The sequence below is a fragment of the Simochromis diagramma genome, unplaced genomic scaffold (genome assembly GCF_900408965.1).
Source record: "Simochromis diagramma unplaced genomic scaffold, fSimDia1.1 OVJJ01000618.1, whole genome shotgun sequence".
NCBI lineage: Eukaryota > Metazoa > Chordata > Actinopteri > Cichliformes > Cichlidae > Simochromis > Simochromis diagramma.
In genome coordinates, this window is record NW_024387423.1 from 3170673 (window position 1) to 3294949 (window position 124277).

The window sequence follows — 124277 nt, forward strand, 5'->3', positions numbered from 1 at the left end:
ACAGAAAGAGGTACAGAGTGAGAAACTTCCTGCGGATAATGGGTTAGTGGGACTTCATAATCGCTCCCTTGGGCGAATAAACCCTTTCTTGGGCGAGATAATAGCACACATACCAGGACAGGGTGAGTTTGATTTGTGTTGTGGCAAGAAATTTGCGAAATCTCTGTCATTACTGCGTCTCTGTCCTGTCCTCACCCTGGTTTCGCACAGGCGTGTGCAGAACCTCAGCCCGCACACAAACTCCTAATTAAAGCCTGAATTAAATCTCTCACAGAAATTGCTTTGTTATCTCTATGATAAAATGTTTCATTTCAACCACTGCCACTATTATTCTAAATCTATCAGCAACATAGCTCACTTTTCCTTTCTTTCATATAATCTAATGTTTCATATGATAATACCATAACAGGTCAGAATTTTAGCTAGAAGCCATTGACAATATCTTCACACAAGGATTAATGTTGACCTTAGAACCACTGAAACCATTGTGTTGCCGCTTGACTAGTGTGCAAACATTATAGGAATGGGAAATGAACGCACACTTTGGGACGTGTGGTGAATCACTCGTGGGTAAAAAAAAAAAAGAAAAAAAAAAGAAAAGAGAGCACACAGTGTTCTAGAGCAAGCAGGGCCAGTGATCATGACAGATTAATGGGGATTGTCATTGGAGAGGAGTTCAAACCAGCAAGAAATCATTTCCAGTCAGCTTGTTGCTATTTACACCAAATGTAACTCCGTGGCTCTTAAATTTCAATGTTCCTGAAGCTCTCATTTTATAGAGCGTAAGAAAAGATGATCATGTTCACGGTTGAATGCAGAAAAGACAATGAATGAAGAGTGTAGGTTTTTAAAAACACTTTATTTATGTGCACCTTTAAGAGGACGCAACCCTCTCGCAACCTGCGATAGTAAACACTTATTCTATTCAGGGTGGCGGCTGCACTGGAGTCAGTCTGTTGCAGGGCTAACAAGGACCACAAGCAACCTGACATGCATGTCTTCAGAGTGTGGGATGAAGCTGGAGTACCTATATGCAAATTCCACACACAAAGCTTTCAGCAGACTGGTGCATTCAAACCCAGGGTCTTTTTGCATTGAGGCATAGTGCGAACCATAACATCATGTTTCCCCTGTAACCTTCATCTCTTACTCAACTCTTAAATGCTTCGTCTACCAATGAAAATCAAGGAAACATGACTGCATTACCCCTGCCCTTATTGTAAAATGACTGAATTCAATTAAATTCCATTTTATTTATATAGTCACAACAACAGTCAAGGTGTGTGACATTGTAAGGTAAAGACCCTACAATAATAGAGAGAAACCCCAACAATCAGACGACCACCTCTGAGCGAGCACTTGTCAACAGTGAGAAGGAAAAACTCCCGTTTAACAGGAAGAAATCTGGTTGGCGGTGTTTAACTATAAACAGATCAGATCTGTGAGAACCTTTAATGTTATATTTTGTCCTTTAAGTAGCATCATAATTTTAAATAAGGAGACTTTTTTAACCCCTAAATGTCAAACTTTATTACACCAGGAAACATTTTGTAAGTGATTTTACGCTCAAGTCACTCAGAGCTAAAAATAAATAAATAAATAAATGAATAAATCTTGTGGAAAATAATATTTTAGAGTCAAATGTACCATTAAACAGATTTTTCTGCATTGTGACCGAAAGTCGGTTTCTAACTTCTCATTTGTCATTTCTTGCTTTCAAGAAAGGGAGATGGGTATGGTGGCCCTGAGAGCTCAAAACAAAACAAAACGAAACAAAAGTAGACCAAAAAAAAAAGGATGTTGGAGGTGGAAGAGTTAACAGTAAGTGGCTAAAAGCAAAGATGTATGTAGATGATTAAATGAATCATGTGATTAAAACGCACACTACCTGTGTCTTTTTCTCGGTTACAACAGCGATGAATCTTACACTTCTTTTTCAGTGTTATCTTTTGCATGTTTTGGTTTCTACCTCTGCAGCTGCTCCATCACCTTATTGTGCCCCCAGAAACACTTCTGTTCCATTTTTCTATTGGTCAGTTTTTTATTAAGATGGAGTGTTTGACCTCTCAGGACCACCATAGTTGCGAGACCACAAACCAGTGTGTGATGATGACCTCTACCGCAACCAGTTTGGGATGATGGAAGGAAGACTGTACCAAAAAAAAAAAAAAAAAAAAGATTTAGAGATAAATAACTAATGATTAAATGCAGAGTGGAACAGAACGTCAAGACTTTCTAAGGATTTGAAGGCACTGGGAGTCCACAGTCTCTAAACAGGCTATTCTGGCCATGTGTGAAAGAATAAGACAAGTAAAATAATTTCATATTGCAAAAATGATCAGGCTAACTGTACTTTATCTTGGCTCCAGCACTGTTACTCCACAGCGACCTGACTCTGTGACCAAGACCAATACCCTGCATTTAACAGATTTATGCAAAGACAGGGCTGTGCATCGCTTTAATAATACCACATGTCTAATTCTGCCTTTCAGCATCAGCGTGAGTAGCTCTGTTTAAAAAACAAGAACACATGTGTGAGAGTCACATACCCGGTATGGCAAAAATGATGTTGTTCTCAGTTTTCTGAGTAGATGTAATTATTGGCCCAAATAAGAAGATCTGTGGTCTGCTATGAATCCATACGGGCTCAGTCACTCAGTGTTTAAAAAGAGAAAGACCTATGTGTTTAAGGATTTTTGATTTTGACTCAGACAAAATGACATGGATATAGTATCAGTCAAGCAAACTGGGCTGCGTTTCCAGTAGTAACATGGGTTGGGAGAACAAGCCAGCCTTTGTTATAAAGCTTTAGTATCACAGAGAGCAGCCATTGTGCTTTAGAAAAGCCTCCTTATGGTTCATGTCCTCAGATTGTAATGGATCCTCAGCCCCAGTTTAACACATGCAAGTGACTCCAGCCAACAGTGTATGCATTTCAATGGTCCTGGTTACTGCAAACGAACCAACTCATCAGTTTATTAAGCGTGGGACCAAACACCGAGAGGAAAAGAGGACAGACTTTTGAGTCACTGTGTGTCACGTCTTGGCCAAAGCACATTGTTTATTGTGGACACGTAACAATATAAAAACTCAACTGTGTGAATTTTGAAGCAGCTCAGACAATGACCAGTCCTAAAAACCAAAGATTAAAATATCAACAATCATTACAGACCAGCAGAAAATAACCACAATACCAAAGGAGGGGGGGGAGAGAAAAAAAAAAAAAAAAAAAAAAAAAAACCCACACCCTCAAAAATGAATGCAGAGAAACCGAGTAATCTAGAAAACACTGGATGCACAATTCTCACTTTACAGATGTTTTCAGAACATTGTGGGATTTTTGTTTGTTTTTTTTTAAGGCACTTGGGAGTGTGATTACATTCCCCTTCAGAACAAAGAACAAAAAAGAAAAACCACATATCTTTGGTCCGTATGCAATTTAAAAAAATAAAACAAAATAAAAGCCAGGGTTTGAAAACGCCACCAGCTTCATTGTCTGCTTCCTCAAAAATGCACACCTGACAAAGTTGTTTTTTTTTAATACTTAAAGATATTATCGCTACATCTCAGAAATGACCAGCAATCTTACAGACTCTTCTCTTGCAAGAGAAAACAAGTGGAAAAAAAAAATGAAGGAAAAAAAAAAAAAAAAAAAAAAAACACTTGTTGGCTCAATCAGATGTACAGCAGTACAGGATTGTTTTTATAAAGTCACATTTGGCAAATGGGTTTCTTTATTGTTTGTTTTCAGTCCACATCCTGGACAGAGCGATGCAGTGGAGACACAGTGACCTCCGCGCCCTGACACCAGCTCAACTGCAGGGCAGCCATGTCTGATATGAAGCACTGCACGCAGCGACCTGTGGCGGCTGCACGTGTGCAATATAATAGTTGCTGAAGTTTATGTCCTGCACGTACGGCGCTGGCTGGTAGTAACAGGTCACATTGGTTACCGTGGGGATAGCATTCTGCTCAGCCAGCACCTTCAGCGCCAGCATGGAGATGAGGCTGAGCGTCTGGCGCCGCTCGTGGCCCATCAGACACACTGTGCTCTCGTTCACTACTTGGTGCAGAGTCGTGAGGCACTCGTACCGCTTGTGCTCCATCCCGGCGAAGTGGTTCTGCAGGTAAGCCTCGAGCTTTCTCTGCTGCTCACCTATGTCGGGGAAGTCAATGAAGAAGCGCGAGCACATGTAGCGCTGCATCTGTTTCATGTCCGCCTCTGACGAGGGTCTGAAGCCTCGCACGAGCAAGTGGCAGTACTTCAACAAGCCACCCCCTCTGATTTCTTCAGGGGTGCGAGTAGCTATGGTCCTCTGACACAGATGTTCCATAGCTTCTTTGAAGTCCCCGTACACGCTTTCACCAATTACGGTGGGGTGAAAGCTCTCAGACATGGGCGTCTCAGAGCAGCGGTCAAACAAGAGCAGAGAATCAAGGCAAATCTGGAAGGAGTCTACACTGAATTCAAACTGCCGCCGTAAAGAGTCCACAAACTTAAGCTCCACGTTCTTGCCTGTGTTGTTGGACAGCGAGATGAGGCTCCAACGGTCCGTGTCATTGCAGACTTTCACAAGTTTCTGCACATAGGCCTCTTTAAGGGTCAGTGCTGTGATGCGCTCCTTAGAGACCCCGGCTGGCAAGAAGTCCAACAGGCAGTCCAGCACGACGTCTTTCACCAGACGGAAGGCCTGGTCATCTTTCAGCGACACGCCAAAGATCAGGTCGAGGTCCTTGTAGCCCAGTCCTGTGTCCTGATGGAGCACGTGGCTGGCAGCCGAGCCGTTCAACCTCACATCCTTAACATGCACACCTCTTTCCTCCAGCCTCGCTCGCACAACCTGGACAGGGACGAGACAAATACAATCTTATTAATAACATACAGGTTCCTTGAACAGGAGGCGAAGGTAATTGCTTCATAGGCTCAAAAAAAAAAAAAAAAAAAAAAAAAAAAAAAAGGCATTTAAAAAGACTCAAGTCAAATCAATAGCTGGCATTAAGGGTCAATAGCCTTTCCTTTGCTCCAGTGATCAGCACGATATTTAAACACAGGAGTCTTCTCTTTGTGTAGCCTGAAAAGGATCATCTACATCATCGCTATTAGGTGCGAAGGGAAGGGTCGGAGTCCTCAAATAAGTCATCAAAGATTGATTGCGCTTACATGCCCAAAGGGAAATGATACCCCACATGTGCCATAAAACATTCTGTTCTCAAACATTTGGAAATATTTAAAGAGTCGAGTGGTAAGAGCTGCAGCTTCCTTGTTCTATCCGTCAGTCTATTTGGGAAGTTTGTCACTTTAATTAGGCATATGCACAGCAGACGCTAGAGATGATTAGGATAAGAGTGTAAATATGCGCCTAGCTGACTAAATGTGTTAGCTGCACTTTGACGTCACAGCATTTTGGGAACTAAAACAGTCAAACCTGCTACACAAATTAGTTGTTACGCCTCGCATGCAATCCTAAATCTTCCTACCGGCACTAACCTGTCAGATTAGTGTCTGTTGACAATCCCTCCCATGGTGATCAGATAACATGACAGTGCTATTTATACATACTGGGTCAGGCTACAGACTGACAAACACTTGAAGACAAGTCATCCCATCACACGGCGGAGGAACAAAATTATAACTGAAACCTAGAAGCGTTGCAGTTGTTTGGCCATAAAGAAGCTCCAATTGGGTTCAAATTCCATTTAGAAGAAACTAGAAACATTATCATTGCTTCTAGTTTCTTCTGTGACCAACCTGATCTGCCAATCACACAGTAAAATTCACTCAGCCCCACACTGAACTCCTTCCTTTGCTCCTACATGCTTTGATGCAGGTGAGTAGTTAAGATCCCCTCGCTTCCCCTGGAAGCCCAGGTATTATTCTGCTGGCTTAGGATCAAATCCTTCCAGAAAGAAGACTCCAGCTCCATCTGAACTAGTCTGTCTCTCTTCTTAAAATAATAATGAAGAAAGGGCATGTGAAAATGTGTGTTGTTCATTCATAAACCCTGAGCAGAGCATATGTTGTTATCCTAATTGATGCGGGACTCTTACTCCTGCAGGGCTTCATGATGCTGTATCGGACACAGCATGTTTATACCTCCAACCCCGCAGCTAGACAAAGCCCCACACTCACTCATGCCTTGTGTGATGCATAGCATAAAAGGTACTCACCTAGATCAATTCAAAAGACAAGGATAAATAGCCTTACTTCATACATCTTGCCAGGAGGTTCATTAGCTTTCCCTACATGAATCATAGATGCATTCTACGGGGTTTCCATGAGTCCAGAGCAAGCCTGAGAGTCCCCTCATCTGGGTCTCAAACCTGCATTTAGGCCTTTCTGCATGTTAAATGGAGCATTCATCTTTTCCACAACCACAAGCATCAAGCTCCTGGGCTCGCATGTTTGCTGAGCTCATCTTGAATATGTCAGTGAGTAAATTACAGAAGGGGGGGGATTCTTTAACAGCTGTATGCACATTTTGAAACTCTAGCATGGGATTTTCTCAGCACTTTAATGCATTGCCAACAAACTCAGATACACCACAGGGGAAGTGAAACGTGATCCAGCCACAATGCATTAGAGGCTGGAAATGTGGAAGCCGTTCAGGGCCACGCTAAAGCCAGCATATAACAGGTTTCCCTCTGTCTGCTGTTTGAATATGACGGAAACCAACGCTGCATTTTGACTTTTTATGTGACAGTAAATCAACATTAAATGCTACAAAGCAAAAGGATGAAGTAAGCAGACATGCAGGAAACTTTTAGAACGTTTGACACAGTAATCTGCTAAGGAATAAACAGCACTGCTCCAAATGGCAACGCAAAGTTAGCCCCAGAATGAGGAAACAAAGCAAACAAAATTATGTTATGGAAATGCAATCAAGCAAGGAGGGAGCCAAGGAACCGAGAGGGTTACATCCTGAATGGATCAGTAGGCCACCAGAGGACGGTGAGGGGTTTCCAGTGTTCAACAGAGTACAGCACTGTTTGTTTTGTGGTAGTTTATTGTGCCATTAGTATTTCACATGAAACTAGAAAGTAGAAAATACGATTTTTTAATTTAAAAAAAAAAAAAAGACGTTGCTTGACTGAGAGGTCCTGATTGATATTAATAATTTAAATATCATGAATTTGGCTCAAATTGAGCTGTCAATATAAAAGTGAAACATTTTATCATTTTATTTTTTCTTAATTCTCTCTTGGTACCTGGACAATCTGGCGGGGCTGTACGGAGAGCGTGGGGAAGTTTCCTCGGCCGTGGATGGGGATAGCCTCGCCCAGGATCGAGTCCAAGCGCTGCACCTGATCCCAAGACAGCACGCAGAACCGCCGACTGTGATCCGACTCACCAGACATGGCGTTGTGAACTTTTAAGTCCCCCCCACCCCGAGAAAGAAATCAGCAGAGTGTGAATCAGCGCTTCCTCCCAGCTCAACTCGGTGTCTTCAAAGTGCGATAATTCCTGTGTGAGCAGATCCGGATATTATTACTGGAGGCAAAAGACCGGAGAGGAAGAAAGAAGGGGGAAAAAAGTTTCTTCTCAGATGTGGATGTTTCAGTGGGAGCCGCAGTTTCCTCCTTTCTCTGTGCGTGCTGCTGAAATCCGGTCAGTCTGCGAAGGTCCAGAGGGTTTAAAGGCTCCTCATTAGCATGAGCCCTGTGATTGGCTGCTGTGTTTGGTCATTGATTATGGATGCCCTGCCCTGCCCGCAGGGAACACCCTTCATGTGACGTACTTGACAGCTCGGTGAGTTCTGCTCCATCTGCGGTGCAACCCCGCATACCATCAGGGTTTTCCTTCAAACCAACATTCCTGGGATCTGCATCGCTTCAGCTCCGGTGCTGCTAGAAATATTAGCTATTAGTGATATGTCATAGATTAGATTACAGTTGTGCAAACACGGCACACGCATTTCACCTTGCAACCTTTTCAAATTTCTTCATGGGGAAATATTTGCAAAGCATACAGGATGTTTTTGCTGTATGCTTGCGTCTATATTGTCCAATTAATCATGCAATTAATGATCATGCAAGCCTTAAGAGCAATCATAAAAAAAAGCAGAACGAAGTCTGAGATTTTCCTGGAAGCTCTGCGGACTCAGCTTTGTATCTTTGCAGTGATAAAAGCCCTCTCATACTCATTCCTTCTTGGCTTGTGGCTCTTTAAAACAACCTCGAGTCTAGCTGTCAGCAGTTGTATATCTTCTAGTAGCTCTTACTCGAGCTCTGTTTTTGTGCTTTGTCTAAACAAAAAAAGTAGTAATTTACAAACAATAGAAGGAGCGCAAAATTATTTTTTTATGTTGCAAATTCTTACTTTCAGTTCCCAATTTGGGAAATACGTGACAAACTACATCCATTATTCAGCAGCTTGTAGAGGCGCATTTATCAGCAACAACTTAAAAATAGTCATTTCCTGTGTGACTTTATCAGTTTCTTGCATCATCTTTGCAAACTGTTCTTCACAACATTGCTTCAGTTCATTGAGGTTAGCAGACATTTGCTTTCTCTTAAGGTCTGCCACATCATTTCATTCAGGTTAAGATCTGAAATCTGAACGGGTCATAATGCTGTGGTTAAGCTCATTGTCAGATCATTGTCATGCTGTGTGACACAGCATCAGCCTCACATTTGACTCCAGAGTACTTTGGTTTATAGAGGAGCTGGTCAACTTAGTGACTGCAAGGTGCCCAGATCCTGTGGACACAAAACAAGCCCAAATTATCGCCCCTCCACCACCCCTGCCAACACCCTAGCAACCCTTCCAAACAACCATAATTTTTTTAGTTTTTTTGTCATTGTGCTGTCATGAACGTTGACATTTAACTTGCTAGCTGAGGCCCGTAGAGTCTGAGATGAGCTTATGGATTTTTTGAGGTTTCTCTGACCTATTCTGAGTCGTCCACAACTGGGAAGACTGTGTTAATGCAAACATGAATGTTCCAGACCAGAAAACTGTGAACACGTCTGCGTTTATAGAGGTGCTCACACTTGCTGATGATCCGTTAACAGAGTTCATTTAATCTGCACCACCTGGTTGCTGCTTACCCTCCTAATTCCTAAGAGTTCAATTCAGTTCAATTCAATTCAAGTTTATTTATATAGGGTCAAATCCTAACAACTCCAGGCATTATACTATAAGGTCGAGGCCCTACAGTAATACAGAGAAAACCCCACCAATCAGCCAACCCCCATATGAGCACGCACTTGGTGACAGTGGCAAGGAAAAACTCCCTTTTAAAAGGAAGGAACCTCCAGCAGAGCCAGGCTCAGGGAAGGCCAGCTATGTGTGCAACCGGCTTGTTATTGAGGCGAGGAAGACAAGGCAAAAGACTGTAACCCATTTTATAGATTTTGTTTCTGACATATTACAGTCTTCTCAAATAGTTGTGAGTCTTCCTCACCCAGGCCTCTGTTATAGCCAACAAAAATACTTTTTTCCATCCAAGAATTTGTTGATAAAACATGTCAATCTATTTTTTTTGTTTAAATCCAGAGGCTGCTTGTTAGTATTTGAACTCTAATAGCAGGCTGTGAACACTCAAAGTTCTTGCTTGCTCGGCACTCATTTATTTATTGCTGTTATCGCTGTTAGAGAAAGTTTAAAGTGGAAACTTGATATGAGAGTCATTTATTCATTCACCGATTTAATTTGCTCATGGCTTTGCTGGTGTTTATGAAAAGACTCAGATAATGATCTTTTTAGATTAGACTTTTCAGTTCCATTGCTTTCTACTATAGTCTCCTTCCATGCTGAGCTGATTGGGGTTTTGTGTGATTTGGTGCAGATACAGAGTCATTCCACTGATCTCAGCAGAACATTTGCAGTCTTTCATGCCTAATACTCTCTGCGCTAGTCAAGACCATCCACAAACTCTTCCGCTTTTTACTGGTGTGGACAACTGCCACATTATTGTTGCCTTTAACTGTATATCCTGTTTTGCATGCAGCCTATTATGTGTTTAAATGCACTAAATAACCCTTAATGAGAGTCCTCACGCAAATGTAGACATTACGCACAATAGCAGACGTTACTCTCTCAGTGAAGGCCCTCAGATTTTCTGGGTATATAATTTGTCAGTGAACAATACAGGCAATAAGTTTTGCAATTTCCTCTTTTTAAGATATATCATCATTTATAAAATCCCACACGTCACATTGTCTGTCAACTCGGGTTGTTTGTGCACCTGTAAAATGTTTACAAGAGAGTAAAGTTCATTTCAGGATCGACCTGAATGTGTTTTTAGTGATGAAGCAGTAAAAACAGGATGGCTGGGAACACGCGCAGGCAGGCACGCACATTAAAACGTCTTCCCAAGACGTATGTGTACCTGTGTTTGGGTTCGACCACTACTCGGGTGTTGCCAGCAGATGCACAGCTGGAAGTAGATGCATAACCCTGCCTCACAAAAGCTCCCAGAGGTCAAAGCGGGAGTCGGGCTCATTCATTTAAGACATCGTGATGTCGACATCTGGGCAGAAGCGTCCCCAGCTGAGGGTGTTTGCCGGGTACTGAGGTGAGAAAACTGCGTCATGCGTCTATAAATAGCCCACCGTGTGGCAGCTGTGCATCCTGGGAGCGGAGCCAGCATCCCCCCTGAATGTGAAACACTTGGCGACGAGTGAACAATGAAGGCAGATAAATGTCAGTTCACCTGACATTCTCAGGTTCCCTCACAGCCCTGTGTCAGCGGGGGGAGCCTTTTCTGGATGAGAAGAAAAGACTTTAATGCAGTGGAACAAAAGGACATCTTACACAAACCGCCTGTATCTGTACAGCAGCTTTTATTTCCTACCTCACCTTTTGTTAATTCATGTCTTTGTTATTGTAGCCTCCATTTACACACAAGTTTGACATCCTGGTGGAACTACGGCAACTGAGACTGTGAGTCTTGTAGGCGTGGTGAGATAGCCTGTATTTAAACACACCTTAAACAAATGACACATAAGACAGCTGTATTTCCCACTTTAAACCACAATCAAACATTACTAGGAAATCTGGCAGCCATGAGTGCACATTATTAGAATTTAAATGAAACTCTATTCAAGATATTTGTGATTTTTTTATCCTTAATTACTTCCATCCTAAGAGGCATCAGATAGCGGCCGCTGTTGTTGTCAGACGCCTCAGCGAGTAGAAGATGAACAGTGCAGCGGAGTGAGCTCGTCTCAAGTGAATGGGACACGTTTGGACGTCACAGTATGTCGTAAGAAGCGGCTGGAAACTGATGTTGCCACAGTGATCAGTTGTGTGTGAGCACAGATAACAGCGTGCCTGTCACAGTGGATGAATTGTGTCTGTCAGGGCCCCCAAAGTCCAAGTGAATTATTTCCCCCATAGGAGATTTCTTTTTCTCATTTAACACTGAGCACATTCAGACGTGTTATACAAGATCACCAAGTGTCTGCTATTATTAGAGAGGGCGTCACATGTAACTTCGGACAGTGTGGCTAAAAACAGCGATGCAGCTGTTGCGTGTGTGACATGACACTGCAAGTGTGATTTTGAATCAAAATCTGCTTGGATTGTTGCAAATGAATTCACCCAGTTTCCGTTTAGGTTTTCCTCTAAGATCAACCTGCCACAGTGGCAGATAACCTGCCTATACAACCTGGTTGAGCTGACCAGTCAAGCCGGACACCGGGACCTACCTGAGATAGAGGGAATGTGTGATAAGAGCAAGTTTACTTTTCCAGATTGCTCCATATGAAAAAATCTATGGCACTGCGGAGCGAGGTTACGCAAGCGGCCGTGCGGCTGACGTCAGGCTCCCTCTGTTGCCTGCTTGATTGATTACAGTAGTACTAAAGTGAACTCTAGTGCACCTGGAAAAATAAAGACACGCCAAAACACATTCAAGGAGCTTTGTGCCGCACATGCACTCTCTGCTCTGTGCACACACGCACCTGTCAGATAGGGAAAAAGCGAAACTTTGAAAAAGTAAACACATCCTTTTACTCTACACCTTCTGTTGTGGCAGACCTACACTGCCTCGTTGTAACCAGGCTTGTCTTCCCACTGGTGTACTTAATAAGTCAGGACTACAAACACTGTACGGTGAACAACACACCGATCCTGTGAGATCAACACAGGAGTGAAACCAGTTCTCAGACGTAAATTTTATAGGCCATCGAGCAGCAAGGCTCCACCAGCGTGTCTTGAGGACTACCTGCTGCCATGGCACCCTGGTTAGCTGGTATCTCTACTCCATCATCAGGTTCTTCCTCTTGACTCTGCTTCTTTCACCATCTCGTCATCATATTCTTTCTCTGCTGCGTGGATCCCACTCCTAACACTACTTGTGACGAATGACCATGGAGTAGCAGGGCTCCAATCATTGCAGGGAGAGTACAGTCCAATTTTTGTTACTTTTACTTATCAAGCTTCAGTTTACAAGCTTAACGTGGCAGCTCTGTGGAGCACTCATGGCCTCTACCAGCAGTAATGCTAACAAAAAGCCACACTTTTCTCAACCATGTGATAATCAGTTATTTTTGTGGCTAATGTTGTCTCCTTATCTGAAAGTCTTTATCCACCATACACCGAATAGCTGCTCGATAAGTAATCAATAAATATTTTAGATTTTTCATGTGTCAGAATGTGCGAATGTTTTCCTATAGTGCAAAGTGACCAGAGAAACTTCCACTATTTGCTAAAACAAAAATGCAAATTACTCTAAACAAGTAATGAAACACCTTTGTTGCACACGCTACTTAAACCCTCAAAGTATTTCACTTGTGAATGATAATTACAGCAGGAAATGTTCAAATGAAGCAAAGATCAGGCTGTTTTTTTCCTTTTTGGAGATAAGATTTACATTTGGGCTCCGTCTGTGTTTACAGTGAGGACTCGTGAATTAGGGTAAATATTTTGGCATGAAACCTAAAAAAAAACCAATATTTAATTCCCTATAAAAGACAGAAAACATATAAAAAGTTTAAACTAAGTAATTTTACTATTTCAGGAAAAATATTATCTCATTTTAAATTTGATGAAAAGGTGTTACCGGGGTTAAAAAAGCAAGTGGTTCTAAAAAGAAACAGCTGGAGGAATATTTTTCAACTAATTAGGTTCATTGAGTTATGATTTACTATTTTTTTAAGAAGAGCATCTTTGAAAGGTGGATTCACCAATCTGCAAAAAAACTGTGTCTGCAAATTGTGGAACAGTTTTGGAATAATATTCCTCAATGTAAAAATTGTGAAAACACTGAGTATCTCAGCATCTCCAGTATATAATATCTCTGTACGTGAGGGACAAGCTTTAAATCAATACTGAATGCCCTTGATCGTTGGGTCTTCAGGCAGTACTGCACTGAAAACAGGAACACTTGCAGAAATTGCTGTCTTTGAACACAGTTCGCTGTGTCATCCACAAACGCAGGTTAAAACTCTACCAAGCAAATGAGGACAAAACATGTGAACATGATCCAGAAAGTCTGCTGTTTTCTCAGAGTTGAAACTCATCGAAAATGGGCTGGAAGTAGAAAAACTGTTCTGTGGTCGGGACCAATCAGGATTTAGATCGACATATGCTTCGATCCAGATGACATCTTTCTTAGTGAAGGCCTTTTATATTTCAGAAAAACAATGCTAAGCTGCATACTGTACCTGTTACAACAGCATGGCTTCATGGTAAAAGAGTCCTGGTGCTGAATTGACCTGCCTGGAGTCCAGACCTTTGACCAAGCAAAAACATTTGGAGTGAAATGAAGCAGACCCAGGACTGTTGAGCAGCTAAAATCACATAACAGACAAGGATGGGACAACATTCCTCAGTTTCCAGATGTTTACAGGATGCTACGCAGTAGCAAACATGGCCCTATACCAACTTTTCTGAGACACATTGTTGCCATCAATCAAAATGTCATTTTTTTTCTTGAAATTGTACATTTTTTTGATATGTTTTCTTTTTCTATTGTGAATAAATATTTGGGTTTGTGAGTTTTAAAAATCTTTGCTTTCAAGTTTATTTACATTTTTACAGCATTTTAACTATTTAAAGACATTCTGACTGTATTTTACACATGTTGATAAAGTAAATAAAAACCTTCTTTTTAAAAACAAGAGGGCTCCCAATGATTCACAATCATCTACAATCACATTTGCCAAGAATATGTCTTGCTTTTGAAGTTGCAAAGGGCACAACCCTCTTAAGCCAGCTTTGACACATGGGTCCTGTCTGGTCACAGTCCAGGATGTAACTTGGTGGAGCGGTTATTGCATAGTTTAAGTGCTCTGAAGATCAGAGGTCAGAAATATTCTTGGACTATGTGTTATGTAAGCCTTGTCTCATGTTACTCTCTGATAAAGCGAGGTAAGCCTGATAAAGTGGTTGGAAGGTTCAGGCGCTTATATAAAAGGAAAAAAAAGGGAAATCTAAATCAAACAGCATCCAATGTTTGGAAACATTAGGTGCATGGAGGCTAGCAACAGAGCCGGACAGGAAACTCCTTTAACTTGAAATATTTCCAGGAAATCAACTTCCTTCTTTACGTGATGTAATAAAGTCTGAGAAAAGCATATGGATGGCTTTGTATGGATTCCTAGTTAACTGTAGGAACGGGCAGGAGCCCACGTGGAAATGCAGGAATGTACGAGTGTCTTGGACGTGCAAATAGCTTCACTGAAACTTAAATCGCCGTGACCCTGCCCCAACCTCAGCACACAGACTGGGTCCCGAAATGTTACAAATGTCCTCATCACATGCAGCTTTCCTTACAAAAGAAAAGAAAAAGAAAAAAAAAACATTGCTTAACTTCACTTTCCAGTTTCTCTGATGGTGAATGGCTGGTATCATTCTCCACTGATCAAACACAAGCAACTATACTGGAAGGACGTAGAAGCAACTCGACAGCTGCCAAGAATGCACATCCACTGCTGAGTCAACAAATCCCAAACCATAAAAGCATATAAAATAAACATGTTCTGTTATTTTCTCAGCACATGTGCCTGGCTTTATATTAAAAGCCACCAGGGGAAAAGAGCTGGCTGCCTACGCTCCCGGTTGCATTTACCAGAAGGAAGAGGGAACCCCTATTTAGCAGCAAGCTCTGATTTCATTCCCAGAAATCCTGCTCCTCGTGTCCCTATGCAGTAGCTGACAGACTCAAACTCTGGTTGAGGGGAGACTTTTTTTAATTGTTTTTTTAAAAACAGCGCGCCAGAGACAAATTGTGTCAGCATACTGTTCATCTGTGGGGTTAAGCAAAGCGGAGATACAGTATATGGATACAGCAGCGCAGCTTTACCCAAACGGTCGATATAGTTACCCAAAGGAATAAAAAATGATGTCGGCAGCAGTTTCTTAGATCGTCAGGCTAGATCTGACTTAGTGAAGCTTTTGAAGGAGTTGCTCTTCGGGTCAGAGAGGGCCAAGCTGGATGTTTCGAGAACGTTTATGACCAAAAGGCCAAAGTACACTTGGTAGATTATGAAGTGTTTATGGATATCGAGAAAAAAATAAGCGTCTGAATGAAAACAAACCTGGCTTGTTCGTTTGTTGGTTTTAAAGCTCCGCGTGAGGTTTTCTGGGCGATTTATATATATATATATATATAAATATATATATAGAGAGAGAGAGAGAGAGAGAGAGAGAGAGAACATTTCTCTGTGTCTCTTCATCCTTTTGTAATCTTTCCTTTGTTACATAACTTTCAAAGTTACACCGGCAAACATGATAAGGAACATGGAGCATGGAAGGTGTTCCTAAGCTGTGCTGGACTACATCGGGACATGTTGTCTGAGTGACTATCTATCCATCTGTCACCTTGACCCACCTTTTCTACAGTGTCACTTTATTGTCACTGCTCCACAAACCTGGGCCATGAACAAGAGCTCCCCTTTACCAGTTGTTGTTGTTGTTGTGCAACCCGCATCTCTACGTGACCCCAGTGCATTTCTACAGCATGGCAGCTCTTTTACTATGTGATACAATAACAAATCCTGCACTGAGAATTTGACTTCAACCGGGAAAATGTTCTCAGTGTTAAACTGTGAAAGGCAACGCACGGTTACATGTTATATTACACACAAGAAGTATCTCATGGAAATTACAGTAGTTGAGGAAAAGTACTCAAGTTTAAGTAAATATTGTAATTATCTTCAGGTAGCAGGTAACTCCAAACAATAAAGGCATGCAAAAACTGCAATATGTAACAATCAATATTCTCTTTACATATTGATTCCATTTTTTTCATGTGGTTTTCAAATAAACTTTTTAAAATTGTCTGGCTTCTTTAGAACTAACACAGAGCTTCAACAGTAAAACAACAGCAGCAATCATCATCATCATCCAATATGAAGGGCACTGTACCCTGACAGCTGATATACTCAGTCTTTGTTCATTCCTCCTATAGTTCAACATCACTACAAATATTCTTAGTTCTAGCGCTAACATTGTGTTTGATGGACAAATGGGTAGTGAGGAATGTGAACATAGACACATTTCTGTCTGTTGCATAAAAGCAAAGGGTTTTTTTTCTCTTTTCTTTCTGTGTTATTGACGTGTGGACATGAAGTGAGATCATCCAAACATTATCTACAGAAACAGTTTGGCCTCCAGTTTAACTGCTTGGTGAGCCTTAATGTTGTGTGAAGAAAAAAGAAAAAGACTAAGCAACCGAAGCGTTTCTCAACAATGATTGAGGCCATATCAAACAGTCCTTATGATAAGAGCTGCTGTGATAAGGTCTGACCCTATGGTACCCTGGTACACTAATCCACCTCCATGGCACATATTCAGGTTTCCATGCCGAAGCTTTTTCCACTTCACAACACAGAGCTGATGTTTTTCCTCTGCAGTGATGTCTCCTGTGTTTTTACTTATTCACTTCTTCAATCTGTACACAGAATAAAATATCAGATGTTAAGATTGAAAAGACCTGGTAGAAAAAGATGAGGGGTTTTTGTGAGATATGATAACAGAAGCATTTAACCTCCGAGGACCTGGCGTCCACATATGTGGACATCACATTTTGGGTTATTTAGACCAAAATACTCAATTTTGCTCTACAAGGGCCTGATATCCACTTACGAGGACATCATACTGCTACTGTTCTATCTAAATTTTAAACAAATATCCTCATATGTGGCTCTTATTTTTCTTAGAAACAAAGATTAGGTTTAAAAAAATCTATTAATTCTTTGTTTTTACATTAATCAGCTCCCAATCAGCCCAAATATCAAAGAGAAATTAAAAATGCATGTCGTGGAAGAGTTCGGGTCTTAGGAGGTTAATCAAGAGCTACAGTCCGATAGTTTTGGGGTGTTTTTATGTAATTTGGCTTCTGTACATCATCACAGTGAATTTTAAATCAAACAATCAAGATGTGACTGTAGTGCTGACTTTCTGGTTTAATTCAAAGGGTTTTTTTGGACATTTATATACACAGTCCCCCTACTCTCAGAGGCTCAGTCCATTGACTGCCAAAGAGAATCATTGGTCAGGTGAGGTCTGTATCCTGGTTATTCAATGGCAAATTCAGATAACATAAAACACAACTAAAGTGCACAATGACAGGATTATTTTCCATAGTTACGAGAAACAACCTCACAATATATAACCAATTTAAGAACATTCTCAGGGAGGTAAATATAAATGGTAAATGTCAAGGTCGATCGAGAGACACCCTCCTGAATGGAAATACAGAGGCTTTACAACCAAGTGCAAACCTCTGTTTACGCACAAGAACAAGAAGTGCAGATTAGACTTTGCCAGAAAATATCTCAGACAGCCTGCACAACTCTGAAAAAAAAACCCAAAGAACAAAGAAACACAAGGTCAAGTTTTTACAGATGAATGCAAGATTAATTTTTATCAGAATGTTGAAAAGAGGAAAGTTTGGGGACGGAGAGAAACAACTCATGATCCGATGCATATCACATCTGTCAAACATGGTGGAGGCGGTGTTATGTCATGAGCTGCCTGTGTTTATTGATGATTTAACTGCTGTTAGAAGAAGCAGGGTGAATTTTTAAGCATGCGGAGCTATGCACTCTGCTCAGGTTCATCCAAATGCTGCAAAACTGATCAGACTTCAAAGTTTCTCGAGGCAAAGAAGTGTTATATTCTTCAGTTACATGCCTGATCTCGAGCCGGCAGAGCAGGTTTCCAATTATTGAGGTCAAAGTTGAAGGCAGAGAGACCCACAAACAAGCACTATCTGTGAGCGGTGGAAGAAAAGGCCTGGCAGAGCAACTTAAGGGAGAAAACACAGCGTTTGGCGATGTGCATGAGGTCTGTCCAAGTCTGCACTAAAATCACGTCCCAATCATTTCATTTGAGAAAAATTAACATTGGTTTTGGGACAATGACACTTTGTTTTTTGTATACGTGGCCCAGTCTATAACAAGCATTGGTCAGCGTGAAGTGGACATAAAGGCATCCTCCTAACTGTACATTCATACCTGTAGCCCTGTACTGACCATTTGACCCATCTCCACTCTGTGAGCATAGCTTCTAAGTGAAGCAGACTAAAGCTTCAGATTATCAAACACACCACTGTTACACCCAAAGGAAGTCCCAGTAAACAAATAAGTACTGAACAAACTCCTCATGTAAGGTATGTGAGAAGCACTTAGTGTCAGCCAGGACACATGAGTTGGAAAATCTTCACATGGTTGGAACATGTGTTAGGACGTAGTTCAGCTCCTAGTTTTCTTGAGACATTTTCGCAGCATACATCCAGCATTCAGAAATGTTAGCCACCGTGTGCCTGTTACTCTCTGGATACGGTTGTTTCATGTTTCACTTGCAGTGGCAACAAACTATTCTCGCTGGCAGCTGCACGTTCCTGGTTTATTCTGCTCAGCGCAGGGTTAATTATATCCAGCTTCACTGCCCAGCGCGGAGATGCACTTTTAGCTCAGCGGTGATGCTGACAGCAGTCCTGACTGTGAATCACCTGTTGTGTTCACAGAGGTACTTCACTTCTGCTTCGGTCAGGTCGGTGAGCGATGAGAAAAAGGCTTGTGAGAGGGTGACACACAGCTGTGCACATGACAACAGGACCAAAGTTGGCTCAGGGAAGAGGAACAAGGCACAGTGAATCATGTAGTGGAGGACATCCAGAGATAAATCATGGTGGACAAATTCTTTTAAAAAAAACCTGGAATTTATTAGTTTTAAGTGAAGGAGCGAACTTTCCCTGGTGTTGCTCATGGAAACTAAGAAAAAGTCGAGCCTTCAGATCTCAGCTCACTGTTGTAAAAGGACAAGTTTAATATCTCTATAAAGTAAAACAAAAAGCACAATTTTAAAAAACAAAACAATAAAACACATGCTCTTATTCTGAAAATCGGGAATTCACCCCTGCTAACTGGGTGGCCTGCCTCTGTGCCAGCTGGGGTTAAAGAGCGTGATAAACCCCAGCAAGCGAATAATCACCTGCAGCCAGCAAGGACTCACATAAACCAGCTACACTTTGATGACCTGGTACCCTCATTAGATTTGTTAAACATTATTTCCAAATGCTGATTTAATTTTTTCATCTTCTGCAAACAATTTTCAGTCCTCTACGCCACGAGGTCTGTGGTCAAAATGCAACCCAGCTGCTGAGGCTGTGATTCTTTAACTTTCTCCATCCGCATGACACTGAGCCACAAGTCTGACCATCTGCTTTAAGTCCACTTAAGATACAGGTTGTTGTACTGCCATGCCAAATTCCCTTCAAGTCAAATGAGGTAATATTTCAACTGTATATAAACAACCCAAGAAATCCATTTAAACTATCATATTTCACCCCAAATATGTTGTTCAGTTTTGGAACAGTCTGTAATTTGTATAAAATCCTTTATCTCGATCCAGCAAGTGCTTTAGCATGATTTTATGCATTGAGTCTGTTATTTCTCCCCATTATTTCATGCTTTTCTCTTTGTTAAACACTGAAATTTTACCCAAACCTAAATAAAATTACTTTTTTTAAACTCGTCACTTCTACTTCACCCCAAAGTCTTTGCAGGGCGATCGCTGATTGGAAATTCAAATTTTCTGCCTGAGGATGTTACCAGCAAATATTACAAGCTTTTGTTTTTTACTTTGTGACAAAAAGTCTCATTAGTCTCTAAGTCAACTTATCGCGTGCAGTTCCTTGCTACATAAAGGGTTAAACAGGAAAGCACTAATTGTCACACACACTGTATATACATATATTTATACACACACATACGTATGTATATAAATATATGTGCATGTGTATACAGAGCAACATTTGCACTCATCTGCACAGCAGTGGCAGCTGAGTGCTGTCAGTCTCTGGCCTCGGCTGTCACTGTCAATCCATTGTGAATACATTTATAGCCATCAAGAAATTTTTCTTAACTTTTATATTTCGGTTTTAATAATTGCAGACAAAATAGTTTCTTTAAATGCATGAAAAACTGAAACAAACACTTTCTTCTTAGCACTTGGGGGATTTTATGACAGTCCACTTCGTGGCTGCAGTTTAAATATTTGATATAGATTTGGTGGGAGTGAGTTTTAGCTCAGACTGAGTACAGACATGTTTGTTTCCCCAGACAGTGTAGTATGTTATCCATGTCTGATTTTTTTCCTCATTTAACCAGTACATTCACCTCTGTGTTATCACATCTCTATAACTCTGTTATCATATGAGCAATAAAAAAATAAACCAACGCAAAAAAAACCCAATCCGTCTTTCACTGCAGAACTGTGTCAGCTGTTGTACATGCTGTGTTTCTGATAAACACACCTCACACATGCTTTTTATTACTGCATATCTGGCTGTCTGATCACACTAACCGAGTGAATGAAAGAATGAACCTGCTGTTAGATTAGATTTTGACATTAGCTTGTTTAAAGCTATTGTAATGTCATTGTGTAGAAGGTTTTCTTTTTAACTGAAGACGGGAAAAAGAAAAAAAGAAGAAGAAAGAAAAGAGTCCCAATCACTAAGTCTGATGATATTTATTGATCAAATGTTACAGTTTCACTGCTACACCATACAAAATACAAACGTTTGTTCATACAAGCGCTGCTTGTAGTCGTCTACTCTACCTATGAGTCTTGATACTGATATTTGATAAATGAATGACCCACTATGGCGATGTAGTTCTTCACAAACTCACAACCTACTCAGTTACAAAATGATTAAATAACACACAGAAAAGCCTTTTCCCCTCCCTAACCGTTTCACTCAAACTGTTGTACTCATGTGGTGCCCTCTAGTGGCACAAAGCTCCTGCCGCCTTCTTTTAAATAAATTGTTCTCCACCATCACAGAAAGGGGAGCAGGTTTCATGCTGTCAATGTGGACGAAGGTCACAGACACGAAAGAGGTCTCATCCACCCATACATCGTTCTGCTAAAATAGTGCCTGCAGTAATACACAGTCTTCCTGCCCTTAGGCAAAGACTGAACAGATGCTCACCCGTCCCTAAAGCAGCCCAGCAGATCACAGTAACACTAAAAAGAGTGATAAATAGCACTACCCATATCCTGGTAGGAAGCAGCAAATTTGATTTAAATACTTTGATGTCTAAAGTATGAGTAACAGACTGAAGAATAAAAAAATAATATGTGGAAGCTATTTCCTGGTAAAACCCAAACAAACCTACCCCACCTTGCCCAGGTTGAATTTAGCTGTCCATATAAACATGACAAACCTCCAGAAAAGTGTCATTTCTGATATGCAAGACATGCAGAAGTAAATAATAAATACAACAAAACCCCTGAAATAAAGACATTAAAAAAAACAAAACTAAATTGTACCTTGCCCATCCTTCACGCTCGGATTATTAATGTATCTCCAAACTGCTAAACCGCCTGATTACACTGCGATCATGTACATCTAAACAGGAAATGACAGGACATAACCGAATCAGACATAAGGCCAACTCTTGAGTTGATAATCCTGATATAGTTAATAAATAATCCTGAAATGGCTCGCTATCCAGAGCATACCAGGTCGGCAAGTCCAAACTTCTTGCATCCACAGTTGAAATGTACGTAAACCCAGATTTTCATACCCGTTTGCATAAGATAATAGCAGGAACTTAAACACTGAGGTTCTGCTGAGGTTGTGGAGGCATGTTCTGGGCGTCTTAAAAAAAGGTGTTTAAAAAAATATCTCTATATTGTGCTTCCAAGTGTTACTAAGAATTACTTAAATTCTGAAGGACACATACAGTGTGACACTGGTGGTGCAACTTAATCCACAACTCCTCACAATGACGTCTTGACGAAACAAATCGCAACATGCATCATGACCACCACAACAAAAGAGGTTATAGCCAGACCAGCGATGAGCAGCGCAGCCGGACAAGTCCGCTCAGTGCAGTGGATTAAAGCCAGTGTCAGGTGCATCCCCTAATATCAGTGTGGTGTGGCTAAGCGTGGGTGAAGGAGAAGCCAGACGGAAGGCTGGATTGATCGAGTGCAGTGAGTCCCTCTTGTTGCTTCGGCTGAACGGGGGGCATGCAGTGGCCGCTGGCTGGCGAGCTTGCTGCTGTGTGCAGCCAACAGACGGCGAAGGCTCTGAGGTTGGGGCTGCGCGGCTAGAAACATTCAGGACCTGAGGGGTAGTCTTTGGGGTCCCGGGGGAGCAAAGGACAGGAAAGTCTGAGGAGTGGACCACCCTCTCCAGCACATCCTTTGTGCTCTGAGTGCACTGCGTGAAGAAGAAGAAGAAAAAAAGAGCAAAATCAGGAAAGGCAGGAGCAAAATGTGTTAAAAAAGAAGCCAAGCTGCGAATGGCATGAGAGTAAAAACAGGACAGGGGTGTACACAAAATTCTGCAATCTGATTTAAGGAATTAGTTTGGAAGTCATAAGAAAAGTGAAAGCAATGGGAGCTCTGATGGCAGCGCTGTGATAAGATGGAGAAGCTTGGAGGACGTGAGTTCGATGCAGAAAATGCAATTAGAAGGCAGCCAAATATGGCAAAAGGTTTACAGATGTGCACGGAGAAGCTGCTTCCTGTCTTTTCTTCTGGCTTGAATTGGGAGCAAAGAGGAGGGTAAAGATTATGCAGACTTGTATTCGACTGCGTCTCCGTGCATCTCATGGCAAAGAGGAAAGAAAATCAACTGTTAAGAGGTGGGTGAGTCAAGCAAATGTTAATGAATGGTAGTGAAGCATGCATATTCACAAATATTATTCACACCATCACCACAAACCAGTAACAATATCTGCTCCTGTTTAGCTTTATATTCAAAACCACAGAGATGGCAGCTACAGCAAACAGAACTGCAACTGTAATGTGAAGGACGGAGGCACACAGCGGAGGCAAGTGAAGAGATGATGGGAGTGGTTTAAGGTTCAACCCTAGTCTTACCATTGACCATCTATATGCAGCAGTGACCTTCAGGCTGTGCAGGACAAAGAAAAGTCCTGACAGTTCTCCTCCTGGCAGGGTGGATACAGTACAACACTGAGTGTTAACGCTTTTATATAGACAGTAAAGTTACAGGCGTATATACACATGTGTTCATTCAGAAGGACAACACAACCCCCTCATTCCCAAAGAAAAAAACTCAGACAGGCACAAAATAAAAAGTAAACAAATCTCAAAATACAAAAATACTGTTTATTTAAATACACAAAAAACAAAACTGTTATTGTATGAGTGCAAAAAATAGAAATTCTTTTAAGATTATGGCTAATAACCTGCATTTGATAAGATAATACACAAATATATTCAAGGCACGATTTACCCAACACACTAAAAGAAAGCAGCAATTCTGTCCATCAACTGTCATTACAGCATAAAACCAGACTGGCAGCAGACAAAACAACATGTTGAATTCTCTGGCAAAAATAACCACATATTAAGGTGTTTAGTGTAAACAGCACAAATTAACCGTTATGTACATCTGCAGGACTCAGTGGTGATTTTAACGCATAGTTAACTGGTCATGATGCCAAACAGTTAAAAGAAACTTCACTGGTGAGTTTTCGATTTAGTTTCTTCTTAGTTTCCTTAATCAGTTCTGCAGTGACTGTCTGGCTCTGTGTTGTGGGTCAGTTCTGAACCATTAAAACTGAGCTCTAGTGAAGCTGCCGTTAAAAGCCCGTAACGGTTCAAATAAAAAATAAAAAAAACTAAATAGATACAGCTTCTCTCTGGCAACAATAAAAAGCTCAGCTCTGGCCATTTTGCATTTGAGGAACCATAGCTGGAAGTTTAAAGGATGGAGGAGCAACACATTGGGAACTATGGGACAGTCAGTATTTGGGAGGGATCACAAGGTTTTTAATCCCTACCATGTTTGCATCATTCTTGGCCCTGAAGGGGGGCAGCTCTATATCTGAGGCAGACGCAGCAGGGATCGGCTCATCCGGAGGAAGGAAACCTCTTCTGTCGATCAGACTGGAAACCAGAACACAAGATTGTTATGATCCACCAGGGTGTAAACTGCATGTGTACTTTAACACCGTTCAAGTCTCTGCAATGATACAGCTGCAACAATGCACAACTACAAGACACCATGCTGCCACTGTATTCAAAGCAAGATATACAAAAATGGCCTGAACTAATACAATGACTTATGGTCAGAACCTAAGAGTGAATCCCAATATTTACAGTGACTTGGAACACTCCGAGTCACTGCTGAATCTGCTTTAAACCATTACACCATTGGCAGGATGAAGCCTCGATGCCACTGGTGTAATGGTTGGCAGGATGGATCCATGCATTCGTGCTGTTTACACCAAATTCTGACCCTACCATCTAAATGTTGCAACAGAATTCAAGACTCATCGGAGCAGATTATATTTTTCCAGTCTTTTATTGTTCAATATTGAACTTCTGTGAACTTCAGCTTCCTGTTTTTAGCTGACAGAAGCAGCAACCCGTGTGGTTTTTTGCTGCTGTGTCAGGTTCAACGTTTTATGTGCTCAGAGGCGCCCTTCTGCTTAAACTCCGTGACTATTTGAGTTACTATTGCTTTCCTAGCTTTAAGCAGTCTGGCTATTCTCCGCTAGCATCACCAAGGCATTTTCACCCACAGGACTGCCGCTCACTGTATATTTTCTCTTTTTTGCGACCATTCTCTGTAAACCATACAGACTGTTAGACATTTGCATCAACAGGCTAAACAAACAGTGTGTCCGGTGAACTCTCCATCTACCAAAACACAGCAAGAGGTAGTCATGTCAAGATGAAAACACATTTTATAGTAGCAGAAGCTGCTCTAAATCAGCACATACAGATATTAAACGAGATGTGAATGAACATGTTCCCTGGAATACAACAAGACATCTGCTAATCAGAGGGCAAGTTTGGAGGGTTATCCATGCAGCCAACGGCGGGGTACCAAATCTTAATATGACCTAAAGCATCAAAAAGCTCAGAGGCCGCTTTGTGTTTCTAGACTGCGAGTTGTTAAGGTGATTAGTGAGACACAAGGGTGAACTTGATGAAAATGTGTTAAGTGATGAGGAGGACGTCTTTACTCACCTCGGAGGCATGGGGCCGCATAACGTTACGCAGCAGTTAGTTATAATGCTGTTATAAGTGTATGGGTTTTCAGACTCCTCTGCACCCCTTTTACTTGACCAGGATCCCTTTATCTGCATGACAAGTAAGCTGTGAGCTCCACCGTTTTCAGCATTTTATGTGTATTTTAACAAAAATCAAACAATCGTGAATTCAGCTTTGCCACGTCAGAATAGCACTACTCACATCTTCATTTGTGGTGAGATTAGAAGCTACTAAGTAGGTGTGAAAGCCTGAGAGGCCCAAAATAGACCAGATGGAGAAGAAACAAATCACCAACTCCACCACAGTGCACAAAGAAAGTCAAGGTATAATATCAGTTGTTGAAATGGTAACCAAAGATCCATGATGTTTAACGATAAACAACTGTCATTCATGCATGTCTGTAAATTGAAAATATCTCCCCACTGCTACATTCAAATCTGTGTTGAGCATTTTTCCCTTCAAAATAATCTAAATATCCCAAATACCTTAGCTACTATAAGTATATAAGTCAGTCTTTACAGAAAAAAACAAAAAAAAACATGCTAGGTATGTCTCTTATTTAGACACAGAAATGTTTCGGGCAATAACATAATGTCTTATATGTAATACACAGCATGTGGAAATTAATCCACAGTCATCTGTGACTGTGACTAATGGTTACGTCTATAATTGTCTCACGAGACATGAGGCAGCAAACTTACTAATAGACAGCAATCACACTAAAAGCACCTCTAACACTCTTATCCTATTAAGGGTGGGCATAAGCTGAGGAGCAGCGGGAAGTGCTTCGACTGTCTAACACAGCAGAGTCACAGACAAAGGATATCTTGCAGGGCTCTCTTCAATGGCTTGAACGAAGCTTTTACCTTCTTGAGAAACTGGAGAGAAACATCAACATCAGAGACAGAGGAATGTTAAAGTCTTTGCTGGTAACGTGACAGATACTAAATGTGTTTAAGTACTTACGCAGGGTGATGTGTGTGATGACACAGCCAAATATAAAAGACGTGAGAAAAGACAGGGAGATGATGAAGCTGTAGAAAAAGCGGTAATTGCGTTTTCCCACACAGTTTCCCACCCATGGACAGTGGTGATCAAATCGTTCTGGAGGGGAAAAGAAAGCAAAGAAGGCATAAAGTTACAGTCATTAATTTCAGTGACAAACTACAAATCTCTGTGGACCAATCTAGTGGATCTTTTACAGGATTTCTATCTGCATTGACACATCACACGCCCATTCATGTAAAGTGGAAGCAGAGAGCGAGAGGGCTGGTTAAAAAAAACAAAAAAGAAAAAAAAAAACTACAAAATGATCAACACAGTGGCAAAAAGTAACACCAGAGGTTTCTTAGCTGGGACAGACAAAAAGGTGGACTTGTTACTCAAGGTAAAACGTCACCACAAAGCATTCACAGCAGCAGAAAACACAAACCTGGACTCATCTCAGAGCAAATACAGCAACATAAGAGCAAACCAGGAGCATTATGGAAAAGAACAGTAAAGTGATAAAAGCTGTATGAGCCTAAGTGTTACATTTACCCTAATTTAATGAATGATAAGACTTAATCAGGCAGCAATCTTGGCTGTCTGAGCTTTATCATTTTCAAACTAAAAGAAAAAAAAAGAAGAAAAAAAAAAAGAAAAAAAAAAGGGTTTTCCAAGAAAAGTGGTGTCAGCAGTGTTTCCCAGCAGGTCTGTACGGAAACATAGAAGGCATAAGACACAGAAAAAGTCACGCATTTAGGTTGTATCCTAAGAAATGAGGAACAAAACTCCCAACTTCCTCAATGTGTGTATAAGTGATTTCAAAAGTTTAAGTAAAATCGTAGAAAACCCAATCAAACTAATAATCTTTCCAACCTTTCACAATAAAGCGCCATCGTAGTGGTACAATCCCTTCACAGGGAGCAAAGTAAACAATGTGAGGGGAAGCGTAGTGAAATTTAGGACTGAAAATACAGTAACCTTTGAAGAAACAAAAATTATTATTTAATTATGTACTCCCTGAGAGTTTGTTAGGAATAAATTCCGATTTAAAACCACTGCCTGGCAAAAACCTACAGCTCATGAGGCAGATTTATGAGCTTTTCTTTATGGCATACATGGAGAAGTAACAGTTGTTACTATCAAACTCTTTATTTTACTAAAATAATGACCAAATGCTAACCACCCACTTTCAACTACATAGATCCTGCATATATGGCTAAACTGATTTGGTTACTTTAAAAAACAAATGTCAGGTCATGTGTTTATGGGTTTCACTTCTTTTTTTTGTAGGCTCTTGGTAAATTTGAGGTTTCAGGCTATTGTAAGTATAATGTTGGAACACGCTCAAGGAAATGTATTATCATTCTGATATTTAAACATTAGTGTTCCCCACTAAGATAAGCTTCATTATCATTGTAAGCACAAGCATAGAGGCAAACATAAACAGTCATACTATTAGAATGAAACAGTCATAAAAAAAAAAAAATGTTCTATTCAATCATAAATAAATGAGTAATAATCCTAATAAAAGCAGCTTTAAGAATGGCATAGGTAGGCACTGGATATAATAGCAATATTGCACTTTGCACTTAAGGTAGATGGATTTGGGATTCCATGTGTAAGTTTATTCTCACCTACACAGTTGTCGCACAGGCTGCAGTGGGAGGTGCGAGGAGGGCGGAACATCTTACAGGTGAAGCAGTATTTGAGCTTTACCACCTGCTGGTTGATGAGGATCTCCTTTGTCCGCGGAGGAGGGCGGTATGTAGAGGATCCTGAGGTATCTTAAAATAGACATGTACAAGGGGGAGACACTTCTTTAAGGTGTTTGCATTTCAGCAAAACAGCTCAACCAAGTAACTTCATAAAAATGGGGAAGTCAGTAGAAATCAGACTATACCAGGCCTTTGTGCTCTTCAACCATGACCCAGAGTAATCAGCTTAGGTTTGCAGCTCAGCAACAAACATGTCCCTCAGACACCCCACCCCACACACACACACACACAGATGGAAAAGCTCTTTCATTCCATCTGTCCCACAGTGAGTAAGCTGGAACTACATATGCCTCACCTATCTGCCGCTCTATGTCTGCAGCTTCATCTGGAGTGGCTCTGGGTAAAATGCCTGGATCGGTAAAGCTGGTTCTCAGCAGGGAGATGGCCACAAACACAAAAAGCACCCCGCCGATCACAGGTATGAAGATGGTCAGGTGCTTCACCAGGAACGGGCAACTATAAATGTATATTCACATAAAAAAGGGGGGTATAAACTCAGACGTCACAAGACACCCTCGAAAATAAACACGTACATTTCGACTCACTCAAATGCAAAGAAAAGGCCACAGGTGACAACAATAAGGCCCATTGTCAGAGGAAGGACACCGCTCTGTCGGGAAAGAATGAGTCGCCCGTCGCAGAAAAACCTGTTCTTCCCGGGGAACACTTCCCATTTCCTCCGGGGCGACTGTGCCTTCTTCTCCCCGAGATTCTGCGCCGACAGCGGGGTCACCGACAGTGCCCGTGGATCTATCTGCTGGTACTCGCAGTTCTTCATCGTGTAAGCGGTTCGGAGGTAGCTAAAGGCACACACAGATAGACCTCTCTTTTCTCGTCGTGTTTCTTCTTTTAAAAAACGACAGTCCTCTCAAGGGTCAGTCAGTGTAACTTTATATTTTGCTTCTTACTTTCCCATCATGAAAGCTAACACTAGCTAGCGTACCAACAAAGGCATTCTTCTCCGTAGTTCACAGTCTGAATCAACCCCCAGGTTGGCGCGGGGTTAACTACCATGTTTGGTAGTTAAATTAAAGCCAAACAGAAATATGACTGCCCATGCTGTCAAATTAACTAGCCTCAATTAAAAATTCAACCCTCACAGAGGAGCTTCCACTCCGTCTTCACGGGAGTTCCTTTTTCTTTCACAGTCAGCTACCGTACGTCATGGCGTCATCGTAACGTCATCACGTACGTCCTGATGATCATCCATAATGGGGAAAACGCGTCTACCCTGCACGGAGATGACAGGAAGATCAGTGGCAGGCGCGATGATAATCTGTTTTTATTGACACAGGCTGTGTTTTCTCTATACTAATTTATACCCGTGCCGAAAATAACATTAAAAAAATGTTGCATAATTTGTTTAAACAAACATTTGTTTAAAATATGACATTTTTGTTTTAGTGTGTTTGTGATTGGGTTAATGAAAGAAAAATTGTATTTAACAAAAAAAAAGCAAATCATCTTCCTTTAGTGCCTCCATTTCACCCTGTCTTATCCTTAACACCCTCTAATCACCTCATTATGCCCTTCTAGATCCACAAATCTTCTCTGTGGTCTTCCTCATGCCCTTCTGCCTAGCAGCTCCATCTTCAACATCCTTTGTCCAGTATATCCACCACCCCTACTATCCTTTCTCTGCCCTGCCTCTCTAACTTTGTCTAACTGCTTTCGTTATCTCTACTCTTTATATGTTTTCCTTCCTACTTGTCTCCTTCTCATTCACACACACATATTCTGTCTTGCTTCTACTGACTTTAATTTCTCCCCTCTCCAGAGCATACCTCCACCTCTCCAGGCTCTCCTCCACTTGCTCCCTACTCTCACTACAGGTCACAATGTCATCTGTGATCATAGTCCATGAACACTTCTGCCTGACCTCATATTTTCTGGAGAAAATAGGTTATAGCCTATTTTAGTATCTCACCCGATTGCAGTTGTCAACAGGATGTTGTGATAGTTGACAGATTAAAAAACATATTGCTTCAAATAGTTGTACACCTGCTCTGTCATTTCAGCTGTGATGTCATTCAGAGTGTTTCCATTTTTTTCATCTTCTTTTAGCTCTCATGTCATATTCTGTCATCTTTCCTCAGAAAGAGGTCAGCATGATCAGTCACATTTATAGCTCGTATTCAATTCTGTTTAAACAACAAGAAATCGTAGCTCCACTCGCTACAGCTCTACAGCATTACATGAAAACTGATGTTCCTCATCCACGTCCTTTAGCTTTACTACAGTAGTGGGGTAATGTAATCTGGCAAGACTCTCACCTGTGCACTTATATTTCCTTTACTTTTGAATTAGTCTCTTTACACCACAGCTAGACAGTGATTCTAGGTGTGTATCACAGTATCAGTGGCCTAAAATAACAGAAATCCATTGTTCACTTGTGGCATATGCTGAATAATAGCTGTCAGGCTGCACTGAATGGACACTAGTTTGGAAACTATATAAAGATAACTGTCAGGGTTCAGTTGAGTTGGTGGTGTTAGTAAAGATTTTTCCATAAAAATAAGTGTAGCAGTTCTGCACCAAGTTGTTTCATGAGTTTACTTTGCACGACAGTAAAGAATTTAAAACTTTTACATGAAAGAAAAGGTCTTCAGCACAAATGTCATCTTTCTTTAGATTTATCGCGTGTTATCTGACATGTTAACACAACTTTGGCAACAATGTTCTTTAAAATAAAATTGCACATTATGGACATTTTACATCAATGCCTCGTGAAAGAACAATTACCATTAACACAATAAATAAATAAATAGAAGATGAAGAAAAAAAATTAAGGTTCCTGTTTTGTTTTTTTTATTCTCACTCAAGTCCCGAGACACAAACGGGAGGATTCAAAGAGCAGTGACTTCAGGAAGAACTGGACATGAAATAAAAAGTGTTCCCCTCCCACGTACAACCGTAGTCTCCCAATATTTACACCCAACTAGAGTCCATTAAGATTTCAGTTATTTTCTACATTTGTTCTCAAAGAACACAAAAACACATTTGACTAAAATGTGCAAATGAAACCTGGCAACTGTATCATGATCAAGAACTGGCATTAAAAATGTAATGTTGTCACAGAAAGCTCTGTGCAGGACCGGGCAAGGTCACTCCAGTAAGACACAACTTTCTGGACTTTGTGCTGGCTTTGTGTTTTTTGTCAAGTGTGAGTTTAATTATCTAAAATGTAGCATTATATGTACAATTATCTCTTTGACAAAATCACTGTCCTTTTATTGCAATTAATGGTTATTATTGAAATACCAAAGGATCCCTGCTGAAACACTGACTTTACAGCCTAGTCCTGCACAGAACTTTAGCATTAAGAGCTTGAAACAATGTCTTAAGTCAAGTCCACGGCAAGAAATTGCAATGCAGTGCAAGGCCCAGTAGCCAGTAAGAGAGGAAGTATCCCAGGATGCTCTGTGTGGTAGAAGAACAGGCTTTTAAGTGTGGCAGGAGCGCAACAATAGGATTCTGAGGTGTGTGCTTGCAGCTATTTCTAGAATGCAGCTGCACGTTGGGGTTTGATGTTTTCCTTCGATGAAGGAGTGGCTCATTGAGGAGGAGCAGGTGAGCACTTATCCAGAATGGTACAGGAGACGAGGAGGCCATGAATCGGGTTAGTACCTACAAAGGCAGATTAAGAGAGGAGGGGTGAAGCTTTGAATAGCTTCAAACAAGACATTTTGCAAGACACTCATTATACAACTTCCTTACCTGCACATGCATGCACAATGTCCCGAAAACCAGCAGCACTGCTGAATGCACCACATACACGAACACTCGAGGGTTGAAGAATCCAGGCGTGGGTTTGTCAAGCCCTTTGTTTGCACTTGTGTCCCAAAGGCCGAGTCTCACACACAGCTCTGGATTAGCTTGAAAGTATGCATAACAGGCAATTATTCCAAGGGTGGCCATAGGAAGAGCCAGAAGAAAGTTGGGTATCTGCTTCAGCTCAAAATAACGGAGGAAGCCCACATCCCAATATACATCCTGGATGTGAGAATAAAGCAGGGGCAGGGGTCTCATACACCAGAGGGGTGGTGGACCGTTTTCATCCGGAACCCGGTAGCCCTTCCGTTCAGCTATTGACAGGAGAGCAGGAGGAATGCTCTCCAAGGAGGTGGATGGTGTGCAAAACGTCCTATAACCATAGTATTGGAAAGCACAGAAGGGTAGGGCAATAATTGCAGTTCCCAAGACAGAGGTCAGCAGCAGACAGATGATGACCCAGATGTAGTGGAAGACTTTACTGTGGCCTTTTGTTGTGGCGCGATACAAACGAATCTGGGAGATGGCATGCAGTGATGGAAGATACAGCAGAAACCCTATGTTGACAAGGCCATTCGATCGTGCTGCGGTAGCTATGCTGAGGGCAAGGCAGGCTCGGAAGATGAATCCTTTCTCCAAGAGATAAAGACCACCGAAAGTGAGAGCAGCAAACAGGCTCTCCGAGTACCCAGCAGTCATGAAAACATTGGCGGGTGTGATGCAGTAGAGCAGGCTGGAGAGCAGAGCAAGACGCCTGTCCTGGAGAACTATTCTACTGAGGGCATGCAAGGCGACGGCGCTCAACAGGAAGAGGGCGCTGTTTCCCAGGGCCACAGCAATCAGCAGCCGCCCCCGCACACTCAGCCAGCTGCTCAGGGGCCACAGCAGCGTCTCTGCCAGGCCCCGGAGGATGACGGGGAAGAGGGGGAAAAACGCAAAGTTGTGCTCGTAAAGATATCCTCTCTCGGCAATGAAGAGGAAGTGCTCAGCATCCCAGTGAGAGAGGCCGCCAAACAACCACTCCACCATCGAGTCCAAGTACAGGGAGTCCTCTGTCCGAGGGGGCCTGAACGCATCGGCGTCATGGTCAGGGATAGCAGCGTTCAAGACAGCCTGAAAAGAAACATTTATCATTATTAAAATACACATGCGTGATAAATACACATGTCAGCTGTATGCTTTTAAAGTATACAGTGACTTTCACTACAGCCTGTAGGTAGAAACGTCCTGTTGTCAAATATGACTCGTTCATTCGAGACTTTTAAGGATGCCAAACTTACCTGCAGAACCAGAGAGAGGCCCCTGGTTACTGTGGCAAACTCCAAAACTGCTCTCACATCCATAGTCACTGATGCGACACACGAAAGCCGGTTACGACAGGCATCAGCTCTGCCGCCAATACGACACTCTCACTGCTGGAGTCGGCATATTTTCTATAAAACATAGCTACAACGGAAAAATAAGTAGTCGGTGAATTAGTTTTTAGAAGTTTGGCGTTGAAGTTAGGAAACGAAAAGAGTAAACACAAATGATATTTTATGGTCTTCGAGCAGCGTTTGTTTGTCGCTCGGCTGAACTCTTTGTCCTCATATCCTCATCCTGCAGCTTCTTTTCGAATGGCACTTTTCTCTTCCGGCGTAAGGGAAAACGTTATTTCAAAATAAAAGTTCGCATCGTTGCGGTAATATCGCTAACACGCCATACATGTCCGCTCCAGCAGGCGGCGCTCGATACTGCCCCATGGACTGGTTTATGCCCACAAACGCAGTTTTTTCCCCTTTCATTTCATTTCATAAATAGAATTATAAGGATTTAGAAGTTTTTTATTGATATACACATTTCTGAATATTTTGTTTTACTGCACTGATATTTGGGTTTGATGGCCTGAAACTATTTTGATTAAGTTCATGTAAAAGAAAGCCCATAACTTTGTGTTTTGCAGCCTCATAAAGTACAATGAGACAATCTAGTAACACAGGGGTGTCAAATAGAAGGCCTGGGAGCCAAAGGTGGCCTGCAAAGAATCTAATCCGGCCCACCAAAAGACTATAGAATAAAAAAAATATAAAGGAATGCATCTTGTGACCTTCAGCTGTATTTTCATGTTTTACAGCTTTTCCTGCTGATAAAGACCTCCCTCACAGCCATTTGTATTATACGAAAATAGTTACTAGATAACAAAAAGTTCTTGTTTTTCACTCTCTACTATAGAAATTTCAGTTTAGAAACAAAAAAAGTTTTCTGTGATTAAACAAAAACTGAATACAGGACAGTCTGGACAGTGAGCTACCAGAACTTTTTGTAATTGTATAAATTCATCATGTAGAAAAACAGATGTGCTGAGATGTGACGTCTTAATCTCATATTAAGATATCCCAGAGACTAAATGTTTAGTAAAACTCTATCTGACAACATGTTTAACTCATCTTCCCCACTTCAGATAAAAGTGAGCTGTGTGTATGTAAAGTGAGTTTGACATTCATGTTGTAACACCTTTTTAAGGAGTTTTAGGAGTCTTTAAATATAAGTGAAGCATTTATTGAGCAGGTAATCTTGAACATGTGGTTTAAAGAGCATCTCTAAACAGTGCTGTGTGAATTCATTCATTCCCCCCCCAAAAGAAGGTCATTACTGCAAAAGAACAAAACCATCAAACAGCTTACGAAGATTTAATGTACATTTATTCTTACCACGTGGAACATATAGTATAAAGATTTCATACTGAATAAATGATATTCATTGAGCCAAAAAAGGGAAAGGGAGGAATTTACACGATGTCTTAGCTACATAGTCTGAAATACAAATATGCAGAATCCATGACTGGAGAAAATTCAAACGTGTTCTTCATCTAGTTTATTTTCATTGTACCAGGAGATAACAGGTCTGAGCCATGTCTGCCATACTACGGAGCTGTGGAGAGACCAGAGATGTGGGTCTTATCGGAGAGGACCGAAGGTCACGGACCAAACTCACGTCAGCCTCCGTCCCGCGCCAATAAACAAGTGTGAGAATAGTGACACAGAGAGAGAGCGAGAGAGACAGACACAGAAAGGAAGTATAATGTACAACATTATATATACACCACAGCAAAGCTGTATCTGAAGTTGAAAACCAGTCCTAAGAGGTGATTTCTTTTCATAAGGGTATTCATACAATCAAGGGATAAGAGGAGGTAAGGGTGTTGTAGGTTCTTGATACTTTGGGGAAGAAAGCCATTTTCTGTTTTAACACCAAACTAAATTGACCTCGAAACTCTTGAGGAGCTGCATCGCCAGCTTCTGTGTGGAAACGTGTGTTACAGAATGCTTACACTCAAGAGCAGTACGGTACAGAAAATGTCCTACAATCTACTGCACACTGCACAGGCCTCCCCGGTGAAGGTGTCTATTGACAGCACTTTGTCTACTGTCGGGCTGACTGGTGAGAATCCAACTACAGCAACTATAACCAGTAGGCCACTTAATCAGTCTGCTTCACCTCTGAACATCAACCAGTCACAGACTCATTGTGCCCTCGAGGGGAGAGCTAGGGCACACTGTGTCTCCCAAACTCACTGTAAACGAGACAGCAACTTTGGTTACAGTTTTTGTTTTTTCAGCTATTTATTATTTATTAAAAAGTACTTTCCCCCCCTGCCCGCCCCACCCGGGTGCAGCACAGTCTCCCAACCGTGGTGCTTTGCTCTGTGTCATCCAGTGGGCATTTGCTTTGCAAGTAGTGTCACTTTGTCGGCATCTCTCCGATTTGTAGATCCACCACCGCTCCGTGATTAACCCCCGCCCTGCCCCTCCGTCTCCTCGAGTGAGGCTGGCCCAGGATGGGGAGGCACGGAAAATGGAATCTGAAGGATTTTCATAAATTAAAATACAGACAGTCACTTGAACTTTCTTTGCCCTGTTACACACACATAAGCCAAGGTTACCAGGAAGGAGGGGGACTGGGGACAAAAACCCCAAGAAGTGGAGCCACGGCTCCCTCCAGCTGTCATGACTGGCCGATCAGAAAGAGTACATCACAGATAACATGAGAAACCAGCGAGTTCATGAGGGGAGACACTGAAAGGTCGAGGAGTCGGGACTCGTGTAGTGTGAACTCTGAGTGGTTCTCCTCCACCTTAGCTAAGGCGTGCAGGGCCCGGGCTGCTCGCCGCATCATGTCCGGGCTCGTGGGTTCAAAGGGCATCCCTTGTAGGTGTAGCAGAGAGCTCTGGCTCTGTTGCAGCTGTGTGGCAGCCAGACTGTCCTCCAGAAAGCCCAGCAGGTTGCCCACGCTGCCCTTCTGAACAGCGATTGCTCGGGCTGCCAGAGTGTCACCCTGGGCCAGGTTGGCTAGTAGAACTACGGCCATCTCCCTACAGACCGCAACCTTCCTGTCTCCAATTAGCCGCACCAGGTTCCCGTAAAGCTTCTCCAACCGACTGAATGGTGGAGTGGCCAAGATGAGGTCCACATTGTTGTCTTGGATGCTTAGTTTACTGAGCGTTTCCAGGACAAGTCTCTGAGGTGACAAAGAACCGTGGGGTCCCAGAGTGGGGAAAGGGTCCTGGGCTTCTGCTGAGGGGCACACAGCCCAGTGAAGGAGGCCGTCCAACAGAGGCAAGCAGATGCTTTCGGAGTAGATGGAGAGGTCCAGCTGGCCTGAAATATTTGCCAAAGTGACCAGTGTGTTCTCCCTCAGCAGCTCCAAGCAGTCCCACCACCATTCGTCCCTTTGGCCCACGCCCTCATCCGAATCCTCGTCCTTTTCGTAGGTGAGCGGGGCCTGTTTGCGCTCCGGGTGCCGGTGGTGGAGCAGGATTAGTCGGCCCAGTATAAGCAGCAGTCCCGAATGCTTGGACATCTCGTGGTCATTGCCTGGAACGAAGGAGAGGCTGCGGACAATATTTGAGACGCAAATGCAGCGCCGGGCTAAAGAATCCTGCCAGTTAGTCAGTGCAACGAGCGGCCCCTCATCCTTACTGTGAGGCTCGTCCTCCAGGATGGTGCCGTTCTGCTGTGCCTGCTGGGTAAAGAAACTGCCAGAGGAGGGAATGGGTCTATTATTCTCTAGGTGACTTTTCGAGCCTTTCTCAACAGTCTTGGAGTCACAATCTGTCTTCCTCTCCTCCTCGCTGCCAAGCAAGGAGCTGGACTTCTCTGAGACTGCAGATCTTTCTGAAGAGGAGGTCTCTTTTGGCATTTCTTCTTCGTCTTGAGGCTTCCTTCTCTCCTCCTCGGCAGGCAAACCATTTTCCCGTATCTCTTCTTCTAGGACTCTCCGCCTTAGTAAAACCGGTGGCACAGGTATTCGTTCGCGTGGTTCCAAGAAGTCCTTTCGTGGCTCAAAGTGGGTCTGGATGTGTTCTGTTGAGTCTCCCCCTCCTGCGCTCCAGTGAAGTAAGCCACTGTCAAACTCTTGAATTTTGCCATGATTATTTGCCTGGGCTGCGGCAAATGGGTCTTTCTTTCGTACCAACTTCAGGGGAAACTTGTCAAACTTGCTCGCCTGCTTGGGTCTCTCGTGGGCAGTTGGGGTGTGCAACGAGCCCGTCTGCTCAGATGATGAACCCTTGCTCTTCTCGTCCTGACCTTGAGAGCACTGCTTTTGATCTTCCTCCTCTTTGACATGAGATGACCCCTCCGTTTCTCGTTCTTCCTCTTCATCGTCATCTTCATCCTCTTGTTCCATATCATCCACCCGTGGTTCCTCTTCCTCTGTGCCATTCCAGTCTCGTTTCAAGGTCTCAGGATCAAGTAGTGTTCTCTGGCCAGGGTCGCCGACCTCATACTCCCGCAGGATGCCAAAGATTTCAATGAGGCAGCGTCGGAAATACTCAACCACCAACTCTAATAGACCAGGCAACTGAAGAAACAATATAAAGAAAAATATTAGAAATGATCACCATGCAAACTGCTACAAACATTATTAGGGCTCAATACTGAATCTCACCGTGTTGAGATCGAAGGTGGAAATACTATTGTCGTCATAGAGAAGTATATTGATAGTATCTAAGGCCCACGTGCTTTCAGCCAATAAACCGGACTTTAATGACATCATAACTCTCCAGGCCTCTGGGGTTCCTAAAAGAGAAAAATCAAGAAGAAGAAAAAAATAAAGAAATTAATGAATACCACTACTCTCTGATCAATAACTTACAACTGAGGACAGCTGCAGTATTAAACACTACTGTGAACAACAAAGGGTAATAAGCTGCTTTTAAGTTCTAGAATTTCTTTTCATACCAATATCTTTCATGGTGAGTCTTCGACGTGGCTTCAGGACAGGAAGGGTAGCTTCTACAGAGCCTGGCGGAAAAGGCATGTCTCGCCTTATTAGAGGTGACTGCACTGGAGGGGGCACTATGTGGGATGCAGGCACTGGGGGACCAGCCTTCTGCATCTTCATTCCATGCATAAAGGGAGACTTGCTAGGCGATGTCCTGCTCTCTATGGGGCGGGGCATGGATGCTGGGCTCGGCACCTGTGGAATGTGGTTCTGCACCCCCTGAGGGGGCTGGTAGTTGGACTGTACCGAGCGAGGCATAGGTGTGCCAGGCCCGGCTGGACCGTAAGGAGGCTGCCGAGGGCCCATCTGACCCCCCCACTGGCCATCGTGATTCATGCGCTGTTCTGACGGCATCATCTCCTCTGCCCGGTTCATGCCGGGGTAACCAGGTCCCTGGGGAGGACCCCCAGGGCCACCCTGTCGGCTGGGGTAGTTCTGATAGTTCATATCTCGAGGTCCCTGCCACATGCCTCCCTGAGGACCCTCAGGAGGGCCTGACTGCATCATCTGAGGGGGCATGTTAGGTTGCGAATTGGGCCCAGTTGTCCCCTGCATCCGTTCACGACCAAAGGGAAACGGGAACTGACTGCTGGGGCCGGGTGGACGGCGATCGGCGCCAGGGTAGGGCCCGCTGCTGCTGTACTGATTGTATGGCTCCTGCTGTCCTGAAGAGGGTGCAGAGGCGCCTCCTTGCTGTTGCGGTTGCTGCGGTGGCTGCTGTCCGCCAGGGAAGGGTCCACTGTAGTCAGTCTCGTGACGTTTTGATGGTGGGTAACCGCCTTCCCCTGGACGCTTGTAACTCTACAGAAAATACAAAAGTGCAGACAGACACATTTATCATTTACCATTTAAAGCAAACTGCAAAAAGAATAAAGTCATTCACAAAAATGTAAAAAAATGACAGGAGCGCCATCAAGGACAAAAAAAAAAAAAATACACAAGTAAAAGTTATAACCTTCACATTGTTTGACCTATACACACTAAGAACACTGGGAGTTGGTGTAGTGCAGATGGATCATTTACCGGTTGCTGTGTGTACATTCCAGGCTGCTGATTTGGGTAAGAGCCAGTAGGGGGCGTTCCCTGCCCAGGATACTGATTACCATAGGAATCATGCCTGCAAAAATAAAAATAAAAAAAACAAGTGCCTGTTCAGTTTGACCATGAAAATCTTATGCATCTCTCACCAAGTTACAACAAGCCCCACTGATATGTGTCAGCATACGTCGATGAATGCACACCCAAAGGGCATTTAGCTGTAGATTCCTCTAATCGTGTCACAGTGAATTACATTATACTTAATATCCTTTATACTCCTCTTTGGTGCTTCAACATGATCCATTTTTCTATAAAACATTTACTGTATTATTATGTCAAGCATGTGTTTGTTAACTGCATGGCTCACTACTTGGTGAAAAATACCAGCCAGCAGAGAATTTGTGTTGGATTAAGACAAAATACATTTAAATCAATGCAACTGTATAACATTGATATTCACACAAGATAAAGCTTAAACTAAAGAGCAGTAAATGCCAAGTGAATATTTACTCAAAGATGAAAAAAAAAAAAAAAATTACATTAATGAAGCAATACCGCTGTCAAAATGACAAATATAGAAGTTACATCAAAATACAGTGTCTCATGACACTGTGGACTGGCTTTGTAACGAGACTGAAGAGTTGAAGGTTATTCAAGTTTTACTAAAACAGTAGATTTGTTATATATGAAGAATGACTTCCAATTGACAGTAGTTTGAAAATCTAAAAGGCTGCCAGCCACGAAGTGCTTTGTGAACTGACCGTGGCTGCTGTGGTGGGAAGCGATTTGGCGAATACATCCCCGTGTCGGCGTTGGCAGGCATCATCGGGTTTGGCTGAGGAACACCAGATCCCATGTTGCCTTCTGGGCCCATTCCTTGCTCCGACCTGGGAAAAGTGGAACAATACACGTAGAGATTATGCTAGATCATCCAAAAAAGAAAAGAAAAAACTCATAGGAAATGTTACAAAGCACAAGGTCAAGACATTTTATAAGTGGCTCTCAGTGTATGACTGCTAACAGTGAGGAAGTATATCTTGAATAGCCTACTTTAAACATCCAGTTTGATAGGAAAATGGTAACAAAAGTGACAACAGCAACTAAAAAAGGCTCAGACGGAACACTGTAATCCAAAAATGCCAGTACTCCACATACAAGAACTAACAAACCAGGAAAATTCCCAGGGAAGGAAAGTGAGACACTGCTGGTGGAAAGTGTTTTGCTGTTACTACAATAGGTTATGACACCTGTATACCCACATTAGCGCTAAAATGTTTCTCCAGGCAGAAGATGAACTACTACCGTCACTGTCAAAGTAGCTACTGCATAAATAAAAAATATTGGTCCCACCATGCAAGTGTGCAGTATCACTAATTTAAAATAAAAAATTCAAAAAAATCTAATACAATCGTGGGGGAAAAAGGATTGCCCGTGGAGACTGTACAACGTCTCGTGTTTACTCGTATTACACTTGTTTTAGGGATACATTTCATTCTTGTCGCCATATGAACATGTGAATCAACGGCAGCATTAAAATAACCTAAGAGCTTAATTAAGTGTGTAAGAAGCTAGCCAGTTTCTTAAATATCAAATGTATTCGACTCAGTCGTTAGACAATTTCTTTGAGGTGAATGGGGACATTTGTGGTTTGATTAATCATGAAAGTACTTGTTTTTACCAGCTGTGTTGAAGGACCATTAAAATTCTGCCTTACCTCCTGTCGTAGCCTGGTCCATAAGGATACTGCTGTCTGGGCCCCATTGGCATTGTGCCCATGGCCCCAGGCGGTCCCCTGTTGAATGGAGGTTGCTGCTGCTGCTGTTGCGGTTGTTGTGGTGGTGGTTGTTGTTGTTGTGGCGGCTGCTGTGATTGATCACCCATCCCGCTGTTGGGACCCTGGTTAGCAGGTAGAAACTGCTCCCCAACTGGAAATATATTTAGAGTTACAAAGCATTTAGAAATGTGTAACTGGTTAATTAGCTGAGACTAACAACACTATTCAGTGTGCCCACCTTTTCGCATGTTACTAAAGGGGTCTTTGTTTGGTTCGTACGGGCCCATTCGACCTTGCATGTCAGGCGTGTTCATGCCAGACTGATAGTTGGAGTTGGGCGTCATGTTCTTCCGGGGAAATGCAGGATCGCTTCCGTCAGAGAAGGGGTCCTGCAGGTTAACGCTGCTCCTAGGAAAGAGGCAAAAGGAAGAAGGATTAGTATAACTAATGTTAATGACTCTTGAAAGCAAAGATTCTTCAGTTAAAATCTTAAACGAGAGTCACCTGGACCCGGGCGGCATGGGGGGCATTTGGGCATGAGGAGTCGAGGCCGGAGTAGGGGGTTTTAAGTCTCCCCCCTCAGCCATGGAGCTGCTGGTAGACTGAGGAGTCTGAGGACCCTGCAGAGAGCCTGACCCAGCTGTGGAGCAGAGGGACGCTTCAGTTTGAAATAAGAGAGGAACAGATAGATATGGTACATGGCTTTAATAACACTGCAAAAGAGCAAGTCGGGCATTTTTGTCAGTTTTAAAGTTCAAAGGGGTTGATTATTGAAAAGGTACGCTCATCAGAAAAGATTACATGAGCACAGCTCTCACCTGGAGAGGGGGGCTGGACCTTAGCAGCTTGGTTCTTTTTGTTGTCTGTAAAGATCTCAGGTGGGGGGTCTTCACCACGCTCAATTTTGCACTCAAAGGCATACAGACACTGGATGTACTGTTTCTTTAAAGAACTAGCAGCACTGCTGGATGTACCCACATTCAAGGAAGTGGCCAGATCACGCCATTTCTTATTCTTATTCACCTGAGATACACACACATACACAAAATACAGGAATATTAGGAAAGGATTCAACAAAGACAAAGAAAAACATTTACTCTGGGATTCATGTTGTTTAAAACTTCCATATTAACCTGCATCATGCCTCCGATCTCTTTAACAGACATGTACAGCCGAAAGAGGTCGAGAGGTTTGCGTCCTACAGCAGGCAGGTTGGTCATGCCCATAGCCTTCTCTTCAATAAAGGCCAAATAACGGTCCACCCACATCTTCCTCTCTGGCTCTGGTCCTAAGTCGTACAGATGTGTTATCTTTTCACTGGTTGTGGTGGAAGAGTTGGACTTCTGTTTAGTGTGAGAGGAGGAAGAAACCAATTTTCAAAATGACAAAGGACATGAGGTGAGGTGCACAGATTTTAAAAGACTTGTAAAAATAGTAATTATATTTAATAGAGGGGTTACCTTTGATTTGGATTCTGGCTTGGGCGTCACACTCCCATCTACCTTGTTATTCATCTTATTGTTCATTTCTGGACTAGAGGCCATGCCTAGAAACAATGGTGGGGAATGAATTAGCTATGAAGCATCCACGTAAGAGAAAACAAACAGAAAAAAAAGAACAACATTAAGTTATGAGGTTATGCCAGTACAACTTACCACTTGTGTTATTGGCCATGTTTGGCCCCATAGGGTAGGGTGATCCACCTGGAGTGTTCATCATTCCAGGCATACTGTTCATTGGAGGGCCGTAAGGCGGGCCAGAGCCCATCATGCCTGGAGACATGTTGGGGTACCCAGACATCCTGGAGAGAGAGAAATATGTCATCTTATGTGCAAGTGGGATGAGGCACTGTGCAGCTACTTCATATTTAGACATGAGTGATAACCAGCAGACTTGTGCCTGGTGAATAAATGCAGGTAGTTGAGGATCCACTGGTAACCAACCTGTTGTGCATGGAGTTTGTGGCAGGGTGTTGCATGGCTGAGGGATCCGGGGGCTTTCTGTTCATTCCTGGTGGAGGACACATTCCTGAGCTCACCTGGGGCGGCATATTGCCCATGTTGGGAGGCATGTTTGGACCCATGCTAGGCCCCATATTGGGACCCATGTTGGGGCCATAGGGCCGTGCCCCCATTTGATTAGGAGGCATCCTTCCTGGAGGCATGCCAGCATATGGAGGACCTCCACCCTGGCTTGCCATGGGATTTATTGAGCCCATGCCAGTCCCAGGGTAGCTGGCATTAGGCATGTTGCCATAGCTAGGTTGCCGAGGATAACCTAAGATGGGAATGATAAGATGAAAAAAAAAAAAGGCTCAAGTAAATCACATGGTTGCAACTGAACAGAACTCTGAAAAAACAAAAATCTCACTGCAGCACCCAGAAGTTTCTTGGTTTTTATAATTCAAAGTAGTCTTTTGTTAAAGAGTGCGTGAGGCAGACTTTTCCTTACAGACTGCTAGTACAGAGAGAGAGAGTGCACTATGCAGCCTGAGCAACAAGCCTTTGTCACAGTTTCAGCTCTACTGACAGGAGGCTCTGCTACGTCAGCTGACTCTCTGCTTCACAGCTATAAATAGCTGCAACACAGTCAGAGGGAGGGACCAGCGATAGCATGGTATTCATGAGGCAGGGAGATATATTCCTAAGGATTTTCTGATACATTGTAAACAGCAAACTTTTTAGACAGGTTGTAAATGGAGTGGAAAGCCTTTATTAAGCAATATTTAGGCTTAATATAATCAATTTTTAGAAGACAGTTGTCTTAGCAGTATTTCAAAGAATAAAAAAAAAAAAAAAAAAAAAAAAAAAAGCCTCTCTTAAAGATAACCCAATCCAAAAGTTTAAACCTTGAGGGCCATATTGTCCTCCCTGCTGCCCGTAGCCTCCCATAGAGTTGTTCTGCTGATATGGGCCCATCCCAGGGTGCATCTGTCCCCCAGAGGACTGGCGTGGTGACAGTGCAGAGGCTGACTGGGGGGAGCCATAAGGGGGCATCTGAGGGTTTCTCTGCATAAACCCTAAAAGAGACAAAGACAAAGGCTCAGATGCCACGGCAAACACTCAACATGTTAATCTCAAAGCAGACTTCAGATGGCAACATACCTCTGTCCTGGGCCATAGGAGACTGGCTCATTGTAGGGTGTAGGCTCCCATCTGACTGCACACTTGACGGTCTGGGAGGCATTTGGGTCCCTAAACAGTAATAATTAAGTTAAATTGGTGAGAGCTCAGGGAAGGAGCAACGAGTAGTTGCTAAGTTTATTCCAATTTGAGGACAAAGGGTGATTTCCATTCTTAAAGATGCATAAAACTATAAAACTCTTTTGCACTACTAGACATTCTTAAAAATGGCATTAACACCTCTTCCACCACAGAGATTCAGAACTGGATCGTAAGAGAAAATAACACTGATGTATTTGGGTCGAACCACAGAATACAAAAATGTCTCCCACTGCTTCAAGATTCTACACTGCTTGTTGCCCATTATGGGCCCAGAAAAGCCTTCTGATCTAGTTCTGAGGTTATAAATCCATTCAGACTCTTAACGGGGGGGGTGAGAAAAACTTTACACTTTCAGCAAAAAATTTGTCAAACTGAGACAAAAATCAGCCCTCACAGAACAGCAGGGAGCATATTTACAGGCTAAACTTTAGAAGGTGCACAATTCTAAATATGCAGACCATGCCAAACACACACACACACACATTTATGCTTTGTGAACAACCAAACAAAAATAATATTTTAGTGTGCAGCAAAGATCCTGAGGTGCCCGAGGAAACTAAACACAGCAGGCTGAGTTTTGAGGAAATGTGCAATTGCAGGCCATCGATAATGTTTCCATTTACTGTCGGGTCCAAATATAGGACATATAGCTTCAGCGAGGCTTGGGAAACATTTCCAAAAATGGCAAAGAGGGTTTCAAACAAAATTCACCAAGAAGGTAAATGTAATCTCCCAAAAATATGCAAAAACCAACAGCTTCTCTAATAATTTAAGCAGCACTGGTCAGTAATCTGGCATCGCTGTCACGATCAGACATGTAAGAAGCCCGCTAATAATCATATGCCCAATTTCACTGTGAAGGCCCACCTGGCATGTTGGCAGGTGACAGCGGTCCTGTGCGGGACGTGCTGGCGCTGGCAGGGGAACCGGCCGGGGAAGGTGAAGGCCCTCGGATGCCTGGCAGGTGTGGAGATGTGTGAGGAGAGAAGGGCGACTGAGCAGGGTTGCTCTGCTCGCCCTGGCTGCTCGACACCCCTGACGTGCTCACGCCGGGACTCAGGGCGCCCTCTGTACCGGTAGGCAGGTCATCGATGGACCCCGACAGGTCCTGAGAACACATACAGGGAGAAAAGAAAGAACAAGGAGTAAAAGAACTGCACTGCAGAGAGACAGGAAAATTTAGCAGGGCAAAAAAAAAGAAATAAAAAATATGACAGTTTGTGCATTTTGACACAGATGCTCCTTTCTCTTGATTCCTCTCAACTTTTGGGCAAAATACCGCCACATCCGGCCTACAGCGTCCTAAAAAGAATCAAAACAACCCACAAAAATTTAATAAGAGCACTAAGGAATCTAGAGGCGAATGACTGCAATGGGTCTGTGCTGCTATTTAAATCGATTCCAGCGCAATGTGTTTTCAGTCAGTGACGTATGTGGCGGCACATATCAGACACTCTGCAAGCTTAGACTAGATTAAATGCTGATAAAGAACTGAAGTGATTTCTCTTTACGCTAATATTTTCATTGCGTCCTGCAAGCATGTTTAATTGTTATCCAATGTGTGTCCCTATGCTTATTTAAGCCAAGTCAACGGAGCCTCTGGTTTACAGTATTGTAATGTTTACTTCGTACATTAGCTGTAGTATCAGTACGCTGCAATTTCATCCTTCTGCTGTTAAGACATGAGTGGCAGAGATACAAATACACACACACACACACACACACACACACACACACCCGGAGGCCTTTGTCCTTATTTATCTTTTTCAAAGAAAAAGTGAGTGCGCATTAGTGCCGGGGGTTGTCATGGTTACCAAGGTTTGTAGGATGCAAGCCGAGTCAGCGTGCAGCGCCAGCTCTGCCATGTGATTTCAATACACAAACAAACAGCCAAGATTCAGTTCAGATGAAGGGCATTTACAAACCTGGAAGTTTGATCCGGACGGATGACGGGAGAGCTGCATTTTAGTTACAGTCAGGTTCGTATTCACAGTTTTTTTGTTTTTGTTTTTTAACACAGGACAAGTCTGCATAACATCAAGTCTTTCAGACTGGTAACTCACTCACTGCATCGTTTAGGTGACGTCATCCTGCATCATCAGGGCTCGCAAAGGTAAATCAAATTCTGCTGAATGGCAGCAGGTCAGTGTGCACTTTAATGCTCTCTGGTTGCACAAAAGAGCTCAAAAGAAATAACGGGAATACCATCCAGAGGTTGTTACTATAGGCTGGAAATCGATCGTGTGCAAAGAAGAGGACTGCACGCAAAAAAAGGTCCAGTACTGAAATGTTTTCAGTTTTAGATGGAAATGCATCGATTAGAAAGCGGTCTTAACAGTTCAAAAACCATCACAGGTGGGGGTTTTTTTCATAACTTTTGAATTCGCACTAAAAAAAAACAAAAAAAACAAAAAAAACAGTGGGTTTGGTCCATTTGCCTTCACAGCCCAAACAAAAACAGAATACGCATGGAAGCAGACTAAAAACATGTTTTCGAATTGTCTCGGTTCAGCCATTTCATCTGTGCAAGTGCTCGATTGTCAGATTTCTCGTCTCATTTGCACAGCACCCTTTTCCAAAAAGCATCAGCCATGGAGCTGTGTCTCAACAACTGAAGAACAGCAGCACGCGCAGCAGCCAGAGCAAAGAAATTTTTTACATTATCATCAATAATACGAAATGAATTTTAAATGCAATGTGCCATAAACTGCCGTGTTTTTGAAAACTAGCATGATAAATATAATAAAGCGGCAAGGAAAAAATATCTGATGGAAAACTGTGAAAAAGCAATGCCCCGGCGGTGTTATAAGAAGCATAACTGACCGGAAGGCTGGAGGGGCGGCCTTGACCGTCCTCTGGACCAGATTTAGGCTGAGTGGATGGAGGCGCATTGGACTGAAATGAGTCCTGGGATACCTCCTGATAAACAAAAGAACGTGCGCTTAAGTATACTGCCAGAGATACAGAACCACATAGAGAAAACTCATTAACCAAGATGAATATGAGCCAAGACTGAGATTGGTACCTGCGGAGGAGGAGGAGGAAAGCGCTGATAAGGTGACTGTTGTGCTTGCTGCTGTTGAGGGTTCTGGGGGTAACCTGCAGACTGCCCTTGTGGGTGCTGGCTGTGTCCTGGTGGCTGCTGTGGATGAGACTGTGATTGCTGTTGCTGTGAGGGTGGCTGCTGGGGCCCCTGTATTGATCCTGGGTAGCTGGACTGGCCTTGCGATCCAGGGTTAGACTGGGAGTTGGGCTGCTGCTGGGCCTGACTGGGAGGACCCTGCTGCTGGGCGTAGGGAGACTGGCCAGACTGTGGGGCTGAAGCTTGAGAATAAGGGGGCTGTGACTGTGGGGGCCCTTGGGATGGGCCTGGCAGTGGCCCCTGGGACTGTGGGGGCATGTGGGGCTGCTGATAAGGTGGCCCTCCCTGGGTGTGTGGAGTAGAAGTCTGAGGAGGATGGGGTTGACCTGGGTATGGTGACTGGCCGCCGGGTTGTCCAGGTGGAGGCTGTGAATATGGGGTTTGTTGCTGACTTGGGTGAGGAGCCTGGCTTGGTTGGCCATAATAGGGTGCCTGGCCCTGAGAGCCATAGCCTCCTGCTCCCTGCTGGCCATAAGATCCCATCTAAACAGAATATACAAACACACTAAGGCCTCAAACACACCAACAGTAATGAGAGATCTGAACTGAAGATCCAGAATGAAAGATAATACCTGTGGAGCATACGGCATGGCCCCCATGCCTCCAGAGGTCCGGCCTTGCATTCCCACTGGATATCTCTGGGGACCTGGTGGGGCATAACCCTGTCCAGGGTAACCAGGCCCTGGTTGTGGACCAGCTGAAGGCCCTTGCTGTGACTGCTGACTGTATGGGCCGCTTGTTCCATATGGCTGACCCCTCATTTTTCCCATCGGGTCCATGGAACCAGGAGGCTGGACATGGCAAGAACAGAGAGCAAAATAAAAAATAAAATCAGATGATAACAGCACAACACAGGAAATCAAGTCATCAAATCCTACAAGTTTCAAGCAAGTGTCCTCACACAGATAATTGTACTATTACAGCTGTAAAATACTTGACTGCAGAGTCTTACATTTCCATACCTGAAAAGAAAAAAAAAAGAAAAGAAAAAGAAACTCCAGCAAACAGGCAAGCTGTGTTTTTCCCCCCCACCTTATTTCCCACGGTCATTACCCTGATTTTTTTTCACCTCGCTTTGCCATAGTTTCGGAAGTCAACAGAATATATATACTTTCGAATGGAGGGCAGTCTGCCCAATCTTAAACATATCCCAGCTGTGCTCCTGTTTTGAGTCTGTTCCAAGTAGCCCCCCCTTCCACCCTTCATTGAAGGCAGTTTGGCTCTGGATGAATGACACAAGAAATGAAGGAAGTAACTTCACAACAGCTGTGGAGAGTAAAAACTGTGTATAGCTGTACATAGTCTATAACCTGGCACATTCAGTTTTTTTTAAAAAAAGCTGGAAATAAAGGTCACATTCTGGATCTTTACTCACACTCCATCAAAACTGTGTCACATGATAAAAATTAGGCACCCCAAGATGATCGGCTTAAACAAATACATGTAGACCCATGAGCTACTTTGGGTGAATCCCCACAAGCGCACCTTGCCGACAAGAGCATCCTCAACTCAATGGTAACTCCTCTGTCCAAATAATAAACAAAAATAAAAAGCGTGACCCTTTGCACATCTAAGATAATCAAGTGAATAAGAGTAGCACATGGCTAATCTGCATAAGACAGAGAGGAAACTCCCTTGGCGGGTGAGAGATGCTGGACTGCCTTCTGATTGGTTTCGGGGGAGGATTGGGGGGAAATTTTCTGCAGTTAAACTTGTGTGGCACGCCAGACACAGCAGCAAAGAGCGCATACACACATGCGCACACACACACCCTCGTGGGGAAAGCTCAAATTTGTCTTTTATTCTAGTGTGTGTGTATTAAAAAAAACAACCAAAAAACAGCCATGTGTTTATTGCATTAGCTCGAGAATTTTTAAAAAATATGGTATATCAGTAAATAAGAGCCCATTTACCCATGATGTGAACTTTACTGTGTTACTAGTGTCTGATGTATATTCAAACACTAAAACAAACTACTTACACCCATTTTTGGTGTAACAAGCTGCACCCAGAGCCCACAGCAACACATTTCGCATTTTTGGTCAATATTAGCAAATGATGGGAGCAAAACTACAAATCCACACATCATTCAGGTGCGAGCTGCTCCAACTGTGGATTTATTTTGCAAGTAAGAAGTGGAGCTTAGAGGAGGAGAGAAGCAGCAAAAAAATAAAATCTCTGGTGACCCTGTGATGAGTTAATGCTATGTGCTCTTATCAGCAACTGTTGCCTTGCATCACATGTAATTATAAATGGCCATGAGCAGCGGATGAGGAGCCAATCAGATTTCAGCTAGCATGTCAACCCAAGACCAACTATCTCCTGGCTTTGACAGTAGGATTTTACCTCCACAATTCAAATCCCAGTGCAAACTGCAATCTGCTGACTGCATTCAAGTCACTCATAAAAAGCAGGGATGATTGTTTACAGGCGGCGTGCATGCGGGGAAGCCGAGCGGCTTTTCAGCACGGGGAAATTCTTTTTTTAATCAATATATGACCCAAACTAACAGTTTAACCTTTCCCCAGCGAGCAAACTGTGATATTTACGCAATTTAAACAAGACCAACATGAGCCATTTTAACCAACTGTGCGAGACTCGCTCGACACGAAACGCATTCCTTCCGTCATGGCCACCGAAATACAGTTTATCGCACAAGAAAACAACACAAACACGAAGGTATGAGCAACCGCCACAAACTCACACGTATAAGAACACGTTACTGTAGCTGTGCACCATCACACGGATGTGTTCGCAGCAAAAATTCATTGTAAATTCAGCACGTAAAAGGAGAAGCAAAGCTATGAGAGAAAAAACGAACCGTTGCTCTTCAGCGACTATTTTCGCCCCCTTTTCAAAGTCGGGCCTTCTTGGCTTCCCCTGAACCGTCCTTTACATCGTTTCAACAACTTATATCCGCCTCGAGCGACGCTTCTTTGTTGCTAGCCAGCTTTATAAATACGTTAAAACAACTCTTATTTAATGGTGTGGTGAAAAGAAAAAAATTACACACAAGAGGCAGCCATTTTAGAGTCTTTGCGAACTAGTATCAGACAATGGCTGGCCTGCTACGTTGTGAACTAGCTAGGAGAAGGGAAGGAGACGTGCTAAAGCTCGTGCCTTGTTCCTGTTAAAATGGCTTTTACCTGGGTTCTTGCTAACGGCTGCCCAGCACTTCCAGGGCTCATAGGCGATGGGTGATGGCTCCTTTGTTGCCAAGCCGGATTGCTCCCTCCATACTGACCGCTACTGCCCATGTCTGCTGGTCCCTTGCTAGCTCCTTCTTGGCTACTATAGTCGCTAGACGGATAGTTTGGATATCCCCGCGTTGAGCTGGGGGAGGTTAGGAGCTTGTTGAGTGTCGGTGTGGATGTAGGTTGAGGGTTTCCAATGTTATATCTCTGATTACTGTAAGATCCAGCCATTGCCGTGGGTCCTCCCGCTGGTGGCTGCTGCTTAGCTGGTTGCCCCCCAGCTGTCGGCGCCTGGGCGCTGCGAGGGGAGTTCATGGCGTACGCTTGGCTGGGATACGGAGTCCTGTTCGGGAATGGGTTATAATTGTTGAACTGGTGGTTTGAAAAGCCATGGTCGTGTGAATTATGTTGATAAGGGTCCATCATGTTGCTCGACTGCACGACCGGACCCGCAGCAGCTGCCATGCCAGGGCTTTGTTGTCCGCCATGTTGATGAAAAGGGGCCCGACCGTAGTGCTGACTGTATCCGTACGAAGGTGGAGGAAAAGCCGCGCCGTGGTGATGCACCAAACCGGGGTGGTTATTTCCCTCCGGTCCGACAGAGTCATTCTGGGTATTATTGTTAGCCCTGGGCGGGTTCCCATTCCCGTTCTTCATCTCAGGTTCTCCTCCTCCCCCTACATTTCCACCGTCGGCCCCGTCCTGCAGATCCCCCCTTCCCGGCGATCCGCCGTCCAAGCCCGGTTGCTTTTTGTCTGGCTGCTTCTCTCCCGGACCCGACTCGTCCTTGGCGTCTCGATCCGGCTTTTTGAGTTCGGACGGCGGACTAGTGTTAAGAGTGGCGGCGCTGGCGACCTGAGCGGCCATGATATACCCCCCACCTCTCTCTCCCTCTCTCGGCGAGTCAGTCACAATCAAAAGCTAGCATTGAATATAAATAATTGTTTAGAACCATTTATCCTTTTGCCGATGCATTCCCGCCCCTCATACCGGACCGAATCCGGCCTCCATCCTCCCGGTTCCGGTTCCGTAAATGGGTTAGAGAAATGATGGAGGCTCCATACAATGCGTAAAAAAAGCGACAGAAATTGTTGTGGGAGTTGTGTTACTGAGCCCGGGTAGAGGCAGGGAGCGAACCCAACCAACACGAGGCTCCGCTAGATACAGCCATTTTACTGAGCCGCACAGATGGCCGCAAAACGCGGAGTGGAGCTGTCACAGCGCGGACTGGATTTTTTTGTCTTCAGAAAACCTCACGTTGTCTCTCTATCTTTTTTCCCTTCTCCCCACCATAGGTGGAATATTTTCTGCACACGACGAGAGTCGCCCAAACTCATAAACAATGCACTTTAAACCAGCCGCCAATCAAGAGGCTGTATATAGATCACGGGCTGTAGGCTTGGTGAATACGTTTGAGGGTTTCGTGGACTCATCAGTACCCGGGAAAACTAATTAATGCGTAAAAAAATATATAATTTTTCCAAGTATTTGCATATATGTGGGTGCCACAGCTGCGCGCGTAAAGGGCGTTATTACGCACAGCAGGATACATAAATGCTGCAAACTTTGCACTGCATTCATTTAGCCTGCCTTCCACACACCCAGTTATATTTTTAGACTTTAAAAGCAAAAAGCTGTAACATTCAGCTCGTTTAAATGCGCCTTTGTGCTCTTGGCGTTATTGTGTTCCCCCCGAACAGTGTTTCTGAGTGGTATTTAGGCGAGAAAGGCAGCGCACGCACAGGTTTTTCCACAGCAGAAGGAGGAAGCCTTGCAGCAAACGAGACTACCAATGCACATTCCCTTATTCCCTCCCCTGCCTGCTTTGCTCTGCTCTGCTCTCTTCTACCACCCCCTCTCTCCTCTCTGTCTGTCTCTCACTCCAGCAGAAACACTCTCTGCCGAGTGTGGGGGGATGGGCGCGCAGGCTCCAGCTTCCCTCTCTCACCCCACTAACATTGAACTACACCGTTCAGAGGAGGGAGGAAGGGGGAAAAAATCAGGCAGACCTTATCTATCAGAAAGAGGATGCATGGACAGTTTCAAAGTCTCCCAAACAGTTAGAAAAACGAGCGTTAGAAAAACGTTCGTCCTCTGCTCAGTCAAATGAAGCAGACATGTTTTTTTTGGCACACACAGGGTGTTTGCGCACAGTGTTGAGCAGGGGTAGGATGGTAATGAAAAGAGTGTGTGCGAGGCTGAGGGAGTTTTTGTGGGGTTTTTTTTTTTTTTTTTGGTAGTAATAATTAAATGCGAATTTATTAGACGGTTTACGAGGCATTTAATAGTTCGGACTGTGTATTGATTACAGTTCAAAATCGGGCTGTAAATGGGATGACATTGCCTTTCGGTTTCTGTTCTCACTCTCGACACACACGCAAACTGTCTCTTGCTCTCTCTCTCTCTTTCACACAAACACACACGCATCTACCTCTAGGGGGCTTAGAGAGAGGGGGGGGGGGGGCACAGGAAGTACCACTGAGACGGCATACTTGATCACATGTACAAACATCGAAACACAATTTAACATTCTGCCTGACACACCCCCTAATGCACACACACACACACACACACACACACACACACACACACACACACGTACACTTAGATACTGAGCTTTGCAAGGAAGGACTGTACACATATAATTTCATAGCCACGTCACACCACACAGGGTTAATGCGATTTCCCACACCAGCGCGAGCTCTCAAAGTGGATCACGCTTTATTTCAGTCTGACTTCCAACTTTGCACGAAAGCGCTGGCACACCGAGGCCCCCCGTGTTAAAACCAGCGTCTATGGGCTCCTTTTTAAGTTGGCAGGGTTACGATTTTTTTTTTAAATGCGGGATGTTGAGCTGGGGAGAGTGAACTGGGAGTAGGACAGCAAAGTCAGGGGCAGTCAATAGGGAGAAGTTTTAGTTGTATTTCGAAAGACAAGAGGATCTTCCATCCCAGAGACCAGACACAGGGCCAGTTGTGCAGAAACACAGATTTAATGTGGCTTCCTCTCCCCGCCTGACTTAATTTTTTCGGCTCTGGCTGGTTGAAAGACTTGGAGCAGACTTTTGTGGATCAGGGAGAAGCATTTGCGAGCACATGTGCCATCTGCTGGTGAAACAGCAGATCCATATATACAAGGACTCAACTACTTATGATGCTTACTTAAGGGCTTTATTGAACCATTTCAGTCTTTGTCATAAAAGAATCATCTCTGGATAATATGCAGTTGTCTTATAAATGTTTATAGGATTATCCACCTTTTCCTTTATCCTAAAACACTGCTCAAAACTTCCCTTTTCACCAGAAAATCGTGCAACTGTTAGGAGGCAGCTGAGGCTCTGGAGATTATATTCCACTGCGTGTCATGTTTTTATGCATGCAGGCTTTATCAGACATCTTCCTCGTCATTCCAGTTTGTGTGTATCTGCCATTATTCACGCAAAACATTTTATTTTTGCACCCATAATAAGAATAAATGGCCATATTCATTACAGTCACGTTGTTGTTTCAGCTCGACGATCATATCAGGGCTACAAGGCAAAACATGGGCTCCCAAGCATGTATCAAACTCAAACAAAAATGAAACTGAATGACTTTATTTTTTATCCATTTGTAAAGAAGACATTTCTTTTTTGCCTACAAAACATTACAAAAAAAAAAAAAAAGATTACTCAGCCCACACATTTGCTCCCTTTAGTCTTCGTCACTGTGATTCTTTCATGAGGTGTGGTGCGACCGTGAAGCATCTACAGCACCCACATTTAGTTCCCATGTCTCCACTGCTTCTGCAGAGAGGCTGAGAAGAATTCAGGCCAAGTGAGATGGATGTTCCCAGGACCCCCTTCGTATACTGCTGCTGAAGGGGTGACCGCTTTCGTCCTGTTATTTGAGCTTTTCCATTTACAGCTCCATCATTTCCTCTTCCACAGTCTTTCCACTGGTTTCAACATACCTCTCTTGCACCCCGAGAGTACTGGTTGGTTAAATGTTAAGGAAAACCTGACAAACTACACATAAATTGGCTGTTATTTCTTGGCGTAAGAAATCCTCTCAATAAAACTGTAAACACTTATGCTTTTCAGACACCTCCTGTAAATCTTTATATTTGGCATCAAACCAGATGAGTCACTGTGAGTCACCACGACGATCAGGAAAGGATACGAGTTGAACTGGAAGTCTGCCCCCACAGCAGCTGACATCATGGCCTGCAGATTCCTCTCCTCCAGGTCTCCAAAGCAGTAGCCATTGGCCTTGTCCACTGCTCGTAAGACCTGAATCATGCTCTCTTTGTCCTGGAAACCGAAAAGAGAAGTGCTTGATCCGGGGCTTTCCCACAAAGAGAAACTACCCACTGATCCCCACAAGTGAGATTCACTTTAGAAAGAGGATGACAAAGCCTTTTTGAAAATGTGTGAGCACAGATTTTTCAGGTTCTTCTTTGTGTGTTATAAGGTGTTGTCATAATGACATAAGCAGCACGCACATGCAAAGCAATAAATCCTCAAACTTCACTGACCTCAAACACTTTGCAGCTCTTTCTCAAAGTCGAAAGCTCTTTTATTTTTGGCTGCTTTAGGCACCATAAGTGGGTAACCAAGGTAACTAATGGCTGCTTAAACTAAGAACATGTACAAAGCATGTGTGCCAACCTGCCTCACGCATAACTTGCTGGTGCCACATGCAGTGATGGCACAAGGTCTAGACTCCTGTCTCTGTGCACACACAGGATCAAATCACTCTTTATAAAGAAGCGATGTCAGGGAACGAGTGCAGAGTGCAGACAGCCCTCTCCCCCAATCCATCTGCACAAAATTGATCCAACCTTCAATTTGAAACGCTAAAAGCGATTTATGATTTAACGGTTCAAATACTGAAATATGAGGCATGTGACTTTTTAAGGGAAACGAACCGTGACGTCTGGTCAGTATGGATGCTTTATGACTACTTCAGAAGAAAGTAAAGAACTCTTGTTTTGCACTCAACATCTCACAGAAGCATGATGCAGATACATTAATTAAGTAATAACAATGAAAATTTGTCGAGTTCACTGGCAAGACATGGCATTTGTTTTTATGTGTACTCTCTAGACCTGTTAGTGGTCCACACAAACTGAACCCATCCATCCATCCACACACTCTCTTAACCACTAATCCAATTCAGGGTTGTGTCAGGGCTGGCACGTATCCCAGCTATCACTGGATGGGGTACATCCCGGACAGGTCCTTAGTCCCTGACACAGAGACAGACAATCACTCACACTATATAGCCAGTTTAACCTAACGTGTAGATCTTTGGACTGTGGGAGGAAGCTGGAGTACCCAGAGAGAGCCCACGTGAGCACAAAGAGAACATGCAAACTGCACACTGAAAGGCTCCAGCTGGCCGTCAGGTTGGAACCAGGAGCCTTTTTGCTGTGAGGCGACAGTGCCACCTCCCTGTTAGTCACTCAACATTAGAGCAATGTATTATACATTCCACTGGTCTTTAACCAACAAACTCCCCAGTGCAAAGCCCGTGTGATGTTGGCATGTGTGAATAAAGCAGGCAAGCACATCTGAGCAGACTGAGACTCTGAGAAAGGACACCTGTGGAAATTATCACTACTAGATTCTCCCCAAACTGCCAGAACTTCATGTGTGAAAGCAGCTTATTTTATTTATTTAATTCACCAAAGCATATTCTAATTTACTGGGAGTTAAACAGACATTACTGGCTCTTCTTTTGCAGTTAATACCAAAAAGCAGCGCTGGTACCTGTACATTGAGAGGGACAAAGGACACAAGGCTGTAATCTTGTACGACCTCTGCCAACTTTTCATTTAGGTGGCGGAATTTTTTAAAGAAGGGGTCTGCAGCCAAGTGATCGAGAAGATAGGTCAGGTCCATGACCTCTGTGTAGAAGTCAAGGTTGAAGGCTGGAAAAGAATACAAGACAAATGTTACCAAGGATGATGATGAAAAGCAACCAGTTGTGAAATTCAACAACTCAGCTGGCAATCAATGCCGGTATAGTTTTTTTTCTTTCATCCTACTTTCTTAGAAGGGAAACAAAGAAATATGATTTCTAAAAAGACCTTTAATGTCTTAATCTCACTGTCTTAGAACATTTATCCAGCACAAATCAATGCGATTCATCAGATAATCTCTGACTACAGCCTGTAAAATCTGTTTAAAGCAAACCCTTATTAACTCACCCAGCTTGCCATACTGCTCCATCAAGTCCATCTTGGAGAGAACGTTGACATGGGGAAGCTCGACATGCAGCATCGTAGACAGCGAGGTGCACAGCACTGAAATGAACTTGGCTGGATCAGCACAGTAATGCGAGTCCACGAGGTGCACCGCTGTGAGCTAAAAGAGAGGACATCAGCCCTAAAATTCATCTTGTGATGTTAATATAAATTCACCTTTTTGTGTTAAAGCTGTGTCTACATGATGGTTGTGTGGGTAAGGTAGGAGCTGTGAAGGCTCAGCAGACATACAATAATTATCTAATGATGAAGCTCACCCTGAAATTCCACTTGGCCAGCTGTGAGAAGATATTCTTCACTGAGTTCTGGTGGGTGTAGAGCTCCACCTGTCCAGGACAGTCAAACAAGAAGTAGCAGTCACTGTACTGTTTCAGCTTCTCCTCCAACCAGTCCAGATTTGCTTCGACGTATTCCATGCAGTAGAGAAGTCCACCATTGGGCCCCAGCTTTAAACCTTCCATGACATCGTCCAAAGTCACCAGCTCTGAGATATCTACCGCACAGGAATAAGGTATCCCTTCATTGGCTGGATCCATGTTCACAACCACCACCTTGCGTCCCAGGTGAGTCAGAAACTCTTGCATCCCTTGGCAGTAGGTGGTTTTCCCCGAACCCGGGGGCCCAATAACCACCTGGCCGAAACGCAGGGAGGGCTTCGCTTGTGTCTGCTTGGACATGGCTTCAGACTCGCATTAGATGGTGCTAGGATGTCCTGTGCAGGGTACCAACTGGGGTGTTGGCTGGCAGGGTCACCGGATTTGGTATCAAGAGTTCAGTTTTTCTTCCACCAACTACATTAAAAACTCATTAAACACTAAATAAACCTGCACCTGCCATCCACTCCGGTCAGACAAGACTTGTACAAAGTAGCTATTTAAATGTTTATGTACGATAAATCGTAAGTCTACTCAAGACATATGTGCAGGTCCTTAATATAATGTGGACTTTTACTGTAAATTGCAGCAATACTGACTGATATTTACCGTTTGCTGATGCTATATTTACATGCGTATGGAAGTCGCTAACACATGCTAACGCTACTCGGAAGTATATCCAAGTTACGTAACTGGCGTGTCAAAATAAAAGCCGGTTGTTAACATGGCGCAACGTGCAGGACTAATTTCAGACTACATTTTTTTCTAAATCATCTCATCCTTGCTCAAACACCACATTATTCCGTCATTAATAGCTTGGTACAATTCATACACATGTGTATAGTTAATATAGGAAAACTAGATTTTGTGTGAGATTAAAAATTAGAGACACTAATCACATGAAAAAAGGATTTCAACGTGTATATATATATATATATATATATATATATATATATATATATATATAGATTAGAGAGAGAGAGAGAGAGAGAGAGAGAGAGAGAGAGAGAGAGAGATAAGTATGTGTGTGTTTAAAAAAAAAAAAGAGTTCCATGATGTTAAAATGGTTTTAATTAAATTTTATTAAAGTCATCTTTGTGATCTTTGTGGGCCAATGCTGCCACCTGGTTGCCACCCTCTGTACTTCATACTTGTGTTCGGCTGCCGTCTCAGCAAGGTATCGCCTCTGTCTATGTCTTTGGGTTTATCATACACTGTAGTTATATGATAATCTGTTCTGGCCTTTTTTATAGGATGTAAGACCAATTTCTCTCCATGATACCTGCAAAAAAGAAAAGGAAAAAAACAACACAGCATCAGCATCACCTACCTCACATACCAAAGCTTAAAATTATATTAGCTGTTAAACTGCGTCCACACTGGAAGCAAAGTGAGTGACATCCTGCAATTTCAAGTGACTAAGGGCGGAATAACTGCTGGTGTTGGGAAGTGGGTTGGATGTAAAATTAACTTCTTTTAACTTCCTCCATAGGATCGAAACAACTACCAATGAGAGTGAAGAATAGCAGTATTGATTGACACCTGAGCCTGGAACAAGCGACCTGCCGTCAGCTGGAGAGCAAAGTCGATCAAAATCTTCCGTTGATTGTGCTCATGCTCACCCAAAGCCTCTTTTACAGTTGGGATGTTGCCCCTCATTTTCAAGCGCTTCAGAAATTCCAATCTGGCTGTTTCCTAGGCCTTCACCTTCCCTCCAGCCGTGTTTCTCCATCACACGACGCCCAAAGCCCTAATCAGAGAAAAAATATATGTGCAGTTATCTGATGTGTAACAAGAGGAAAGATTAGATTAAGTTATATGTGATGGCAACCTCCTCACCTTAGTGAACCTCTCAAAGCGGCCAATAGACTGATTGTGCCCCGATCCATCTTCATGACCCTCCCTCAGCCTCTTTTCATACCGCATTGTGACGTAATCTCGAGCATCCATGTCACCTCCATCTGTAAAAGGACTTGGTTATAGGAAATCTGACTCTGCATTAATAGAGCACAGTTTAGTTAATTAGGGTAAAAATTTTTTACCTTTATCATAGTAAACACTCATGTCAACATCCCAGTCATCGGCTGTTTCTTCATCAAAGTCTGAAAAACGAGAGAAACACGCATGAATGTAATCACACAGTCGCTGTTGTTTTGTTAGCTATTTGTTCATGATGTAAATCTCTGGTTACACCACATCCCTCTATTGAAATGAGATCTGGTGACTGTGCCATTTGAGAACAGTGAACTCATTGTCATGTTCAAGAAACCAGTTTATGATGATCTCAGTGTTTTCACGTGCCTTGTTATCCTGTTGGAAATGGGTACACTGTTGTCATAAAGATGGATGTTCATGGCGAGTAGCAACACAAAAGTAGATTGTGACATTTAAATGATGGTTAGTTGGTACTAAGAACCCCAAAGTGTGCTAAGAAAATATTCCACACCCCAGCAGTTGACACAAGGCAGGATGAATCCATGCTTCCATGTTGGTTACTCCTAATTCTGATGTTCCGATGTTTCCAACGTTCTTTTCCAGTCTTCTTTTGTCCGGAGTTGTTGAACTTTTGTGAACATCAGTTTCCTGTTCTTAGCAGACATCTGCTGCTGTAGCCCATGTGCTTCAAGGTTTAACATATTCAGATATGCTGTTCTGCCCCCCCCCCCTTTTTTTTAACGAGTGATTATTTGAGCTACTGTTGCTTTCACTCATAAAGAAGTCTGGCTGTTCTCCTCTGACACCAAACGAGGCATTTTCACCCACAATTTGCTGCTCACTTTATATTTGCTTGTTTTTGGACCGTTTTCTGTAAACCCGACAGATGGTTGTGTGCGAAAAACGCCGGAAGATCAGCAGTTTCTGAAATACTCAGACCAAACTGTCTGACAGCAACAACTATGTTTCAAGTTATTTAAACCAGCTTTCTTCCCTATTCTGATGCTTGGTTTAAGCTTCAGCAGGTCGTCCTCACCACGTTCGCATGCCTAAACTCATTCAGTTGCTGGCATGTGATTGGCTGATCGAATTTTTGAATTAGCAAGCTACTGAAGAGGTGTATCTAACAAAGCGGCCAGTGTGAGTATATTTGCAATTATCTTTTAATGTATGTTATTGTAGAGCGGAATTTGTTTGTCAGCATCTCCACTGAATTGATTTCTTATACTAATTAACACATACAGACACTTTCAGTTTGCCTTTCCACACCTATTTACCTAAAGTTTGCTTAATAACCTGCACACCCCCATTGCTCGTTTATTAACACAGTATAGTATGCGAGCCTTTTTCTTCAAAGTGCATTAGTGTTTTTGGTGCCTACCTCCTTCTTCCTCTTGCCAGTACTGAGCATCAGTGTAGAACACCAGACCTGAGCCTCCTTTTTCCCACTTCAGCTCAATCTCTTCTTCAAACAGTCTCTCTTTGGTTCGCTCCTGGCTTGTTACATCGTCATGCAAAGCCTCGTGGCGTTCCCACTCCTCACAGCAGTCATCATCCTACAATCAATCACATGAAGAAATTAGCAAACTACAATAAAGGGATGATGATGATTTTAGTTAGGCTGCACCTAGACAGCTGACAGACAGCTGGTTGATAGGACTGAACTGAACCTACATCATCAGCATTCGACTCCGCATCCTCTTCCTCTGCGTCTTCCTTCTGTGCTTCATCAGCCTCAGTGGTTTCTGTGTTATCACCCAGCTGCCTCGATCCTAAGGATGAACCAGGCAAAGTACCTGGTCCTGATATTTCATGTCCAGCAGCTGTTAATACAGTCTCTTCTGTGGCTGGAAGTGTGCAAGTGTCATGGTACTGGAAGGGCACGTTCCCATAGCGACGGTTGGAACTGGTCTTGGGGAAAGTGAGCCCCAGTTTCCGAATGAGGCGTGGAGGCAGGCGACAGGCTTGGATGAGCTGGAGAAACACTTTTACGGATGTGCCCACATTCCCGTTCTGCATCAGAGCAGGTGGATTCAGTTCGGAGAGGCTTCTGAGGTCGGCCTCTGTGAATCGCTCTGTTAAGGAAACACGGTGCCGCTGCTCATACTTTGTTTTATAGGGGAAAGATCCGTCATCTGAAAGAAAGAAAAAATAATAATACATGTACAAAGAGTGACAAAAACCACACGATGTGAAAGGTTCGTGCACCTCTTACTTCTAGGCTGGGTCATTGTAATTCCTTACTGTCAGGTTCTCCTAAAAACTTCCCATAAAGCCTTCAGTGAAAAACAAAACAAAACAAAATGCCGCAACGAGAGTGCAGACAGGCACTAGAAAGAGAGATCATATTTTTCCCCATACTGGCTTCTTGTTAAAACCAGAACTGAATTTTAAATCCTTTTCCTCACATACAAAGCCTCCATCTTATCTTAAAGACCTTACAGTTTAATATCATCCCGGTAGCACTCTCAGCAGGCTTATGATTTATGGAGTTTCCAAAAGTAGAATGGGAGTCAGAGCCTTTAGCTGTCAGGTCCTCCCCAGTGGATCCAGCTCCCAGTTTGGATTCAGGAGACAAACACCTCTTCTACGTTGAAGGTTAGGATTTAAACTTTCCTTATTGATAAAGCTTATAGTTAACATCATAGTCATAATTTTTTTTGCTACAGGCTCAAGGTGCTGGGCTGAGGCTTCCCATGATGCACTGAGCATATAGTCTCCATTCCCATCTTTTCACCCCCCATATGTTTAATATGCCACTACCGCATGATCTTAACTTTTCTTTTAGTCCTGCTTGTTGTCTATATGCTCCAGCCTGAGCCTGGTTCAGCTGGAGGTCTCTTCCAAATAAAATCAAGTTCTTTCAGACACCAGTATAGGAGACCCGTGTGCCGTAACGCTATTGCCTAAGAGAGGCCTAAATTCAAATCTGCCCTACGGCCATTTACTGTGTGTCTTGCCCATGCTCTTTGTCCCAGCTTTCCTGTCTTCTCTCCAATAAATGCTGCCCACGGCGGATCTTTTGGAATCTCTCTCCAACACTGTGGGGCGACTGTAACTCGAGAGGTAGAGCAGGTCATCTACAAATCAGAAGCTTGGAGGTTTGATCCCTGGCATACAGACTGGAGAAGTGTTACAATATTGAGTTGTATTTTGAGCAGCTTCAGCAACTAACCAAGTTTCTCTCATCCATCAGAGTGTCAGTGTTAGACAGAAAGCAATTTAAAAAGTGCTTCTATGAATTGGTGAAGGAGACAAGCTGTAGGAAGCACAGCAAGTGTTCAGGTAGAAGAAAAATGTTAAAGTATATAAGACCCAGCCAATTGTAATGTCTGTCTTCTTCTTTCAGCTGCTCTCCTTAGGGGGTCACCACAGCTCATCTCCCTCCATCTCAATCCTTTGCATCTTCTTCAAGGGATAGGAGATGGAGGCAGATGCTACCTTACAGTTAACAGCAAAATATACCTTCACCCATGTCAGCTTCACTGCCACAAGGACAGATCAGGAAATCACCCTGGACGTAATACGTTTTAATAATCCTCCACATCTTTTAAAATTCAGTTTTGCTTTGTTGATTTAAAAGCATTTCCCCAAATATAAGATAAATAAATAATTTCTTATTTTTATAATTCTGGCTGTGATTTTCTTCTAAGGCTCACAACAGAGGCACAGGAACTACAGCTTTTATCACTGGATGATAACTAATACTCCTCACCTTGACCTGTCAATGACTAATGTGTCATGTGCCACATTAATACGTCGCATATGACATAATTCACCTTTGTCATAGGAAACTTTGACTCTCTTGATAACACATCGTCTTGCCAGCCAGTTTCCCTTCGCGTCGATCCAGTGGTTCCCCGCATACATCCTCACGAACCTCTCAGCGTCCTTAGCGCGAACTGAGACGATGCAGCAGCACGACCTCACCGCCGGCTTTGACTCGGCTGGGATCTTTGTTAGCTCAGCGGACTCCGAAGATGAGGAACGGGGCTCCGAGTCATCTCCAGACACCGAGCTCTCAGGCGCCCCGGACTCCCTGAGAACCTCCGGCCTGTGTCGGTAGTGAAAACAATGAAAACCTCCGCTTTCTATGAACTGACTGAAATAATTCCTCAGGTCCGATGAGCGAAACGCGACAGGAATGTTGGTTATTGCAAAATACACCGGAGGGTCAGCTTTAGCGTCCGCCATGATTGTTTATCTTCAGGAACGTTCGTAAATGACGTCATATCCGCTTCCGCAGACGTTACAGAAATAAAGCTCATCAATTCATAAACGTTCATAACAATTATTAACCATGTCAAAAAAAAAAATCATTAAGTATTAAACTTAAACGCAAGAAGACATCTTGGCAAAACCTGCAGAAACTTTTTCAGGGAGTTATTTGAAAGAATTATCTGAAAATAATATTTCGACCTTTTTTCTAAAAGTCGGAATATATTCTAATTTAATTCGATTTTAATCTCAAAGTGAGCACTAATATTTTTTCCTGCGCAATTTTTATGTGTTATGAACAAAACATTTTAATTAATCAAATCTGATTAAATAAAAACAGCCCGGGAAATCCCTCCTTTTTATTCCCTTTTGCTGAATTCTGCATCATAATTAAATCTAGGATATCTGGAGAGCATATCTCTCGTCCTAACGTCTTTTCTGAAAGTACTTTTTCTCTTTCTACTATTGCATATGCTGTTTTTGGTTTTATGAGACTGCTGCATTATATTGTTTATGCATGTTTTACGGATGTAAATGTTTAATGTTGAGCTCATTTAAGCTTGCTTTTTTATAATGTGCGTACAGTTTAATATACATCAACACATCATAATATATATGAGTGTTGCGTTTATAGCGTCCCTGACCTGTCAAAGCCTGTCAAAGACTGACTTTTAAGGTAGCTCTTAAAAGTCAGCCTTTTTTATGGACTCAGAAAACAGCCCTGTTTACCTTTGAACATAGCTTGTTACAGCCAAGACCGTTTTTAACACTTTATATATCAGAAGGAGAAGGCTCCCAACCCATAAAGGAACACGTCCTCATTCAGTTTAGCAGAAAATATCAAATTAAAAATCACAGAATCCAGAGATCCACAGTTTTTCACTGTAATCTCAAAATTTAATAAGTGGCTGTCAGACAAATGCAGTGGAGTAAAGGAAGGAGTACAGAAACGGTTAGCTCAACTTTGAATGTTAGTATTTAAACATTTATTTATTTAGTGTACAATGTAGATACAGTGGACATTCACATGTACCAGCGTGTGCGTGTGTCTGTCAGTCACAGTTTTCAGGACCCCAACACCTGACTACAGACAGAAAGAAAAAGATAAAAAGCATTTTTCATAATCAGCTTGAATTCAAAGTCCAAAACAGGAACTAACAGAAATACAAATAAACCTTAAAGAAAGAAAAGCAGCAATATAATAATAAAACTAATGCAGTGACCCAAAATACAATCATCACAAAAATCCAGACCATATCCAAACAATCACCAGTCTTGATCCTTTTTATATTTTCACTGTGAAATCCCCCCTGACATCCACACAACCAGTAACCAGTGCTGCTCAAAATATATAATCAGATTGCTTAAAATCACGTATTGGGTCTTAATGGTTGGATTTTTGGTGTTTAAAGTCTGTATATAAATGTGCTGTGTAATTTGTGGAAAACAAAGTGATGTAAGATTGGTCAGGAAAATCCAGAATCATAAACATCAAGTTAAAAAATTAGAGCCCAACCCATACTGATACTGACATTTGACATAAGGACAAAGTTCATTTGTCTTTATTGTTTTTTAAAAGTCTGACATTCCAAACTTGTTATATGATATTTTATATTAAGTTGTTTACCGTCCACTCGATTCTACACAGGTCAGCTGGTTGCTGTGTTTGTGGCATCCCAAACAGGTAAGTTATGAACACAGAAGTTGCATTCAGATTCCTTCCAATGCTGCTAAAATTAACACTCTTTAGTTGATCGGTCTTTCTCCAATTTTTCCTTTAGTTTTAAAATGTTCTTTTATCTGCCATTATACATGCCAATACCGATAGCTCAGTAAATAGACCATTGGATTAATAGAACTGCTTAAGCACTGTCTTAATGTTTTCATACAGTATATATTATAAGAGGTCACATCAAAGTGGCATCGATGTGCTTTGATAGACAACAGGTTTAATCATGTCTCACTTGGTTGCACAGGTATATTTCTTTTCACACTGACTATAAGTTGCCAATTCCGCCTCTTTAATAATGGTCACAGTAAAACCTTCTTCATTTCATTAGAAATACACCAAGAGTTGTTCAAAACTGTTTAAGTTAGCATGACTAGTAAAAGGATAAAAGAAAAAGAGGCAGCTGAGAAATATATCAAGTCAGAGTTCATTAACCCAAAGTTAACCCTTGCTTTGTCCTTCACCTCAGCTTTTATTGTTGTATTTTTATAGTAATGGGCAGTAAAACTAGACTTGGGTGTCTGGACTCTGACATTATGTCACACATCATATTTACACACACACACCGTGCATTAGTCATCACCCTCCTGATTAGTGGAAGTTCAAACAAATTCTTGAGAATGTGCATGTGTGAACGTGTGTGATGTAAAAATAAAATTAAAATTAAACAACAGTAGATGTGGTTAATATGTGATTAGATCATAAAACAGCCACCTAACTCAAGAGATGAACCTGTGTTGTGTGTACACATAGCAGACAGCTAAGCAAAGAACCAATTTTAAGTGGCAAAGAAAACATGATTAGTTCCCACTTGTTTAGTCAAACTTGTGCAAAATGCCAAAGATAACACAATTTGAAATACATAAAATAGTATTTGCACACCAACAAGGTCATTCAAAACTTGGCATATCTCAGCATGGTGTGCAGTGTGTCCTTAAAATTTCAGTGGTGTTGGGGATCTTTTCACAATTGGTGAAATTATGAACATGTATAGTCAGATTTTGAACGACCATTCAATAACACGTGAAAAGCATCTGATTGGCAGTAGCTTCATTTTTCAGCGTGACAATGATCCCAAACACACTGCCAATGCAATAAAAGCTTTGGCACATACAGTGGCTTGCAAAAGTATTCGGCCCCCTTGCACTTTTCCACATTTTGTCACATTACAGCCACAAACATGAATCAATTTTATTGGAATTTCACGTGAAAGACCAACACAAAGTGGTGTACACGTGAGAAGTGGAACGACAATCATACATGACTCCAAACATTTTATACAAATAAATAACTGCAAAGTGGGGTGTGTGTAATTATTCAGCCCCCTGAGTCTTTGTAGAACCACCTTTTGCTGCAATTACAGCTGCCAGTCTTTTAGGGTGTGTCTCTACCAGCTTTGCACATCTACAGACTGAAATCTTTGCCCATTCTTCTTTGCAAAACAGCTCCAGCTCAGTCAGATTAGATGGACAGCGTCTGTGAACAGCAGTTTTCAGATCTTGCCACAGATTCTCGATTGGATTTAGATCTGGACTTTGACTGGGCCAGTCTAACACATGGATATGTTTTGTTTTAAACCGTTCCATTGTTGCCCTGGCTTTATGTTTAGGGTCGTTGTCCTGCTGGAAGGTGACCCTCTGCCCCAGTCTCAAGTCTTTTGCAGACTCCAAGAGGTTTTCTTCCAAGACTACCCTGTATTTGGCTCCATCCATCTTCCCATCAACTCTGACCAGCTTCCCTGTCCCTGCTGAAGAGAAGCACCCCCAGAGCATGATGCTGCCACCACCATATCTGACAGTGGGGATGGTGTGTTCAGAGTGATGTGCAGTGTTAGTTTTCCACCACACATAGCGTTTTACATTTTGGCCAAAAAGTTCCATTTTGGTCTCATCTGACCAGAGCACCTTCTTCCACATGTTTGCTGTGTCCCCCACATGGCTTGTGGCAAACTGCAAACGGGACTTCTTATGGTTTTCTGTTAACAATGGCTTTCTTCTTGCCACTCTTCCATAAAGGCCAACTTTGTGCAGTGCACAACTAATAGTCGTCCTATGGACAGATTCCCCCACCTGAGCTGTAGATCTCTGCAGCTCGTCCAGAGTCACCATGGGCCTCTTGGCTGCATTTCTGATCAGCGCTCTCCTTGTTCGGCCTGTGAGTTTAGGTGGACGGCCTTGTCTTGGTAGGTTTACAGTTGTGCCGTACTCCTTCCATTTCTGAATGATCGCTTGAACAGTGCTCCGTGGGATGTTCAAGGCTTGGGAAATGTTTTTGTAGCCTTAGCCTGCTTTAAGTTTCTCAATAACTTTATCCCTGACCTGTCTGCTGTGTTCTTTGGACTTGTTGTTGCCAATATTCTCTTAGACAACCCCTGATGCCGTCACAGAGCAGCTGTATTTGTACTGACATTAGATTACACACAGGTGCTCTCTATTTAGTCATTAGCACTCATCAGGCAATGTCTAGGGGCAGCTGACTGCACTCAGACCAAAGGGGGCTGAATAATTACGCACACCCCACTTTTCAGTTAATTATTTGTAAAAAATGTTTGGGATCATGTATGATTTTCATTCCACTTCTCACGTGTGCACCACTTTGTTGGTCTTTCTTCATGCAACAAGAAGAAATGGGAGTGAGACAAAACATGTTTATTGAAAACACTTAAACTGAAACAAGCTGTTTTACAGCTGATGAAAGTTTAGGACCACGTGCCTTTAAAAGGCCAAATCTGTGCAGAAATGTGGATTCATTGACATTTTCTGTCAGGTAGTCACACTGTCATAACGTTATGGACCAAAAACGTCAAGTGGAAGACCCAAAAAAATTTCACAAGCACTCAGCCAGAGGATCCAGTTGACTGTCCATCAAGATGCTGGATGATCCTCGACCCAAATTAAGGCCGTTACTGGTGCCATCTGCAGACCCATAAACATCAGATGGCATCTGAGACTGAAGGGCTTCAAAAACAAAAAACATCAAAAACATCTTTAAAATTTTTTATTTCACTGCAATTTAAAGTTCAGTGTGTATATGTGATGGATGCATGCAACCACACAACTGAGCTACTTAGGTAATATTCATTTGGTCTTTTGTCTTATGTTTACGTTATGCTCTAAAGCTTCTGTGATCATAAGTTAACTAATTTGATATTTTGAGTTTACCTGTAATGCATGACAGCACTAAGCTATAGCCCAAATGGTGGCATAGACTTTACTTTGCATTGTTTGTTATTTTATATAGGTATGTTATATTGATTATATTTCTGCTCTTTCTGAGTTACCTGACCTCCGCTCCAGTCCTTCCTGGTTTGGCTGAAAGAGGAGGCTGAGGGTGGAGCTGGTTTAAATGCAGAAGCCAATAAAGTGGACTGGACCATCTATTGTGATCATGCAGGGGGAATGGGGTTCTTCTTGAATGATGGTTAGCTGTTATCTCTTTAGTTTTCACCTTTGGTGTATATACTGGTTTATTCATTTGCTATATAACTGGAGCTGTTTCTCATTTGGGCAGGTCAGGTTGTTGAGGTATGTTTTTGTTAAGGGACTTTTGAGTAGTGTTAAGTTAACGGCTTTTATGGGCCCACTTGGTTCTTAAAAACTTTATTTTTGTTATTTAGAATTTTTGTAATCATCTTGTCCTTTTTGGGGGTATAATAAAACCCTTTTCTTTTTTTTTTTTAAGATTACATTTGTGCCTGTGTGTTCCTGGCTGCTTGATTCATGACAGTATATAAATGCAATTTCAATCTGAATTTTAATTGAGTGATTCTGGGTTTTTTTTTCGTCTCCTGAGTACGTGTTCCCATGAGGCCACCCTGTGTGAATCATCTTTGGGTTGATGACCTTATTAAAATGGAACCAGGCAAATGAACCTCTGTATTAGCAGTAGGTCAAGGCCAAAAGTCATGTTCAACACATGACGTCCATCATGCACCCACGTGGTAGCACGGAACGTTCAGTGGCCTGAAAAAACTGGAAGCAGTGGAAGTTCAGTCAGTCAGTGTTTTGGGAAAACTGTGAAGATGAGTCTGAGCAACTCATATTCCCACAAATCCAGTAATGCAATTACAGTAAAGTGTCCTAATAAATTCTTTTAAGGTGCATGAATATTGAAGATATTAGGAAAACAGTCTTCAGCTCCTGTCTATGACATCATCACCATCTTGCTTCCCTTTACTCCGAACACAGTGGTTGTTCTACTTATAGTATGAAGGACGTTTCGTTTTACTGTCCTGGCAGAGATAAACGTCTGTCCTCCGTGCCCGTCTGTGCCTGCTCCAAACCTCTATAAACACGGGCCTTATCAAAACCATTTACAACTGTCAGCATGCTTGATGAAGCCTGAGGGCTGCTGAGTGCATTATAGGTCACTTCCCTGAAGGGAGCGCGCTCTTGAAGATAACCCCGTGCATCTTATCGTGTTTTGAAGCTGTGGTCAATTTCAGTTAGGCTTCTGTGAGTATGGACATCGAGTCCCATATGATTGATATGATACTGTCCATCATAATGAGATCACCCTGGGAAAAAAAACAGGGCTGTTAAACATTTTTCATGTATTCTTTCAAGGAATGAGTAAAGGCATTGATAACATAAAACAAGTATTCGGTGACTGGCGCTGCCAGTTGTGTCTGGTGTGTAATCTCTTTATTGCGGTCATTCACTTTATGGACTGACCTTGACACAGGTACCCTGCAGTTCAGATCCTCCTCTTAAACTTCCAGTTTCAAGCTTCTGGGTTTGTCAGGCTTTTTGGCAAATGTGTCACTAAATAACAATAAATAACGAGGATGGTACATCATATATGGTGGCACCCGGGATCACTGACTATCATAAATGTTTTACTGTCTATAGTTCATGGCACTGGATGTTCAAACCAGAGGTCTTCCACATTGGGTTGTTTGTTTATTTCTTACGATAATAAAATCATTTTCTTATCGGCCCCAAAGCTCGGTGCCAGGTACGGGGTAGATAACAAAATAGGATAAATGCATTTAAATGACAAGTGGAAAAGTGTACAACATGTTACGGACACCATGAACTCCACGTACAGGAGTTTGTTGTGCTCATTTCAAGTTTCAGAAACTTGAAAAGAAAATTCATAAAAGTTAGTTTGATATATGAAGAGATATACGAATGTCACAGACTGAAGTAAGATCAACCTCATGGGGACAATAATTTGCCATGGCCAGTACAAATGTTTACTAGATATTTTTTTGCAGTACAGTAGTACAGCACGTATCAGGGCAATCAGCGTAAAGTCTGCACACCACAGCCAGGGCTGGAAATTCCCTTCACAGTACACAGGAGACTGATCTGGATTTCTTTTATATTGACTTGAGAATATTTTTTAAATAGTTGTGTGTGTGTATTTGTGAAGATATAAGACACACAATTTCCAATTTTATCTCAACACACAATGATAAAGAACACTTGAAATGAAATGAATAACTTCCAAGGTCAATTTTAAGTAAATCCCTACAAACATCTGGAAAAAAACAAAACACTTAAGCCTCAAATTATAAACCAAATCCCCCAAAAATAAAACTCACAAAGGTAAAACCAATAACAAACAATAAATAACAGTTTTATGCAGGTGGTTTTGTGTTTAATTGTGAAAAATAATTGTTTTGGGGGTGGTGGGAGAAAAAAAACGTGTGTAGCAGTTGTGTCAGTAGAGCGGTTTCTCACACATTCGTTTCTTGTTTTTTTATTGAGTGGATGGGGCAGAGCTGGAGGGCTGCAGGTACGGTGCAGTCTACTTCTTGGGTGCAGGCTGAAATATCTCAGCGGTCATTTTGCACAGATGCTGTGGATTCTCCAGCTAATAGATAAACGGCTACGCACCCACTCCAGTCGCCTCAGAATCATCATAATCACCTGACCCTGCTTTAATAGTAAGTCCCCGTGTTTCACAAAGCTTGACCTGTGATCCACTAACCAGTTATCTCTGCCTGTTCCCAAACTACAGATTAATCTTTACAGGAGGGAGGGATTCTCGAGACTGCCAGAGATCTGGACTTTTAGTGGCGTCGGTCTTTTCATTGGAACATCCGTTACAAATACAAAACATGAAATACAATAAATACCACTGGGCAGCTGCAGATCCACCAGTCTGGGTGTCAAAGTACTCCTGGGTGATATACTGAATCCTGAGTCCCCCCTGATGTATCCATTAGAGTGTGAGCGGGTGTTTTAGGCACAGATAATAGTGCTGTGTGGATGTGTGAGACTGTAGAAAGCAGTTTGAATTTGATTTCAACTGATCTATGCGAGTAAAAGTCCATTTACCAGTGTGTGATAGTGCTGAAAAGCTATTTCTGTACCATGAATAGAACCATATTCAAGGTTGTCCTGTGGCACACAAGAAGGTTTTCTAGCTCTTCTTCACAGGTTTGTGCAGAATTTGCGTTTTCACTGGATGCTTGTAGTCTTTACATTGCAATGTGGCAGTGAAAATAAATGTCTGCTCTATCAAATACATGTCCAACCTTTCAACCCTTGTGAGCTGGAGGAGGCTGAATTACACTTCTCTTATATAAAGCTTCCTCTGGTTAAAATCACAATATAAATAGTAATAACTCAGCTTGTTTAAAAGTCGAGATTCCTTGCCAAATAATTCGGTTTTATTTATATAGTGCCAGATCGCAGCAACAGTCGCCTCAGGGTGTTTTACATTGTCAGGTAAAGACAATAACACCAAGGTGGCTGTTTACAACCAGTTTCCACTAAATTAGAGTATTAAAATAAAATTGTCTTCTGGGATTTTACTCTTTTATTTGGGAAAAAAAATTTGAAACACTTTATTTGAAGTTATCTCGCAGGTCAGTGACCCAAGTCTACTTTGGCCTGTTTCCAGTATTACAGGTGTGAGCTAGCAGCAAGCAGGGGCTCACTGTGGGGCTGATTACTTTTGCAGTCCTTGGTAGCTTGGTACTGCCTGGGTTAATGACACCGGTTACAAGATAAGACCCAGCCCTCTTGATAGCCAGACTTTACTTCAGCAGCTCCTTTTCATTGAGAAAAGCTTATCAGTTTCCCAGGGTTGTTCCAGTCACCTGGCAGAGCACACAGTTGTTTTTCATATGGAACATATTGACAAGTCAAAGTCCACTAAAACAGGTTGGGCTGGCCTTATAAATAGAGGGAGACTCCAAGCAGCAGCAGCAGCTGTGCTCACAAGCGCGTGAAGAGCCCATCCTGCGAGAGGATTCATTTAACTGCCCACACAATCTGTGACTCGGTTAAAATGGACAGCGCGTGTTGTTGTTCAACCAGCAGTGATAGGACTTCAAATCCTATCCTGTACAACATCCTGAGCCAAATGGATGGCAGCAGACCAAGCCAAGGCAACTTCAGCTACAATTCAGTGCGTCACAGATGCAAATGTGAGGCGCGACGGACAGTGTGCTTGAAAAGGCCGTCGGAGATTTGCAAAGAAGCTTCGGCGGTTCTGGTAAAAACCCTAAATTTCATGAAAAACGTGCCCGCCTTTAACCAGCTGCCTCCAAACGACCAGTTCGCCCTTCTGAAAAGCTGCTGGGCGCCACTCTTCATTCTGGGTCTGGCCCAAGAGCACGTGGACTTTGAGGTGATGGACATCCCCACTGACAGCATGCTGAAAAAGATCCTCCTGAACAGACCTGAGAACCCTGAGGTGGAAAGGGAGCAGCCCACTATGGCCGGTGTCAGCAAACTCGTGTCTTGCCTCAAAAAGTTTTGGAGTTTGGATTTGAGCCCCAAGGAGTACGCATACCTCAAAGGGACCACGATATTTAATCCAGGTATGTATTCGAAGTGTTCAGCTTCAGCTTTCTCTGGTCAGTTTTCAGTGGTTTAATAATGGTGTGCAATATTAAGCATTCATGTAACTTTACAGTTTTGTTTTTCCACCAACAGACATACCAGATTTGAAGGCAGCCCTGTTTGTGGAAGGCTTGCAACAGGAAGCTCAGCAGGCCTTAAGCAAGGTGGTTCAGCTCCTCCACCCAGGGGACGGGGACCGCTTTGCTCGAATCCTCCTCACAGCCTCCATGCTGCAGAGCATCACCCCCAGCCTCATCACTGAACTCTTCTTCCGGCCTGTGATAGGACAGGCGAACCTGCTGGAGCTGCTGGTCGACATGCTCTTCTGCAGATAGGAGCAGTGGATTTTAGAGCTTTTCCGTCTTTGTGAAATGAAGGATTGCCTGATGGTGGGCTGCTCTAAAACACATTTACTATTAAACAAAACTCAAAGAAAACAAAAACTGTGAATTGTTGAAGATGGGGTTATGAACTGCTTACACTGAAAATGATGCCGAGGTCACTGAAGCCCAGTCTGACAAGATTTCGTCCAACTGAACTGGATTTGACTTTCTACATTAGGACAGAGTACCTACTGTCCATATATTTGCGTGATCTCATGACGGGAGCTCTCTGTTGTAAATAATTATTGTTTGCATTTACAAAACTTTTCAAATAAATCTATTTTTTTTACACAAATGAAGAGTGAAATTGTGTGTCGGTCACCTGAAAAGGGAAGTTTGTAATATATGTACCAGCTGGAACATCTGATACTAACAGTCTGGTTTGAACATTTGACCCCTGCACTCCATTGGCAGGCCCATCAGTGATATGTGCAGGACAACATGACACATTAAATTCTTGTTGTTGCCAGAGCTCTTAAAAAGCAAATACCTTGAAATGGGAGTAAAAGGATGATTTTGGGGTGATGGGGTGGCTGTAGCTCAGGTGGCAGAGCAGGTCAGCCACTAATCAGAAGGTCAGTGGTTCGATCCCAGGCTGCCTCCTGGCTGCATGCCAAATATCCTTGGGCAAGATACTAACCCCGTGTTTGCCTGGTGGTCAGAGGGGCAGCCTCGCCTCTGTCAGTGCGCCCCAGGGCGGCTACAATGTAGCTTGCCATTGCCAGTGTGTGAATGAATGGGTGAATGACTGAATGTAGTGTAAAGCGCTTTGGGGTCCTTAGGGACTGAGTAAAGCGCTATATAAATGCAGGCCATGCCATTTTGGTCGTCTTTAAACAACCGTTGGAATGAAGTAGAAAACTGTTTTCTTTTATGGTAGTATTTCTTCTTTAATCCAGGAAGTAGTGAGCCTAGCATTTCAACCAGATGCCTCCTTAAGAAAAATGCTTGTCACGTCATTTTTACCTAAATAACCTCTGCATTAAAATGTCAGGAAATGTTTTACATGTTACATTTAACATGAGTGCTTATTGATTTTAAATAAATTAACAGCTAGAAGACTTTCTTGAAAATAGGTTTAGATAACTGTATTACAGAAAAACAAATAGTATCTGAACATATTAAAATAATAGGAATAAAGAATTTTACACTGCTTTAACAAATTAAGATCTTAATGAAGCCAAAAAATAGAAGAAAAAAAGCATTTACAAGGAATATCTCAGTTCTCTGTGTGAAAATGTCCCGTTGATAACAAAGGTCAGAGGAGAATGACCAGACTGCTTCGATCTGACAGGAAGGCAACAGCAAGTCAAATAATCAGTTATTACAGCCAAGCTGTGCAGAAGAGCTTTTCTGACAGCACTAAAAGCAGCAGAAGAAGAAGATGCAGAAAGACCACACTGAGTGCCACTTCTGTCTGCTAAGAACAGGAAAATAAAGCTACACCAAAGCTGGACAATAGAAAACTAGAAAATGTTGTCTGGTCTGATGGGTTTTAATTTTTGCTCCAATAATCAGGTGGTAATGTCAGAAACGACATTCAGCTTTGAGCTGAGGCTGCTGGTGGTGATGTGATGGTCTGGAGAATACTCTCTTGGCACACTTTGGACCCATACCAGTGAGCATCGTTTAAAAAACCACAGCTTACCCGTTGTTGCTGAGCGCATCCATCCCTTTTTGACCACAGTGTGCCCGTCTTCTGTCGGCTGCTTCCAGCAGGTTAACACACCATGTGACAAAGCTCACATCATTTCAAACGGCTTTCTTTAACATGAAAATGAGTTCACCGCAGTCAAATCCCCTCCATAGTCACCAGATCTCAATCATATTGAGCATCTTTGAGATGTGGTGGAATGGGAGATTTCCATCGTGAATGTGCAGCTGACAAATGTGCAGCAACTATGTGATCTTATTATGTCAGTGTGGACCAAAATCACTGAGTTTAGATTGCTGCATGAATCTCTGGAGAGCATGAAAATGAGTCTATTGGTGGGAGGAAATCAAAAAAGAGCTTTTAGGGGATATAACACAGTTATTTATTTATTCATTATAGAATAGGTGGGGGAATGACAGCTTAGAAAAACACGTTCTTTTTAATCAGTCGTTAGGATTTATCAGGGGTCATAAATATATCCATGTTATTATTAGTTATGTATCTTGACCTGAGGACGGAGACACTATGTTTAAATGTGGCAGCACAGTTTTATACGCAGTCTACGTAATGCTTTCTTTTTTCTCTAATGGTTCTCTGTCCCCCTCTCATGGAAAACTGTGGAAGTCACACATTTTCCCAACAGAGAGAATCATAAAAATTGAGCCTGAACTTTATAGGGTTTGCAAACCCTTATGAGTGCAAAAGCCTCACTCGGAGTGATTTTAAATGTTCAGCACCTGAAAGCAGCCGAGGAAAAACTTAAAAGGCTAAATCAGCTGCGACGGGAAACTCTTGACTGGTTCTTGGAAATCTGCAGGCTGCATCACTTATGGAGCAAGCTCACGATTGGTCTTGTCCTGTGGTATGTTAGTTGTGAAACTGTGAGCCTTTACATGACACCTACATACAGGTAAAACAGGAATGTGCTGGTGGGGGAGTGAGCCAGAGGAAATGGGGTTACACAGGCCAAATGCAACACACACAGAAACAACTTGCCTAAAACAAAAAAGCTGTGCGTGTGGCGCTGAAGAACAGATAGTTAAGAAGTGTAATTGTCTTCATGCAAGATTTTACTGGGTTTTGAATAAAAACAAAATTGTTTCAGTAACTTTGTTTGTGCGTTTTCTCGGTGCAATTTTGGCTACCGGTTTAACCCCCCGCCCCTCGTTTTAAAGTAGTAAGTCACAGCTGGAAACAACTGTACAGGCTCCTAAAATAAACAAAAGATAATGATTATTGACAGATGCAGCTTCATCTGTTTAACCCAAATTTGAACCGCTTCAAGAAAATTAGGCTGACTTTCTGCACTGTTCCTTCGCCTTTGCCATAAATGACAAAGACAAAGCCGTGGATTTTATTTCCTTTCTGTAAGAACCAGCCAAACGAGTTCCTTCTTTTGCTGAGGGCGGAAAAAGCCTGCCTGCTGTAACACAGTGACCTCGGGGAGATGAGCCTGACAACAATAATCCCAGAGATAAAGAGGAAAAAAATAGGCTGAAGAGAGAGTGCCAGAGAAGCTCGTGATGGTAAAGACTTGTTGATATACATGAGCAAAATCATTTGCTGCCAAACAAATGGAGCTGCTTTATATACAGAGAGAGAAAGACTTCCAGATTTAGACTTTTGAATAAACACAAGCATAAAGAGGAATGGAAGTTGTTGTTTTTTTTATTATTTTGTTAAAAATATGACTTAGTAGCTAACAATATAAAAAAAAAATGTGGACAAACACCACATATGGTTTTAAAAAAACCACAAAGTAACATCGACAGAAGGGTATTTACAAAATATGGCTAATACAAATTTCAGGTAAAAAACTCACGTCTTAGGGTTGTGGGGAAATGGCAGGAGGTCGACAAGCTCATACACACATACGGCACATGCACAACAGCTAGCAAAAAAAATGAAGATAAAAACAAGAACGAGGACGGCTCTGTTCAAACGTCTGCCTCTTTCCTATGGCATCCTGTTGAGTGGAGTCACTTTTTTCATCTTTAAACACTGCACAGAAAAAATACATAAAAACCTACATCTCCTAACGTGCGTGTGTGTGTGTGTGTGTGTGTGTGTGTGTGTGTGTGTGGAGGGGAAATAGGGGGGGAGAGTCTCCTCAGTGGGCCTTTTGCTTGAAACATAAAGATGCTTGAAAACAGCAGGTAGTAGCTGGACCACTTAAAGGCAGAAGTACCCGGGGTAAAAGGTGCTCAACTTGGTAACAGCAGGAGGATGAAATAGCCCATGTAACTGGCTACATCTCATTGTTTTTGTTTGACTTTTAGAGAATCAGAGGAGCGCCTGAGGAGTAGGTTTCAGCGTCGTGGTGGTACGCCGAGTAGGCCGTAGTAGTGCTGGAGGAATATGCTGCAAAAAGACAAAAAGGGAAAAAAGGAAGGATTGTTTAATGCAGTGAGGTTAAAAAGCATAGCTCTAATTTCATTTATCCTTAAGCGAAAAAACCTGGACAAACCCAGGACCCGGACACGTTCCCCAAACACCGAGTTAAAGTTGTGAAAACACGGTGTGGCGTACCCTCATTCACAGACATGTAACAGGACACCCGTGCTTTTACCAACCTCTTCACCGAACAACAAGAGAGAGAGAGAGAAAAGAGGAGCCTAGTTTACGTAATCCATCTGTAACCCAAGTTGGTGAAATTACTTAGCAGATCTGGGAACATTATGTGACATATATTTAATGTGACTTGATCTGCTCATCTAGCGGGTGGTGTAGCATTACCATGGAGCTGGAGGGCAGGCAGATAGGTAGGTGTTAGGTGAAAGAATATGCAGGGAATGGAAAAAGGGCAGGAATGCGGTGCTTTCACTCCTAGGAGAGTGGGATGTGACTGAAAGGTGGAGGAGGAGGAGGTGAGAAAACGCCTACAGCTGCAGCAGGCACAATGGGTCACAAACACACACACACACCAGGCTGGTTATTACACCCAAATGCCCAGGATGGACTGCCAAAGTCAAGCAGAATTACTTTATTTACTCCCGAGTATCTTAATTCCACACGAAACCAAAAGAAGACAGACTCATGGGAAATCCCCACACACACCACCCCCGCGCATGCACTCACTTCGCCCGCTGTAATTTCTCATCTTTCTCGCCAGCTCGTCTGATGGCGTCTGCTCCGACACTTTCACCTCTGGAACTGTAGCGAAAGGCAAAAAAACAAAGCAAAAACAAAGACAAGACAAAATGAACGCAGGCAAGAGAAAACAAACAGAGATCCAGCAAACGTTATAATTCATCCGGTCATCTCTGTTATCGTGCTTGAGTTTAGCAGACGCCGCACCTGCATCGACTTGCCTCAGATTAAGCGATTGTTATGAGGCTACTGCACGTAAAATACCTGGAGTTTTAGAGCTCGCAGCTACGAGGCAAACAAAAGAGCTTCAGCCGGTGTTCCAACAGACTCTATGAGTCATTAAGAAAAGATGGGTCAGATGATTGGTATATCTGGTATGTTGCTGCAAGGTGCTGGTGAGCAAGGTTGTCTTGTGCATTATAAATATTTACACAGCTCTAGCAAGAAAAAAGAAAAGAAAAGATTCTTACAATCACTGCTCATGAAGGTGTTTGTCATGGTCTCGTTGCCACTGTCGGGGAGGGTCCCGTCCCTCCTGCTGTTATGATGCTGCCCGGTCGACAGGTAGCCCTTGTTCCTTTTGCCCTTCCGCGTGCTGATGCGGATGACCCCGTGCACCAGCTTGCACTCGGCCTCTTGCTCCTCCAGGTTGTAGTCCTGAGCGATGCTGTAGATGAGCTCGCTGATCTCGTTGGTCTTGCGGGAGAAGGAGGAATCAGAGGTGCACTTGGCCAGCTGGTCAATCTGATGCAGGGCGTAAAGCTCCAGCAGCTTCTTGGTGATCAGAGAGTCAATGTCTTTGTCGCTCTGCTCATCCAAGTCGTAGTCCTCGTAGGATATAAGGCTGGTGTTGCTGACCGGCCGCTGGTTATCCCCTTTACCTGATGCGCGACCCCGTTTGGGGTCAGCAACTGGGTACTTTACCTTCTGACCTGCTATGTGCACATCTGGGTAACGGAAACTGTCATTCAGGGGCAACCTGGGGGTCTTGGGCTGCTTATTATTGGGCTCCAAAGACATGCCAGGGGTTTTCACAGCTATGCCGTTAGGAGGTCGAGGGTCACCGACCGTTTTGGGGGTATGGTCTGTGGAGCTCTCGTTAACGGGGAGGCAGGGCTCCCGGGTGCCATAAAATCCACAGGTGAGAACACAACAGATAAGAGCCTTACAGCTACTCCAGCCCATGGAGGCACAGGAGCCACAGGACTGCCTGCTGCTCGGCATGCTGTCTGCCGACCCCGGAATAAATCCTATTGTCTCTGAACCCCTTCCTGTGCCGTTTCGAGGGTGGCTTCTTCCTCGACCATACCTGCCCTCTGAATAGCGGGAGTGGTCACGTAGTTGCTCCCCATGAGGATCCTTGTAGGAGTCTTGGCTGGTCGTGCTGTCCCTGGATATAGTCCGGTTGGGTCGATGGTTGTCCGCCCTAGAGCAAGAGTTGGGGTACTTGTGGCGTGGAGCCCCTGTGCTGTGGCCAGGCATGGCTCAAAAAGCCTGGGACCTGGAGGAGTAGGAGAGGACAGATTAGTACAACCTCCATAAAACCCCCAAAACACATTGAACTAAGCTGCATTTAAAGCTGAAGCAGGAAAAACATAGCTTTCAGTAAAGTAACCTAACATGAAGCTCGGAGAGTGTAAATAAAGCTGAGTGCTCTGATTTCTATCTTAACAATAACTTTCGTCGCACCCTTGATTTTTTTTTTCTTGCCTAATAGTGCGCGCGGAGGAGAAAAGGTGAGACCAAACCTCATTCAACATCCAACTGTTTTTCCATTTTACTTGCAAATCGTCCACTTACCGCATAAGAGGAAACACTTTTATCCCAGACAACTTGTTCAACGAGCAAAGTGCGGAAGTCTTAGAGAGAAAGAGAGAGAGAAAAAAAAAACTACGCTAACGCTCCAAACGGAGAAAACAAAACCGCCTACAGATTTTTAGGTTTGTGTACTTCAGCAAAGTTTGCAAACCCAAAACAGAGTCCGGCAGTCCGAGGGGAAAAACACAGCTCAGCTCATCGGCGTCGTTTGTCTTTCAGTGAAAAGAAGTTTACAGTCTTGCGTTGCCGAGAATCTCCCAATGTTTGGCTATTACCTGCGGCTACAGCTAATCCCAGATCCTACACCCACCCACAGGTGAGTCGTGACGTCACACGAGGCGGATTTGAACGTGCAGGGGACGGAACGAGAGATGTGGGGAGGAAAGAGGGGGCGGGGGGGTGATACGAGGGGAAACTATTGCATAATAACGTGTATGTTTGGGGTTTTTTTTTAAAAATTCCATAAAAATGTATCGGATTTCTTTCAGTTTAAAAATGTTTAAATACGCATTTCGTGAATTATTAAAGAGTTCTTAAAGAACAGGAATTTAATGAGACACAAAATGCCCTGTTCTGGATTTTCCTTCTTTATTCTTTGTTTTATTTATTATTCATTTTTTTAAAAACTGCGGACCCACTATGAAAAAGAAATTGATATTCTTAAAGTTACATTTTATTTAAGCTTGAACATTACACATGTAGCTCAGTTTAAAGTTCATTCATTACAACAAGAAATCATTATTCAGTAAAATTTTATAACGTGCGTTATACTCTAAAGTAAATACCCTAGAATAATAGACAGAAAACTCCCGTATGAGGAAGCACTTGGTGAAAGTGGAAAGGAAAAACTCCCTTTTAACAGGAAGAAACGTCTGGCAGAATGAGGCTCAGGGAGGGTGGCCAGTTGGGGATGAGGGAAGGAAGACAGGATAACAGACACACTGTGGAGGAGAGCCAAAGATTCATAATAACTAATGATTAAATGCAGAGTGGTGTATAAACACATAGTGAGCAGAAAAAGCGAGTGAAGCTTGATGAAGAATATTTCATTAGCCTCCATAAAAAGTATAATGGAGAAAGGACTATGGGAACAAAATTAAAACAATAAAAATAAAAGGCAAGTTTATTTATTTAATATATGCTGCTTTACTCAAACTGAATGTGCTTAAGACTAAACATAAAAGCATAAACGCCGGTGTAGGTTTACAATGCCTTAAGGCAGAGATTCAGGGGGAATTTTGCAGAAATAAATAAAAGAAAGTCCCAGCAAAACTTCACGTGAGTGGTTTCTACAATGAAAACAGATACCTGTCTGATATTTAATGAAGTAGAAATGTTATGGGGGGGGGGAAATCATTTTCTATCTTTTGACGGTGTTTCTATCACTTTCTTTATTTGGTGTTGTAGGGCAGATTGTAGGCAACGTGTTTGTTGGCTAGAAGGCCGTAAAAGTGCAGATGATTCAGACCATTCTTAAGGATAAATCAAATGAGAGCGTCTTTGCAGCTTTCACATTTTCCAAAGCTGTCCGGTGGACCCTTGGTGGCCAGTTCTGCCCTTTAGGCTGCGTGCTTGACACCCCTGATAAACAGCTATGTGATGCAGGATAGCAGAGAATTTTTGTGTTTTAAATTGCAGCAGTGCACTTTTCTAATTTCTCTATATAAATCCTCTTTAACGTGCACATACAATGGGTAGAGAGCTCTGGCAGGGACACAGAGGTGCACAGCTGCAGAGCCAGCAGGTGTGTTTCCCGGTGATATCATTCATTCTGCCCTACTTTTTCCTTGTATAGAAACACTTAATCACCCACTCTTTGAATTGAAATAGTATGGCAATCTCACGTGGAGATATACATGAGCCTGTGTAGCAGTGCCTTCCTCACTACACTTACAATAAAACAGCACAAGAAATTAATTACATCATTTCTTTTTATTTCTAATTAATGTAAACACAGGTTTTTATATCATACCAAGACATATTCATTCAAATAATACAAATCGCATTATTACCGCTCCTATACAGATATAGGGCTGAGTAAATTTAAAGGTTTTGCTTTTTTTACTGAAGAACACAGTAGAATAGACCTACCCTACCATTCACTGGTCATCTATAATTTATGTTATTTATGTTTTTATCTTCTGCTTACTGAAAAGATATTTCACCTAATATAAAAGTAAAGAAAGCACACTGAAAAAGCTAACATCCATTTCCAAAGTAGCCTATGTGTAAGGTCCTTATAAAAATCTAGAAGAAAAACACACACTTACTAACTTACAAATAGAAGAATCTAGAGTATCTACAACACAAAGGCACTTTATTTTTTTAGGTTTCTAGGTTATAACTCTGATATGTACAGAATGCTCGAGACAAAATTGCAAATTTCCTCCTAAAACTATTTACAGCTACACCATAATATGTCAAATCATCAGTTAGTTTATCATAAGTTTAGAGGTGGGGAGGTTGTCAGCTGTTTGACTTGTGTTTTTGTGGGGGCAACAGAGGTGTCACTGGGCAGCTGCTGGGGCAGAGATATTCCTAACTGCCTTTGTGCCCTTCTGCTGTCTGCAGAAATGTGCCCCAGCCGAGGGTCCGAGTCAATCTCGTACCGGTAGTGATAGCCCTCCAGGACATCCCGACAAGCGTCTCTCATTTCATTGATCCACTTCTTCATACCTTTGCGATTCAGGTAGAGCACAAAGAGAAAAACCATGCCAACAAGCCCCAGAACCAGTCCCAGGAAGACATAAGAGGTCTGCAGGGTGAGATCAGCGACCTCTGCCAGGACTGGAACAACACACCCGATATCCTGGATGCTGAGCCCTCTTAGGCGGGTGTCAGTTAATGCGCCAGGTGAGGCACATCTCACAGCATCCACATCAACCTTAGCTCTCGATTTATTCAGCCACGCGACAAACTCATTGATCTCGCAGGAGCAGGTGTAGGGGTTGTTACCGAGCAGGATTCTGATGTCCCCGAGCTTGTCCAACTCCACCAGAGCATCGGTTCCGAATGTGCTGAAGGTGTTGTGCGTCAGGTCAAGCATCTCCAGGTAATTCATGCCAGAGAAGGTCCCACTGTAGACTGCCACCAAAGAGTTGTTGGTGAGGAAAAGCTGCTGCAGATTGGGAAGGTGAGAGAACATGCCCGGGGGAAGCAGCGCAAGCTTGTTCCCCGAGAGGTCGAGGCGGAGGAGCCCCGCGAGGCCCCCCCAGCGCAGAGCTGTGGTCAGGTCTGTAAGGGCAGTAAAGTTGTAGAGTGACTGGCTCAGGTTGAGCTCCTGAAGGGGACTACCAGGTATGCTGAGAGCCTCTGGATGGATGAGTGCCAGCTGGTTTCCACTGAGGTCCAGGAAGCGCAGGTTGACCAGGGAGGAGAAGGTGTGGGACGCCATCTCTGTTAACCTGAGGAGACGACTAACACTTTAACATCAGGTTTTAGACATCTGATTATATCCTCCTGCTTGGAAACAAGAAACCCTGGAAACCTCACTGTACTATCAAGGTTAAAAAAAAGAAAAACTCACAGAAACAGATCTTTATTTATTTATTTATTGTGTAAACATAAAGAAATAAACTATTCAAATACGGCTTAATACATACATGGTTGAAACTGAAAAAGAAACAAATAAAAAACACTGACATTCTCACCTGTTATTGGTTAAAATGATGTTAGTGACGTTCTCCAGCTCCGTAAACGAACTGGGTCCAATTTGGTGTATATTATTCCCTGTGATAATGACGGTCCTGGCATATCCTGGAATATTTTCTGGTGCTGTGAGCAGATCTTTAGAAACACATTTTACCGTGCGGATCACAGCGAAACACTCACAGCCAAAAGGACACTCCAAGCAGCGGCACAGAGCGCAGAAAAGAATCCCCAAAAACACAAAAACAGCAGAAAAACACATCTCTAAATAACAGCTGAAAAAGTTTAAACTACAGACGTGTATTCATAAATCAAACTTTAGCTGTTATCCTTTGTTCTCTAAAAGTGATCGGACACTGCAGAGGTGGCAAAGACTGCTCGCTCAGTCGTCGTCTGCTGCACTGTGGGAATAAAGGTTCCCGTAAAGTGATGGTAGTTCATATCACACAGAGTCTGCTGGATGAAAACGCAGTCCCCTTAAAGGTACAGAGGACGACCCACAGCCGGTCACCTTTATCCCAGTCTGCCAGGGGAGACAACAAAAGAGCTCTGCACACAGCAAATCCAAAATGCAGGTACAAAAATGGAAATATTAAACGGTTACAGACATACAATAATAAATAATACTTATTCAAGTACCAAAAACATCCAATAAAATAACATAATGCATAAACAAGTGATCAAATATTGCTCATATAACTTGGCAGGATCAAGTGTGAAGATGCACAAAAGGAAATCATACAAATCTTACTGCAAAAAAGCCAAAACAAACAAAAAAGAAGTCACTTAACACAGAAGCGTCTTATGAAGGAGGAAAATGTATCTGAGGGAGCGCAATACCCTAATTATTAACATGCAGGTTTCCATCATTCTATCTTTGGTCTAGCTGCTCATATTTCTAAGACAAATAATTGATGAATACTTCCAGCTTGAAGATTTTGCAATCCGTTTTCTATGGATTCGTCACTGAAATATATATTAGCCCGCCTGGATACACATTCATCACTGCCGTTCATCAAAAATACATCTCTGCAACTGAAATGCATTACTCTACTGGGGTCTAATCTGGACATCGTCTCCTTCATGATAATATTAACAAGGGGAAATAAAGCAAAAACACAAATGCAGACACTGTAGCTTGCCTTGCTAGCATAATAACCAATGAGAAATAATCAAAATATCAATAACTGAAGGACAAATTGTTCATTTCAACTGCCCCCCCCCCCAAAAACAAAACATTTAGTTTTGCCCTTTAATACTCTTAGAAAATGCATCACAACAGATGAAGAGGCAGTCACTCAGTTTGTGCACAAACAAATGTTCCATCAGAACGCACCACTCACATCAATGACTGTGTATAAAGTATAACCAAAAAGCCTGAGGCAGCTCGTTCTACTGCTCGCCGCACTACTGTAGGTTAAACGTGAGGATGAAGGTGGCGAGGACTCCGCTGAGCATGACGAAGGGCAGCCAGGTCTTGAGGAAAGCAGCCCAGCTGGAGGATGGAAAAACACAGTAATTAGAGTACTTCTCAACACCTGGATGTGACAAGGACGTGAGGTGTGCCGAAGTGTCACATGGTGCAATCTAACATAGTGTCTACAGCCCCAGCTTGTGTCCTACTGTCCCCGTCCACCCAGCCGGTGTGCGGGGAGCCCCAGCGGAGGACTGACCTCCAGTTGTTACACAGAGGGGAAGCGCTGCCGTCTGTGATTAATTGCGCGACTCCCCTTTCTGTTTAAAAGACTCCTGTGCCACAGGATCGTACGAGCAGAGGCAGCACAAGCTGTGACGCCAGCAATCTCTATGTGGGTCAGCAGAGAATAATGAGGGAGGATCTCTGAGCCATATGTCTCTTGATGCTTTCCAGCATCGAGCAGCGGAGCTTTTTAACAGACTGTTCAGACTGTGGTGATGAAGATGCTTCAGGTGTGCTGCACAGTAATGTTCTCCTTCAGTTAAACTGTAATCCTAGCACAGCTACTCGTATCACCCTTTGTAGCACCTATGTCTGAAAGAGTGAAACCTGCCATGATAGAGGGTTTAGTACACTCACAGGACACTTTATTAGGCACACCTTGGTAGTATTGGGTTGAAACCCCTTTTGCCTTCAGAGCCGCCTTAATTCGTCACAGCAAAGATTCAACAAGGTGCTGGAAACATTCCTCAGATATTTTGGTCCATGTTGATGTGACTGCACAGCTGCTGCAGATCTGTAAGCTGCACACCCGTGGTGTGACACTCCAGTTCCGCCACATCCCAAAGGTGCTCTACTGGATTAAGATCTGGTGATTGTGGAGGTCTTTTGAGCACAGTGGACTCATTGTCATGCTTAAGAAACTGGTTTGACGTGATTCTAGCTTTTAGACATGGCATGTTACCCTGCTAGTAGCAGAGGGGCATACTGTGGTCCTAATAGGAGCAACAATATTCAGGTAGGCTGTGGTGTAGAAATGATGCTCAGCTGGTACTAAGAGGCAGCAGCCTGAACACTGATACCAGGCACGCTTTCATGTTGTTTACCCCAAATTCTGACCTTACTATCCAATCTCACAGTAGAAATTGAGACTCATCAGACCAGGCAACATTTTTCCAATCTTCCATTGTCCAAATTTGGTGAGCTCGTGTGAATTGGAGCATCTGTTTCCTGTTTTTAGCTGGTAGGAGTGGGACACAGTGTGATCTTCTGCTTCTTGTAGCCCATCTGCTTCATGATTTGTCATGTTGTGCATTCAGAGATGCTCTTTTGCAGACCTAGGCTGTCATGAGTTACAACGAAGGTATTTTGCCTTTATATAAACTCAAAGCAGTCCAGCCATTGTCCTCTGACCTCTGGCTTCAAAGAACATGCCTCTTACTGGGTAGTTTCTCTTTGTTTGATTATTCTCTGTAAACGCTGTAAAGAGATGACTGTGTAGATCAGCAGTTTCTGAAATACTTAGAAGCAGCCTGTCCAGCACTAAGAACTGCACCACATTCACTTAAGTCACCTGTTTTTCCTGTCCTGAAGTATTTTTTGAACTTCAGCAGCTTGTTTTGAACAGGTGTACCTACCAAAGTAGTTGGTGAATGCATTCTACACAGTCGTAACTGACTAAATAAACTTCACAACCTAAACCAATTGGCTCAAACAAAACCAGTATGACTTGAACTTAAATTTTCCTGTTTACAATAGAAGATTTATTGCAGATAAACACCGGTGGGGCTACTACATGTCAAGTGGTAGAGTGGGTAGGCAAAGAGCTTGTGTTAAAAGGTTTAAGTGCCCTTGACTCACACATTTGAAAGCCAGAATTGCTCCTGATGTACAAAACCAGGGAGAAAAACCAAACTGAAAGATTTGCCCAGTGAATGTGAAGCATAGCTCGAGATATAAACACTAGCAAATTAATCATTAATTTTATACAACCTGTTTCCAGAAAAGATGAGACATTGTGTAAAATATAAATAAAACTTACAATATAAATCAATCAATTTGATTCTAACTAGATGTTTCAAAAGAGGTGGGATAGGGGTATGATTCCCTCCGTGTTGCCTCATTTCTTCTTTTAGCAACACTGTGTAAGGGTTTGGGAGCTGAGGAGATCAGCTGATAACTTTTGAAAGTTTTATAGAGGATTTCACCTGTGCAACAGTTAAGGACCCTAAAAATACACTAAATATTGTCCGCAGGGTGGCATGTTTGGACTGCAGGCAGACGAGTTTCGCAGCTGGGTTCTTTCACTGCGATGCTGTTGCAGCATGTGCAGAGTGTCTTCTGTATTGCACAATGTTACTAAAAAACATAACCTGTATAAATCTTTCAGCATTAATAATAGCTTGACAAATGTGAAAGTTAACCAAGCCAAAAGATCACGCCCGTTCGTTTTTGGTTTCCTTGGATGACTCTAAATGGTAGCATGTAGTATGAGTGGCGGGAGGGCGGGGCAGTGTTTAGCACTGTTGCTCCACCCACCAACAGGGGCCTTTCTTTGTAGAGTACATATGTTCTCTCTGGGTACTCAGACTTCCTCCCACAGTCCGAAGACATGCATGTTGGGTTAGGCTGTAGCAGGAATGAGAGTGTGAAGAGTGATCTGTCTCTAGCCGCTCTTATCATTCATACATGTGTTTTATTCCTGCAGTGCTGGAATAAGTGGCCAAAATATTTACCTTACGTGTTTCCCATGAGTGAGAGACAGCACACACAGGTTCACCATGTTCCAGGATGTGCTGTTGTCGTAGCGCATCAGGTTGAGGGCCATGGCAACGTGGGAATGGCAGTTATCAAAGCACAGATTGTGCTTCAACAAAAAGTAAATAAATAAGTATTTATTATTAAATCACTAATGTGCAAGGAGGGTCACTAGTGTCAAAATGAATTAATTAAATACATCATTATATAATTAATTAATGAAAACTATAATTAAATATTATTACATATTTAAAAATATATTTTAATTGTAAGTAATTAATCAAACACTTAATTCATTTTGGCACTGAAGGCCTTCCATAAACACAATCCAGAAATGTGTTAATTAATTCATAAGAGAACGCTAAATACAACAATCTTACCGGCCTGCATTTGTACTCCTCTGATGCATCGTGCACAGCTTTGTCCCATGTAGCTGCACCATTACCACACACTTTATCCACATCAAGCATCCAATACCTGAAGTATTATTTTAAAAGAAAACAGTGAGTTACCTTTAATGCGTTATCTCTGCTCCCCCCTACTTGTTAAAAGACAATAATATCATCAATAAACTTACTTTGTGGGTCTACCAAACCCCATGTTATCCTCCTGGAAAGAGCGGAAATCATGCATGTGAATTAGTGCTGTACGATCATGCAAATTTTGCATGATCCAATACCAAGTAAATACAGGGTCAGTACTGACAACACCAACACCGACACTGATACTTTAAACTTATAAAAGGTAGAAAAAGACTAAATCTGAACACAGTTTATAACACAGTACTGATCCAATACCAGTACCATATTCAAATTGCTTCCCACCGCTAATGCGAATCTATCCTTGAGACTCCCATTGAGAAGGTCTAGCACTTTAACATCAGTCTCTATGCGGTAATGTGATAAACTCGATGCAAAAGCAGTGCTCACCGAGACAAAATATGACCCTGCGAAATCTCGTATGACTCCAGCAGAAGTGCATATGCCCATGTGACCGATGAAGGGGAGCACCCACCTGCAGGACGCACGCAAATAACACACGAGGCAATTACTGTACGTCTGAATGTCCAGCAAAACAGCTAACGCAATACCATTAAAAGGAAACAGTATTAGCGGATAAGATAAACATAGCTTCGTTTCATCTGCTGCCACAGCACAGGAGCATCAATACTGCAGTAGCCTCTTACGTTAAAATGGGAATGGGTGTCCAGACAATGCAGAAAGGGTAGCGGCTGCTTTTTCTGTCGTTTTTTGGGAAATCGCCGTGGTAGCTCATCATTACGTCGGTATCGTTCGCCTCCGCCATCACAGCCTGGAGTGACAGAAGGAGATGAACGGCAGTGACGCACAGCAGCGGAGGTACGCAGCCACCTCCTCCAACCGTCGGTCCGTGAACGCAGCACGGGCCATCTGTTCGTCGATTGAGGCCTTTACGGTCAGCGAGGAGGGGTTTAATGTTAGCTGCAGCGCCCTAGCACTTTACCTCTATAACAAATCTAAAAAATAATTATTTTTTTGTCGTTTTCATGTATTGCGATAGTCTCTAAATACATGCATAATGGTCTCATTTCACTGTAAAACTGACTGCTTTGTGGTTCTGCGATTAATTCACCACATCAATGAAACATCTGCAAAACACTCGCTTTTCCAGCCCAGCGTTGTTGCTACAGAGTTACCTGCAGTAACTTCTCCCACAGATGGGTCACCTCATTAGATGAGATGCTCACTTGACTTGCTTGTGATGTACCGTGCTCGCATTTGTTGCCCGACAGTCAGCAAAAAGTGCGGACACTGACGAATGGGGATCCTCCTAACCTAGATAAAACTAAGTGCTACTGTACGCGTTGTGTAACCGCCAAGCTAAAAAGGGCAAACAGATGAAACAAACAATGAATCAAAAGGATACTGAGGTGGTGTTTAATAATTTTTATTCTTTGTTCTGTTTGCCACAAAGGTCTTACAGGATTCCTCAAAGAAAACAGAGCATCTCAAATTAATGAACAAATGAAAACGAATGGAAGCCTTAGTGATGCATGTAGCTGAGGACTCCATTCATGAACATCTACCCTATCTAAGGGTAAAGAAGACCCAGCGAGCACTGGATGGCTTGTGGCTGTGCTCTTTTATTGCCCTGCATCTATGCTCAGAGAAGCCTCATGCAAGCAGGACTGAACACCTGGCTGCAGCAGAGGACTAATGCTAGAGCCACGCAGCTAGTAGGCAGGAACCCTAACGCTGCCCCCTCCCCCCCAAAAATGACATTGACACTTCATCTCAAATGATGTGTAATCAACAGGACTAGAAGGAAAAAAAAAAAACTGTATTAGAAAGCTGCTTTCTTTGACCTGTCAATAATCTATTGTAAGAAAAACCTCTTAACTAAAAGGAGCCAAAGTTATGTTTCAATGAAACAAAGAAGTCTAACATTAATCCTTGGCTGTTTACGTGACAGATGGCAACCTTTGGCAGAAGAACCCCTTGTTTTTTTTCTTCTTCCTCCTGACAGTTGTAAACTAAAAAAGCATATAAATACATTTCATTAGAGCAACTCTGGCAGCGTTCACAACTTAAAGAGCGAGTTAATTCTAGCCTTCCAGTGGCCAAAACTCCAACGGAAAATAGGATTGAGGCTAACTTAAATAACTTGGGTGTGCAGCCTTTCCGAGATGAGTGGGTACTGTGACGCTTTGCTCCGTCTGCCGAGCAGACAGGAGTTGTAACAAATACACTGTTTTCGGGTCAGAGATCTTATTCTGACCGCGCGGCCACACGCCGACCTGAAAATAGGTCACCAGATACGCGCCTCTCCGACATAAACCTGAGGAGCGATACGTGCTGAACTCCTCCTTCTTTGTGAGAAAGTGGGGGAGTGAAGTTTGAAGGTGCTCTCCTCAAAGTCATCCCACTGCCACCGCAGGGTGGAGGGAGGGACGGGCTGAGGTGTTGTAGGTGCTTCGAAGGGGTGGAAGGGTGCTGTCGCAACCCTCCATGAATTCCTCTCCCCCCAAAAGGGGTCTCCACCAGTCCTCTCACAGGACAGGGGAGGGTGATGCATAGTGCAGAGATGTGACACGACATTCACTCAATGTTCTGTCAGACGGGGCTGGGGAGAGGGCGAGGGGATTTCAGATTCAAACAGGAGCTAGTAGAGTGCTTTGCTTCCTAAAATCCATTCTGCAGAACAGATGACTATTTGCTTAGCTGGGCCTGCACTGTACTTGTCCCTCTGAGCTGTCTTCATCGTCTGAACCATCTGGACCGACACCGCGCAGGCCTGTGATGCGATAGCCCATGTTAAGCAGCATGACCTCCAGCGGATCCGCGTTCATGCGCCGCTGATTAGCCTGAGCAGCTCCCTCCATGTCTTCCACCACACGCCCGTTTTCACTGTCTGTCTGCGGTATTTAAAAAGAAAAAAACAAAAGAAGTGATCAACTATAATTCCAACAGCATGACACATCTTTTTAATGAATGCCATCTCCTTAACACACTCCCAAAGCATGTCAAGACCAAGTCTGCACATATAGGAATTTCCTCTGTTTACCTCTGGCCTGGGGTTCCATAACCGAACGACAGGGTCGATACCGCTAGTAGCCAGGAAGCAGTAGCTGGGGTGCGGCTGTAGGCAGTTGACTATGGACTCATCCCCCTGCAGGATCCTCACAAGATTGGTTGTTTCTTTTTCCCAGATAAAGAAAGAGCCATCATCTGAGCCGCTTACAATATACTGGCCTTTGCTGTGGAGAAAAAGAATCCATTCAGACCTGCCTGATGAGCCATGTTCCTGGGACACAAACCTTTTACGGGGAATTTAAATATTTACGCGGAAAATTGTGCAATCGTTTTACATTGAACTTCTTTCATAGAATGTCAACTTCACTGCGCAGATGTGTACAGTACTGAGAACAGCTGAGGTGAAGGTTAAGCAACAGCAGCATGCCATTTTCTACCGTCACTCAGCATACAGTACCTCCTTTGGCCCATGGTATCAAAAACCAGTCTCGTTAAGCTGTTGGAACTGCAATCACTAATCAAACACATCATAAAGATTTGTGTTTATTTAAAAGGTAAACTAAATGAGCCACAGCGTGAGTTGGTGTTGATTAGAATATATTCTGACTGTTATAACGTCATGGGAAGTAGACGATTTAGTCACACTTTTGAACAGCAAAAACAAACAACATCTAAAAGTACGAACGACTCTAAAGAAACTAAACAACTTGTTTAGATTGAGGTACTGTTGATTGTGTAAAACTAATAGAACAAAATTATGTTAAAATAAAAAAGGCCAAATAATAATCAAACAAAGAAGCTGTTAATCAGCCCCCAAAAGCTGCTCACACATGCTAAAAATATGGCTGAGATTCCACAGCTTTGTAATAAAGAACACTTTACTCCTGTGCAGCTACTTTCAAAGCTGTTTGAGCATTTTGCTGCAAAAGAGGTTTGACTAGTTACTGAGTGCAAGGGTGTTAATGTGTAAAGGCTCGGCTTTATTTATAATCGCTTGAGCACAGTGTGTCATTTAGATAAAGATCACGTTACATTTCAGAGCTCACGACTGCCCCCTAGTGATGACACAGCAGCCTGGCAACGAGATTAACCCACCTTCCAAAAAAGTTGGCTTCTTTGATGTCAGTGGTGGTGTTACAGTGACCGCAGTATCTGTGTTTGTAGTCAAAGCTGCGCTCTCTCAGCTCCAGCTCATCTTCAGGAATGGACTCTTTCCGACTGAACGAGTGGAATCGGATGGAGCTGTTGGCCTTTTTGTCTTCTGCAGTTATAGAAAAAACTTTTTTTTTTTTACTGTAATTCACACAGATTTTAAAACTAAAATATACACAAAGAAACGACATGTGTACTAAAAAGCAGGTTTTTTTAGTGAGCATACAATCATTGTAAATAATGGCAATTATCCAATGAAGTGTGATATAAATGTTTTTTTCTAGATCTGTGTAAATTCTCTGAGAGTTACTGAAAATTAGCCAAGAGCTATTTCTTTCTTTCCCACCTGATTCTGACTTGGAGTAAAGAGCAGCCTTGATGTCTTTATCTAAGGCATCACAGGCACTGCTGTGCGCCTGCTCTGGAAACTTCCCTCTGAAATCGTCCAGACACTCCAGAGCCTCAGCCACATATTTTAGCTCAAACAGACACCGTGCCAGCCTGAAATGTGCTTTCAGATGACCGGGGTTTAGACTCAGAGCCTTCAGACAGTCCCTGAGGGCATCATAATGGTCTCCATCCCTAAGAATCACATAGAAAAACATAAAGACTCAGGGTTTCCAGAGGTTTTAGAATTAAAAAAAGCATCATTCCTCTGCACTAAAGCAACGCCGCGTACCACTTGCGTTTCATATAGGCCGCAGCTCTGTTCCCGTACAACATGGCATTGCTGCTCGCCTGATGAATGCCTAAACTGTACAGCTGGATGGCCTGTGTCCACTGCTGCCGTGCAAAAGCATCATTAGCTTGTTGTTTTATCTTCTCCAGGTGAGGAGGGAGGTCATTAGAACTGAAAGACAAAAGGGAAAAGCAGATATTTTGACATAAATTCAAATGTATAACCTCAGTCAATAGACGTGTAGTGGAAAGAGCCGACGTTTACCTAGACTGCATTTTACTCCCAGTAAAGCGAATGTGGCCAGCTGGCAGGTGAATTCCATTGGAGACGCCGTTTGTCGTCTTTCCATTCTGCACATCTCCTGGAAAGCGAGAGATTCAATAATCGGCATTCTTCACGTACTTTGGAATTAGTGTGAAACTCTGTTTATTATCTACCTGTTGACGATTGGCATTTCTTTGGAAGCAAGAATGTATATGGCCTCTGTTTGAATGTCAAGTCAAACAGATACACCTGCAAGAACCATAAAGAGATAGTAAAAGGATCCCATAAGAATGCCTCTGCGATTCTCACATGGTTCCCTCTCTGTTTGGTGATGCATTACCTGTTCCCCGCCCATGTTAACAAGCAGCTCGGTGCCATCAGGACTGAAAGTAACATAGGTGGCAACCAGGACCCTCAGGCGGTTATTGTAGTCAGGGAGTTTCACCGGCAGGTGACCTGAAACATTCAGTCAGATGGTAATGGTATTAAACCACAGTCCAGAATATAAATGCACCCATTAAAAGAATTTGATCCCAGACAATTTATCTGTATACACACCTGCAACATAATACTGCCCAGCTCCATCTGGGATGGGCTTCTGCCTTTCACAGAATGTGTGCACAGCTGCAGATGTGCTTTGACTCAGAGATTTCCTGTGTGAGGAACAAAAAAAAAAAAAAAAGTTCGGAACTTCCTTGTCAAAACTTGGAACGCACCACAGAGTAACTACAAAGCGCTTTATTTGACAGTACTCACTACCACAGAATAGCATGAAAAAGCCAAACTCACCTGTAGTTGTGTATCATCCTGATGTCATACAGACGTACAAAAGGCCCATTGGCTCCCACAGCCAGGTAGTTGTTGTCCCGTGGGTTAACGGCTAAACATTTGGCCTCGACGAGCTGACCACAGAACTCTGTGAGATCAATCAGCACCTCCGAGTGTTTACTGTTCTCCCTCAGGTCGTATTGTCTGCAGTGAACAAGGACAACATGCACATATTACCTTGGCAAAACCACCCACTACCAAGTCTAAGGAGCTTGGAAAGAAAAGCGTCTGGACTTCTTTAAGTTGCTTGAAGACGTTTCACCTCCAATCCGAGAAGTTTTTAAAAAGAGGTTTTTACACCATTACAAAGATTTTTTTTTTTCTTCACAGTAGGTACTTAGCTAAAAAAAAAAAAAGAAAAGCAGAAACAAACAAGATTGATCCACACAACACACTCATTGTCCCACATATTTCTAACACTGACCCCAAGTGACAGTAAACAGCTACAACATGTAGATGTGGGTCTACAAACCTGCAGGCTATGAATGCACCAACATGCTGTGAGCTTTGATCACACTGCAGATTAAGGCTGGGCAGTATGGTCAAAAATATTTATCACGATATATATTTGAAAATTTGTGATAACGATATAACTGAAGATATAATTGACGTGAGACAGAATACTTTACAACTTCACAACTTTATTAGTGGAAAAAGAACCCCCATCAATGCATTTTGACTTAAAACAAGCAGCGGTTTTTATGTGCATTAAAGCTATATAAAAATTTAACTGTGTAAATGCAAATTCCTTGCTGACAGTTTGACCCCACAATGAGCTCACCCGTAACCCTGGCTGATTGTGACCCACACCTGTTTTCACACCTTGGCTCATGCGATTAGGTAGAGGATCATCAGGGGGTCCTTTGTCCCTCTTTGGGGGGGGGGGGGGGGGACACTCCCACTGGGTTTAAATCTGGGACTCTCCACCTTTTGACTCTTAGAACTGAAGAAGCTTCTCGGATGAGAGGTGAAACGTCTTCGAGCAACTTAAAGAAGTCCAGACGCTTTTCTTTCCAAGCTCCTTAGACTACGATGACCTGGATGACTGAGAACCTTCACAGACACCCACTACCAATATAACATTTGACTTTAATACATTATTGATCTCTTTGGTCTAACCTGATGATGCCGTCCTCCGCAGCACTCCAGAAGGTGTTGGGCCACATGGGTGCTGTGGCTATGCGTTTAACTCTGTTTGTATGATCAGAAAACATATGGATGGTTTCCTTCACTGTCAGGTCATGCACGTGGACTTTTGTGTCGGCTGCACCCGTTACCAAAATTCTGTCCCCGGAGTGAGGCAAGAACTGCATGGACAAATAAAAATACCAAAGTGAACTGATAAGAACTGAGATGCAACACTTTATTGGCTCATATTGGCACTGTTGACATCAGGTGACCAGCTGATTAGTAAATAAGCTGACAGAGTCCAACGATCATCTATAGGGCATGTTCGGTTTAATAGTCCTCACATCTGAGACAGATATGAGGACTGTGTTTGATTCTGTACTCACTTAAAAGTACCAAATAATATACTTTATAATATACTTTAAAATAGGAGGTAATTAATAATAATGAAGATCAATTTGTTACACTGCCGTTTGAAAACCTGAGCTGTAAACACTGGCACTGACCCAAAATCTTACAAACAGTGCATCCCCACTAAGTATACACACACAATGTTTGAGAAAGACTTAGCTTTGAAATAAATGGTGATATAAATGTCAATAGTCACACACAGGACATTGTTATGACATTTACAAAGACTTCTTAAGCTGAATTCATAGTCCAATGTTTGTATCCATTTACATAGCTGTATGGCTACACAGAGAAGAGGATTATGGGAATTCAACCAACACTGAGGGTGCAGAGGCACACTTGCTGCAGTTCTCCACAAAAGTGTGCAAAATGAACAGGAAAGAGAACACCTGTGGCGTTCATCACGAGTAGGAAGAAAAAGAAATAAGACATCAAAAAATAAATAAATAAATAAATATATATGGGTGGGCGATACGATATAAACTATATACAATAGAAACGATATAAATTTGGCCAACGTTAAAGATTTTGACTATACCACGATAGCACATGTTGATGATGTCATCAAGCTGCGCCTGTTTTGGCCAAAAGCGTCGCAGCGGCTGCAACCATTATCATCTGCAAATTATGCCGGGCGACAGTCATAGCAAAGCACTTTTGAAATATGGGGAAAGCCAAAAACTGCGCTTCCTCCACTTTCGTAACATTGATTCATTAATGCTGAATTCTCTCGCAGCTGCAAATTCCTTGCTGACAGTTTAACCAAAAGGCATTTCCAGTGGAAATTGGCCAACAGATCCTGAGCATAACATGTATAATATCCACAAAACTTAAAAAGAGGTTATACACACACAATACAGTAATATTATGTTGAAGCACAGTACATATTACTCTGCGAGGTTCCCGACTACAGTGGCCATAATGCTCCGACAATCCATAAAGTGGTGCGGCTTCACAGCTTAGCAAAGTCGTACTAAAACATTTTTGACAGATTTTTGAGCGCCGTGTACCACATAAAATCTGTTCGGTAATAATAGTAATAACAGTAATAACAGTAATAACGACGTGGTGTGTATCTGACGGACGAAAGCTAAACCAGTTCCACACTACTGAAGTTGCAGCATTTTTACAAACCAATTCTGGTTCATCTGTTTCATTCAACAATTCTTCTCATTCTCCGTCACCGCCATGCTTTTTCCACCATGTGCGTATGAAAACAAAGGCGCATTTCACCCATATTCTATCGCGATACTTCATTTTCTTATCATTGCCTAACATTGTACCGGAAAATACCGAAAATTATTCTCTGCCATATTTTCGTAATTAACCTTGAGGAAGAGCAACAAGGCAGCCTCAATTGTGCAATGACTGCAGTATTAATATGTTTCTAAGCTCAGGCACCATCCAGTACACTGTAGAATGTGTTCTCCTTACCTTTACAGAGAATATGTTAGCTGCATGACCTGTGTGCATAGTTGTTAGCTTCTTGTGCCTGAATGGATCCCAGATGATGGCATGTTGATCATCCGAGCCTGAAGCCAGCAGACTGAGTACGAGGAAAAAAATAACAATTCAAAGAAGCCAAGCAGCATTTCTTTAAGGTATGCACCTTTTTTTTGTTGATTTATTACATTTACACGTTATATTACAGGTATTAGAACTAACTAAAAAGCAGCTGGAGCCGTGTTGCTACAGTCACTTTAGAATGGATGCAATATCTTTATGTTAAACTGATCCCTCCTGGTGTGCTGAAGGTGTCAGATTACGAAAGAAGCAGACTCACACCACTGATAAACATGGCGAGTGAGACTACTTTTACTAACTAGTAGACAATGTTGGGGTTGTTACTAGGAAAAAAGTAATGTATTAAACATTACTGGTTACTTTTCTTAAAATGTATGTAGTACATAAAATTACTGAAACACACTGTCACATACTTAATTACCAGGCAACTAATATAAAACTGAGGTTACAGTTCCACACACCAACACAAAACCCCACCCTAATGAGGACACAAATACAATCTTTCTTTTAGTTTTCACATATGAAAACAAAGTCAACAACAAAAAACAAAGTTGAAAGGGTCTTCAAAGCTATCGCCACAGTGATTCTACTGCAAAAATATGTACAGGTAGAAATGGAGTCTGCAAGCCTGACTACACATCACTGCCTTTTAAAGTTCAGGCTTTGGCTGCTGGGCTGGGATTGCCATACAATAAACTTTGACATTATTCTGGGTTTCTTGTCTAGCTTTGTGTATAATGCAGATGTTTCTGTCCTACACGCAGTTTGCATTTCATCATGGCACTCTTGTCCTTTGGTGCAATAAAAATAAAAGTAATAACCATATTTCTGCTCTTTAAAAGCATTAAAAAAAAGTTTTCTTCTTTCTAGCAGCCAGTTGCTCAGATAACTGAAGAGCCTTTGTAATTCAAGTAACAACATAACTGTAACTGTATTGTAATTAGTGAGTAACGCATTAAATTACTAAAATAAGATATAATGTGATTATATTATTACTTTGCAACACGTTAGACCCAACACTGATAGTAAAACTGCGACATTTAAAATCCAAGCAGGAAGTGAACAGGATGCAAACCTTATCTGGACAGATACAACAGAAATTCACTGTACATACAGGGTTCACAGGGTTTGATCACTTACTCTCCACGTTCGTTCCACTCCAAACAGTTCACACAGCCTGTGTGGCCCTGTTGAAATAAATGACATTGAGGGTCAGACGAAGAGAACAAAAGAAAAAAAGTGTCCCAATGTGTTTACAGAAAAATATGTCATGTTATCAGTGACCTGAAGCTCAGCCTCCAGTCCAAGTCTCTTGATGAAGGGGTCAGTCACATGGTAGAACCTTTGGAAGCTTGCAGCTCTCTTGTCCTAAAGACAAAAGAGCACATCTCCATCAGACTCTCCGTCAGACGGGGATGATCACACTGGCTCTGGACTGTTCTTACATACCCTGATCTGCCTGTGCAGGATATCTCTGGAGATGTTGGCAGTAGTCATGGCCTCACCGCAAAACATAAATTAGGTTTCGAGGCTGGAGGTTTCCAAGGGTCAGAGATCAGGTGTCATTTACTCTTTTTTTCCTTGTGACCAAGCTGTAAAAACGCAGAATGGATTAAGGCAGAGCAGAGACTTGTTAGAAGACAGAGACCTTACACAGGTACAGCGTCAATGTCAGCTTTAAAAAGAAAAAGGAAAAAGTCGACATTAAACTCAGGCATGTGATTTATTCAGAGATTTTTTTGTTGCTCATCTGACATAGACACAAAACATACCGCTAGCTGGTCTACAGATAGTATTTGCTCCCGTTACCTACAAAGCGACTTCATTAGCTAACCAGGCTAATGTTAGCAACGTAGCTCTGGGAATACAACAACTGACAGTTTTGCAAAAAACTAAAAATTATTTAAAATCTAAAGCCCCATTAGCCTACGAGAATGGTTAACGATCCGTGCACAGGGCCTTTGAGAGACCTGTCGTTCACCAAGAAGCTGGCGTTAGCGTACTGGCGTTACCTTGCTAGCTAAACAAAACATCCACTTCATATAACGTTAACATTTGCAGCGCTTTGGTGATAATTTACAACTGTTAAACAAAACTCACCGTTTCCCTCGAGCTAAGGAAGCCTCTGTCAAGAAATGTCCATTTAGTAAAAGTCACAAATTGCACTCCGTGTGACTTTGTTGACAGGATACTCGCTAATACCTTCGCAGACCTGAACACAACCCTCCTCCACTGCACATAAGCACGTAACTTTGTTCCGCCAGCTGAAAACACACCAAACTCTTCCGGTCTGTTTGGACATCACAATAAAAGCATTCCAGAATAAAAGCATTTTCAAGTAACGTTTAATAAAGGAGCACTACAACAAAGAATGTAACATATATTTGCCAAATGTTTAAGCAATACATAGTATTATTTTGTAATTTGATGGTAATCTTGAAGGAAGAATTTGTGAATAGTGTTGTGCAGGTGAATCATGTGTAAGTAAGGATCGTGACTTTGCAAATAGGGATGGTGCACACGAGGTAGTGAGACCTGCTATGATGCTGTGATGTGTGGTTTGGAGATGGTGACACTAACAAAAAGACAGAAGGTGGCGCTGGAGGTGGCAGAGTTAAGGATGTTAACGTTTTCATTGGGAGAGACCAGGATGGGCAGGATTAAAAAACACGTATATCAGTGGAACAGCTCGGGGTGAGCAATTTGGAGGCAAAGTTAGAGAGGCAAGGCTCAGATGGTTAGCAGAAGAGGGATAGTGGGATGTTGAATATAAATCTGCCAGGAAGGAGGAAAATAGAAAATCCCCAGAGGAGGTTATAGATGTAGTGAAGGAGGTCACGCAGAAGGTCAGGCTAACAGAGGAGGATGCTGGGGGTAGGGTGAGATGGAGCCAGATGGTCTGCTGTGACAACCCTTAAAGGCAGCATCAAAAAAGAAGATTTTGTAAATGAATGAGGGAAAACAATAAGAGTAATTTTATGTACTTCACACAGTGAATGAGGAAGGAGAGTTTCCTTATGTAAAAAAGCAGTCAAATTAAGAGGGCGGGCAGAGTTTGTAAGTGACCAACCAGAACTATGTGTTTATGAGTGGAACAGTCTGAGTTCAATTAAAACAACCTGGGATATTTACAACCCACTGAGTGATAAAGTATCTGACTTTGTGAATTATGGTATGAATACAAACAATACAAACTCTCTCATATATATATATATATATATATATATATATATATATCAGAATCAGAATACTTTATTGATCCCTGGGGGAAATTATTTTTTGTTACAGTGCTCCATTAAAATAATAATAATAAATAAAATAATAATAATAATAATAATAATAATTATCATTATTATTATTATTATTATTTGGCTTTATTTTATTTTTAGGTCTGTCTTTTCTGAACTACTTTTAAAAAAAGATAATAGTTTCAACTTTTAGTTTTTCTTTAACAGTAAGATTGTTAAACCTGAATCTCATTGCATGTGTTTTTACAACCCTTAAATAAAGATGCAGCAAAGTAGTAAGCTTAATATTCAGATATTAGAGTTCTTCAGAAACTTTCGAAACTCTAAAAGAACATAAAAGTCATCCGCTGTAATAATAGTGTCTTTAAAATTTGTAATGATTACTTGTGCTTTTTCAGGGGTCAGTAATACTCGATTCTGCTCTACTCTACAATACTATGGTTCTTTTTTCAGTTCTTACCAAACTTGGCTCAAAAAATGGAAGTGAAAGTGTGACATATGCTGAGTTTGTTTGTTGCTTTATTGCAGGAAGTTGAGAAACTGACATTTGTAATACTCAACATCTGCCATCATAGGGTAACATGTGCAGCAAATTAGGATTTTCTTTTTGAAATTTGACACTTGAGAAATCAGAGTTTTGGCACGATTGTCAGCTGACAATTTCATGTGCTAGCAGTATGTGGTATAGTATATTATTCTTACTTTTGTATCTATAGTACTGTGCAATTTTTTTAGCCAGGTGAGGAAAAATGCTGGAAACAAAGAATGCTTTCAAAAATTGAAGTGTTAATCATTTATTTTCCTTCTGTCTCTTAATGTAATTCCAGACACATTTGATGATGTTGAGATCAGGGCTCTGTTGGGGCTATACCATCACTTCCAGTACTTCTTGCTCTTCTTCACGCTGAAGATAGTTCTTAATGACTTTGGTTGTATGTTTGGGGTCATTGTCTTGCTGCAGAATACATTTGGGGCCAATAAATAATCATTTATATTTCTGAAAGCATTTTTTGTTTACAGCAATTTTCACATCTGCCTAAAACCTTTGCACAGTAGTGTATATAAAAAAGAAATAATAACAATAATAATATCAATAAGGTCACCAGAACTGCTTTCAACTACTGAAAAATTAAATAAATAAATAAAATAAAACATAAGAACATTTTTATATCAAACTGACTCTGACAGATTGCTCTATGCATTCATGTCAAGCAGGTTAATCATTAACACTCTGTTAACCAGATTATCCAAAGGATCATTGGATTGAGCCACTACCAGAGTCCTTAACCGCACATGGAAACTTGAACATCTATTGAAATAACTTAATTGGCTCTCAGTTCAACACTGAATTATCTTTAACTTCCTTCTATTTAACCCAGTGAGACTTCTCATGTCATCAGGCGCAGATCTTTTAACTACTCCTAACCACACAGCAAAGTGTGCTTTCAGAAACTGTGGTCCTGTTCTTTGGAACGATTTGCCCGCTGACCTGAGGTCAATTATAAGTGTGTTTACATTCAAAAGAAGACTCAAAACCCTTTTTAATTTCATAGACTTACACTGTATGTGTTTGTGTGTGCGTGTTCGCTTGAATTTAATGTTTTTGTAACGTTTTCTTTTGTTGTTTTTATTGCCCTACGTACAGATCCGTGTAATTTTGATGTCTATCTTTTATAGGAAGAACATTGAGTTTACGTGTACTAAAATGTGCTCTATAAATAAAATTCCTTGACAATTCATTGACATTGACCTCTTGTGTTTAAGTTTACAGTGTTCACATCAGTGCCAATCAACATTTTGTAGTCAAATTTAAGGTATTTTAAATATGGCTTCAACACATTTTAACCCTTGCGAAAGTCTTCTTCTAGGTTATTCTTGCCTTCTCTGTGCAACTTGGTTGGATGCGTTCGTTGTGTGTTGCTGTAGTGGTTTTTTGGTCACATGACAGATAAAAAATTCTGTGAATTAATCTGGCTCTGAGGGTAATATTTCACGATATTACACCAGCACCCATAGTTTTGAAGTCGGTGTGTACCATCAGTGGAGGTGTAACAAGGTGTATGCAGAAAACTCCGCAGCGGTTTGTGAAGCAGCACCCACTCTCCGAATTTAGCGGGCGGCGCTGTAATATTAAACAAGCTTCCACCGTGTCTTTGCGGGGTTGTCTGCCATCAGAGGAGATCAGTTGGCTAGCGGAACAACAGCAGCAGCAGCAGCAGCGAAGGGTTCAGATTCAGAGCCCGAGACCGAGATTTATCACTGTATTCAGTCTTTATCTGAAACCGAAGGTAAAGTAGCCGTTCTTTCAGCGTGGAGAACCGGCTTATCTACGATAATGTGCACGGCAGGCTGAAGTCAGATATGTATCGTGGATGTGAACTCAGGAGTCTAAGCAAACCGTAGCGGTGTTAGCTGTTAGCTAGCTTGTTCGGCGGAAACGGATTTGTCGTGGATTAGCTAAAATGCTTAACGGTGTAGGGCATCGCTGCTCAAATCTTAAACGAGTTGTTTGTGTATGTGTGTGTGTGTGTTTTTCTTTTTAACAAAATAGGTAGATTGGGATAGCAGTGATTGGCTCATTCGGCCGACTAACAAAAATACTTTTAGTACATTCAGTTAAGCGTGTACTCGTGTTTAGCTTAAAGCGTTCCCTGGCATCAGTAGTTTCCTTTAAGAATTAGCTACAGAAAAGGATTAGTTTGAACAACAGTGGGGGGTGTCTTAGCCTTTTGGTGCCCACCATCATTACATTCTTTTCTCACCATTGATTTGGAAGTTCCTATAGGGTTCCCGTAGGGATAGAGATGTTTGTGTAAGACATTATGTAACGAGAAGACATGTGCTCGTGTTGTTATTTTTGTTGCTACCCAGAAAAGTGTGTGTGGTGGTTGTTGATGGGCAGATGAATTTGATAGGCGAGCAGATCAGTCAGTAGCTAACAGCTGCTGTGTCCTAGCCCGTGACCGTCCAGTTCATAATTACTATGTGCAGACAGGCTTTCTACGGTGGGCACAAAAGTCTGCCAGCCTCTGTCAAATTATTGTTTAAAATAGATCATTAGTTGTTCAGCTGTTTGTTTAAGTGAGGCAAAGTAAACAAATTTATACATGTTCCAATTTAAAGCTATTCCATGAGTTTGATCACCTGTTCAGTGTCCCGTACCATACAATAATGCTAATTCCTTGTCTCCACAGGTAACTGGTCTTTTATGGAATGACCACCTCGCAGAGATATATTGAATCCAAACCAGCGGGTAAGTTGACACGCTGCTGTCACCATGCATAAGCCCTGCATCATTTCCACATGTGTTGATGTTCTGCTCTGCTGTCGTTGTCCCTTTTCACAAATGTGCATTAGCCCGGTTTGCTGACATGGAGTGGCAGACGCCAGCTGTGTCAGAGAAGTTTCAAAGCCGTTTTGGCCGCCGGCCCGGAACATCAGACAGCGGGGACACTGGTCTTGGCACATCAGCATCTGACAGTGCAGAAGGTGATGACTTTTGCTTGTTCTTCCTCTGCCTGTAGTGCCTGTTGTGTAACATTGTTTTGAAGACTGTCTCACTGCAGTGACCTGAACACATCCATTAAACAGTGTTGGGTTTGTTTTTCTAATGGTTGTGCACCCTTAAACCTCTGTTCTTTAAAATTGCTCACTAGAAAGTTGAGCGCAGTCATGAAATATTTAAATTAGGTAATGCTTGGCACTTAACAATTTTGGGGAGATGAAGCTGGAACACACTGTGTTGTCCATGGTGTTGTTTCTAGGTCTATTTATAGGGTGATAAAATGTTCATGATTCACCGCTGATGCCTGGGACATTTACAGAGATACTCCCCAGCCAAAACTGACCCAAGGTGCAGCTTGTACTGCTCCAGAGTTGAGGTTAAGTGAGAGGAGATGTTTGAATGCCAAGGCTGTACCTTGCCTGTGGCGGGAATATCACTGTTTTCACATTGTTATGTTTAAAATAGGAATCTCCCAAAGGTTTGATAGCTTGTGTGTGCATGCACTAGTGGAAAAAATAATGGACTGAAAGGCTGTGTTTAATGGATGGCCAGCTGGGATGGGTGGTCCCTGTTTCCAAAGGAAACATTACAAAATAATAGGCTGCAGAGTAGCAGCACTGTAGGCTTTGGGCTGGTATTTATGGGTGGATTGCCAGGCAATTGTCAAGGACAAGGAAAAATATTAGTGAGGTGATGGTGTCCCAGCACACTGAGTAAACTGATGGTTGTTTTGGTGCTCTGCCTGTCACTATGGTGAATTAAACGATCTCTGCTCCTGGCTTTTTATCAGTTAGCTTTAACTGTGGAGAACTTTTAATTAAAAAAAAAATGTATTTAACCAGGAAAAAATGTCTTCACAGTGTCCTGGCCAAGAAAGACAACAGTACAGTCAGTGGAGCATAAACAAATAACACACAAGCAAAGATACAATAAGAAACAACCAAAACGTTCAAACTTCCAGTAAATACCAGTTATTAGTGCTAGTAGATGCATGCGTTCTGTCTTTGAAATAAATGAAAGCAGATGCCATTGAGGTGGCCAGGGTTATCTTACACCTCTTGAACATGTTAATCGCTGAGCTTGGCGCTTGTAAGACAATATTCCTATAACGGTCAGAGCTGTATTCAAGCGAATGGTTGGCAGGCTTGTTATTAGATACACTAATTGCTAGTTTTGCATTATTTTGTCCAACCCTCCACATGTTCATGTATTGAGTTGTGTTCCCTGAGCAAATTTCGTTTATAGCAATAGTTGTAAGCTATTACAGAGCTAAACTAGCAGCACTGACCCACTGTACAATCCTGAGTAGTTTGAGTGCTTTTCTGGATTTTTCTCTGGAAGTTTTGGTTTCCTGCCTTGGCTCATATCATATTCTCAAGATGTCAGTTTGATACGTTGAATAAAGGTGAAATTAAAATACAAAACAGAAGTCTCCAGACATTGTTGGGAGAATCTGGTTAAACATTGTCTACAGTTTTGTGCTCTCCTTCAACAGACAGTTGTCCACTCTGTTCTCACATAGGCAAACTTGGAGCTGAGAGACTTTTCATTGGATGATATCTAGAAACGTTCCAGGCTATAGTGCATGTGGGAAACTGGCTTTAATATATCCAGTAATGCAGCTATTAGGCTTTTTTCCAACCACCTAGACTGATGGCAGTGCCTATAAATATAGCAGTTAATTAGGGTTTGGAATTAAACTGCTTCCAGTTTAGCACCAGTATCAAATTGTCCAGTCCATTGCATTCTTGTGGCTCCAAGCTGATCAGTGCCTTTTAATCTGGGCCTTCATGATTTCCTGACTTTTGCATATTTTATAGAGTGACATCAAACTCATGGAAAAAGGTTTTTGCACATCATAGTCACACACAGGCCTTCTAAAAAAACAAAACTATGTTTCTAAACTCTGCTCAGATTCAGGCATAGTAAAACCTCTGTGTCTAAGCTGAAAAACTATGTACTTGGATGATTGATCATGAATCAATGAGGGAATTGATAAAGAATCAGACCAGCAGGCAGAAGAGATAATGACATTGTTAACAATGATATCTTATCAATGTCTTTCACTAAAAGCTACGATAATGAGTTTTTAGAGTCACCGTGAAGTGGGAAATACACTAGATTTGGTATACAAATGAACAAGTTTTGGGTTTTTATGTCTTTGGGTAGGAATGTGTGTTGAGCAAACATCTAACAAAGGTTGTTCTTGCTGAGGAGTTCAGACATGTTCTAGCCAGTCGTGATTCAGTGGAGCCTTGAGGCGTCTTTTATATCAGATGTATGTTATGTTTAAAAAAAAAAAGTTTGTTCTTTTTTCCCCCCACCCTATTTTGGCATGTTTGCTGTTTATTTTTGTGTGCAGTGATTATTCAGGGTGTCTTAATTTAAATCAGTTCTGGTTTAAACTGGTAAGAGGTAGAAGTATCCCATTCAGTATTTGACTTTGGAGGTACACGTGTGATGTGTGGTTCAGTGGGAGGAGGCAAGGTGCTTAAATAAGCGGCACCCACAGATTGCTCTGTAACTTGAGAGGTGGGTTATAAATACCCCCTAACCTTTCCTGCGTGTGCCTGTTTGTATGCGTTCGTTCAGGGCTCGGTAAAGGCGAGGTCTTCTGTTGGAGGACAATACAGCTTTGGGCTTGCTCGTCGGGCAGCTGTCAGTCTTGGCTTCACAGGTTGTTCTGTTGCTCTCAGGAAATGCAGAAGACTGTTCTGTGTTTTGATTTAAAGCGTTCTGCCGCTCTGCTCACTTCCGCTCGTTGTTAGAAAACATGCCACAGCCTCTAACACGTTTGCTGTGTTCGAGTGACTGCCCAATTTTCAGACTTCAACACTTCTCTGAGGTTCGTAGTGCTGGTAAAACAGTTGTGTAACGTGTGTTGAGGATTGTGGAGATGGCTGGTGTTGGGTTTTCCTGTGTTCCTAAAGTCATTTATCATCTCTGAAGCTTCCAGATTAACATTGCTGTATGTGCTTGCTTAGTAAAGTGGACTCTGTGTTTACTGAAGCTGTAGTACGCCATGTGTGTTGTCAAAATTTTGCTAATTATAGGGGCTGAACTTTTTGTCTGCCCTTCTGCAGTAACATATTTTTATAGTGGGTTATAATTGTACATGTTTCAGGCAGGTATCAGCAGGTTTATTAACACAGTGAACACAGGAAATGTTTGTCATGTAACACGGAGCTCTAATTCTATGCAGTGCTTTAAGTCTATTATAAGCCTATTCCCTGAGTTGAGTCAGTCAAAGCCATTTAATTCTTTCAGCGGTGACACCTCATCATCAAAGTAGGCCACCAGTAAACCCTGCTGCATCTACTTTACACTGCTGACTGAAAATAGAGAAAATGGCCTGCGGTAGCGCTCCAGATATTCTGCACTGATTTAACAGGGAACATTTGTAGTGTGAGAGAAATCCTCTTAATGTTGTTTCTAATGTTTGTCTTCTTTTATTTTTTTTAAAGATTTCTGCAGTTCCAGCAGCAGCCCCTCTTTCCAGCCCATCCGCAGTCAGATCCCCATACCCACTGCACATGTCATGCCATCCACGGCCGGAGCCCCGGCCTCAAAGCCCCAGTCATGTGTCCAGGAGGACTGCCTGTCCTCAGCTGCAGGTCACAGATCTTCCTCTGGCTCCAGAACCCCAAGCGGCACCACGTCAAAGTCCTCCTCTCTCTCCAAATCAGCATCTTCGCCCAACTTGGATGCTGAAGTTGGCGTGGGAGGAGATCCCGTCGGGGTAAAGCCCGACTGCCTGAGTCGATACCGTAGTCTGGTGAATGGGCTGGACCACTCGCTTTTCCCAACAGACCATACGCGATTGGACGAGGGCCACAGGTTTGATACTCCTGCTGTGGAACCTACACTGAATCAGTCAGCCATCCTGGGTGGGTTATGCCCTGACATGAGACTCCGGTTACAGACCGGGATTAGAGACACTCCAGACTACGTGTCTGAGGCCTACAGAGGAAGTTTGGAGCACAGCTATAAAGTTCTGCCTGAAGCTAGGCCTGGCGTTTCTGGTACTGCAGAAGCCTCTAATCAAAGGGGCGGACAGCCTGGTGTGGCCGGATCTGCTGGAGTTTATACGAGTCCTCTTAGCCTTCAGACGCAGGCTCTGTTGAGAGAGCACGCAGGCTCCAAAGGTTATGAGCCGCTGCGGCAGGACAGATGCAGTGAACTTCCAAGCTGGCAGCAGCAACAGCAGCATAAACAACTGGAAAGCTTACGCTTGCAAATGGAACAAATGCAGGTATGTATCTCAATATAAAACATCTACTGCTGCAAGATTGTTGGTAAAGAAAGTGAGACCAACAAGTTTGGATTTCAAGTGTATCTTGTGACACTTTTTCCACACAATATATTTTGCTAGGTGGCAAAACAAAAAAGGCAGCTTTAAATGGGTTCAGATGTATCTGGGAAAATGTAAAAAACTGAAGATTTGTGGAGTAGCTGTTTGTTTGTAAAGATTAAAACTTGGCAAAAGAATAGCTTCTATACACAATGTATAGATTTTCCCAATTCTTTATTAATTACATATAAAATGTGGTCTAATACACATTTAAGTTTATTTTAAAACAGGATTTTAAACAGATCAATAACCAAAATTTAAATTTCAACTACTTCAACCAATTATATGCTGTCTGCAGATATATTTAATTATTCGATCTTTTGTTAACACTGACTTTTGTTATGTTTGGGAGCAGATGCTGACCGAGTGCCACTTTGAAGTGTGACTTTTAGCAGTTTATCAAATCTTTGCTTACAAATGAACACTTAAGTACACTAATGCAGTTTTTCTGGAACTAACACTGAACAAAAACAAGCTAAACCTGATCGTATTGAGAGGTAATTATACTATATGAACAGGCTGTACAACCTCTTGCTGATTCAAAGCCGAGATCGATGAGCTGCATTCACTCATTTCTAATACATAACGTTATTTATTGTATTTTAAATGCTTAGATATACTTTTTTGTGTCCTTTCCCAATAAGCGTTTTTGTCCTCAACATACATAGCCTATTTGACATTAACAAAAGAAGTAGATGACAGACTCGTGTTCATGTTTCTTGGGAATATATTTGTTATGCCAGTTTATTTGTTCTGTCACTGTCAGGTGGCTAGCTGTGTGCTGATTTAAATCTGTTATGTTGTCAGCATAAACGTGGCATGTGTGGCTCTAAAATATAAGTATTTCATGTAAAGATGTTGGCACTAAAGCAGAAATCAAACAGGTACCAGAGCTTATTTATTGATCATAAGAATACTGATTAGCTCCAATGTTACCAGTTGTACTATTGGCAGTGAACAAATAAAGAAACTTGGTGTCCTTTACTATTGTTTTATTAATAATATATTGTCCAGTTTGTATTTCAAACTTTATAATTTGGGGTTTAGAATCAGAAGTTCATCTTCCCTGTTTCTATATGTGCGTGAAGGCCATTGGCAGCTGCAGCACAGTGTAGCACGTACAAAGCTACACAATGAATTATGGTTCCTAAAGTCATAAGTACAAGTCTTTTGCATATAAAGGCAGAAACTCCAGCAGTCTGCCGGTAGCTTGAAGGGTTAATGATTAAAAGTAACCGTTTTGTCCTGAGTGCACACATGCATGACGAGCATCACTATCATTGTCTTTGTCCTGAATCCTGTTAATTTGTTTCTTATACAACATCAACAGTTAAAGCACAAATCACCAAGTAGTGTTGATAAGACTAGTAGTACCATTACAACCTTAACATTAGTCATCTAAAGTTTTACTGGAAAACAAACACTGCTGGCACTGCTAATTATTTCATAGCACAGTGACCCATGTCCATGTGATTTGACAAAAAAGTAGTTGTTACTTTCGTGTTGCATATGAATAATTGGAGGTTATTCATGAGGTGTTTGCAGTACTCAGTACTTTAGAGCACTAGATCTGTTGTTGCTAACTCCTGAATTGTGTGAAAAAGTGGAAAGTATGCAGGTGTGTCTCATCACTTGTCCGCCACTGTCAGTTAACACTGACACGTAATACATTTCTCCCTCTCTTGTTACAGCTAATGGGTGGAGGAATGGGTCAGTACCCACCTCTATACTCAACACCGGTTCACTCTGAGTCGGGCAAGTGGGACGCGCTGGTCAAAGCCAGCGAGAGCCTGCTAAAGGAGAAGGAGCTTATCATTGAGAGGTAAGTGTTTGTAATGGGTTCACTGCTTTTATTAAATTACCAAAACAAAGCTTTGTGAATGTTTGTGTTGTTGTTGATGGTTGGACTTGGTTGTGATCGCAGACAAAAGCAGCACATGGCCCAGCTGGAGCAGCGTCTGAGGGAAAGCGAGCTGCAGGTTCACGGAGCCCTCCTGGGCAGAGGAGCTTCTTATGGAGATATGTATATGCTGCGTCTACAGGTTAGTAAAAACATGCTCTGCCTCCAGAAAGCAACGCTTAGGACTACTATACTGCTGTCATGTTGACTAACTGCACCGATATCTTACTCAGCTGAGTCTTTGATGTTGACTTGCAGGAGGCTCAGAGGGAGAACGCGTTCTTGAGGGCGCAGTTTGCAGAGCGCACAGACTCTGTTGTTCTGGAGAAAGCAGAGGCAGAGCGCAGACTCGCGGCAGTTGAGGCTGAGATGCGGCGACTGACCGAGAATCTGAAGGAAGCCTGCGAGAGGCACACGGAGGAGATGAAGAAACAGGAAGAAAGGGTTTGTGCTTACCCAACACGTCCTTATTAAGAGTCATGCACACGAGAACCACAATATCGAGACTGAAAACCTTTAAACCCTAATGATGGCCAATGCAATGGTTGTTTTTTTTTTTTATATATAAATAAAAACCCTGCCAAATACTTTGCTCTAGCATGTCCCAGTATTTGATATTAGCTAACAGCAGAGCAAAACACTTGACGTCCTTGAGCCCAAGGACATCAAGTGGGAAGTTGTTGTCTCCCACACAAGAAACAATATGGTGTAGATAAAAATCGGTCAGGGTTAATCACTCGAAGCCTGAAGCACGCTTCCTCTTGTCATTAAACAAACTTCTTTGAAACTAAAAAGTAACGATGGGTTTGTCATTTTCCTTTATTCATCATCAGATGATTGAGAAGGGCTGTAATCAGTATTGAGCGGCACATTTGGATAATGTTATCAGATTAACTTGTGTTTATGTTTGCAGATCCGCAGTCGAGACAAGCACATCAGCAACCTGAAGAAAAAGTGTCAGAAGGAGTCGGAACTGAAGAGGGAGAACCAGCAGCGTATTGAGACTCTTGAGCGCTACCTCGCTGACCTGCCCACCTTGGAGGACTACCAGAACCAGAACAAACAGGTTAGGACACTAAACTTTAACTCCTTTTCATTTGCTCAGGTGCACATGTGTTAATCATTAAACCTGCTCATGTTTGTTTGCTTTTTTAAAATAAGCTGTTGGAAGCTGAACATCAGGTAGCAGAGCTAGAAGGGAAAGTAAAAGAACTGGACGACTGTCTGGCGACGACAAACTCGCAGCTGAAGGAGAAAGACTCATACCTGGAGGAGCAGAAACGCAGGGAGAGGGACCTGCTGACCACCATTACTGAGTATGTGTACTCCTCTCTGTAGGCATGTTATTTCTCCTCGCTCTCAGTGTAAAAAGAAAACCTAATAACTGTGCATAATGAGTGTTCTGCGTTATTTTTGTCTTCATCAGTATGCAGCAGCGGGTACAGCAGGGCCTGGAGGATGGAGCCAGACTCCCTTCTCTGGATTTTGAGAAGCTTAGAGGAGAGAACAACAGTTTGAAAGAGGAGCAGCAGAGACTCAAAAAGGTCTGCTTGGTGTGGTCTTACATGTGCAAAGAAGGTTCACCTTTTCAGATCAGGGCAGAACACAAAGACAGGATTCAGAGTGTAAATATCACTGGATAAACTAGAATAACTAAGGACTATTTGTATGTAGGTTTATTAAAAAGTAATTTCTATCCCAAAGTAAAGATGCAGAAAGAACCCACTTTGTGCATTGACCTCAGATGACTCCTGAGCTTAGAGGAAGTTCATGTTCAGATGAGTTAGATTTACAGAGAAGTGAGTATTTCTCTGGGAAATGACTGTATTGTGTGGTTTACAGCATGTTCTCTGCAGTGTGTACCGAATTTGCTGTGCTCATGTGTGCAAGTTAGATCAATAACATGGAAAATATCCAGCACACGCTGGTCGGTAACGCCTCATTGGTGCTTAAGTTGGTGTTGTTTTAATGCTCATTTCTTCTCTTTGCAGGTTATTGAGAAACAACACAGGATGATGGAACAGCTTGGATCACAGATCCAGGTGTTTATCTCTTCACAGGGAATCTGAATGAGTGCGTGTTTGCTGTTTCTGTAGCGTGCAACATTTTTAAATCTTTTTTTTTTTTCTTTTGCAGGCTTTGGAGGAGCAGATATCTCAGGAAGAAAGCAGCTCTCAGGCTCTCAGAGAGGAGGTGCTGGCCAAAGAGCAGAACGTGTTAGAGCTCCACACAGCCATGAAGGAGGTGAGCTATATTAACCACCATCTCCAAAAAAGCACCAACTTTCTCAGTTTCTGTTTAATTTAGAAATCAGACCTCTGAGTGTCCTCAATAAAGCTCGACAGCTCCTAACACCGATGCCGATCATTGTGTTGTAGCTGTCGACCCAGAACCAGGAACTAATGGAGCAGAATTTGACGCTGCAGGAGCAGATGAGCGATCCAGAGCAAAAGTGCACTAACCAGGCTTCCTCTGTCCTGCAGCCAGCTGGGGCTAATCTCACAAAAAGACTGCATACTGAGATTGCTTCCTGCCTCAGTGACCTGCGCTCACTGTGCAGCATCCTAACCCAGCGAGCCCAGGGACAAGACCCCAACCTGTCCCTGCTCCTTGGCCTCACTTGTAAGCACTACTCGAGTTTTTATTTCTGACCTTCATCTTTTTCACTGTAGTGTTGAATTTGATGTTTAAATTAAATGTAATCGAATGAGAACCAATTATGCATTGTTTTTCCAGCACCCCCATCCGTGGCAGAGCACGGCGAGGACTGGATGAATCCTGAGGTGCTGCAGAAGAAGCTGGTCGAAGTCCAGCAGCTCCGGCGCGATGTCGAGGAGCTGCGTAACGTAATACTGGACCGTTACGCTCAGGACATGGGAGAAAACTGCATAACTCAGTAACCTCGACAACCAGCCACGATGGAGGAAACTTGCGGGAACCTCTTCATCTCGGAGGACTCTTAACAGGCTTTTCTTCCACGCTTTGTTCCTGAATGTCAGAGGACTGGACTATAATTTCCTTGAAACGAGGACAAAGGAAAGCCCATATGGTTTAGCTTCTACTTCTCGACTGACTGCATGTCGAGTCTCAAGCCTGCCTGTAGCTCAGAGCCCCCACCTCCCCGCCCCCATCCCATTGAGTTCATCTATTTCAGTCCAAGGGCTAACAGAATATAACTTACCTCTAATACTTGATCCTTAAGCATTGTGTGTCTGTGTGTTTGTGTGCGCACGTGTGGGTTTTTTTTTGTTTTTATAATGATGACGACATGATGCTGTCAGTTACCAAAACAGTCTTATACTTTTTATTCCACTTTGGTGGAAAACTCTTTGTGTAGAAGTCCTGCAAATATTAACTTATTTAAAATTTAATTTCCCTCCAAAGGGGAATTATCTGAGAAGTAGTTGACAATCAACTGAAAATATTTAACCTTTGCTTTTTATTTTTGCTTTTTTTTTTTTTCTTCCTTTTTTTAATGACTTTGCAAGGAAATGTTACTAATGCGCCATTTGAAATGGTGAACACTGTAATACTGGACTCTGCTGTGAGGTATGAGGCATAATAACTAAAAGAGGTTTAATACCAAATCAGCTTCTCACACCAACAGGCCTACCGTATACCAAAGAAACACCGGTCGAAGCAGTCGTGCAGGTGTGCGAGCACTCCTCGCTGCTGCAGGCTTCCTCCTGAATGAATTACCAACATGTGCCTTTCTGTCGCGTTTGCAACTGCAATGCTAATTTCATCCCAGACCAACCACAAAGGGCTGATTGCAGCTGACTCTTCCAGTATAACCGTTCACTCAGTGTGTCAACCAGTAGGACAGTCAATACATTCCCTCTGACACTGAATGTAGTAGGAAAAAAAAAAAAACGTGTTGCAAAGCTCGAGTTGGCCCTGGTAGATGATTAAAACACGGTGAAAGTCTGAGCGTAGATATAGCGTAGATTTCATGTCGATGACAGCAGACTCTCATTCAAGCAGAGCGGTGAACTGTTTGAGTAAATGTATGAATGAGAAACAGTATTAATCTTCAGTATTATTTATTGTTATTTTAGGGGTTTTTTGTTTGCATTGAAAACTCGGTGTGAAAGTTTTCTGGGTCTTCCTAACGTGTTGTTGCTGTAATAATGTACTAACGTGTCTCAGCAAGCATCCACAGTGTGCAAAGGTCCCATGAAGTGTCTGTTAGATTGTATTATTTCTTTGTGGTTTGAGGTGTGATGAGATGGGATGTTCCTTCAGGCGTTTTGACTGTGGAGGTGACTGTGGAGGGGTTGGCTGGATCACCCCATAATCACGGGTCACATCGAAGTGAATGGAGTTTTTGTATTTGTCCTGACGGTGAGATAAGCCATTTAAAAGGGGAAAACAAAAACGAAAAAGCATGACACTTTATGGGAAGAGAAAGGGATTTTAACATAAAAATATGCAACAATGACTTTTATTATTCTGAACACCACCCAGGGACACACAAGCCATTTTTCATTTCATGGGACCTTTAAACTTGAGTAGCACAAGATTTCTCTTTGAAAAGTCGGGCTCCGCATGCCTTAACATCTCAAATGTTTTGCAAAAGGGAAAAAATGTTTATATTTTCATACTTTTGTCCTTGTTTGTATTTGCATATTTTAGAAATAAAGATTTTCGACACTTGGTTTTGTTTTAATTGGTCTCAGATTGCTTTTATTTGTTTAACTTTGCAGAGAAAGGATGAAAAGACCAGACTGTTCCTGCAGATGTGTCAGCTGCACATTCATAATGAGTCCAGGGAAGAGATTGTCATTTAAAAGACACAAATTAGGAGATTATGTCCTACCACCAGCAGCCTGAACCTTACTTTTATGTTTACTCAGAATTCTGACCGTATCATCCAAGTATTGCAGCAGAAACTGAGACTCATCAGACCATACAACATTCTTCCAGTCTTAATCGTAACTTCAGCGTCCTGGTCTCAGCTGACAGCAGCCGGTGTGGTCCTCACCTGCTTGTAGCCCACCTGCTTAAAGGTTCTGTGTGTTGTGTGTTAAGAGATGCTCTTCTGCATATTGTGGATGTAACAAGTTACTGCTCCTTTTTCCATAAGCTCTAAGCAGTCATTCTGTTTCTCCTATTTCACCCAGAGAACTGCTGCTCACTGAACATTGTCTCTGAACTTTAGAGATGGTTGTGTGGAAAATCCCAGCAGACCAGCCCATCTGGCACTAACCGTTCTGATGATCTGTTTGAACTTTAGCAGGTCAGCTTGAGCATGTCTACATGCACTGAATTGCTGCCATGTGATTATCTGATTAGATATTGGTGTTAATGATCTGTGTCCCTGTTAAGATAAGAGCAAAGGTATAAGAAACAAAAGGAATAATGGCTCATTGGGATTTTATTTCAGTGTCATGGGTTTGTGAATGCTTTTGGCCTCACTGTCACAGAACACAGTCGTCATTAATAACATTAGCAACACCTTTACTTCTGCTCACGCTCCGCTCTGCTGTGAACAGCACTGATGTAACAAGATAAAAGTAATTCTTTAATCTTTAACAGCTTTGTTGACGTCGGCCAGTGAAGGATCGGGTTTCCTCTGTCGCAGCAGTAGAGTGGCGTTTGTCACGATTCCACGCGACTGCAGCGTCTGACCATCATCATCATAGTTGCACTGTGGGTATGCGCTGATGATGTCATAACTGGGCACACCGCCCCTTCTGTAGTGCAGCGACAAACAAAGAGCAGGCTGGGTCACGTGATTGTAAAAGCAGCAGTGCGGTCAGTGCATTGAGATGTGTCCTCACCTGTGTTTGTCCAGGTACCTCCGCAGGTCACCGACTGTTTCCGACGGGGACATTTTCACTATGTAAGTGTGACTCCCGTCTTCTGACTTCACCTTGAGAGTGATGACATTACAGGCAGGCTGGTAGGCGCTGAAAGCCTGCAGTCTGGTGGCAGCCATGACGCATTATGGTTGTTAGAAAAATGTGGGTGAAAACTGGAGCGTTGCATCACAAACACGGTCACCAGCTGATGGCTGCCCTCATTTTCAGATCAGCACATACAGTAATCTCTACAATCTGGACGATCAGTGGCCAAATCGGGATTTAAGCAGGTCTTACATCAAGTGTGGTGTTCTTAAATTCCTTTAACCCACTTTGTACTTGTCATTTTTTCCATGTGGTATTCATTTGGTATGACAAATGTTTTTAAGCCATGCTTATTTGCACAGCATGAGTTTGTGATGACTGACACCCTCTGGTAAGTCTGTTAACTGGCAGATTAGACAAATATTTATGCTATACACATAAAAAATAAAAGAGAACATTTGGTTTACCTCTCAGTGCTCGCTTGCAGTGACGGTGTATCTATCAGTATCACTGAACTGCTGCTGTCCACATCAGATGTACCCTGGTAGAAGCACACTGATTATCAGTGCTGTCTTATATATACACGAGGACTTAACCATTAGGCCCTCTATAAAGATTTTACCAAGTGTTGCTAAACAGAGAAACAGTGGAACTGAAATCAGAGATTTGTGCAGGCCTTTAATGACATTAATGACAATTAATGTTGATTTTGGCCTTCTGGAGCCTGGTCTTCACCAGGGGTGACTATGTTTTGGGGCACTGTCATGCTTAAAGACAAAGCAACAACCCAGACACAGGTTTACTGGTGACTGCTTGAGATTTTGCTCCCAAATCTTCACATATCCTTTTATCTTGATTTCTTCCACCTTGAAGAGATTCCCAGTTCCAGACACAACATAATACTGCCACCACTGAGTTTCAATGTGGGGACGTTGTTCTTTGCTTTATATGTCTCTCACTTCTTTCTCCAAACATAAAAAGCATCTCTTTGGCCAAAGAGCTCTAGTTTTGTCTCATCTGATCAAAGCATGTGCTACTAGTATCTAAAATCTTTCTCCAGGTTGTCCTTCAGTGAAGTTTGGCATGAAGTTATCTGTTCTGCAGAAGTGGAGTTTTTCTTGTTCTGCAGCTTTGCAGTCCATTCCTGTGCTGGATTCTAGTGATTATCTTCTTTGAGACTATAATTCACAACTCAAGTAAGTCTGAACGGATTTCTTTTGTTTTTGGTAGCATGCTTTCTCAGGTGGCAGCTCAAACCCTTGAAGTTTTTATAATGTGAGAAAATTGGAAGCTAACTCTCAGTTTCAACTTCTTAGCTTCGATCATTACAACGTTAAAGCTCATCATTGCACAGCAGTAGTGCCTGCTATGGTTTTTCAGGGAACTAATAATACTAATCCTGGAATTTTTTGCTTTTTTCTAAAATAGTAATAATAGTTCATGCTTTATAAAGAAAACTACAATGTTTACAAATGTTATGTTAAAAATTCCTTGGTCTACTTAAAAAAGCACTCAGAAAAATGTTGACGAAGCTTTTAAACTTTGTAGGGTGGCTGGTAATTTTGTCCTCATCTGTATATTTGTACAAACAGATAATTGCTGCTTCTCTACGACTCACCTGCAGCTTTGCCCTCAGCGAGTTCCTGATATCAATCACTCGGCCGGCCTTCACCACCAACTTCGGCAACTTGTTCAGGAACTGATCTGTGGTCAGCTTCTTGCCTTTGAATCAGAAGAAAACATGAGAATGACAGCAAAGTCTCTGAGGATCTGCACCGCGGCTTTGATCAGGGTGACGTTTGCAGAACAGACCGGGTAAGTGAGAACTCAGCGAGCTTGCTGATTCATCTTTGTCCCCACAAACAGCCTGTCCTTCACCAGGAAACGTTTCCCACGGGAGCCTAGAGTTGAATTCCTCGTATCGCCTGTCATGAAGCTGCAAAGAGAATTTTTGTGAAGACAGTCGATTGTTCCCAAATACAAAATAAGAAGAAGAAACTGAGACTCACCTCAAAAGGTACACCATCCGGAAATCTTTCTTGAAGCTCAGATGGAAAATAGCCATCCATTAGATCTTGCATGCACTGCTGCAGGGACCAAGAGTTTACTTTTAACCAAGGAAAGATTCCAGTTTAATACAGACTTTGATTTTCCTTTTTTTAGTGTAGCTAACCTGCGTGCTGTGCTCCTGATATGAGCGGAAAGGACCATCAAACATTACAATGCCATTCCTGTAGAGCCTCAATGGAATGGGATCCTTTTTTGCCAGCTGTGCTCCTGTCGCTGTCATTTGCACAAAAGACTCTCCTTCCCCTAGGAGGACGTTCAGTTCTCTGATCCTCTGCAGCACGAGATCAAAGTTTATGTGGAAGCCTCTTCCACCAGAAGTTTCTGCAGAAGACAACAAAACAAAACAAAAACAGCACAGCTTTAACATACAAAAGACACGGAGGGATTGCAGGTCTGCAGGACTGGTGGATCTACCTCGCTCTGCAGGATCACCAGAGTCTGTATCTCCCACCCAGATCAAACCATAATCGTTCAGAAAGTCCTGCAACAACGACAGCAGCTCAGTGAAACCTCCACACTGATAAAATCACGATCTCATACTTTATGAACACACCTTACTCACCTCCATCTCATGCACTTGATTTTGCAGTTGTTGGCACCGGCTTTCGAGATCATCTCTGCTCCTCGGGTCATGCTTGCTTCCTAAATCCACACAATCATGAAAACGCTTTGATCGACTTAACATAAATCGAACTCAAGTCTGTGCCTGCTGTAGGTAATTACCTGACTTCTCCCTGAACCCTCAGCTTCTCCTCTAAATCTGAAATCTGTTTATCCTTGGGAGGAATGACGAAACCATAAAGTGAGGTTTAAATATGTTTAAAGGATGGCTGGCAGTTTTGGTATTCGTTGAAAGGGTTGCATGCTCACTTTGCGCTCTATCTCCTTTGCCTGGCTCCTCACTGTTTTCTCCAGGAGGGTCACTCGCTGCATCATGGCAGACATGAGGTCAAAGTTGGTCGGAGGACACCCTGGAAACCAGCAGTTAAGTATTAGAAAAATAAAACGTATAATCATTTTGTATGTGATAAATAAAAGAAGATATATTGACACTGGAATATGAAGCATTGTGTTAAAGCCTACCTTTCTTTAATGGAGCTCCCGTATTTGAGGTGGAGGCTTCGTTGGTTGTAGTGTGAGAGTAATCAGAAGACTCATCGGCCATTTCAGCCTCAAATTCTAAAAACAAAAAGTATCATGGTTATAAAAGATGTTTTGCTATTTTTTCAACTGGAAAAGTTACCTGATAAACTTATGATCAGTTTCTCCAGTAAGATGTAATTGTTATTATTCGTCAAATGTGAGGATTTGCTGCATTTTGCTCATCACAGTTTAAGTTATTTATGTTGTGGACACATGAATACTGTTAGATCTCCACACACTTTAAATCAAACAATCACAGTGTGACTAAAGTGCAGACTTTCAGCTTTAATTTGAAGGGTTTAAAAAGAAAGTAGTTCTAGTTCTACACAGCAAAATCTCCAGTGTTAAATTAACACTAGAGAGTGTCTATATGGGTCCACACAACACTGTTGAGTGTTAAATTAACACTTTTGACAGTGTTATATGTTTAAAAGTAACCTAGTCAGTTTTGAAGATTAACAATGACTAACACTGAGCAGTGCTGATTTTCTAACACTGGAAAATAACTCAAAATGTTAGAAATATTCCAGTGTTAGAAAATCAGCACTGCTCAGTGTTAGCCATTGTTAATCTTCAAAACTGACTAGGTTACTTTTAAACATATAACACTGTCAAAAGTGTTAATTTAACACTCAACAGTGTTGTATTTAACACTCAGAGGTGTGGACCCATATAGACACTCTCTAGTGTTAATTTAACACTGGAGATTTTGCTGTGTAGCTGGGATGTATTTATTTATTCTGTACTTGTACTTTACTGAATTTGCAGCGCTGCTGGTGATCTGTGAGTGCATCGTTACCTTTCAGCAGATTCCTCCTGAAAGGAACTTTTGATTTGCTCCTGCAGGTCGAAGAAAATTAAGTGTGGCGACATGATTGATACGTTTATTCTGCACAATAAAACTACAGTCCAGTTTCTACCTGTGTGGAGTTAATCACCTACCCTTGGTCTTTGTGAGCGCCCTGCAGAGGAGTGCGTTTGGTTTTCTTTAGCATCGACAAAGGAGAGCTCATTTTAAATCCAAAGCCTGAATATCCCACACTTATTTCTTCTTTGGACTTCTTTCTGTTCAGAGAATGAACTATAACAGAGGTTCAGAGGGATTTCCAGTGTTTTCTCAGTTTGTGTGGAGTCCGTTTCCAATAGCAACAATGTAACGTATTAAGTGAAGTCTGCAGAAGTGCCTGTTTCATCCAGAGGAGGTCGCTCTTTCTGTCCTCACTTTAAAATTATTAATTCATTTCCAAACTAAGTGATTGTAGTTTTTTTTAATGTGAGAAGTCATAAATATTTAATGTTTTATTCATCATAATAAGATGTATTATGAAATGTAAGCACTGGTGATGTCATGTTGGGAAACTAATGAGACAGAAAAACAAAACAAAAAAGCCTTTTTTTCATGAAAGATAAACAAACATTGAGGAGTGGTGTTTCCTAAATTTGCCTTTACTATTTAGATGCCGTTAACCATGGATACTCAGAAATTATGACGGCAGCAACTAATCTTTGCCATAACATTTTTTCTTCCCAACTTTGTCATACAGACATACCGCTCAGGCGGTAGAACAGGTCATCTACTGATCGGAAGGTTGGTGGTTCGATTCCTGGCTTCCCCTAGTCTGCATGCCAAATATCCTTGGGCAAGATATTAACCCCAAATTGCTCTCCAATGCATCCATCGGAGTATGAATGTGTGTGAAAGTTACTTAGAAAGCACTTAGAACAATGTGCTTGTGCGAATGGGTGAATGCACAAGTTGTGTAAAGCGCTTTGAGTGCTCAGAAGAGTAGAAAAGCGCTATATAAGAACCAGTCCATGTACCATTTATGGTAGAGGTGGGCAGATTGATCAAAATATCGATACCAAAGCTTGTATTGGTATCAGATCGACACTAGCGCATTAGATTGATACTTTTTTGCCCTATCCTCTAAGTTCAGTATGGAGCCCACTGAATTGTATTCAATTTTTAGGGAGAAAATAAAAAATAAAAACACCTTTTCTGTTGAATGTCACATTTATTTTATTTATAACCGATAGTACAGAAGTTGGTCCAAAGCCCTTTAGAGACAGGCACATTTAGTCACAGATCTCCAAAATAAAAGGTTTTGTTGTGCAAACAAATTACTGTGGAAAGTAATTAGTGGTTTAGTGATCATCTGTGCGTTTAATGCACATTATTAGTCATATTTAAAGCACATATTCAACTGGATACACAATAAAATAGTACCTTCAGAAGAAATCTAATTACTTGTATAACCTAAGAATAATTCAGTGTCTAAGAATAATTCAGAATATATAACCACAGTTTTCAGTTTAATACACCAGTTTACGCTTTAATTATGAAACCTGAGCCAAAGGCTTAATCATGTTGACCAGAATCCTCCAAAGTAAGTTTGTTTCAGTATTGTTTACACCATTGTTTCAGTCTCTTAACTACATAAATGCTGTCCATGTTATATTAAGCAATTAAAAACAGGATAGATAATACAGAATACAGATTTCATGCTGTAGCGCCTCAGCAGCAGCAGGGTAATATATTGCATCACTTTGCAGTGATCCTGAAACATCATCCAACAACACACCAACCGCAGGGGATATGCATCGGTGATCTAAAGAGTGCTACCAGGCAGTATCACTTTATTGCCTTTCTATCTATCTATCTATCTATCTATCTATCTATCTATCTATCTATCTATCTATCTATCTATCTATCTATCTATCTATCTACATATATATATTCTTCCTCAGTTCAGCAATCTGTATGTAAGGATCTGGTTCTGTTGATACAGAAAGAGAAAAAAGGGTGTATAATCATGTGCTACCAGCAAAAACCTCAGCCAACTTATTTATTATAAATGTTACAATCATTCCACTGGTGTCATTTCAATTGCAATGTAAAAAGAAAATGGGTGTAATATTGTTGCACAAATAGAAATTTGTCTCATTTGAATGCCGTGCTTTGTATCTGTTCACCTCCTTGTTTGTGTGGTCCTCACACTCGTAACTAGGGCTGCCACAAACGATTATTTTCATAGTCGACTAGTCACCGATTATTTTTGCAATTAGTCGACTAATCAGATCATGCATCCGTACAGCTTATTGCACCAGCATGCATCTGCTCTTATATAACTATCATTAGCTTACAGCTTTAAGTGTTTAAGGTGCTAACTAAAGATAAAGACAAGATGATAGTTTATTAAATTTTAATGAAATCTGCAGATTGTTTCGGTGAGGTTTAATAAACTCCTTGCTATCTATAATATAACGGGAAACCGGAGTATATTCTCGAGCATCTCACACTTCTCATAATCAGCTGTCTGCTTGACGTTTATTCAGCTGTGTAAAAACTATAACTTTAATCTCAGCCAAACCGATTTACTCAGGAACAAAGAAAATACTGAAAAAGGCCAAACAATAACATTTGTAAGTTATCTAAGTGACTTATATATGTTTAACCTGAGTAGCGAAAGACGGCGGTGGGTTTGAAAACGATTTGCCGAGAGTCCGGTGTTCTCACGGACTCTAGTGAGCCTTGAACCCCAGTTAGCTATTGAGCTGGTGGGTAACAGACACCTCCGAAAACATCGGAGTGCTTTTGAATATGTGGTGTCTTGATAAACTGTGCAAATATTTAAGGTTTACACTAGAGATGGACCGATCCGATATTACGTATCGGCATCGGTCCGATACTGACGTAAATTACTGGATCGGATATCGGAGAGAAATAAAAAATGTAATCCGATCCATTAAATATCAAAAAAGCACCTCACAAACATGGCGACATGGCGTAACTCAGCTCATAACCGTAGCACGTCGGAGCAATATGCGTCACGTGATAGAGCGGCTGTGTGTATTTGTCGCCTCGCTACCAATCCGGCATTTCATCTCCGAGGAAGTGATCCCAGAGAGAAGTAAAGCAAGTGTGTAAGTTCATCTCTGAATGTTTGTAAAGCATTTCCACGTTAAGCTTAACAACCGATATATGGAGCGACTGCCTCTCCCTCTCCTGCTGCTACTTCAATCGTGATACTGATCAATGATCAGCTGATCGGCTTTTGTTTATCGCCCACTTCGCGCCAGAAAGAGGAAACCAGCAGTTGAACAACAGCAGCACGTTTAAGCTTGATAAGCTGTTGTTAGAATTTATTTAATATTACTTTCTACACCAGGATCCTTTTCTACGTAGCTGACGGCTGGTAACTGTGCAGGGGCTGATCTAGCAAAGTTTAGCCAGGGGGGCCGATAAGGCATGAACAGGGAAAAGGGGGCACAAAGACATACTTTCCTTTCTTATTCTCATTTAAATTCATATCGGTATCGGCAGATATCTAAATTTATGATATTGGTATCGGTATCGGACATAAAAAAGTGGTATCGTGCCATCTCTAGTTTACACAGCTACATTCTCACCTGAAAATATGTTAAACGTTTATTTTGTGACCCAGAAAGAATAATATGAGTAATATTAAAACTAACTAGCTGCCGCCATTGTTGGAAACTGAGCAGGGCTGCACTGGGCTGCACCACGAATTCTGGGACACAGTTCCTTCTTCTTCTTCAGGGTTTAACGGCAGCTGGCATCCTTGTACATGCAGTGCTGCCATCTCCTGTTTCAGTCCGTTATTACACTCTTAAATCCTACTACTTATTCCTGCGTCTTTTGGGTTGTTACAAAGTTTCAAACGACGTGTCGACTATTAAATTAGTCGTCGACGATTTTGATAGTCGAGGTAATCGTGACTAGTCGACTAATCGTGGCAGCCCTAGTTGTAACCTACTTCTTTAGGGTGAGATGAGCTTCGAACAGGACTGCCTGATGAAAGGAGGCTGTCTGGGTCAAATGCACAATGGCATACACTACAAAGAGGTCCGACAGTTTCAGTCCAGAATGACAAAGTAACCATTCCTCTGAATGATGGACTGACATGTGCTGTGGACCAGGTTCAACATGTGTATCACTTTATATATATATAATTATATATAATGACAAGCTTTGATACCATTAAGCTGTATTTGAACCCAAGGTACA

At 42.3% G+C, this 124277-nt stretch overlaps 13 protein-coding genes and 2 long non-coding RNA genes across 23 annotated transcripts; 4 read left to right on the forward strand and 11 right to left on the reverse strand.

Annotated features, from left to right (window-relative positions):
• Nucleotides 1-3030: 3030 nt before the first annotated feature.
• On the reverse strand, nucleotides 3031-7622 carry tent5ba (terminal nucleotidyltransferase 5ba). The gene is made up of 2 exons (XM_040013141.1): nucleotides 7207-7622; nucleotides 3031-4841 (listed from the first exon to the last, which is right to left on the reverse strand). Exons 1-2 carry the CDS (start codon nucleotides 7354-7356, stop codon nucleotides 3813-3815), a joined length of 1179 nt encoding a protein of 392 aa, XP_039869075.1. The 5' UTR covers nucleotides 7357-7622; the 3' UTR covers nucleotides 3031-3812.
• A 13030-nt stretch (nucleotides 7623-20652) lies between these two features.
• zdhhc18a (zinc finger DHHC-type palmitoyltransferase 18a) lies at nucleotides 20653-29442 on the reverse strand. 2 transcript variants are annotated; one of them, XM_040012712.1, is made up of 10 exons: nucleotides 28749-29439; nucleotides 28499-28659; nucleotides 28063-28212; nucleotides 26408-26545; nucleotides 26268-26319; nucleotides 25643-25745; nucleotides 25418-25530; nucleotides 24223-24328; nucleotides 23294-23364; nucleotides 22515-22628 (listed from the first exon to the last, which is right to left on the reverse strand). In XM_040012712.1, exons 1-9 carry the CDS (start codon nucleotides 28979-28981, stop codon nucleotides 23323-23325), a joined length of 1098 nt encoding a protein of 365 aa, XP_039868646.1. In that variant the 5' UTR covers nucleotides 28982-29439; the 3' UTR covers nucleotides 22515-22628; nucleotides 23294-23322. The 2 variants fall into 2 exon arrangements, with proteins under 2 accessions (XP_039868645.1, XP_039868646.1); XM_040012711.1 differs by lacking the exon at nucleotides 23294-23364 and having other exon boundaries at nucleotides 20653-22628; nucleotides 28749-29442.
• Nucleotides 29443-30733: 1291 nt separating this feature from the next.
• pigv (phosphatidylinositol glycan anchor biosynthesis, class V) lies at nucleotides 30734-33613 on the reverse strand. Its single transcript, XM_040012710.1, has 3 exons — nucleotides 33255-33613; nucleotides 31921-33087; nucleotides 30734-31830 (listed from the first exon to the last, which is right to left on the reverse strand). Exons 1-3 carry the CDS (start codon nucleotides 33315-33317, stop codon nucleotides 31549-31551), a joined length of 1512 nt encoding a protein of 503 aa, XP_039868644.1. The 5' UTR covers nucleotides 33318-33613; the 3' UTR covers nucleotides 30734-31548.
• Nucleotides 33614-34626: 1013 nt separating this feature from the next.
• On the reverse strand, nucleotides 34627-52056 carry arid1aa (AT rich interactive domain 1Aa (SWI-like)). 3 transcript variants are annotated; one of them, XM_040012707.1, is made up of 20 exons: nucleotides 50563-52056; nucleotides 47989-48207; nucleotides 47300-47899; nucleotides 47098-47193; nucleotides 45142-45382; nucleotides 44155-44244; nucleotides 43899-44069; nucleotides 42994-43327; nucleotides 42706-42851; nucleotides 42511-42596; nucleotides 42184-42393; nucleotides 41869-42073; nucleotides 41555-41690; nucleotides 41289-41458; nucleotides 40991-41201; nucleotides 40038-40163; nucleotides 39262-39355; nucleotides 38196-39039; nucleotides 37903-38033; nucleotides 34627-37815 (listed from the first exon to the last, which is right to left on the reverse strand). In XM_040012707.1, the coding sequence occupies exons 1-20, from the start codon at nucleotides 51475-51477 to the stop codon at nucleotides 35959-35961; spliced, it is 6882 nt and encodes a 2293-aa protein (XP_039868641.1). In that variant the 5' UTR covers nucleotides 51478-52056; the 3' UTR covers nucleotides 34627-35958. The 3 variants fall into 3 exon arrangements, with proteins under 3 accessions (XP_039868641.1, XP_039868640.1, XP_039868642.1); XM_040012706.1 differs by having other exon boundaries at nucleotides 41555-41708; nucleotides 50563-52055; XM_040012708.1 differs by lacking the exon at nucleotides 50563-52056 and adding an exon at nucleotides 50238-50547 and having other exon boundaries at nucleotides 41555-41708.
• LOC120722013 lies at nucleotides 49691-55011 on the forward strand. Its single transcript, XR_005693315.1, has 2 exons — nucleotides 49691-50095; nucleotides 54692-55011. It is a non-coding gene; the product is annotated as an uncharacterized LOC120722013 (long non-coding RNA).
• On the reverse strand, nucleotides 53762-57974 carry gpn2 (GPN-loop GTPase 2). The gene is made up of 5 exons (XM_040012713.1): nucleotides 57117-57974; nucleotides 56803-56959; nucleotides 56363-56523; nucleotides 54771-54901; nucleotides 53762-54582 (listed from the first exon to the last, which is right to left on the reverse strand). Exons 1-5 carry the CDS (start codon nucleotides 57534-57536, stop codon nucleotides 54510-54512), a joined length of 942 nt encoding a protein of 313 aa, XP_039868647.1. The 5' UTR covers nucleotides 57537-57974; the 3' UTR covers nucleotides 53762-54509.
• A 312-nt stretch (nucleotides 57975-58286) lies between these two features.
• Nucleotides 58287-63392, reverse strand: gpatch3 (G patch domain containing 3). The gene is made up of 7 exons (XM_040013190.1): nucleotides 62948-63392; nucleotides 60843-61303; nucleotides 60550-60724; nucleotides 59276-59335; nucleotides 59073-59194; nucleotides 58856-58983; nucleotides 58287-58515 (listed from the first exon to the last, which is right to left on the reverse strand). The coding sequence occupies exons 1-7, from the start codon at nucleotides 63360-63362 to the stop codon at nucleotides 58323-58325; spliced, it is 1554 nt and encodes a 517-aa protein (XP_039869124.1). The 5' UTR covers nucleotides 63363-63392; the 3' UTR covers nucleotides 58287-58322.
• LOC120722270 lies at nucleotides 58505-59596 on the forward strand. The gene is made up of 2 exons (XR_005693393.1): nucleotides 58505-58623; nucleotides 58726-59596. It is a non-coding gene; the product is annotated as an uncharacterized LOC120722270 (long non-coding RNA).
• An 8875-nt stretch (nucleotides 63393-72267) lies between the features above and the next one.
• nr0b2a (nuclear receptor subfamily 0, group B, member 2a) lies at nucleotides 72268-73841 on the forward strand. Its single transcript, XM_040012982.1, has 2 exons — nucleotides 72268-72895; nucleotides 73011-73841. The coding sequence occupies exons 1-2, from the start codon at nucleotides 72361-72363 to the stop codon at nucleotides 73250-73252; spliced, it is 777 nt and encodes a 258-aa protein (XP_039868916.1). The 5' UTR covers nucleotides 72268-72360; the 3' UTR covers nucleotides 73253-73841.
• Nucleotides 73842-76599: 2758 nt separating this feature from the next.
• Nucleotides 76600-80195, reverse strand: kdf1a (keratinocyte differentiation factor 1a). 3 transcript variants are annotated; one of them, XM_040012980.1, is made up of 4 exons: nucleotides 79947-80195; nucleotides 78515-79538; nucleotides 78033-78107; nucleotides 76600-77315 (listed from the first exon to the last, which is right to left on the reverse strand). In XM_040012980.1, the coding sequence occupies exons 2-4, from the start codon at nucleotides 79524-79526 to the stop codon at nucleotides 77230-77232; spliced, it is 1173 nt and encodes a 390-aa protein (XP_039868914.1). In that variant the 5' UTR covers nucleotides 79527-79538; nucleotides 79947-80195; the 3' UTR covers nucleotides 76600-77229. The 3 variants fall into 3 exon arrangements, with proteins under 3 accessions (XP_039868914.1, XP_039868915.1, XP_039868913.1); XM_040012981.1 differs by having other exon boundaries at nucleotides 76601-77315; nucleotides 78515-79545; nucleotides 80138-80192; XM_040012979.1 differs by having other exon boundaries at nucleotides 76602-77315; nucleotides 78515-79545; nucleotides 79845-80194.
• Nucleotides 80196-81432: 1237 nt separating this feature from the next.
• On the reverse strand, nucleotides 81433-84204 carry LOC120722141 (trophoblast glycoprotein-like). Its single transcript, XM_040012978.1, has 2 exons — nucleotides 83513-84204; nucleotides 81433-83266 (listed from the first exon to the last, which is right to left on the reverse strand). The coding sequence occupies exons 1-2, from the start codon at nucleotides 83770-83772 to the stop codon at nucleotides 82303-82305; spliced, it is 1224 nt and encodes a 407-aa protein (XP_039868912.1). The 5' UTR covers nucleotides 83773-84204; the 3' UTR covers nucleotides 81433-82302.
• A 114-nt stretch (nucleotides 84205-84318) lies between these two features.
• LOC120722146 (transmembrane protein 222-like) lies at nucleotides 84319-89475 on the reverse strand. Its single transcript, XM_040012983.1, has 6 exons — nucleotides 88871-89475; nucleotides 88614-88698; nucleotides 88262-88293; nucleotides 88065-88161; nucleotides 87663-87793; nucleotides 84319-85005 (listed from the first exon to the last, which is right to left on the reverse strand). Exons 1-6 carry the CDS (start codon nucleotides 88987-88989, stop codon nucleotides 84918-84920), a joined length of 552 nt encoding a protein of 183 aa, XP_039868917.1. The 5' UTR covers nucleotides 88990-89475; the 3' UTR covers nucleotides 84319-84917.
• Nucleotides 89476-90172: 697 nt separating this feature from the next.
• On the reverse strand, nucleotides 90173-99458 carry wdtc1 (WD and tetratricopeptide repeats 1). The gene is made up of 16 exons (XM_040012977.1): nucleotides 99283-99458; nucleotides 98632-98774; nucleotides 98467-98550; nucleotides 98323-98369; nucleotides 97093-97204; nucleotides 95239-95426; nucleotides 94081-94263; nucleotides 93850-93944; nucleotides 93632-93747; nucleotides 93465-93540; nucleotides 93292-93388; nucleotides 93028-93198; nucleotides 92695-92930; nucleotides 92292-92457; nucleotides 91228-91420; nucleotides 90173-91078 (listed from the first exon to the last, which is right to left on the reverse strand). The coding sequence occupies exons 2-16, from the start codon at nucleotides 98695-98697 to the stop codon at nucleotides 90881-90883; spliced, it is 2028 nt and encodes a 675-aa protein (XP_039868911.1). The 5' UTR covers nucleotides 98698-98774; nucleotides 99283-99458; the 3' UTR covers nucleotides 90173-90880.
• A 3127-nt stretch (nucleotides 99459-102585) lies between these two features.
• On the forward strand, nucleotides 102586-114855 carry cep85 (centrosomal protein 85). Of its 4 annotated transcripts, none has more exons than XM_040013066.1 (14): nucleotides 102586-102718; nucleotides 103625-103683; nucleotides 103788-103919; nucleotides 107400-108187; nucleotides 109978-110108; nucleotides 110211-110328; nucleotides 110445-110630; nucleotides 111100-111252; nucleotides 111348-111502; nucleotides 111613-111730; nucleotides 112178-112228; nucleotides 112323-112430; nucleotides 112565-112808; nucleotides 112923-114855. In XM_040013066.1, exons 2-14 carry the CDS (start codon nucleotides 103644-103646, stop codon nucleotides 113084-113086), a joined length of 2388 nt encoding a protein of 795 aa, XP_039869000.1. In that variant the 5' UTR covers nucleotides 102586-102718; nucleotides 103625-103643; the 3' UTR covers nucleotides 113087-114855. The 4 variants fall into 4 exon arrangements, with proteins under 4 accessions (XP_039869000.1, XP_039869001.1, XP_039869003.1 ...); XM_040013067.1 differs by having other exon boundaries at nucleotides 112670-112808; XM_040013069.1 differs by lacking the exons at nucleotides 102586-102718; nucleotides 103625-103683; nucleotides 103788-103919 and adding an exon at nucleotides 103927-106612.
• Nucleotides 114856-115545: 690 nt separating this feature from the next.
• ubxn11 (UBX domain protein 11) lies at nucleotides 115546-120395 on the reverse strand. Its single transcript, XM_040013070.1, is given in 14 exon segments — nucleotides 115546-115882; nucleotides 115970-116113; nucleotides 116503-116576; nucleotides 117654-117757; nucleotides 117848-117971; nucleotides 118045-118122; nucleotides 118209-118426; nucleotides 118520-118586; nucleotides 118668-118720; nucleotides 118800-118881; nucleotides 118976-119076; nucleotides 119189-119284; nucleotides 120048-120088; nucleotides 120191-120395. Coding segments are annotated over 14 exon segments (1425 nt in total). The 5' UTR covers nucleotides 120262-120395; the 3' UTR covers nucleotides 115546-115710.
• Nucleotides 120396-124277: the final 3882 nt, after the last annotated feature.

Excerpts from the sequence above, each read along its gene's own strand:
- cep85 (XM_040013066.1), top strand. The coding sequence starts at position 103,644 with ATGACCACCTCGCAGAGATATATTGAATCCAAACCAGCGG. Across the intron at positions 111,253-111,347 it reads ACCAGAACCAGAACAAACAG|CTGTTGGAAGCTGAACATCA; the intron begins GTTAGGACACTA and ends TTTTAAAATAAG. Across the intron at positions 112,229-112,322 it reads AGCTTGGATCACAGATCCAG|GCTTTGGAGGAGCAGATATC; the intron begins GTGTTTATCTCT and ends TTTCTTTTGCAG.
- wdtc1 (XM_040012977.1), bottom strand. The coding sequence starts at position 98,697 with ATGTTTTGCGGTGAGGCCATGACTACTGCCAACATCTCCAGAGATATC. Across the intron at positions 98,551-98,631 it reads TCCTGCACAGGCAGATCAGG|GACAAGAGAGCTGCAAGCTT; the intron begins GTATGTAAGAAC and ends TTTTGTCTTTAG. Across the intron at positions 94,264-95,238 it reads GCGGAGGACGGCATCATCAG|ACAATACGACCTGAGGGAGA; the intron begins GTTAGACCAAAG and ends TGTTCACTGCAG.
- nr0b2a (XM_040012982.1), top strand. The coding sequence starts at position 72,361 with ATGGACAGCGCGTGTTGTTGTTCAACCAGCAGTGATAGGACTTCAAAT. Across the intron at positions 72,896-73,010 it reads GACCACGATATTTAATCCAG|ACATACCAGATTTGAAGGCA; the intron begins GTATGTATTCGA and ends TTCCACCAACAG.
- zdhhc18a (XM_040012711.1), bottom strand. The coding sequence starts at position 28,981 with ATGAAGAACTGCGAGTACCAGCAGATAGATCCACGGGCACTGTCGGTG. Across the intron at positions 28,660-28,748 it reads GGCCTTTTCTTTGCATTTGA|TTGCCCGTTCCTGGTGAAGC; the intron begins GTGAGTCGAAAT and ends ATACATTTATAG. Across the intron at positions 22,629-24,222 it reads CCAAGAATGATGCAAACATG|TGCACTCAGAGCACAAAGGA; the intron begins GTAGGGATTAAA and ends TTCTTCACGCAG.
- gpatch3 (XM_040013190.1), bottom strand. The coding sequence starts at position 63,362 with ATGGCGGACGCTAAAGCTGACCCTCCGGTGTATTTTGCAATAACCAAC. Across the intron at positions 59,336-60,549 it reads CTGGCAAGAGGAAGAAGGAG|ACTTTGATGAAGAAACAGCC; the intron begins GTAGGCACCAAA and ends CTCGTTTTTCAG. Across the intron at positions 58,984-59,072 it reads GCTTTGAGAGGTTCACTAAG|GGCTTTGGGCGTCGTGTGAT; the intron begins GTGAGGAGGTTG and ends TTCTCTGATTAG.
- gpn2 (XM_040012713.1), bottom strand. The coding sequence starts at position 57,536 with ATGTCCAAGCAGACACAAGCGAAGCCCTCCCTGCGTTTCGGCCAGGTG. Across the intron at positions 56,960-57,116 it reads TGGCCAAGTGGAATTTCAGG|CTCACAGCGGTGCACCTCGT; the intron begins GTGAGCTTCATC and ends CCTCTCTTTTAG. Across the intron at positions 54,902-56,362 it reads TTGTCCCTCTCAATGTACAG|GACAAAGAGAGCATGATTCA; the intron begins GTACCAGCGCTG and ends TTCGGTTTCCAG.
- arid1aa (XM_040012706.1), bottom strand. The coding sequence starts at position 51,477 with ATGGCCGCTCAGGTCGCCAGCGCCGCCACTCTTAACACTAGTCCGCCG. Across the intron at positions 40,164-40,990 it reads GGACCAGGCTACGACAGGAG|GTCGGAGCAAGGAATGGGCC; the intron begins GTAAGGCAGAAT and ends CACTTTTCCCAG. Across the intron at positions 39,040-39,261 it reads GAATGTACACACAGCAACCG|AGTTACAAGCGTCCAGGGGA; the intron begins GTAAATGATCCA and ends TATTTTCTGTAG.
- LOC120722141 (XM_040012978.1), bottom strand. The coding sequence starts at position 83,772 with ATGTGTTTTTCTGCTGTTTTTGTGTTTTTGGGGATTCTTTTCTGCGCT. Across the intron at positions 83,267-83,512 it reads ATCATTTTAACCAATAACAG|GTTAACAGAGATGGCGTCCC; the intron begins GTGAGAATGTCA and ends TCGTCTCCTCAG.
- pigv (XM_040012710.1), bottom strand. The coding sequence starts at position 33,317 with ATGGATGTGAGAGCAGTTTTGGAGTTTGCCACAGTAACCAGGGGCCTC. Across the intron at positions 33,088-33,254 it reads GCCTCTCTCTGGTTCTGCAG|GCTGTCTTGAACGCTGCTAT; the intron begins GTAAGTTTGGCA and ends GTTTCTTTTCAG. Across the intron at positions 31,831-31,920 it reads CATTGTGCATGCATGTGCAG|GTACTAACCCGATTCATGGC; the intron begins GTAAGGAAGTTG and ends CTGCCTTTGTAG.
- LOC120722146 (XM_040012983.1), bottom strand. The coding sequence starts at position 88,989 with ATGGCGGAGGCGAACGATACCGACGTAATGATGAGCTACCACGGCGAT. Across the intron at positions 87,794-88,064 it reads AGGAGTACAAATGCAGGCCG|CACAATCTGTGCTTTGATAA; the intron begins GTAAGATTGTTG and ends TTTTTGTTGAAG. Across the intron at positions 85,006-87,662 it reads ACTCATGGGAAACACGTAAG|CTGGGCTGCTTTCCTCAAGA; the intron begins GTAAATATTTTG and ends TCCATCCTCCAG.
- tent5ba (XM_040013141.1), bottom strand. The coding sequence starts at position 7,356 with ATGTCTGGTGAGTCGGATCACAGTCGGCGGTTCTGCGTGCTGTCTTGG. Across the intron at positions 4,842-7,206 it reads AGCCCCGCCAGATTGTCCAG|GTTGTGCGAGCGAGGCTGGA; the intron begins GTACCAAGAGAG and ends GTCCCTGTCCAG.
- kdf1a (XM_040012980.1), bottom strand. The coding sequence starts at position 79,526 with ATGCCTGGCCACAGCACAGGGGCTCCACGCCACAAGTACCCCAACTCT. Across the intron at positions 78,108-78,514 it reads CACCTTCATGAGCAGTGATT|TTCCAGAGGTGAAAGTGTCG; the intron begins GTAAGAATCTTT and ends CTTTCGCTACAG. Across the intron at positions 77,316-78,032 it reads GAGAAATTACAGCGGGCGAA|CATATTCCTCCAGCACTACT; the intron begins GTGAGTGCATGC and ends GTCTTTTTGCAG.